The sequence below is a fragment of the Danaus plexippus genome, chromosome 20, assembly GCF_018135715.1.
Source record: "Danaus plexippus chromosome 20, MEX_DaPlex, whole genome shotgun sequence".
NCBI classification, from domain to species: domain Eukaryota; kingdom Metazoa; phylum Arthropoda; class Insecta; order Lepidoptera; family Nymphalidae; genus Danaus; species Danaus plexippus.
Genome location: NC_083550.1, coordinates 5,962,371 through 6,106,549, shown reverse-complemented (window position 1 = coordinate 6,106,549; position 144,179 = coordinate 5,962,371). Strand labels below are relative to the sequence as shown.

Here is a 144,179-nt window from a genome sequence, read left to right as displayed (position 1 = left end):
ATGTCATAAAATTTTATAAGAACATAATTTAATAAGGAAACCTGGTCATCCTTATGAGATTTTATTTGATTTTCTAAAGAAGCCTCTGTCTGACTTGGCAATGGTACTAGAACTATCCTAAGTCGTTGTCCTATAATTCGAAGCGAAATTGCGTAATACATCGAATTGAGAACCTCCAGTTTTTTACAAGCAGTTTAAAATTAACCAGAGTCAACCCTTATGACTTTACCTAAATGTTTCTTTAATTAAGTTTTATATGCATTCACTGAAAAGCTGTTTGAAATTACGAATAGACACAACTACTTAATTTATTTGTGTACTTTGATAATAAAACAATTCGCAAGTTAAGCTATACGTTATTTTACTTTTGTTATACGTATTAATACTTATTTATTTATTTGTTTATCATATAGAATTATTGTAAGGCACTTTGCCAGCTCTACTTATACTCGCGTGTGTTCACCTACTCTACAGCCTTACCGAGGCAAGGCGACTGTGTTGGCTCTCACAATAAGACTCTCTCCTCACGTAAGTGTTGTTTTTATATTTATATTTAATCACTCCAAACTATTTAAATAACTATAATTTTTTATTACAATCATCTCCGAAATTTCTCGTGAAAAATATTAAAAAACAATATAAAGTTACTTTAACACGTAGTAAAGACAATTATATCAAATAACTTAATATGAGAATGAGGAAATCGTCTATTTTCTTAAATAATTTGAGTAATTGTAAATTGGATAGACATATCCTGCCATCCATTTTAAAAAAATAATTAATTAATATATGTATATAGTTTTAAAGTTTTGTTACAACTACTGCAAAGACACGTGGACAAATTTGTTCTTAAATTGTTTCTTATCTAACGCCGTTCCAGATCTCGTCTTATGATGTACCACACTAAATGTTTACAGAGTGAACTGTCAGTCTTACGCTTTGTGGTAATAAAATATGAAGTTTATAAATTAGGAACCAAGCCTTAATTAATTGTTTTTACATAGGACTATGTGCTTATACTGGCTGACTGTATTTATCAGGGGATTTTTTTCTGTGTCACATAAAAGTCCATTAAATTTCTACCGATCCTAACTATAAACTGCTGCATTTTAAAAATCTTAAGAACTCATCTGGTATTGACTTATTCTCGTTGATTTTGTAAAAATTTATGAGCAAAAAAAAATCTAACCTCTATACATTGCAAAGCATCATATGAAACAAAAGCTTGATTGTATTATGTTCATAAAAAGCGAATATTATATAAATTAATTAATATATATATATATGTCGGCGCAAGCAGCTTCAACGACGGATGCAACATGAAAATAACTGGCACCAATTATTATAACACCTTATTGGTCGTCGTTACTATTGTTAAAAGTAAAACGAAATCAAAGAGAATAGAACTATGTTTGAATTCTGGTTTAAATATGACGTCTGGACGCACGACAGGGGACTGCAGAGTTTAGCGAGTGCGGAGCATAAAGAACCTTCGAGAAATACAAGAACATTTAGAAGAATTGAAGTTTCATTTTAAAATATCTGGAACTTACTGAAACAAGTGACATTAGAGACGTCAGCGAGGCTGGCGTCCTGTCTTTAAAATAATGAATTTATAATAAAATCCGATATATATATTATTAATAGGAAAGGCCTTGTTCAATTTGATAAAACATACAATATATTTAAGAACAGTGTATTTATGTTATGTTTAAGTAAAATAAATTTATTTGTTTTTGTTATTGTGTATAACACTAATGTTTGTGTTAAATTCATTTTATTTCTGATTTAAATGGCCAATATCCATGAGTACGAAAAAAATTCTATTGCTTTTTAAATATTTTACAAATGGTTCCGCAAATGGTAGTTTGATAAAAATATCTAACTATGGTTATTTATTAAAGATAGCTAAGAACCTGAGCGTGGAAACTGGCTTGATATGAAGAAAACCGCATCTAAATCGGACGATCCCTTTGAGAGCTAGGATACCACAGACACACACACACTCATACACAACACACACACAAACACATTCACACGTAGATTTAAACTTATAACACCTTTTTTTTTTTCGTCGTGGGTTAAAGTCAGGATTAAACAGAATTAGTAACCAGAGCGGGAACACGGTTATAACTTAGACGAGATTCAATTAGTTCGAAGAATATAACAGTTACGCAATCCTTTTACTGTGGTAATATTAATCCCGGGTGAGTTTTGCGTCAACTCTATTATAAAAAAATCATATTTGGGATGATTTTTAAACCAATTTCTAGTTAGATTTATAAACTTGATGTAACGGAGATATCTGTGCTGTTATATGTATTTGAAATGAATGAAAATGAAAATTATATGAATAAAACACGTGAATTTTCCGAAGGAACTGTAATAACTTACGGACGGACGGACAACAACTGCGCACGTTTGTATTATTCACTACAAATGTGCGACGTAATTTTTCATCTATTGTACGTTAAAACTGTATTTTCTGTCATATGCATTTGAATATGTGACGGAATATATGTACCGGTTAACTTAACGCATATTACGGAGGCGACAACTGTGGCTAAACGATAATCATCTACGTAACGTTTCTTGGCACAGACCATAATATTAGCGATTTGGTAATTCTCAACCAACCCGACAGTATTTAATTATAGTTTAGTGATCAGGTGTATGAAGAAGTCACCGGGTAATTTAAATACCGCTTCTTGTGTTGGCATTTCACTGTACGTTCAAATATCTCGTAGAGATTTTCCTAATTGTAAGATGAGCAATAAACAACGACTTCGCGTTTTCGAATGGACGTATTTATTCGGGTTAAGTTCTCTTTAGGCTGGTGGACCATGAGTTGAAGTTAAAACTAAAAAAAAAAAGTGATCGAAGAAGTGTGTGAAAATGAATAAGCGAAGCCTAACTATTAACTACCAAATGTGACAAAATCTGAAATTAAATATATATCCCTATATATAACACGGATATAGTATCAAAAATTCCTTTATTGAAAGTTTTAAATACAAAATGCCTGATTTCAAGATGGACTTGGTGCGTGAATGCAAATACGTGGAACTTTGATAATTGAGGGTAGACAACGAAGGAAGTGACAGCGAACATATAGTAAAGTTATTGTCATGTTATTAAAGTGTAATTTATTTATAACTAGGTGCCAGCCCCAGGTTCGCACAAGCTCTTTACAAAAAATATAAAATAGCCTATCTAATTTTGAGAACTATTAAACTTATATTATGATAACTTTTAAATGGTGCGCCCGATTTATATGATTTAAAAAAATATTTACAGATACTGATGTAGGCTTGAAAACGAGGCAATTTATTTTGATAAGTCTTAATATCGTATCTATGTAAATAGCTTTCCAATAAACGCTTTAAGAATGCCAAATTTTAAAAGTTGTAAAATGGATATAGTATGTTATCCTTAAGGTATAGATATATGCCATACAATGTTTTGTTATATCTCAAAGACTTTAGGCACCGTTTTCTTTAAAAGCTCTCAAACGGCTCATGTTTTCCCGACATCTTCAACAAATATCTTTAATTTACACACAAGTAAATACAAAAACTTAACAAATTATATACTTAAACCTTCCTCGAGAATCACGCTATCGAGTGGTGATAATTGTTTGATAATTTGTCTGTAGTTTTTCCGTTTATTGCGAACAGACAGACATACACGGCGAGGGACTTTATTTTATAATATGTACATTGATGATAAACACATGATTTATTTTTAATAATACAATTATTATGTACATTATTTTTAAGATTTGTGATCTGAAGGGCGTCGAGCACAGCGCTGTTGATGTAGCTTTAGTTTATTAGGATTAATTGGTTTTCATATAAAATTGTATGTTTAATTATCGTATATAAATCGGCACTGCAAATATTGTTCTTAGATTCGAGTCGAAGAAATAAAAACAAATTTGAAAAAGAAAATATTCAGACTTGTGAGATATTTGTAGTTGGAACAAGCTAGTAGCAAGACTTGCCGTAATTTAGTTCTCGCAAGTTAGAATTATTTGTTCTATGACTTACTAAATAACCTTGAAGGAATTCTGAGTGTAAATTTTGAATTTGTCAGCAAACAATTAGAAGAGATAAGTAATAATTTGATTTTTTTGACAATGTGATTTTGACCAATGTGAATAGTATAGGAGATAAAATGCCACTTTGTGGTACCCGGCTCTGACCACGGACCTGTGAGAGAAGGAGTTTTTTACGGTGACTCTCTACTAACGTCTGCATAGGGATCAGTGAAAGCAGTCAGTGATGTCAGGTGATATGTTTAGGGAATTTCAAATCCACAGTATAAAATGTATTAGTGGAGTCAAATAAGACCTATCCTGTGAATAGTTGTTTCTGTTTAATTTTCCTAATATCACTTGTTTTATTTACTGAATCAGTAGTTGTACAATGATATGAACTGAAACCGGATTGGAAGGGATTGAAAAATTTTATCGTAAAAGGAAATTACTTAATTAATGGTGGACAAAACCGGATAGCAGAGTATAAGCGATAATAGTAGGATATAGCTTATGGTGTTTATGTAATGGCAAAATGTAGGTGTCTTTTAAAACGGCTGGATTTTTTTTTGTAATAACGGCATAATTATAAATATAGGTTAAAAAGGGAAGTATAGGAACGATGATCTTACAACTAATGCAGTCCGGACCAATAGCATTTTAGATTTTATTGCCCTTATTTTTTTTTCAACGTCATTTTCGAAATAGAAATAGCTATGATACTATGTTTCTGCTTCAGTTGCATCGTCTGTAGCAACAGACAAGAAGACATTCTGATTCAGCAGGTTTAAATCTAAATTATGAGCGTTACTGTCTTCATGTGATACGCCAACTCAGAATTTTTTAAAGAAAATGTTACGACTTCCAGTTTTTTCGTTTAGTGACAGAATTAAAGATGGCAGCCTTGTTTTTTTACAGATTTTACTGTAGCGATTACGTATTACTGTTTGTGTCTTCCAATTACAGTCACCGGGGTGCTATATGTCCTTGCTTTAAATTCTTGCTTACTTATGTTTTTTAATCTCCGTAGTCAACTAACTAGCTGGTGAGTGTTTCACACGAACAGGCCGCCGGAGCATGCATGTCATAAAATTTTATAAGAACATAATTCAATAAGGAAACCTGGTCATCCTTATGAGATTTTATTTGATTTTCTAAAGAAGCCTCTGGCTAACTTGGCAATGGTACTAGAACTATCCTAAGTCGTTGTCCTATAATTCGAAGCGAAATTGCGTAATAAATCAAATTGAGAACCTATTTTTTACAAGCAGTAGAGTCAACCCTTATGACTTTACCTAAATGCTTCTTCAATTAAGGTTTATATGCATTCACTGAAAAGCTGTTTTGAAATTACGAATAGACACAACAACTTAATTTATTTGTGTACTTTAATAATAAAACAATTCGTAAGTTAAGCTATACGTTGTTTTACTTTTGTTATACGTATTAATATTTATTTATTTATTTATCATATAGAATTATTGTAAGGCACTTTGCCAGCTCTACTTATACTCGCGTGTGTTCACCTACTCTACAGCCTTACCGAGGCAAGGCGACTGTGTTGGCTCTTACAATAAGACTCTGTCCCCGCGTAAGCGTTGTTTTTATATTTATATTTAATCACTCCAAACTATTTAAATAACTATAATTTTTTATTACAATCATCCCCGAAATTTCTACTGAAAAATATTAAAAAATCATTTAAATTTACTTTAATACGTAGTAAAGACAACGCTATCAAATAACTTAATATGAGAATGAGGAAATCGTCTATTTTCTTAAATAATTTGAGTAATTGTAAATTGGATAGACATATCCTGCCATCCATTTTAAAAAAATAATTAATTAATATATATAGTTTTAAAGTTTTGTTACAACTACTGCAAAGACACGTGGACAAATTTAAATTGTTTCTCATCTAACGCCGTTCCAGATCTCGTCTTACAATGTACCACACTAAATGCTAACAGAGGGAACTGTCAGTCTGGCGCTTTGTGGTAATAAAATATGAAGTTTATAAATTAGGAACTAGGCCTTAATTAATTGTTTTTACATAGGACTATGTGCTTATACTGGCTGACTGTATTTATCAGGGGAATTTTTTCTGTGTCACATAAAAGTCCATTTAATTGCTATCGATCCTAACTACGAACTGCTGCATTATAAACATCTTATGAACTCAACTGGTATCGACATATTCTCGTTGATTTTGTAAAAATTTATCATTAAAAAAGATCTAACCTCTATACATTGCAAAGCATCATATGAAACAAAAGTTTGATTGTATTATGTTCATAAAAACCGAATATAATATAAATTAATTAATATATATATGTATATTTTATTAATAGGAAAGGCCTTGTTCAATTTGATAAAACATACAATATATTTAAGAACAGTGTATTTATGTCATGTTTAAGTAAAATAAATTTATTTGTTTTTGTTATTTAATATAATTAATTTGCGTATATTTTTATTTCATCGATCTCAAAATTACACGGCAACGACAAAGTAATTATCATCAGGTCAGACAAAATCGATCAGAAAAAAATTGTTAAAGTTATTAAATCACGTTAATACCAACTGCCAGTTTTGGGGACTGAAAGATTATATAGATTTTACATGAAAATTCATATATATTCAAAGTGATATAAATATTTTATTTAAAGCAATAAAAAATTATAAAAATAATACATCAATAAATATTGCGATAATTTAGTGACCATTTTGTTTTCTGTTTACGAATCGGCTGCAATTAAAACACATTAAATGAGGAATTGAAAAAGTTTTTTTATTAATTTTAAGATAATAAATACAAATTTATTAACTGAGTTCGCAAAGACGATTATTAGATTAAATATATATATATATATATATATATATATATATATATATGTTTAAGAAGACCACACCTTTAATACAAGTCTTTTTGTCACGCACAAGTTATGTCAAAGCTAATCTCAAGTGTGGAGCGTTCAGGGTTTAGTGCACTCTCTGTTTACTGAGTAGCCGTTTAGTCTTGCTCCTTGTGTCGCACATAAACGTTGGCAGACATTAATATGCTTTGAGCGTCTATTTTCAGTTACTTAACGAATGATTTATCAGACTAAATTTTTGAAAGTATATGATATAATAAAGAAGAGTTGTTTCATTAAAACATTTACATCAAATGTTTTTGGAAAGCTGTGGACAATAAAGTAATTTAGTCGTTGTAATATGAATGAATAGCCGGGAATGTTGTCTTATGTTGCAAGCTCGCCCTGTAAGCTGTGGGGCTAGTATAGCATAGCTAGCATATTTGCATCTAGAAGTTAGGTTGCAATTGTACTATTGTGCCATCATTGCAATAACCATCGACCAGCAGACCATACACTGTACGTCAAGTATTCTGGTTTCTTTATAGATGTGGTCTGAACGTCTACAGCTAGACTTTCTTGGCTTCTGTGTGAATACCTGGTTAAGTTCTTTTCACATTAGTCCACTTGTTTGTATTGGTAGAGACGAAGCCTCTTAGCATTCAATGGATTCACCGTGAGAGTGCCGGGTCCATGCGGTGCAGGGACCGGAGCTTCAACAGTGCCTGGGACTTGCGACCCAGGTGTAGGTTTAGGGGTCCCTCTGCCCCTGCTGGTTCAAGGATTACAGACGGAGGAATAAATGTCACCTTCACTTCTGCTTTTTATACGGAATCTCGCGTCTGATCTACTAGTTTTACTAATAATACAATGGTATACCGATAGATTTAGTAACTATGGACCATATTTCTTCTCCACAAAGTTTTAAGAGATTGAAAAATTCACAATTTTCTATAAAACATATATATCATTTGATTGAAAATAATTATCGATCGGTTTGAAAAATATATATCTTTTAATAAAGGACGTGAATTTCTCGAAGTATTTGTAATTATGTGCCGGCGGACGTAGCACCTGCTCACGTTTCTATTATTTATGACACATACGGTATGTTATTTTTCATCCATTGTATCTTGAAATAACATTGTCTGTCACATTTATCAAATACAATCTGATTGTAAATATATTCAGATTACATTTATGTGTGTTATGTAGGCAACAACTGTGGCTCAGCGATGATTATCATCTCGCTGTTTCATGGTATATTAAGGTTTGTTTGTGTATAAATACTAAATCAAAGCGTGTTTCACGTGTTATTTCGTTTTCAGTGCTATAAACAATGCCTAATAAACGTGCAGCCAACTATTATATCGCGTTGCAATATCACAGCGAGATCAAATATGCCATGTTATATTGTTTCAGTTGATTCGGATATTTAATATATAAATAAAGGGTATATATTAAATGTTAAAATTAAAAAGGTTAAAGCAAAGATAAATTAATAATTTGAAAACGTTATGGCAAAGAGACATGTGCATATTCCAATGTGACTCTGATGGATATGGAATTTTTTTACCGTCGTTATCAGGCATTATTTTCGTTAACGTTGTTTAGTTATAATATCAGATAGTTTTACGTATGTTATATATACACCAGAACAATATGCTTCAACCTAATACTTATTGAATGAAGTCAATACAATAGACATATCAAATAAAGAGCAGATGGATCTTTGGGTGAATTTACCAAATATCATATGACACATAGCTAATGTTTCAAAACTATACTGCCGTATATGTTTGTAGCCAAAGCTAGTATGCAGTAAAAATTAGAGTTTATCTTTTATTAAAGAGAAAAAAGAAATCAACAATCATAACTGTTTATTTACTGATTTTTGTACACGTTGACGCAATTCCTATTTGAATAATCAATAATTATGGAGTGTTAAAATTATCAGGTGTCACCTGCGTAACCACCTGCGTAGCCACTTATGAATGTGTCACAACAATGAGTTTTGGTTGGTATAAAAAGAGGCGAGGGTACGGATTAAAAACAATCTTACTCGAGACGTTGCAGCGGTCGGACCTCTTTGAAATAAAGGATTAGGCAAACCCTCTACGAGGTTACCTTCGATACCATGAGACCCTGACGATAATCAAGAATAAAAGATTGGGTGACGTCAGTTATGATGTCATACTCTTTAAATACTATGTTAGAATAAAGATCATTTAAATAGAGTAAACATGACGCCACACTGTCTGTTTGGTCGATACCTCTAAATATATTAACGATGTGTTTATTATTGTTAATCTGTTTGCAAGATTTTACCTTAGAAGGAATCACAGTGTATAATAGGTTGTCTAGCTTTTTTATTTTAATAAATTATTGGTAATTATTGCTGTTGTATGCCTACACATTTTGATATTAACAAATTTATCACGATCTATATCATATCAGACTGTCACTGCATGGGCTTCAAATCTTCGATTATCTATCTAGAGAGTTGTTATTGATCTTAAATGCACAGGATCAGCGTTGGTCCTGCTCTAGCTACGCTCTACGGCTCGCAACTGACCATCCACTCTCCAGTTACATTATTGAATAGAAGAGCCGCTTGCTTGTTTGGTGTTAGAAAGATCTAACTCAAATGTAGTACTCGTGGTTGTGGCTGTTTTCGGAGACCAGATAACTTAAATTTCGTATCTGCTAAGTCAATTACAACTCTTCTTGGGTCGTTAACAATTTTTTTCAACGGTTTTTGTCGGGTTCGCTAGTATATGCGAAGTATTGCATCAATAATTTCTTACTCTTCATTACTCATAGCCGACAGGCAGTATCGTTTTAATAACAGGTTTAGGGAGAGAGTTTTTGTATCATTTTAGTTTTCAAGGGTATATTCTAGATTTTTTTTAAATTTCAAAATAGAAAGAGTTATTTCACCATACATTTCATACCCAGGTTTTAGAATTATAACATTTTGAAGCTTTTAGGGATCTCTGATTTCCACTCCGGGAGAAAATGGAGGTCATTGTCTCCGCTGGCATTGCGATAGCTCCATACCTCCAGCAATTGATTGCTGGTCGCCAATTCGTCACTGTGGTGATTCTTCTACATGATGCCTTCTCTAGTTTGTGGCATTTATGTGCTAGAAAACTCACAACCAGTTTGTTTTGCAGCACACATTTCACAAGAAAAAAATTCCATATTTCCACATTTTCCACACTTCAGGAGGCAATTTTGTGCTTTCCTCTGTCAATATCCTCATCTACTCTCGCATTAAAATTATCCATAACACATTTACCTGATCTTTGAAATCAACTTTTGATTTCTCTTGTTAGGATTATACGTTTATTTTAAAAATAAAATAACAAAATGCTTACCGTTTCCTATAAATAAGATAAAAGCTTCTAAATTTATATTCTATATAGTAGCGAATATTTTTTATTTGCGTAGTTAATAATAATTAAGAGTACTTAAAATTATCAGGTGTCACCACTCAATTGCATCACCACCTGCGTAGCCGCCTCTGCAAGAGCTGTCACAACAATGATTGTCGGTTGGTATAAATAGATGTGAGGGTATAGATTAAAAAGACTCTCGCTCGAGCCGCTTAACGAGCGGACCTCTTCGAAATAAACGATTCGTTAAACCGTCTACACGGCTATCTTAAATATCCCGGACCCTGACGATAGTCGAGAAGAAAGCCATTGGTGACATCAGTAATGCTGACGTAACGTTACTCTTCTTAAAAACAACTAATTTGTATTACCTCTGATATCTGTATTACATTTTTGATAAATATTTTTAATAAATAAACTAATAAGTTATAAATACATCTATAAATTATATTGATTAATAAATATATATTACATTTCTTTAGGTTTAATTCTGGACGTATAAATCTAACTCTTAATTAAGAGAACTTTTAATTGAGAAAATTAATGCCAGTATTGCAATAAACCCTTTACACATGAGAATGACTCGAGCTTTGTCATTGATTGAATACGTAAAGGGGATCTTAAATATTACACGGGAATCATAAAATAGATATTAAAGTGATATTAATGTAAGTTTTCGTAACGATAGAAATGAGCTGAATAATCTGAGATGTCAGGTATTTTATTTGTGACGTAATGGTCAATCAAGAACCTACAATAAATTAGTACAGCTGTACGGATTACAGATTTGAAAACAAAGGCGATTCAGATTGCTTTGAGTTATGTCTATGGGATGAATGATTCCTTCGATCTTTAACATAATAACATATTATAATGATCTTAAAGCGGATGATTTTTCTAATTATCAATTATTGTTTATGGAGAATTGAAAAAAAAAAAAATATTTTTTTTTAATAAAAAATAAATTAAGAAAATAGATGAAACGAGGTACGAAATTTGAGAAATTGAATTTTGAAATTGCTTCAAAGATTCTTCATTATATTGAACCTCGTTTCTGTATCAAGGATGTGTTGCGAGGAACATGATGGCTTAAAAATATATGAAAAATATAAGTTATATCCTTATTAGACGTATTGTTTTAATTGAAGGCTTCACCGCGGATTAGTTGCATTGTAAGGCTAGTGTGAGCATTACGGATGTGGTTGTAATGAATCGATCGATGGTACAGACGTAGGGTATTATAACAATTAACAATTTTATCAACAATACATGGAATAAGTTGTATTTATATAAAAAAATACATATCATGTGCTAGTCACCTGTTTTTTTTTTTTTTTTTTTCGGGGAGAAATTCTCTTATAGACTGCTCACTTCCCTGGCTCGACAGTGAGTTTTGTGGGGGGGTCGCCCAGCGCCTGATGGTATTTGCACTGGGAATACCCACTATGTTATAACAATTAACAGTTTTATAAACACTACATGAAACAAGTTGTATTTATATAAAAATATTACGTATCATGTGCTAGTCATCTAAGGTCTTTATAAACGAAACATTCTCATGCTTGTTTAATTAAAATAAAATAATAATTTTTATCGTAGATTCATTTCATCCAAACTATAGTTTGCGATAAACTTTTCGTCCATATAACTATTTGTTTTATTCCATCATCACCTTTTCCTATACGACGCCAGGTGTATCGTGGTTCATGGTTTATTTATGTCCAACACTAGTTGTATCGATATCGATGAATCCCCGTCAATATGTATTTCACCATCCTTTGTTCGATGTTAAGATATTTGTTGCATGTAAATGTTAATGGCTATCACTTACATTTAAACGAAACGTCAAGTAAGCTGAATATATTAGCACTTAATATGTGTAATTTCGTGAGGATGTACGGATATTCATTACTGTCTTACTTACACTGTATTATGTATAAAGACTTCAGATCTCCCTGCCGGTAGGTTACTACATCTATTATTTTAGCACAGTTACTACTTTCGCCTCTGAACCTAAATCCGAAATAAAAGCTGACAATGTTGCGGGCAAAAACTAGTGATACATAATTCATAGTCACGTTAATCCCACTGCTCTAATACAATATTCGTGTTACTGTAATACTTTAAATAGAAAAATAAGCGTCATTCCAGAATCGAACTTGCGAATTATGAGGAATCACTTCCCAGTTCCTTGACTATTGAGCTATCGCGCTTTTACAACAGCATCCTGTCAATATTTTTTTAGACTGTAAAATTACATAGCATTGATTATAATTTTCTTAGGGAAATCTAACAGATGGCACCTCTGTCGTGATATAAGGGTAAAATATATGGAATCTTAATTCATCGACTCGAGTCAGGCCACGATAGTTATTTGGTAAAGCAAGTGGTACGAAATATAATGACGGTCCCAGATTTGAATCCCGCTTGCCGTAATAATTTTTCGGTTCATTTCATTGGAACTCAAATTTATTATCAAAATTAATTTTATAATTATACGAAATTAAGATAATTTTTGAAGCATTATTATAATATAAAGAGTTACAAGTTTAACGTACAAACTTCGATGTATAAAAATTGCTAAGGCCATAAATTTCCAAATACGTAACTTATCAATGTTGTCAACATCATTGTATAATATGAAACTAATAGTATATATGTATAATATAATTGATGGATAGCGTGTTGCATAACTATTTTCTATTAATCAGATTTATGCCTTACCTTCTCTGCAGTTACAAAATGAACTATTTCTATGTAAATATTCATAATGTTTTGCAGTTTACGGTGTAATTGTCTGGGCCAGTGAATCTAGAACGGTGGAGTTTAAATTATGATAAATAGTGCCGTATACAAATGCGTTATTATTTTAAATTGCTCGCTAAAGTGAATTTGTTGTGCTAACTAATTTCATTAGTGAGTTTTTCATTGCAAATTAAGCTTGGATTGTTTTAAAAATGATTTGCAAAAAAATATCACCTGTGTAAACACAGTTCGCGAAGTAATATCAGTACATTAAGTGAATGACAGGGAATAGCTTTTGTAAACGCCATCGTTTAAAGCTAGATAGTTGTGTCGATGTGATCCAGAGCAAGCCAGAACAGACGCAACCGCACTAGATTGAAACAATATTACTCTGTTCCATTTCACGTACGAATTATTTGGTGTACCATATTTTTTTAATCGTCACATCATTTCATCGCGATGCTGATCATTGTAAAGCTGGTTTTAATATTGATTGTTTCGATAAAAGTGATTTTGTGATATTAGTATTACTCTCGGTGCGGCTTTTGATTATTTTGTATTGTCAATATTATTTTTTGTTTAAAAATATGTAATGTTTACGCTGAAACTTTGAAAGAGTATAAAAAAAATCGTGCAGATATAAAAATATAATACTTTATGAAGATCTTATATGTGGCACCGAAGTTTGATAAATAAAGATGAAAAGGTTTGATTTGAGATATTCAAGAAGAATAGTTGAAAAATATATAATAACCGTCTTAAACAAGCAACCGAATGCAAAGATAAAGGTCGTTGTGGTTTGTGAACTGATGAAGATGGCATCTCATCGTTAAATATCTCACGAATTTTTTTTTGTATTTTAATTTTAATACAATATATTTATAAATTTATAATATTTTTACAGCATGAATGTCTTGTACCTTTAATTTATATATATATGTATATAAAGGTAAGGTGTCTGTTCGTGTTAGATACGTCGGTTTTCAGTAACTGGTAGTAGACTTAGTAATGGTGTAGCATACATGATACATAGCATTTAAAATAACTGTTACAAGAGACGTTTAACTTGAATAATATAATAAATCTATGTAATATATTTTATAAACATATTATCATTTGAATAAATAATAAATCATCTATTTCATCAACGTATCTGATACATACAGACTAAGGTCTGATCTGGTAATAGTTTAAGATCTTATTCGATCGATATAAACGTAATGCCTCACTCAATATTCTAATTTATTTTTTATATACATTCTAAAGCCTTCCTTAGCTGTCATTAGAATACTATAGTTAGGTCTCACTTTATTATTTAACTATTTTTTTATCATTTCTTTTATATTTATTTGAGAATAACATTTTAAATTTTAACAAACAACGAGAACGAATAGGAAAACACGCAAAAATTATTATTGCATTCAAAATAGACTTTAGATTTTTTTTTGTTTAAATAAACGCGTTTACGTATTTGTTTAGTTTGAAAATATGAATAGTTAAAATCAATCATATCAAGTTGTTGTTTCTACACATTAATCTCGGGATATTATTTTTTTCATTTAATGATGATATTATTAGTAGATGGCAAGAGTTTTAAGGAAAAGTCCAGTCCTGTCCTTAAAAAGGCTTATGCTTTTAATTCTATGCTTTGTTTTGAGAGCCATTTTGCAAAGGTGACTTAAAAATAATTAGCTTCCCAACTGAAATCTGCCAGCATGTCGGCTTAATAATGACGTAAAAAATTTAAAAACACACTGTCATTTGTAATCCAAACTGTAATTTTATGAAAAAAATTCTGTCTGTCTGTCTGTCTGTTTTAACATTGACTTGCAAAAATTTCATTGCTATTCATATACACAAATACATACAGACCTAAATGTATGTAACTATTGCAAAAACTAAAACCGTCTCATGTCATAGTATCAGTGGATAGCTTTATGCGATCCTATAAAGCCTTATCAATTATTACAGCCTTAGTGATAAATGACTCAATAAGTTAATTAAATCATTGGTATGGCACATCCAAATCATATTTAACATTCATTTAATAAATTTAATATTCGTTATACAATTGTCAACAAAAAAAATGATGGAGTACACAACACGATATTTAGACTTTGGGAAAACCTTATTCAAGATCGGAGTGTGTGCTTTGAACAAGTCAAACAGAACTTTTCGCATATGAAGCCGAGTTTACCGTTCTTATATTTATCGGCGAATTTAAAACTTTGTATTGAAATACGATTTTGTTTGTTCAGATTTAATTAAATCTTTCTGCTTCTAACATATAGCCTTTTTGCTTCAAGTTTATTCCTATTTGTTATATGTAAAACTAAGTTGACTAAGTTATAAATGAAAATGCGACTGTGAGTTGAAGTTAACTGAATAGTTAAATTATAGAAAATAAAATTAATTAAATTCATTTTTATTTTTTAAATAGAAGTGAATTTAAAATAAATCGGCAACTCTCTCTCAACAGGAATACATTATGAGACCATATTAATATAAATTTGTTAATCAAGTAAGCATATATAGGTATAGCCTCTAAATATTTTTTTTTGTTCCAAAAGATTTCTTTGCATCGTTGAATAAATAGTTTGGATGAGTAAATTACTTGACAATTTATACCGAAAGTTTAAAGATTTTACTCTAAACAGAAACTTGGGTTATAAATATTTTAAATATTTAATATTTCCTGGGCATGAAAACAATGATATTATTCCAAGAAATAAAAGCCTAAACATAATGAACCTTTTTATATACAGTTGACGTAATACTAAGTTTAAAAAAAAGGGTAAATTAAATGAAAAATTTATGGAGTTCGGAATCTTATTTACCAGATGTATCTTATTTGCAGTGTCGTAAAAATTATTTCCTAAAAACCATAGAGATTAGTAAATGCTCTCATGATACTTATTTTGATTTCCGTTCTTGGTAAGTGGTTGTTCATAATTTTTACACGAATATAACCTTGTAATGGCAATAACGACTTGATTTTGGTCAAAAAATAAACAATAATAGCAACTCGCAGCCAAGAATGGGAGTCACTCAAGACGTATTTTCGTTCTATTTTTATTTTTTTCCGAAATGTCTTCTGAAATTTCAATTACCAGCTACACCAGAATCTTTTTAACAAACAATTAAGTTACATTCATTTCGATTTCGTGAATACTGATATAAGTTTGCAGATTTTGGCGAATTGTTCATTGCTGTCATAATACTTAGTCGTAAGCGTATATATCTATTTGTTGTTTGACATACCTTACATAAAGATATTAAATAGGAATCACAAAGCTTGCGTGTTGTTACCAATAAAACTGTAGCCTTGTAACAAATGTGCCACGCTTCACACATGATATAAGTGTTTTATTATGTTCTACGAAAAGCAATTCAATATCATAGATTGGAAAAAGGAAATTGAAGGCTCTAACGTAATGCGGGTTCACTATTTCAGCGTGTACCTACGATATAATATACATAAGTGGGTATGGAGTTGATTGACCTGAAATATAGGCGTATTTTCATATAAGACGATCACGTTTCTGTACTTAAAGATATATGTTTTACTTTAAGTATATTTAAACAAGATTGATTTGTTACTATTAAAGTGATTATTATTTATTGGAAGTTCATGTATTTCGATTTTAGTTGGACCTGTAGTTGAAAGTCTGTGGTGATCTAATATGCAATACAAGCAGAATACTACCTATATATATATATTTATATGGTGAATCTCAAATGAAAACAAACAAGGTGTATAACTTATATACATGTTATAAAATTATATCAATTTTTCAGTGCAAAAGCTACACATATATTTTTTACCAAACACACACACTGTTGTCCTTACGGTGATTACTTATATATTCTTTATTTATGTATAATATTTCTTTCTCCTCCGCTATCACTAACACAATACACCCAAGCATTTGTTTGTATACTACAAAGGAAATGAAAAGGGAAAGGCTTCGCGGCCAATAGTTGGGATTCGATGGGACCATAGGCATTTAGCGAATCTGCATGAGATTGGAATGCCTATACTTGTATTCCGTTCACATTGGAGCTGGGATTTGAGGCGTTTACGTTTGTTTTTTACTGCCAAGTATGGATTTAACACATAAATAATTTATTTGAATTTTATATATCAATGTGTTAAGATTTCAAAATTACCGGTTGAGCGATTGCTATGATATTATTTTATCTTCGCGAGGTCAATTTATTCTATGTGAGTTTTATGGATGTGTACATACCCTTATCTCAAAGCTATGTTGTGTATGCCACCTTATATTGTTTTACTTTTTGAGGCTAAAGCTGGATAGCCAGCTTTACTTACTGATTGTTTCTCAAACATTTCATTTATTCCAAGTTATTGGTGCAATAAATCCTTGCGGTGTTTAGGTTTTTCCTTGTGTCGTTTCCTAAAAATCTTTGTTTGGCAGAATAATATATGGAACCAATGCGAGTGATGTTTGGCCACATTTTAACATGAACAGTTTGGGATGAGATTATAATCTTGGGGTTTATCGAATACTACTATAAACTAGAACAGGGGTATCCTGCATTAGTTGTTTAAATATAATTAAGTCATTTAAATTAATTCATTAAAAACTTTTGAGTTTTATATATAAAAATTGTTTGAATATAAAATTATAGATAATTGTTGTATGATGTGATTATGGTATTTTATTGTTACCTTAAATAAGATATAGATATAAATTACAAGAGAAAATGAGGATACGAAGAAAATACGTGAACTGATATATTAGAAACGTCAAGTTAACGGAATGCGACATGTGCCATAGACAATTGACTTACACTTTATTATTTTTGCCAGAATTATGTGATGCTGTCAGATCTTTATTCAAGAAAAATCTTTTATAATATTGGAACCAGTAAAAAATGTTTTTGTCTGAATGTTTAATAGTTTTATACTCTGGAGGCCTCTTAATAATATATACACGTCCATACCGTCCTAAGTAAATAAAATTAGACGGATCTTGAGACGTGGGAATGTTTGGAGGCAAAAGTGCTTTTATATGACCGTTACTGAGAAGTTACTTTTGGTAATTAGGTTGTGTTTTATATAAGTATCAAATGAAGTAGGATGTTGGAGGTCGGCATTAGTTCTTGAATTAATTGATCGTCTGCAATTTAAGCTTTGTATATATATATATATGCTAATTTTATTAATACAGTCTAAAGCGGGTTATTTCAGCTAATATATTTTTATTGCAGATTCATATATATTATATTTAAAAAAATATTTGGTTTTAGTTTATCCAGTTTAAAATTTTATATAATTTAATATTCTTTTATATTTGGTTGCAATAAAAAAAAATATTTTGTGTAATTCTATATTGATGCTATATTGATGGATTGTATACGCTCAAAATATCCGTGTTATTATAACCGACAGTATATACCTTCTTGTTTAAACCGTTCTTTTGTTCATTGATAGTCATTACTTTTTCATTCGCCATAAGACGGACTCGCAACGACCTAAAGACGTTGGCATTTGATTAAGGTCGCTCATGCCCGCGTGCCTTCGTAATTAACATCAAGGTGGAAGAAACTAGGCCATCGCTTTTAAAACATCTAAAATCTTCAAAACAACATCAAAGATAAGTCTTAGAAATAGCTATTGTTTTAAAAATCAAAAGTGCTCTCTCCAAATGACTTTCATTTGAAAACAAAATGTTACTTTGAGGAATGTAAAGGTGTGCTATATTCAATGTCACTTAACATAATAATAGATTTTTTTACGTTACAGTCTAATTTAAAAATTGTGACATTAATGTATTGTGTTTGTAACGTAAAACATTAAACTTAAGTTTTGGTTTAACTTAACTAGTTTAACATATTGCAAAGCGTGTTATTTTTTTCGTATTAATTTTTTTGGTACAATACTATAAAATTGTTGTTATATCCATCAGTGGAACTGCGCCTTTATTTTTTAATGCATACAGAGTTGGTAGTGCAGTCTCACAAGAATGCTCCTGTAAAGGTTCGTTTCTTGCAGTCATTTTCTTAAAGCTTTTCATTTATTCGAAAATCTTGTCAAATGATATTTCATATTTTACTTATGAAATTACTTTTATGTTTTGATATATACATTCACTGTTGATTTCCGAATTAATTCATAATAATTTCATATCTAGAGGGTGTCCTACTAAGAATTTTTCCGATATTTAGCCTTGGGCATACGGGTACGCGACCCCGGATCCTCGAGATACCACTTTCATACCTTTATCTCCAGTCCATGAAGGTGGTTTCCTGTATATCCACCCCATTCACCTTCCTAACCGCTTTCCCCCCTTCTCTATCTTTTCCTTCCCTGGTTTTACCCGTAAAACAGAGTTTTGGAGGTCAAATGGCAGTCGCTCCGTTAAAACCACTCCTCGCCACTCTTATGACTGTAAAAGATAAAGGACTGGGTACGGCTACGGCGTCGCCGATAAACGATGCGCAAGCACATCGCCCAACACCTGCGATAAGTGGCCAGGGCCTACCGTTTCAAGTACGGGCACGGCTAAATTACCCAAACGGAAATTTCGCTTTGCAACGTGGAATATTTAATTTCTAAGCGGAGGATACAGAAAACTCGCAGATGTACTCATAAGAGGTCGGGTCCAGTGTGCGTTCCTCCAGGAAACTGGCTGGAAGGGTAATAAGTCTCGGAACATCCGACAGGGTTACCGGCTGATATACACTGGATCGCCTTTAGGTAAAGCTGGTGTGGCGGTAGTGCTATCTGAAGAGCTTCGGAATGGTCCTCTTGAAGTCGACCGTCGCTGTGATCGCCTGATGCGGGTGCGGGTACTGATCGAGGGAGTGATTACTAACTTGATCAGTGCTTATACTCCTCAGGCTGGATGTAGCGGGTCCGAAAAAGAGTCATTCTGGGAGCAATTTGAAGAGGTTCTACGTGCTATACCAGCTGCTGAAGTAATCATAGTTGGGGGGGACTTAAATGGCCACGTAGGTAGGGCTGCGGAAACGTTTGATCGTGTACACGGTGGTTTTGGTTATGGTCGTCACAATGCAGAGGGAGAAAATATTCTCAGAACCTGCTTTGCATCTGACTTAGCCGTCGTGAACACGTTCTTCCAAAAGACTCCGCAGCACCTTATCACGTATAAGAGCGGGTCCCACTCAACTCAACTAGATTATCTGCTGACCAGACGGTGTCATATATAAGGCGACTTACTGTAAAGTCATTCGTGGTGAAAGCCTGACGACCCAACATCGTCTTTTTGTCATGAACTATGTCGTCACCCCGAAAAAGAAAGTAGCCGAGAAACGTAAGCCTCGGATCAGGTGGTGGTTGCTGAATCGAACGATGCAGACCAACTTTCGGGCAGAGGTTGAGCGTCAAAATCTGTCGACTAATACCGAAACTGCTCAGGAAGTTTGGGATCGAGCCCAGTCAGCTAATATCACAGGAGGTAACCGAGATTTAGGCCTTTCTAAGGGAGGATGGGTCATTGACAAGGAGACATGGTGGTGGAATGACGATGTGTGGGAGGTGATTCGTGAAAAGAAGACTGCCTTTAAGGAGTGGCAGCAATCAAACTCTCCTGAAGACAGAGTAGAGTACATAGCAGCAAAACGTGCCAGTAAAAGGGCTGTTGCCAGAGACCGCAGTGACAGGTTATCACGGTTATAAGATACATTTCAAACTGCGGAGGGGCAGAATCTCATTTACAAATTGGCACGAGCTCAGGATAGATTCCCAGGGCACGCTGCTGACTCAAGGGACTAATATACGAGAGCATAATAAGACCGGTTCTCTTATATGGCAGTGAATGTTGGCCAGCACTGTCTAGGCACACTCAGGAGGTTCTCGTAACGGAGATGAAGATGCTAAGATGCATGTGTGGCGTTACGTGGGCTGACCGCATACGTAACACATTTATCCGAGGTAGGCTTGGAGTCCGTGACGTAGCGTTTTATGAGAGTCGCCTGAGGTGGTATGGCCACATTGCATGCTGGCCTGAAAACTACGTCGGGAAAATTTGCCTTGATATGTCTGTCCCTGGAGCCAGACCCCCAGGACGCCCAAGGGAGCGATGGCTGGACACCGTGAAGCAGGATATGAGAGCCAATGGACTTATCACCGAGGATGCCAAAGACTGTGCAAAGTGGAGGAGTTTGACCAGGAAGGCAGACCCTGGCTAAAGCTGGGCTAATTTCCAGGAAGAAGAAGAAGAAGAAGATTAACTGTTAATTGAATTGATCGTTGATTATAAATGGGTTAAGAAATTGTTATAATTAATTTTGAGAAATTTATAACCTGCCTTCTGCTCAGTATATACGACCTTCTCCTTTCTCACTTCTCATGATAGTGGAGTATGTATTTGTGTTATTTTACTTATCTATATTACTGTACCACTTATAGTAAAACTATTTCTTTTATCAAATCCAACTTAATGTTTTTACCCTCTCTGATGCCAGGCGGATTCTTTAGAGCTGAGATTCTCTTGGGGATGCGTTCAATATGGTTTTTGAGGGCTTATCTACTGGATATGAAGTTTGTGTAGTTGATTTTAAAATAACTTGATACAATTAAGTCAGGTTGCAATATTTTTGAATGTATCAATATACTGTCTTATAAATACATGTCCATAATGATTCTTTAATAAAACTGCTAAAATTGATAAATTTGTTTACAATCTCCTATTAAGGTTCAATATTAATTTTATTAATTTTTTGTAAAAGTATGTAACGTAGTAACGAGAATTGATTTAAAATTAATTTAAACTAAAGAACATTTTTGAAATTTCTTGTAATAATAACCTTAGAGGGTTATTGTTAATAATGTATTGTTTAAAATAGCAGTATTTTAATATTTTGTATTCTAAAATATATTTTACGTTCAGATATATATTACAATTTAGATTCGATACGATATTACTTTTAAGTTTTACACGTAATTGTTTTCAGATAAGATTATGTTACAGACAAATTAGATATTTAGTTTTTTTTTTTAAAGTTCCGATAAACTTTACAACGCTATATATGTATATATATATATTTAGGGAACACACATGTAATTTGAACCGAACTTTATAATTCCCGAACGCACCCAAAGTGACGTTAAAGCGATAACATCTGGTTTGCTCACTTTTACGCGGGAAAGTATTTTGTCTATGTGACTTGTGTCTTTGTAAATTGAATTTAGCTTATTTAAGGTGTTTTGATTGAAGATAATAACGAGTTTGTTCTAGTTAAAAGTATTGGCTTTATAAGACAACTTTATTTTTTTAATAATTTTGTTAGAAACCTAAATTCAGAAGTGGGATACCATTCACGTTCACAGTTATATTTATATAATGCTTTCTTGATTGCATAAAAACGTAAGAAATAAAATAAATTAAAACATACAAACATACAATTGTATGCTTATAAGAATTATTTGTGTGTGAATATGACTGGTAGACAACATTAGTCTCGCATCAAGTCGCGTTGACAAGACAGGGATCGTAGGTCTTGAAACAGAACTCGATACTAGAGTATAACGTATTCAAAACCGTCGTAACCGTGAAAGTGATAGAGTTATGAAAATAACTTTAAAATCAATCCTATTAAGTTTAAATACATTTGAAACTGAAGGCACTGCCTCGAGTAAAGCGACTCTTAGCAATGAAGACCAAAATAACGAAACTGTTGAGTTTTAAACTCTTTCACTGGAAAATTTTAAAAATCGAACAAGAAATTCAAATTAAGGCATGGTCTAACAGATACAAATTTGTTTTATTAATAGTAGAGGCATTCGGTAAGTTTTGTTTGCTCTGTTCAATTTGTATGGATGTTGGAGAGCTTAAGCGCACATTTACCAATACAGTCTTACTCTTTGGCTTGTCTAAGCTTATCTTAACTGACTGTGGGCGAGATCAGTTGCAATATTCACTTAATACACGAAATACATAGTTGGCAGGTAGAAAGAAAACAACAAAAGCTTCGGCACACACAATTGTAGTGGTTACTGACGCCACGACACATCATCTGAAAACTATTTCGTGACGTCACTATCGAGATGTCTAAAAACCTATAATGGCTGGCGTGAGCTGTACAGATCGAGAGCTCACAGGCTGCTGATAGAAAATCTAGTCATACAAGGCTCACATAAATTGTCAGAGAAGGACACCAGGTTATCATAATTTTAATTTTTTAATTTTCTGAATTAAATATTCACAGTTCAAAGGCAAACTAGACCCTGGTGTACGTGGACCTTATCAGGTAGTTCAAGTCTTTTCCAGTGGCTGCTACCAGTTCAATCTCATTAGTGGTGCGGTTTGGAAAACTACACAAGCAGCAGTTGAGTATATGATACCTGTGAACCGAGAGCGGTGTTCTAAATCATGCGCATTTCTTAAGAGTGAGCGTCTAGTTGCATACCGCAAGCTGATGACTAGCTTTGACACATAATCATTTATTGGACGCGCGATTCAGAGATGTCTCCATCCGTAGAGATACGCCTATAATCAGAGGCAGCTATCTTATAACTGAAGTGTTGACGCGTGATTCAGAGATGCCTTCGTCAACCGCAGACAGTGGGGACGCCTTCCGTCTGGTTTGTTTACAGATGCAGGCTTGGTGTTCGGCTCGACGGAACCTCGCTACTAAAAGTGGTGTAAACAGGAACACAAATTTTGAGGGCCCTCACAGATTTTATTTTTATTTTCACACGTTACAGCATTTTCTTCATGTGTCTAACCAATGGTATTATCACAATCTCTGAAAGTATTTAAGTTCTCAGATGACGACGTACATGACCGTAGAATGCAGTCACCATCATCGTCCCTCCAACCAAGTACAACACAGCTGTATGTGCTGGCGACCCTTAAGCTGCAGTCAGGCTTCACTATCAACTAATTCTAACGAGAACCGCGCCGAGGACGCCGCTTCGTCAGGATAAGCCGATTTAGGGAACACACATTTAATTTGAACCGATCCTTAAAATTCCCGAACGCACCCGAAGTGACGTTAAAGCGATAACATCTGGTTTGCTCACTTTTACGCGGGAAAGTATTTTGTCGACGACTTGTGTCTTTGTAAATTGAATTTAGCTTATTTAAGGTGTTTTGATTTAAGATAATAACGAGTTTGTTCAAGTTAAAAGTATTGGCTTTATAAGACAACTTTGTTTTTTTAATAATTTTATTAGAAACCTAAATATATAATATTTTGTGATGAAATATAAATAATTTAAATGTTTTTAATAATAAAAGACTTTATTTTAAATAATTTCAATACATAACACGGTACGCTTCAGATAAACAATGAGTTGCAATGATTTGACCTCAAGTCAAGAGCGATTGCAGCTTCAGTGATAAACAGCTTGTGAAATTATAGTACATACATGTTTAATGCGATAATTTTGTTCATATTAATAAGCTCATACATCGGGATCAATGTAAATATTGTTCCGTGAATAGTGACACTAAATATGCATACACATATTTTAAATCCCAGTTATTTTACTGTCTGTGTTGAAACTGAGAGATTTTTTGGGATATGTATAAGAAAAACGAGGAGAGCAAAGCTAGTATATTTGATATAAGCATATATCAGTATGAGTGAACTTTTCTCTTCTATTTGTTTAAATGATTTTCGGGATATTATTTCGTTTCGTTACTATTTGGAGGGTTACCTATCTAAGCTAGTACGTAGATTCTCTCAATTTTCTGTCAGAAACAGATAAGTGTAAGGATTCCTTACAATATGTTCTTCGACCTGAGTCCATAACTCAAAAACCTTCAGGTATCCGCCTCCGATATTCATCCCTTCCGGTCGCCTGTGACTTGCACCATTTTCAAACAATTGGAGCGTGTAATGGCACGATCGTTTAGCGTCCCGTGAGCACGCTTGTTTGGGAAATCATCCCTAATTGACGGATTTAGTAAATAAAATCTCATATCCCATTTACCTGACGATCATTTCGAAATGATTTTATAAAATTCTATACATATTTCCAATATGTATGATTTTAAAATTAAAATCTGTGTTCATTTGAAACTGCACTCGAGTGTTGTTATATCGTAAGCGCTTGCATTTTCCCATGTGGATTATCAATTGATATATTTTTTAATTTGTTAACGCTAAGTTTAGAATGTGTCGTATTGAAAATTCTAGACAGCTGAGTATTAAAAAACGATTTAGATTCTAACACAGCAAAAAGAAAAGAGTTAAAAATTTAATAAACATTTCAAATTGAAAACGGATGCTTGATATATAAAAAAAAATGTCTTGGATGAATTTTCTTTCATGAAATTTTAACGATTAATAGTAATGAAACAAACTTCTACTGGGATCTTCGTGATGTTTATAGATGTAGTATTAATTTATGAAAAATTTTATAATAAGGATTACATGTCGTATAAATCATATCACGTATAAAGATATCTAAGATTTGAAATCAAATTTTGTTTCCGGGTACTACGTGTTACGTTCACTTGCCTGATGGAGTGTCCCAGCGGTGTACCTAGTGGTGGTGTCTTTTTTAGGTGTTAGTTTGTTTCGAGGAAATTCAAGGATATTAATAATTAAGCTTTTTCAGTCTAGAGCTATCCCTATCGGCGTATTCTGCTAGCGATCAGTACTGGTACGAAATAATATTTAAAATTTTCACACACACATTGCAAAATGACACTACGTTTTTCCGATACATTGTGTATTATAACCAAAAACATATAAAATTATAATTTTTTCATGTAAACATTTAAATTCTAGGGTTTCCAATAGGAAATAGTCGACAGAAAAACTTTAATAACAGATGTCTCATTCTCAGTTAATATAAGTGATAATCGTTTTATTATTTAAATGTTTTTCAAAAATAAAGAAGACATTTTATTTCGATTCCACCCCTTTTTATATACAGGCATAAACAAGAGGATATTAATGGCCCTATCAATGTGCGGGCAGAACATTCACATAAATTAGCACCAAAGCCGAAGCGAGAGAAAAATAAAAGAGATTTTAAAAAACGAAATATCTTTTATTTTGTAAATGTAAAAAAGCTGTGAATAATATACGTGATCATCACGGTTTGCTCTCGCTATCACAGCTGTCCAGGTCTGAACCAATTATGAACCAGGTGAATAGTGACCTGAATCTTCTTCCTTGTGCCAAATGCATCGGCCCAACATCTGAGGGTATATCCTCTGCTCCTCTACCCCTACATTTGTTACCAACAAATTTTATATGCTTCACCAGATTCATATAAAAAAATTAGAGAAGTTAGTTGTAAAAATATATATAAATTTTAATATTGTTTCAGCTCTATAAAATATTCATATTTTTCACACTGAAATTTTAATAATCATTTTATAATGGTACATATCACAGCTTTGACAATCAGAAGTTTTAAATATAAGTATTCCTACATGATATAAAATTGGAGTATACAGTATCACGTGGTTTTGTCCCAGTTTTAATGTAATTTTTGTTTACTCTAAAAATTTATATATATATATAAATAAATTTAAGGGAAACATATATTAATATAGTTGTATATAAATAAGAAATTCGGATTTTTTTTGTCTCTTTTAAGAGTATGTATTTATGATTGAAAATTATCGTACCGATAAAATTTATGTAAAAGTTAACAAAATTACTTTACATTCTAACTTCCTCCACAAAAATTATATCATAAAAATATTCTATTTTCACAAAAATATATGAACAGGAAGACGTCAACGACATTTTATTTTCCGCTTTCAGAGCTGGGAACAAAGGAAATCTATTTAATAATTGATAGCCTTTGAACTTTAAATACCAATAAAACGACGCTTTCAACCCGTTTGATATTGAACCGAAATTAAAAATTAATTAGAAATTGAATCAAGTGTGTGTGTTTCATGTTTTAGCTAAATGCCAATAACTTTGCCTTTTGTCTTAGTTATTATTTAATAGGTTTGGTAATTTTTCGTATTAATCAATCATGGTTCAAGTAATAGTTTCACTGCTGAAAATGTATCAAAATAGATTACTTTGTAGTTTCTAGACGGAAGTGATGGAATCAGTTGTACTTTTTCTTTCGTATCATTTATTAGTGAAATTACTTGAAACAAATAGCTCCCCAATTTATAGTTAAACAGAATTTAATTGCCTTTTTTAATATTTTTCTCACAGTAATAAATGTTAGGTACGAGTTACGTTTTATTTAAAATCAATATCGGCATTTGCATAGACTATAGTACGTCAGCCTACGGTCGACTGTGCCTGGTAAACCTCGAAAGTACAGTTAGATGAAATGATTTGTCATTTATAAAACTATTGACCTGTAAAATTTATAATTCATTCTATGTTATTATAAATTTAAGTCTTCTTTTTGGTATAAAAAGATATATACAAGGCGATTATCATACGTAGATACTTGTACAAAAACAAATGGTTTTTCCTTCAGGAAAATTTCTACTTTGAATTTTGTTATATTAGGTAAATTTTTTTTACAAATCAATTGAATCACAGGAAATAAAAAAATATGTTACTTGTATTCCGTTAAGATTTTTCTGTTTGAAGTAATCATTGGACCTAATAGTTTTAAATTGTCAATTACAAAGTCAGAACAGCTATATTTCTTTTATATTATATTCTTATATACATCAGATATATATATATTTTTCATCAATCCACTCAATATAAATCTGATTACAATTCAGAATAGAAAAAGATTGGACAAAAACAAGAAAGAATTCAGTAATAAAATATATAAATCCTTCCTCTATGAAACAGATTTTATTATCACTGAAAAAACCGCAATACTGTTACTATTATATTCTGTTTCATGAATTCTAATTACAATGAAAATACTTTTTAAGTAAATGGATCGAAAAATAGAGTGCACAATATTTTGGTGATAGCACGATATACGGCGGAACACAAACGTACATAAAAAATTATTGCGAAAAATATTATCTGAATACAACTTCAGATGTCGGCTGTGAAAGCATTTGTTTGAATTCCAAAGTGCTTCGTAACTGTATGGTCAAAGTAAATGTTTAAATATTTTTGAGTCTGATTTTAACCTCGGAATCTTAAAACTAAAAATTCAACAGGAATATACCTTCAAAATTGGAAATGTCTCTACGTCATGAAGAAAATTATATTTAATGCAAGTATTTTTTATTTATTTTATGCTTTCTATACGTAAAGTAAAAAGGTTCCGCTTAGCATTTCCCAGAATTTCCCTCCCATTGCTCCTTTGAAAGCTTACACCCAGTGTAAATGACTAGAGCCTTATGAGGCGTTAACAAAAAATCAAAAGCCTGTTTGCTTCGTGTACTAACGAGCGAGTCATTGCATTGACTGCAATCTCACCATGAAAGTCGTGTTATGCGACAAATTTGAAAACATCCTGAAAATTTTCTTCCAAACCAGCTTTCGTAGTTCCACGTTATTTGGTCGGGTAATACTACGGGTTACAGAGGTGAAATTTATTCCATTTTAGTTGGCATCGGGATTCTGTTTGAGACAGACGTGTCTCGCTGATGTGAACTTGCAGATCGCGAACGTGATAAAACTTTTTGATTGTGTTAAACTTTCAATTGCAATTGTTTTGGTTGAAAGATTATTTAATGAACTTAAAAATAATTTAGTTCAGTTATGGTTTGGTGAGCTTGGATTGCTTTTAGGTAAGGATTTAGTTATTTTAATAATTTTCATAGTAACAAATTTTTACGTTAATATTTGTTATTTGTATCGAGTATGCTTTTTTAATAATTCGATATATATTTTCTAGTATAATATTGTTATATATTTTTTTTAATTTTAAAAATAACTGATTTTGTATAAACCGGAATAAAATATTGTTTTCAGTCATAGGAGATTATGAAAACATATAAAACAAATTTAAACTATTATTAAAAAAAAAAAAATCAAAACATATTTTGAACTGCGCTCATATTTTTTGTACTATTTCTATGATTTTGAATCGACGAAGCGTTATTTACACAAAACCAAACGATTTATTTGAAATTAATCCTGAAACCGGAAAAGCTTCGAAATCTTACGGAATATCGAATAAAATTTTCAGCTCGCTTAGAAACATATATTTTTATATGAATTACAAAAGTCAAATAATTAATATCATATCTTATTACTTGTACGTTATTACACATACGCTGTAACACCGGGGGGTTTATTCCGCCGTTAATTTAAATAATTTATCTAGCGGCTATAAATAATACATGTATGAATATCATCCGACATTATTCTTAATATATGGCTAATAAACTCAGGTATAAAACTTTATCTGTTAGATTTAAATTATCATTAACATTTTAATTGCCATACAGCTTATTGTTGGAATATGTCTCGTTTTTTAGAGGACGTTGGATAGAAAATTCTGTTTATTAATATTGCATAGATTTTACAAATGATTTACGTGTCTCTTTCAAAAAAATTGTCTTCCAGTTTCACCTAAAGTTATAATCTTCGCGGTTATGAGTATAATCAGTTTAAATACCAAATGTTATTTCAAAAATTCTACTGAATCAGAGATAAAATCGAGAAAGACACGGGAGGAAATCTTCGTGGAATAAATCTCTAGTTTATATTCGTCATAACAGCTTCAGGTTATCTTATCAGTATTTGATAAATATTTCTCTTAAAATTTTTGATTTTTCCAACGTCTTTTATATTCTAAAATGGGATACTATTTAATAGGTTACCTTAGATTAATATGAAATGATAAAGATTTTTATAGATAATATAAGTAGGAATATAATTATTTTATTTTTGTATATTTGCAAGCTAATAGCATGTATATGGACGGATGCCAAATGTTGAAGCGAGAAATTGCTGCTTAAAAGTTCCGAGATGCATTAAAAATGTTTTGTTATTTTATGTTTCCCTGATTTCGTTGAATTATTCTCCGTAATTTTTATTTATAAACTAGTTTTTGCCCGCGGCTCCAACCGCGTGGACATCAATTGTTATGTGCCAGTACTGCCCCTGAACACAACTGCGCTTCATGGTGGTCCTAGGGTTGGGATCATGATTGGAATTGTCATTGAGATCGGGATCGCGATAAAAGTTAAATAAAAATAACAGCACTATCACTAAAGCCAAACCGAAGTTTTGAGATCGGGTTTCAGGATCGTGTTATAAGATAGCTTATGTCCTTCTCCAGGGTTCCGTCTATCTCTATACTAAATTTCATCAAAATCGGTTAAGTGGTTAAAGCGCGAGAAGATAGCAAACGGACAAAGTTACTTTTGCATTTATAATATTAGTAGGGACCTAATAAAAAACTCGTCCAAATAAATAAATACTTTCAACCAAATTATCGTTACGAGGTAACAAAAACTTAATTCTCTCAGTGTTTAGTTTGGACACATGAACCAACAAGTCTCTGTTAAGTTTCATCTGAGAATAGTGAGTTGTCGTGAAGCGAGTTCTCGTTGGAAAGTGGAATGTCAATTGCGGCGTTTGTTTTCGAATTTACGGGGGGCTTTTAAACCGTAACGTCGGTGCGAGCAAACCTGAATGAAAGACAATTACTTGCTAATGGAATCTTTAATTCATGAGATCCATTTGCGTATAAGGACTGATCTGTAAGAATATAGCATATAGACTTTTGTCCTATAAATGAAACTCCACTGAAATTCCAATTTATATCCTCGTTTTTTAATTATATTTTTCTTAAAAGTAAATAAGAATATAATATAGTAGCAACACCTTGTGTAGAAGTATTTGTAAACACACAACAGCTTACATTCACTTAGGTTTACAGCAAAAGTATTAAAAAAGAAGCTTTTAACAATAATAACAAAATATGATAACTAAATTAAATTCCATGTTTTCTGCTTTAATTAATTTTATTATTCTTTTGTTCTTTACAGAACAATGTTATTTCATTAGTTGATTTAACAAACGCATTTCTCTGATCCAGAATATTATCAATTATTTTAAATGAAGGAAAACGGCTATGAAAAAAGCTTCGTCTCTGTGATAGGGAAAGTTTTTGTGTGATCGCAAAACGCATGCGTTTAAAATTTTTCTAATTTAAATTTCGAATTGATTTTAATTGATTCGAAAGAACTAAGCAGTCAATAACTAATGAGTATTTAAGTTTAAACCTTACATACATATTATTAAGGTTATATTTCTATTATCATGGAATTGTTTATAATTGAAAAATTAACAAAATATCAGATACTTCACTTCCAACTTCCAACGTCTGTTGCTCGACATCTGGAACGAGATTCGTAAAACTCTAAAGAAGAAATTTAAAGCTTATATAAGTTTTAAATAAAATATTTATATATTTAAAGCATTCGTTATCTTCCGATCGATATTTTAATAGATTGTTAAATTCCTACAATTATATGTAATGAAATCGGTAGAAGCTTTTTTCCAATATGTTTTAAAATCTGTATTACGGGATTAAAACATGGATTCGTATGTGTGGGGGTTGAAAATTACTTACACTTACTCATCTTACGTTCATAATATTATACAAAATAATAATAACTATTTACATAATAGAAAAATTAGATTCATATTAGTATAACATTCATTGGCTTTCAACAAAGATCCTAAAATATATTGTCGTTCAGATTTTTCGGTGAGCATTATGAATAATGGTTTATATTTATGACTCGAGGGATATCTGCTGTCTGGTTAAAAGGTTTATAAATTACAATAGCAAATGTGCCACTTGAAACGTAATTTTTGAAGGAATTAAAAGATTTATGAAGGACATTTGTTTATTATTTAGCGTTTAAAGCGGGACGGGACGTGTAGGTTGTTTTCCGGTTACGAGGGTCGTTGTGTGAATGAATTTAACACAATTGTAGCTCCTAAAATCCTCTATTGTATACTAAAAGTCTCATCAAAATCTAATTAGTCGTTCCATATATCTTTTCAGTCAAACATGACTTAGACAATTATGTTTTTTTACTTTCACGTAAATAGTCGCAAAATAATTGAAGGAAACAGTTATTTTAATTATAGCGAACACAATTATATATATAAATAATAATTATTTGCGTATTAAAATATATAAAAAAAAATTACTGAACTTTTTGTTTTAAACGAAGTCGGTTTAGATAATTTATAAGGAATTTCCTTTCGATAAATATTCAAATGATTTCAAAACTATTTTAACTCAATTATAAAGAATATCTTGTTCTAACTTATTCCCAAAAAAAAAAACCTGTTAATATATATACAATCAAATACATAAAAGTGACAAAATGTACTTTTATTATTTTTCAATATCTCCGTCTGTATGTAAAATCTTGTTTTTCAATTCATCTGATACCAATATGGCGCCATCAACGCGTCAATAAAGACAAACCAACTAACACGCCCATATCCTTTAGTCAATATGTTTCGTATAATGAAATTTCATATCAGTACCAAGGAAATATTAGTATATACAAAGTGCCCAGTAAGTTTTACATACATATATTCAACTATGTTTGAGATCCGTGAAAATTTAATTTTTTTTTTAAACAACCGCCTCTTTAGCCACGTGTTAAAAAGTCTATGACTAAAGAGGATAACTAAGTTAAGATTAAAGGATTATTAAGGGTAGATTATATATACATATATGTATGGTTTAACTTTAAGTACTTTGTTAATGCTAACAATGCAACATTGGAATCATTAAAACCTTTTTTTTTTTGAATATTGGACGAATGGGCGGAGATATTAAAATATAAAAACGAAATTCAGTAACACAGAACGGGTATAAATTGTTAATAAAGCTCTTTTATTACAGCTGTTCAAGTTTTCGACGCGAATATCTTTTGTTGTGGAAATAAATAAATGTACCTTCATCAGTTTCAGTACAAACCGTTGTGGTGCAAAAAAAAAAACTATTGACCTCCCTCTGCGGAATGAACCGGCGGGAGATATGGCATGCAAAGGCGTGGTGTCAAATGTAGCGGGTGGGATATTATATATATTACATTATTAAATTTCTTACTATTTAACATCTTGAATGGATATAAATTTAATAATATATAAAAACATTTAAATGCTTATATATAGTATAATGTTACAAAGCGAATTCCATCATTATTAGGTTATAATACGTACGTATCGTATTTTGGTTCACTGTATTAAAAAAAAGATTAATTTTCAATAGTTCAATCGTCTCAAAAAGAAAGCCTTAGTATAAGAAATAAAATAATCATCAGTAAGTATATAGGTCCCAATAAAAAGACCTCTTTGAAATTTCATAGACAACTATAAATTCTTTATGACATTTACTGAAAAGCTATTAACAATATAATTATGGTAAATGAATAGCCTGTACCTATTTTATAAAAGCAATAGCGTAACTTCTTAATAATATATTTACTCAAATATATTACAGCGAAGTGAAATAGTTAAGCAACTATTTGATGGCTCCATTAATATTTTATTGACCACATAAAGCGATCCCTGGGGAAGATGGGAGTGTGATGGGTGGCGTGTTTTTATGAACTTGTAGTGGTCGCCATATTGCTTATCATACGTAATGTGCATATTAAGGATTTTACAGAACACCCAGTGTTTATATATCAAGACATTAAAAGCTTTTACGCATTAATATTAAAATTACAGTGTTTATTACTTTTAGATTAAATAATTTTTTTTTTTTCAAAATAAATCATTACGTTGATATAATAAAAAAATCGAATTCCTAACATGAGTGTCTGAATTTTTTATTCCATGTCCAAAATTTTTATTTCTGACAAACGTTAAATAGTTCTAAGACAGTTATTTTCAGAATTTGCTCTTTGATCTATTTTAATGAGTAAATAGTGTTGTATTTGAATTTAATTTAAGACTACATTTCGAGAATATCATTTGAGAAGATTAATATTTTTGTGTATTAAAACAATGATAGAAATTTAATAATAGTTTCGCGGTTTCATTGATAGTTCCCTGATATATAAAAGAAAGAAAGAAAGACACTACAAAGCGTTTATGATAAACAAGAAACTAAATAATCTTGTTTAAAAATAGTTCGACTACCGCTTACCAGGAGAGTTACTGTTGTGAACCTAGCAGTAAACATTAGTTTCAAAACTATTAGAATATCCACAATAATATTTAAAAAATAATTACAAACATTATATTCACACTTAATAATAACCTCGCTAAACAAAGATTTTTAATAAGTAAAGTAATTATTTTTTAATTTTATGTGATATTATAAAATTATTTGGATTTTTTTTTCTTCCTCCGATTTTTTCCTTATAATATAAAATTTGTTAAAAGTATCGAAAAATATATATACTTTATGATTGATTAGACCAATTACGTATTATTTTTTGGTATCAATTTGTACGTAATATAAATCCAACGTTAGATACATTGAGTGACTCTGTATTTAGATTCTCAGTTATTTATTTCAACAAATAGAAAGCAATAAACGCTGTCAGTGAGGCGCACGTTCAATACAATGCAAATACAACCGCCTGTCCGAAGCTGATAGTCCACATTAACATATATTTACGTGTTTGCCTCTTCGTACGTTAATCTTTCGGACGGTACCGCTTTTGCACAATCGTGCATTGGGTTTTATTATTCGATTGTTTTATAGAAAATTTGATTATTCATTTATGTAATTTTATACTGAAACATCCTAGATTTAACTTCTCTTAACTTCAAATGATATACATCGAGTGTTATCAAATCTCAGACCACGCTGAAACAATCTTAAAACCTAAGCCCAACTTGTAACATGGCCAAGATTCTGTCGGAGCCTAGATTGATGTCGAGATAATGTTAAGAGGATGATGGAAAGTTGAGACGGAATCCCTTTTTTTACTTTAATTTCTCTTATCCTGATTTCATTTCAAAATTACAGTTTCTTTGTCTTTACAACCTAAACGCTAACCATAAAAATCGTGGAGATTTTTATCTCCGTCCCACATTCCTCGCCACGGGAGCTCTCGTTAATTTGATGATATTTCTTAGATAGGATCTTTTTTTCTAACATCCAGCACACTTATCTCAAAGCGATTAAGACCAAAACAATTTTGAATGTTACCTTTTCTTACTTAAAATATTAAAAGAATACATTCTTTTTGTTTCAGATATATTTTTAATGATGCTGAAAGGTATCTGTAGGAGATATGTTAATATTTAACAAAATGGCGGCGCTAATGTGAACAAGATGGCGAATGGTTTTGGCGGGAAAGTGTTCGTGTTACTGCTGCTTCTTATCGACTTCACCTTGGGCCACTTGGCACGGGACACGGAAGATCTGGGTTCGAATCTAATTTCTTAATAAATAATTAAAATATCCACATGAATGTTTTATACAAAACGCTTAAATTTAGACACAAAGTAATTGACCAATTGGCGTTTTTAAATGATCAAAAATATTTTATATGTATGAGATACCATTTAAAAAATTCATAAAAGCAACGTAAAATATAAAATTAAATTGTAATTCCAAGTAGACTTTCTCTAAATACCTAGTCATTTTAAGATGGTGCACTTTCGACACTTTAAGCCAATTGCTGGGATTCGTTTTCACGTTTCAGCGAGTTGGATATTTCAACATAGTAATTTCGATTTAATTTTTAACTTTTTATTAAATGGGAATTATATTTGATTGAAATTTTAAAACTTTTGTAACAGGATACTTTTTTCTTTTATTTGTTTGAATTAGTTTATTTTTGAAACACTAATTGGAAGTTTTATTAATTCAATCAGACTATTAAATATTTACAACAGTTTCTATATTAATATATTTAAATATTATTTTTTTTACATATCTTAAAACACAATTAAATTGTACCTAACTTGAACTTTAAGAAAATATTTTCCTGTTTATATAAAATATTATAGTATCGTCTTCTTTACATAGAAACCCAAATAACGTTTGCCTCCGTTTAAAATTATGATGTATTAGTAAACTTAAAAATATTTTTGAACTTTAATGTCAACGTTTTAGTGCTCGGCGTTTTACGACTCGGGAACTGTAAGAATTTAATAAACGAAGCAAAAATAACTGTTAATAAACTTTGTAAATTTTAAACTTTCGACTTTACTATCGCTGTACAAAGTTAATCTCGGTTATAAATCTTAATATTTGTTACACTAACAAACGGTACGTCCTTGTTTTTGAGCTGTGTGAGAACAAAAACGTTGTTTCTGTAACTAAAATCTACAGTTCGTGTTATGTGCTGTCCAAATTATCATTCGCGGTATCTCGAGAACAAAGGTATCATATGTCAGTGACAGCAAATATACAGAATGACATTAAAACCTTTTTGGTAATTTTCGCGTTGTAATGTAACGAAGAAATCAATAGTTATTATGTTATAAGTTAAATTGTTGTTATAATTTTGGTGAAATTAACTTTATTCGATAACGCTGAGCTGAAACAAGCTATGAGCTTATTATTTGAAATTAAATAAAATTCTGTTGTTTACTAATTATGAAACTTAATGAGATCTAAAACCTTAGCGAGTATTCATTTAAATGAAACTAATATTTCGAATAGACGAGACCTCGTATGCCCGTGATCACGGATGCTGCAAAGTAATCGAAACGTTGGGAGCATGTAGTTTTAAAAAGACGAGACGAAACCTCTTAGCATTCTATGGATTCACCTTGCGGGTGTCGGGTCCATCGCGTTGCAGGGAGAGGAGCTTCAACAGTGCCCGGGACTTGCGACCCAGGTGTAGGTTTAAGGAGCCCTTATCCAACGCACGTTATCCAACGCTCACCTCTACTGTCCATGCTCCTCTCCCTACCTAACCAAATTTGAAAGGAACCTACTAGGTTATAAGATACGCGTATAAATTCGAAGAATATTAGTTTCATTTAAATTTTGAAACCTTTTTCCATATGTTCCTGATGTAAGTTAGTTTTTGCCCAGGATTACGATAACGTGGTACCGCAAGTCTTACGTTTTTATAAATAGTTTCAAGGAAAGGCCAATTATATTAACTCATACAACATAGCGTACTATCACAAATAATTAAAAACTCAAGATTTCATAATGATTAAGTAATTACTATATACTATCGAAGGAACACAACGATCGAGACTTCTTTAAGATCAATTTCGATACATGACAAAATTTACTTTTTTGTATTATTCTATTATATTTAATATAAGAAGCCATTCGTTTTACAAGTTTGAAGCGTAATCCAAATTGATGTCAAAGTATCCTATAAATTAATAATTTGTAACATTCACAAAACAGCAGTTTAATTACCAAAGCAACTTTGTAATCCTGACATTCATTTTTCATTATTAAATTATATTCCAGCTTCGGACGAGGCTTTGTTTAGATTTATTAAATATTTTATTGTTATATAAAATTACTTTAGAACTATATATATCTATATAACTAGATTTTTTAAGACTATAGTTATATACATTAAAACGAAGAATGCTAATTTTAGCATATATATATATACATATATGTATGTACGTATGTTCCAGATACCCTCGAAATTATGAAAAGATTAATATATATTTTTGTTCTTTGATGTCTGGTGTCGAATTTCTTGAATTTTAAAGTAAGAAACAAACAAACATACAAAGTTACTTTTATTTATTATTTAAGTGAATTGTTAGAAGGATTCGACGTTAAGACACACACGAGAAATATATGAGTTTATTTATAAGTATTGTTTTCATATAAATTAAGAAAGTGAAGTTGGATATATATAATATAGAATTGATTTTAGTTAGAACAGTTTCAATGTACTTAAAAATATATATCTTATATAAAACCTCTTTGCGTTATAATGGCCTAATAACTATCAGCAAACGCCAGGCTGTACTAAAATAATAGAAAATTGTCTTCACCATATGAACTGTCTGGAGATGCCAATTTTATTTCGACTCGACTTTTGCTATGAGTTTTATTATTTTTGGCAGCGTCACCGGAGAGGTACTACTGTAAAAACACCGTCTTTTTAAGGTTATTTTTTACCAACTAACCTCATATCATATAATATATTTTTTACCTAAAAACTTTCAGTGGGACCTGTAATAGTTTTTAGCATATTAAACATTATGCGCCACAGTGACTTGGATTAAAAATAAGGCTTGGTTCACACTAAGCGGCGATCAGAAGAAGAAAGCTATTCTTTCCGTTCGCTTATAATGTTTAATTTAAGATATTTTAAGAGTTCAAGCTCGTCAAGAATTCATTGCTATTTTATGGCCATTTTTTAATTTTTATAAAATGATTTGCAATGCATTCCTTATTATAACCACATAAGCTTACAAATACATTTTAGTGTACGCGTTACTGGCATAATGGTTTTTATTTGATTTGGTTTTTATATCAGTGTGCACTCGGCTCTACATCTGTTGGTTGATTGAAAATTACGCGATGCACCCTCAGCGTTAGTTGATTTCCGCAGATTTAGCTTTTAAGAGCAAAAACCACTTTTAACCCGATTATGTTGGGACGCATTTAAAATTTTTGTATGAAATTTTATAAAAAAATTATTTTAGAACTTTACGAAGTAGGATTTAGGATATAATAGGATTCATGGTTCGTGAAAATAACGAATATTTATTTTATTTTTATATTCTAAAGAAAGATACGAAACCTTAATAACATTGTAAATATAATTTAATGAAATCATTTTATTTAACTGTATATAGTTTGAAGAGATTGTATGTTTTGCCAAACAAGAATGCCAGTGAAATACGCGTACATAAAATGCCAACATATGTATGTACGTAAAACTCTGTCATTTATAACTTTAGAAAGTAATATATATAATTTTTTAATAGTTAAGTTACTAACATAACATAGTAGCTTATGTTTACATAAAATATTAAAGGATTTTGTATGAAAATGATTTCAAATAGATATTTTCGTGACAAGAATAGTAAAGTAACCAAAAACTATGTTTTTTGACAACCAATCTTCACGTGTTAGAAATCTTTTAAAACTCCTTCTAGTGAATAAATGTTGAGCAAAAGTTTGATAAAGTTAAGATAAATCTATACTCTAAAAGTGAAGAACAAAAAAAAAAACGTTCTCGCAATTTCAAAAAAAAAACACACGCCCTTTTTAAGATTAATTATATTTTGACATTAGATCGATTACAGCGAAATATCCATAATATTTTTATTGTTTTTTAGGATTTAAAAATATATATTTGATATTTATACATTTAATCTTTTATTAAAACTCGCCGGTTTTTCCACAAATCTGTGAACCTGTACACGAGTTGACAAACATGATATATTTGTGAAGTTAATTCAGTTCAAGTTATGAAGTCAAACCTCAAGAGCCTTAGATATATCCAAACGTTACTTATCTCTTTGACTTATTTTTATTGGACGCGTTCGAAGGCTTGTATGAATTTTTGAGGTCCGCAGGGAATTAGTTGAAGTTAACCCAATATATGAGATTTGTATTTACGTGTCGTGTCAAATAAGGTCCCAGGATGGACCTTTGTGTCCAAATCAATTTACTCGATATTTTGACAGGGCCTCGGGTTTATTTAATTGCAGTAACTCGATTGTAAGCTTGCACTGAAAGATTTATCATATTCAATGGATTTATTCAGAAAAGAATCACATTATATTATCCTTGTTTCTTTACTACATTTTACACGGGCACTTTTTGATAAAATTTGAGGTTCTAAATAACATATTTATTTGAAATTGGCTTTATAGGTATGATATGTATGAACAAACACGCAGACGGCTGCACATTCTGTACGTCTACCGTATTTATATACATATTTTATTCGATCGGATATTATTTATTTCGTTGTAATAACCTTTCCAATTACTATCATCTATACATGGATTTCTTATTATTTTAAGATAATAATTTATTAGAAGAGAATGAAGGTGGCAATATGACTATGTTATGTATGTTTGTAAAAATCCGCTACCAATAATATTGTCTGACCATATTTCAAAATAGTCACAACGTTAGGTGATAATATTTTTAACTTGTAAGAACGTTTTGATTAAATTATATAAATATTTTAGATCCATCAATTAAGATATTCTCTGCCATTGGGAATAATCTGATTTGTAATTATTATATTACAAATGAAAAAGTTTGTTTTAGAATGTCTTTCATGCCATATATTAAAGATAATTTTATCACATCAATGTGGATCTGTTCCAGCTCGTATATCTTCATAAAAAAAAATATATTCTAATTTTAAAATTCAAGAGTAACAGACAGATCGACGATTTTAATTTAAGAACAATGTCATCGAACTAAAATAATACCAATTTTATAATAGGTTCTGAGAGAAAATTTCTACTTTTAAAGTAAAACTGCTTCTTTTAGAAAATGTAACTATATCAATTATATGAACACACACTTGGAGAATGGTGTGTTATTTTTTGTAACGTAAGCTCTGTAAGTACCTTTTCTTATAAAATCTTCACTTAGGGTCTTTGAAAAAGGCAATTGTGAGTCATTTTCACATTTCTTACTCACCTCATTTCTACAGCGCATGAGAATTGCTGGATCATTTATACAATTTTTATTTTATACACAGTTCTCTCAACATTTCCTTTATGTTCTTTAACCGGAGTTTTGTAAGTTGTTGTCCTCAGTTTTTCCGGCGACATATTTTAACACGGCATAATATAATCTTATTGTACTTTTAACTTATCATTCTCAAACATAGTAAGTTTTGAAAATATCATAATTATTTACAAAAAGGAAATAATAATGCTGTATTAATTGACATTGAATAAAAATATTTATGACAATACAGCTAAGACAAATAGTGTACAGGTAAGAGAAAAAATGAGATCTAAATTATAATAGCTATTCAAATATATCGGTTTAAATTCAATAATTTACTTCTTAAATAATCTGCCTTGCCTCGCTTTTATTGTAGTAACTTAACTGAGAGCGAGGAGATACGAGGGATGCAACATGTACGCGTTTCTTAAAAACTGTATTATATGCGAGAAAAGTTAAATGTCATGAAAATATATCAGGAGAGGCCTCACTTACATTGTTTTCCTATAACAATATTCATATTCACGCACTTTGCATATGTTATTTCCTGTTCATAAACAGCGAAAAAAACAATGTTACACATCATTAATTTTTGGAGGAATTTAATAAAGATTTGTTACAATTGGCGAGGAATTAAAAAAGAAGGCGCGTTGAACATAAAATTGTTTATCGCAGCCTTTGTTGCGGGGATTAAGTAAATCCGTGATCAGCATTCGTACTCAAAATTTGACGGAATTTCTAATCTCCGTAATCTGATTTCGTCTAAGCCTCCGCCTTGGGATCGGTTATCAGTAAATACGAGAAATTGAAAAGGAAAATAAGCTGTACAAATATTTAATATCGTGTTTTGCTTTATCTGTCCCTAAATGTAAGAGTTGGGTTGATATAAAACACATAACTTCTGTGAAATTTTATGGATTACAAGCTTTATATTCTTACATCATCGCCTGCTAACTCACACCTAATAATAATCCTTCAAATTAATTAAGAACTCCTGATCAAATTCTTGATACAAATAAATCATGTCCTGGTCTCCTCGCCAGTATTGTATTGCCACACATATTCATGTACTAAGTACAGCCGAAGTAGTGCACTATGCTAACCTTTGTATTCACAATGATGTTTCATTTTTGTTCATAGTTTTTCTTTCAGCAGGAGCTGTCAAAGGAATTTTTTTTTTCCTGTTATGGAAATTTTTGGAAGAACACATTGACTTCGTTTGAAAATGTGGGAAAATTACGACGAACCTATTAATATGTTAATCGTAACTCGTCCCAGATAAGTTTATTAAGAAAGATCAACGTAATCGCAATCTAATATATTATAAGGTAACCTTGAAATTTTGAAAGAAATTATTCGTTTTAATAGTATTGATATTTCAAACAAAAACTATAAATTCGATTCTTCTTTAAATATTCAAATCGTTTTCTTTAAGGCTTAAATATAATGATGATAAAAGATGAGTGAAAGCTGCTAGCTAAACAGCAATGGTCACTGAATTGACGCGTTAACTTTAATGACTTCAAATTTTTATTTGGACATTTTTATCCACCTTAGTGATGCCTTTTTATTTCTTAAAAGACATAGTTTAATGAAAAATCGTTTTCGAAAGTATCGAAGAATCTTTAAATATATATATGTCGGAGTTAGAAAGCAGTTTGTCGTTATTTTAAGAGAGTGACGTCACCAATGACTATTCTTGAATGTCGTCAGGATCTCAGATCAGAGTCTTGAAGGTAACCTCAGACGATTTGACGAATACCTTACTTCGAAGAGGTTCGTACCCTGCAATGGCTCGAGCGAGACTATCTGTAACCCGTACCCTCGCCTCTATTTATACCAACCAAAAGTCATTGTTAAGACAGCTTTTGCACAGGTGGTTATGTAGGTGACACTCGATAACTTTAACCAACCATCCATATTTATTAGTAACGTAAATAAAAGGTATTCCTCCAAATATAGTATATAGTAACCAAACAAAAAACTCTTGATTATTGTTCAATAATATTTTTATTTCAATCCAACAGATCTCATTAATTTTGTTATTATACTGTATAATATTAAGAGTTTTATAGACGATAAGTAACCGAATAAAAAAGTTATTTTGATTTAATTATTGTCTAAAAAATTCTTTAGAGATTTTTTATATATATATTGTCACACACCGAATGTTGTAGTAAGACTAAACCAATGGTTTTTACGTATAAAATCATAAACACTTTCATGTTTAATTAATAAAAATTCAGTTAAATCAATTGACATTAACCAAAAAAGATTTAAAATTGAATGGATCTCTCAGTGTATTTTAAATAATAATATTGTTAGATAACTGACGGTTTCAACTTTGGGGAAATTCATTTTTGTTCATAAATATATTTTTGAGTCATTTGTACATGCAATACAATTTAAATAAATTTTCATATTTACATCTGAACTTATTTCATTTTATTACATTTATTTCATAGGAAACTTTACTTTATGTACTCGGTTTAAAGTGCGATATGTGTTATATCGATTTTTGTTATAGATAAAATTTGGCGAAATTTGTTAAGACAGTTAGGACTTACGACTGCGTAATAGTAGATTTACACTCGCGTACGAGGGGAAGCACAAGGCGAGAGTGTAAATAGTCGCTTGCGACACGCCTCGCGTCTTGTCTCGCCTCCCAGAGCTCTATAATAATAATTGTATATATATATAAAAAAATGGTAAATGTTATATGTATTAACAAAAAATAAGCCGACAAACAGAAAAACGCTTATATTTTTAAGAACTGTAGATAAATAATATATTATATTTCATCAGATTTATTATATATGAGGGACATAACCCCTTAAACCTATTCCAGCAATGTACGGTTATCTAAGTATCAGTGGCATCACAGTCGGTAACTTATAAACTCTTAGTCAGTGTTAGCATAATCAGTATTTTTCATAAATCTGTTAAGCTTAAGGTAACATAGAACGATTTGCTTCCAGACGACTCGTAAATAAACGTCTATTTTGTCCGTCCACAGCCCCCGAAGGCTTTTTAAATATTCATACAGCCTTCTGAATGCGGCGTCGAATAAGAATATAAGTTAATATTATACGCTACATTTACAGAATATACGTGAATCTGTAGTTATTTCAATCTCCTGGGAAATAAGATCATAAGTCATAATGGATTATCATCGCTAGTTTGCCGCCGTTCGACTGGTGTTATTAATTAAGTTTATTATCTGTTGGGAATTCGATGCTTGTATTACGAGGTGGATGAAAGTGAATTTTAGATTTTCTGAATAAAACTAGGTTTTTGGATACTAAGCGTTTTTTTATTATATTATAACTACATAATGGGGATGACATAGACGAGATGAAAGTCATGATATAAAACTATGACAAACAAATAAAAAGATGAGTACACGCGAGTCATAGATATCACTATAATTTTTGTATTCCAAAATATTTTAAACCGTTTCAATAACTACATTTATAATATTAATATAAATATAAGATTGAATCGTCTCAGAAGCAGACAGAATAGAATTCTGAAAGTAAATTCCGATCACGATTTTAAACCGTTTCAGCAACGGCTGCGCTGAACAATTTAATGTTTCAGCTGATTTCTTTATTAATTAATTTAATTTATTGTTACCGTTCAGTTAATTTCTTTAAACCTTCTTTTAAGGACATTTGATATGATATGTGTTAGTATTGTAAGTTGGTCATGATGCTATACATTTTAATTCTAATGTTATTTTATACGTATATTAATGTTGGGACGTGGTTATGAATGAAATTAAAGTATATTAAGACGTAGAAGAAATTCTAAAAGAAATGTAAGGTTATTGAACTTCAATCAGTCAAACAAAACATACGAATGTATGATTACATTGAATAGAAATAAAAACGGGACTAGCTTTTGCATATTTAAAAAGAAAGCTCAGTGTTGTTATACAATGAAGTAGCATATTTTAAATCTAAATCATTATAAATTATTGGATATATTCAGTTAAGATAAATGTACGCAGTTTTCTGTATTTCAACTTAAAGAGGTTTCATTTCAACTTAACGAGTCAGTCACCGAATTTCTTTTTTATAAATTTAATAAAAATAGCGTATTTAAATACAATAATTAAAAACACATTTATTCAAATGATCTTATCAGTGTAATACGAATACACTTATACAAAAATATATGTATTATAAAATTATCACTTTACCTTGAAAACTATTCAGTTACTTGTCAAGTCTAGGCTTGTCGTATTTCCAGAATCTCTTTGCGAGCCCTGTGGCTTAGCAGAAGAGCAACGCGTGGGACACCCGTGGGGGTTTAGACGGTAGTGCGTCCTTTTCAGGACGAGAGTCCGGCATAACTCCTCTTGTTTTCTTCCTCCCCAAGCAAGAGAGTATGCTTTAAGCATTTCCCCACGAAAACAAAAAAAAGGTTCGTCTTACCTAAGATTATGTTCAACCAAAATTTTATATCAAAGAAAATGTAAGATATATTTATATAATTTTTCTCTTAAACCTTGTTTTATTATGCGATAAACATCTTCACGTCGTCCGTGTGCGTTACAAAAAGGAAATGAAAACGTAAAATATAAGCTGGTCTGCCTCCAAATATAAAACTAATAGATTTTAACAAAAAGGACCAAAAGTTGTGTTAAATTTAACGCAAACTTTTAAACCGAGTTAAATTTTAATTCCCATTGGTTTAAAAAATATAGAAGGAATGATAAGAAATGATAAAATAACTCAAAGAAATCAGGACTCACGGGAGCTATTACTTATCAGTTCTTGACTGGTATCCAAATATTGATGTATAGGACAATTTAATTTACAAGTATAAGAAATTTTATACTCTATGATGATCCAATTTCACTGCAAAGCCACAGCACATTTTCAGACGTATTACCATTTTTATTTATAAAATAATTTAAATTCTTCTCTGGTTACACTGTTTTTAATGTTGCCAGTATATAAAAATTATAGTTTTGTTAACCAATTACGATGAAATATATATAAATAATTTATCACTCTGATATATTCGTGATCGGAGGCTGTAAAACATTACGGCTCGGTATAACTATGACAATAAATTGTTATTTTGCTTGTAGTATTAAATCATTTAAAGCTTATACAATTTATAGGAACCGATACCATTTGCTCATTTTTAAACTTTACTCTACATACACTAATATAACACTATATATATGTTAAGTATTAAAAATAAATAAATTTAATATCCACACGGTAAATATTATTTAGGTTGAAACGGTTCCTTAAATTTTAATATTTAGATATTAGGTTTACAATAACATGAAAGGCTAAGGAGCAAAGTAAACATCGCATGGAAATGAGGAGACCGTATATATTCAATGCTTGGAAACGGGTTATAAAATTGGAATAAGAATTTGTATGAAATACTGTATATGACGTTTATTGTGTCATTTTGGGTGCAAACATATGGGCTTTATGTAAATGATAATACATATATTTATTGTACGTATAGCATTGTTAAGGTTTTTTCGCTGTTAAGTTCGATGAGCTCGTGGAAAAAATAGCCTGTGGCATCATATGGCAGGATCCGTTGTCACGTATACATTTATAAATGTTACAATCTGTGTAACAAATTATGCACTGTGGCTTAATGTGGAGAGAACAGTCTTACTGCAGATGGAAAGAAAAACTTTTGTATTTGCTAAATTACTAATAAACCATAAATACTAATTTTTATGTTGAACCAGCCTTGAACCGAGTTCAACCGAGTTAAACCTCTAGCAAGCTGAACGAACATGACGGATACAATGTCATTGATTTAATATAAATTTTGCGACTAACCAATACAAGTTTACTAACTATTTTATCTTAAACGTATCAAAAGGCTTTTGCTATTTTTATTAAAAAAAAAACATTAAATTATCAAAATTATCAATCTGTAATTCTGTTATCGAAAAAAAATTTAAACATTAGTACACAATGAATACCTAGAAGCGAGTTCATGATAGAGCTAAGTTTGTTTATTTTGTCTCTATTTATTTAACTTTAAATTATAGCAGCATATTTAGTTTTGATTGTAACTGAACTTCACATATATAATTTCGTTGTATTCTCTTTAATAATATTTTTATTTATTTTAATAAAATATTTATCGGGAACTGGTAATAACGTTTCTATGAATAGTGGATTTCGTAGCTGTGACGAAATATTTTGTTTTTTATTATAAATGAATATTTATATTTTTAGAGCTTTAAAGCTTTAAATATTCGTGATTACGGATTACGGATTACGGAGCGACCGAACAACGGCTTTATTTATAAACGTGAATCGATATAAAAATATTGGAAAGTTATTTAATACAGTCCGTTTCGTAAATAGCTTTTTTATTATCTATTAGCAAAAGTTTTTTTTTTATATTTATTATATCTCAAGTTTTAAGTTATTTACGTATGCAGCGTATATTGTACATTGCTTAGTGAAGCATCACTTCATTAGTCTCAATGGTATTTCATATTTATCAAAATAATTTTTTCTACGTGTTGGAATGTTTACCGGTTCCTATACTGAAATAAATTAGTAAATATAAGTGGGGCACTGAACTTGTAATATATTAGAAAAGCGTCTGACTTGTATCCTTAGTATTGTGTCGTCAAACGTCTGGAAAATGAAATAAAGATAATCCTGGACGTGAATGGATAGCTCGCTCCTGCTGATAAAATGAAAGTTGGTACGAACTTGTGCAGTGTTAGTGACGATATTTGTTACTATATCGCAAAAACAACTTAAGTGATTGATGATTTTATTATTGCGTTGTAAAAAGTACGTGAAGACATTGTTTAAAAAAGTTACTGTATTATTTCTATGGATGACAGAAATGACATAATTATATTTATATATAGGTAATGCCGTAAATTGTAAAAGTATGAATACATTTTTCTAAGCTATCATTTCTATTTTAAACGTATACTGCGTCTGAGCTGTTCTATGGCACTAGCAATAAAGGAATCAACAATATACAGTGCAATTTACTTCAATCGATGTTAGCTCCTATTTCTTGATCAGTACGTTTCATTTTGCGATGCTGTAACACTGTGCACACAACAAATATAAACAATTGTGAGCTATATGTTACACAAAACAAGTACCATTTTGGCATGTTACAATATTTGTCTATTGAATGCGGATTTCTTCGTATTTTTACGTAGTTTTGAAGTCTTGCATTTTCCTGAGTCAATTCTAAAATACATTGGTTATTTTATTTCGGTACTATAAGTTGCTTCGTTTAAAAAAGTTACTCGTCGTTTATTTTATATTCTAAACTCGAAATATATATAAGTATAGGAGGAATATATACTATAATACTACTAACCTATTATCTGTTAGTTACCAATAATGCTCGTACCTACGTATGGAAATATATATATATATATGTTTATATTTATACAAATATATGTTAGTGTCTGTTGGTTAGTAAGACGTAACTTAATCTAAACTGTATGTTGTTAAATGAAAAGTTGAGTTTATTTTGTTTTAAGAATTCTTCAGGATTGCGAGCGAAGTCGTAAGTAAAAACTAGTCTTCAATATAAAATTGTTTAGCGATGTGAATGTTTCTATAGATACAGTAATTTAATTTAATATATACGTAATTATATTTAATAAGTAATATTACTTATACAAACATCCTGTATAATTCCCTAGCGAACTGAACACTAGTAAAATAACTGTACTTTCCACGTTGTTATATGTTATAAGTGCCACAACCATTATCCATTTAAATATAAATTGTTTTATTGTTGTACTAAATATTTTGATGAACAATCTATTCGGTGTTCTGTATGAAGATTTCAGAAGACTTCTTCCTGAATGTGTTCCAAAATTTTGTAGCTGATGTTGCAATACACTTTTATATACTCTTTTATTTCGTCCGCCCGTGATCAGAGCTGCTTTAAAGTAACTGAAGCGTACGTTAAAACGTATAATAATAATATAAATAACGTAGTATATACAGGAATTACTGTTTCTGTATTACATATAGTTTTCATTCATGAATCAGTTGATTCGCCTTCACCTTCAGTTTAAGTCTAAGCAGTTCTTGTAAATATGAATATATTATTCTGTTTCGTTCTGAAAACATTTAGTACTATTATTATTACAATATTTTATATCGCCTCAATTTTATCGTCCATTTATCGCATGTCGCATGTAATGCCGGGCGAGGAGTAGGGTTATCGTGAAAGGTTTTTAGAAGAACTTGACGTGGCTCATATTATCCGGCTGTTAGGGTTTACATTCGCTCATTCGTGTCATTTTTCTGTTCGTGTTAAGTTGTTTAAATAAATGATTGGCTAATTGTAACGAATCTGTCATTGGATATAAATTTGCAGATTTAAATTTAATTTTACAATTGATTAAATTATCATTTCAGGCAAATTTGTGAAATTTTGCACTTTGATATTAAAACTGAAGTTATCATTAATAGAATATACTTTTGATAGTTTTCAGTGTAATGGCTGTGATCCAGGAAGTTACGAAATAATATATTTTTATAAAACGTAACACTATAACTTATATACGTGTATTATTTTAATTTTTAAACCAGATAAAAAATGTTCTTCAAGTGCATTGAATTGATATACGTTAAAAGTACCGGTGTGGTTGTTTCAACATAAAAACTATCACGTAATGTATCTCAACCACTTTTTATATATCCCTAAGTCAGGACACACGATCTTCTGTCAAAAAAATTGTGTTTATATTTTTCATAAACAACGATTAGCTTATGTTTAAGTCACACGTAGAAAAAATGTTCTCATACCACAAATGTGAATCGGCACTAAACTAGATCACAGAAAAACAACCACAAGTGTGCATCTCCAATTCATTCATTTATTTCACGTTGATAGCACCAAGTGTGAAGATTTATGAATATAAAACTTAGAACGCTCGGTTTTTAGTGTGAAATTGCCAACTTGTTGAACACTACTTCTATGGAAAGCATACGCTTAGATATTTTATCTAATTATATAAGTTTACCCGTTAACTTCCATTTTTAATAACTTGTAGTAGGATTGATAGATTGTTTTTTTTTATTCGTACTAAGGCTTCATTCAGACTGGAATCGTGGAATATTTTGCCAATGTCAACGTTTTTATTTGTTTAATAGCTTGTTGTGTAAATAAAAATAAAAATAAAATATGATTTTTTCATACACTATTTCTCTTAAAAATACAGGGTTTCTTTGCTTTAATTTTAAATTGTTTTGATTGTAACGTATACGTTGTTTGTAGTTAAGATCAGAGATTTTGATAAATAGACTCAACGCATCTAAAGTGTTATTCATGCTTCCATGTTAATGTTGACATTTAAATTTTTTTCTTCATTCAAACCAGCGAGAGCTTTATAAATGTAAATTGTTTTTTATTCTTAATAAAAAGTTGTATTAAGAAGAATAAATGTCACAAAAATATCATAAAAGTGAGTTAGTGTCGCGTCACCTCCGCTGTGTCCGCGTTTTATAACAGAAATGAGATGCTTCTGAGTAATGGCCTTTGTTAGGGTCATGCGTGTTTACACCCGGCTATCACACTGACGTTATGAATGTTCGAGTTTGTCTTTGCATTTAACGGATTGATGTATTTTATTGTAATTAGTCAGTTTAAATATGAAGTAAGGATGGACTACACAGAATATATATAAGTACTGTAGGAATACTATAAATCCTACAAACTGAAATTAAATATAAAAAAAAAACAAACGAGTTAATAAAAGAAAAAATACATAAAGTAAGAAAAAAATTAAAAAATTAAGTACCATCACAATAATTCCAAGTAATGTTGTTATTTAATTAAACTTATCAGCGAAATTAAGCAATAAGGGAACTGTACAAGGGTTCTTAGGCACAATAACACCGGCGTGGCGACGTGACGTTTTAGAAGGCACAGTTAACAAAATTTAAATGTACTTAAAAAACAACTGTTTCCCGTCTTTGTTTTGTTTGTTTTAATTTATTAAATAATTTGATAAATATGCATTTTATTACGTCATTTACATTACTGTTATCCTTTTTGTAATTATAATATATTGTTATATCTAATAAATCAGATTTGACATCGCTTTGCTCGTTAAGTTTTGACAACGAATATATTGAAATGATTAAAAAATTCTGAATATATTCATTATTTGTTTCTTGGTTTTATCTGTTCAATTGATTTAATTTATTTTCGAATGTTTTATAAGGAAAAACTTGAATTTTTTCTATATGAATTTAAAATTAAAATTCAACTACTTTTATTGCAGTCCTGCAGCTGTGATAGTGAGGATTATATCTTTACCGTAGATAATGCTTTAATATTATAACATAAATATTATGTTTGCTGTTCTTATATTTATATATAAAAGGCAAAAGTAAGATCGCTTGCCATTTACACATTACGCATTTTTCCAAATTTTTACACAACCACACATACATACGAGCACACTTACATTAATAACGTCAGTGTGATAGCCGGGTGTAAACACGCATGACCCTAACAAAGGCTATTACTCAGAAGCATCTCATTTCTGTTATAAAACGCGGACACAGCGGAGGTGACGCGACACTAACTCACTTTTATGATATTTTTGTGACATTTATTCTTCTTAATACAACTTTTTATTAAGAATAAAAAACAATTTACATTTATAAAGCTTTTGCAGCTCTAAATAAGTGAACATGTTTATTTATATCATATCAGTAGACACGATACTAATCTATTTATTGTACTCAAAGCATTACGGAGTAAATTAAAATGTCGTTTTCTTTAGTAACTTTATAGACAATATGCCAATAATATTTATATTATTACTTGAATTATATAAGGTGGCAACCGGAGGTTCGAGGAAAACTACGAAACTTACTCATATGTACATATATTATAAGCATTACATGTTAAAACTTATAACCTATACCTAAAACTACATGATTGCCCCGATGTTAGAATAACAATCCCATTCCATAGCTCGTGTGGTATCAGGAATCTTCTGGTTTGCACGGTTGGGTGTTCGTTCCGCGGAGTCAGCTGTGTCACTCGTTGTATGATATTTTATCCATACATACATGTTGTCCCGGCGATGATCATTTATTTTAACACGAGAAACTATTCTTGTTACATGTTACATGTGAAAAATATATATTTTTTCATAGTTTGACAATAAAAATTAAGATTTTTAATGCAGGAATATGAACTATCTCATTGATTATAATGAGCTTGTTATAACAAGCGTGTATCGTGTACCTATCAGTATTGACAGCATGGCAGAATTCGACACGCTGAAAGTTGTTAAAATCTAATTAAAATATTGTTCCACATATATTCTATAATTAAAATAATGTTCTGTTATAGTAATTAACTTTATTTTATTTTATGGAATACCAGATTACAGGCAATTCTCATTAAATTTCTTAAAATATCCCAGCTCTACTAATCTGTAACGACCTTTCAAACCTCTTTAGATTCTTGGAACAAAAATCCAATAAGTGCGTCCAAAATAAAGATAATTTCACCGAAATAACTTCGTCAGCTCTGTGTTAATTCATAAACAAACATCAAAAACTTTCTCACTTATATATTATAGTAATATATTTTAATATTTTTTATACATACTTTTTATCTGCAATTTAGCTGCGAGAAACATAAAAATTTCGAAATATATTTGATGTTAGGAATAAATATTATTTATCATAATTTCACAAAAACTTTCTCTGTCAAATATTTGTTTTTTTTTTATTGTTAAACGCTATTGTCCACTACAATATAAGGACCTCAAAGTACACCAAGGACCCAAATCCTTAAATCTATGATTAAATATCTAAAAGTGGGCTTTAAGTCCCTGATAAAAAACACTGTTATTGTGGTTTTTGAAAAAGGAATATTTATTTATTTTCAAACTGATATTAATTTTGATATAACTCATGTTTTTTCGTAAATAAGTTAAGCGTTATATACTTAAGTATGTTATAATTTACGAAATTTGAAAGACTAAGTTACATCTAATAAATAATTGTTATTTTACTCAACCTTTATATACTTAAGAAGATATATTTTATTTTAAAAATAAATTGTATATAAGTTACAGAGCATGCGGAAAAAATACCAGTACCAGTTTTTACCAGAAAACGGTTAAAGGCTTAAGTTTGAACATTATTAATGAAGAAGCAACGTAAAAAACATAGGATTAAACATATACATGGCTATATACTATATATATATATATGTGTCATATAGTGGGTATATCAACCCTTAAATATCTATGAAAGGTTTGTGAAATTAAATTAGTAACAATTATAAATCATATAATAAAATGTATAATATAACAAAAATATAATTATGTAACCTTTCATCTGCATAGAGTGTATGTCGTCGTGAATCTTAATGAGCACGGATCATGTGGGAAATAAAACTGTATGCAAACGTCTTATAAAATGTTACGCTAACGTATATATGGCGTAGAGTAATAATGATCCCAATATTATATTTTTAAATGAAGCTGTTTTGTCGTAATGTTATGAAAAAATTGTTTAATGGCTAACTTTACTACTACCACTGCTTGTATCACATGACTTTAATGGAATTTCAAGGATCAGGCGCAGGTTTCGAAGGAAGAACTGGTGATTTGTTTGGGCTTAGTTAATCGTTCAATGCAGATTAATTTCTTTGAGCACTTGGACCTGGATAAGGATACTTGTAAGTTTTCATCAATTTTTGCATAGGACCTTCTCGAAAAAATATATAAAAATAACGTAATATTTTTTATTTATGGTAGAAAATATTTAATAAACATAATGCCTTTGTGCGGTTTACGAAAAACGAAAAAAATCATTGTCCTTTTACCACGTCATTGTTTAATTAATTCATTATTAATTACTATTTCTTTTTCATATGAACTACATTCAAAAGTTACCTCTACATTATATTACTCTGTGTCTCAATATTCTGAGTTCGTTTTAAGCTGCAGATACTGAGACTACTTTTCGATTGCTCTGTCTCTATTTATTTTTTATTAATGTCACATATTTCTCAAATTAATTATTTTTGGTATTTATGTGAACGTGTTTAAGAAAAGTCTTCCATGTCGAATGTCGATATGAAAAACAGAGTTTAAGTCAGGTTTGTGACGGAATTTTATAAGATTTTGTATGTTTTTTGTCATCTTGTTCGTCACAACCGAATTTTCTTTTCATATAATTCCAAACAATAATTTTGTATACGATTTTCCTGCATATTTTGATCTTTTTTCCTCTACATTAATTCGTTGGTGTATTAAGAAAAATGCTATTTTTACGTCTCAAATCTCAGCGTCAGATGGGAATGCAGTGAACAATTTATTACTATAATATCAAATAGAGTATTTTTTGTCTGACCAATGTTGTTTGTTTGAAAGCTGTTCATCTTCGGACATTTTTACTCTATCATAGCTCAAACACTGTTTAAGCTAATCATTTCTATTTATATCTAAGAATATATAATACAAAAGCATCACAATACTTTTATACGATCAATCGCTTCAGTCAAATTTTTCATGTTATTGAGAGCACTTGCTTAAACCTAAATTTTTATCATAACTTATTATTTACGCTCAAAAACTTTGCCGACTGTTGCTACAACTTTATGTAGCATTCAAATTCAAATGATTTCAGCAAATATCTTTGTTGTTCCATGTCTATATAATTAAAACGGAGTAAGAAACGTCATAATTTTTTTGTAATATTTAAAATTTTTAATAGCTCCAATATAAGTGGTTGCCATAATAACTGTGAATCAAATGTCTTAGCGTTGATAATATGACGTCTATCAAACTGTGTAATTGTATCTGTGTTGTAAACTTAATACATTTGCCATAAGCTGATAATACGAAATTAGTATTTAACTGATAATCCTATTACTGCATTATAAACACAGTCTTGATCTGAGATGATATCAAATTAATATTATATTTTATATGCTACGAGAATAGTCATATATTTCAATGAAAATTTGTGTTGTATCTTCGCTTTTTTGTTGGGTGTACCGAAATTTATCACTTAAATTGTTTCAGTAGCTTGATAAACAATATTAATTCTATATTAGTTCAAAGCAAATATATAAACGTCCTTATTTGATATTAGTAACTACTATTTTTGATAGCTTTGGTTATTTTTGACAAAAAAAAAATAGTTGAAAGGTCACTCAGTCACTGAAGCGAAAAAAAGAAAAAGACCGCGGGGTAGGTAGCCTTCAAAATTATTACAGCTTTGATTGACAAAAAATACTTTATACTTCTACGTTGGTTATCAATACACGTAAATTCAATTTAATTAGTAAAATTGAATTTACGTTGAAAAGATACAATAAGTTATAATAAAAAATAATGCAAAGTTATATCATTAAAACAGATAAAAAAGGAAAAAGACAGTTTTTGTAATACAATGACAGTTTATACAATGAAACTAACTAGGTTATATACAAAATTAGCACATAAAACTGTAGTTGCTGCTATGAAGGACTGACAACAGAATTATTATTTCTTGAATACTTATATAAGTAAAAATGTAAAGCCTTTATTAATTTGAATGAAAATCTCATCGCATGAAAGATAACGAATATCTCGTAAAACTCTATTCAATCTAAAGTTAAAGTTATTTAATGTTTTAATGTGAATATATATAGAGAAAAAAAGCGTAGCAATCGACGGAGGATATCTGCTCACTGAAGTAATACTGTTTCCATTTTGTGTTATTTATTTCTAAAAGATTTACCCAATCGTTGAAAACCTTTCCTCAATTTAAAGCATGTCGCATTACAGCCAGCGAATTAATAATTAAAGAGACATGTTCTTAGTAATCTATAATTATTTATGCATGTGGATGTGTTCTTATTGTAAATCTCCATCAATATATTGATATAATCATTGCTTACCCCTTGTCTTGATAGAGCTCGCCAAATTGCACTCTGGGATATAGAGACAAATGCTTTACTATAATGAATAAAACAAATGTAGAGTGGAAGGTCATACACGTTGTATCTTTCAATGATAAGTTTCAAAGTGTGGATGTGTTCAGTCGTCGAAAAGCCCTTTACAAAACCAGCTTGCTCTACTGGCTGGTGTTCATCTAAGATATAGGCAAGACGTCGAAGTAGAGTCATTGCAAACACCTTATAGAGACACGGCGTAAGACTGATGGGCCTGTAATTTGAAATTGATTTCGGGTCTCCTTTTTTGAAAACATTCAATTTCGTTTTTGTTAAATTTGGGTACTTCCTCATTATTTCGGGCGTAGACAGCTAGTTTTTCAGGGTTTGTATTTTCTTGTGACGCATACAAGTGCTGGTAAAAATTGATGGTTATCTGCATGATTCCATCTCCGCTCGTGACTATAGATTTTTTCCTTGTTGTTCATCAGTTGGTTCATCACATGTTTTGAGTTGATTAGATATTTATATGCCTTTTTAACACCTTCAGAATTTTTAATATATTCTTCAATAATGTTTATTCTAAATTTCCCCATATTTTTCTTAATCTTTTTTGTTTATTAGTCTGTATAACTTGCTAAGTTGCGTTTTTTCCTTTTTTGATTTTTGCACGTTCAGAGCTCTTTGATGTTTCGTAGAAAAAATTTTGCGTGGTATGTCTCTGTGTTTAATATTGATGGTTATTCTAACCAGGCGGTGGTCACTTGGATATTCTATGTTGTTTACAGTTTACAATAGTATTCGGTTTGTTTGTGGCAATAAAGTCTATTTCATTACGAGTGAAACCATCAGGTGATTGCCATGCCCATCTTAGTTTTTTGGGTTTGCAAAAAAGCGTGTTAGCTATTTTCAAGCATTTTTCCTTTTCAATTTTAATCATTTCCTGAAGTTCTTTCCTTTTTTCTAATACATATTTTGGATTGTCTTCTTTTATGTAGTACTGACTATCATTTAGCTTCGCTTTTGGATTGAATATTTGGATTTTTACACCAAGTGTTGTAAAGGTTATTACTAAGGGCCGAGGCTCTTCCCTTTTTCTACCTAACCTCGTAATTGTTTGTAAATCTCTTTTGTCGAGTTTTATGCCAAAATGATTATCTATGAAGTTGATAATAAAACTTTCCAAGCCTAAATAACATGATTATTTTTCTTCTATTCCAAAGGATATTATGTTTTTCTGTCTTGCATGTTTTTCCAAAAACATAGTCTTTTTTCTTGATTTTCAACTGTTTCATTGAGATAATTGTGTCATTCTTCCCATATTTTGAATTTTTCTTCTAAAACTATATTTATGTTCTTTGTTACGTTTGCCGTGATATTTTCTGCGCTTTGAAGAATCATTTTCTTTCGTTCGTCTAGTTCGTGTTGAATTTTACGGACAATACTTCCTCCATAGTTAAAAAAAAAATCTTTTAAATTTTTGATTTGGTACAAGTGAAATAAAGGAGTAATCGATTTAATTGAATGATTAATCATATATATCTTCCTCTAGAGATTTCTTTAATGATAATTGGTTCACGCTGCGCTAGACGCTAGACTTCTGCTAGTGCTAATTTGTTATTGCCAAGATACTATGGAAAGAAATCAATAGAGAAAAAGCGATCAGAAATCGAGAAACTCATGACACGTTTTAATAGCTATTAAACATCAATCTTCTGGGAAAGAGTCGTGCCAACTCAGTTAACCTGCAGCCCACATACTATAAGTAGGCTTTAACATCATGATGGTAGGATCAGTATTCTCTTTGGTTTCTTTGTGTTTTGGATTGTGTTGAGGTGTGTTTTTGGTTGTTTGAGGTGTGATAAGATGAATGATAGGGAGGATGATGGTGGGGGGTTTGTCCGGGGGGGAAAGCCGGGCATTTTAATGGATGAGTGTTTTGGAGTTGACGACCCGATGTCGTCGCGCCCAGAATCGGAGTTGGGTGCCAAGCGCCTCTTTTCGGAGGTGTCTGGCTCCGACACCGAAACGGGGGGTGGCGTAGTTCGAGGGTTGGATATGGTGGGAAAGCGGGGCCGCGGTGGCGGCCTTGCTAGAGCCCGGAAATACCTGCGCCAGCGGGAAGAGGAGGAGTCGGAGTCCGCCTTCGACTCCTGCCTTGAAAAGAGTTTGAGAAAGGAGAGGGTCGGGGGAAAGAAGGCAAAGGGGAAGGAAAAGGAGGTCCCTTTAGATTTGGGATCGATGGGGGCAGAGGCGATGATGATCGAGGCGGAGAAGAGCCTCGATCTTATCAAGGGTCTGGTAGGGAAGAGTACCAACCTGAAAGGGGGGTACTCTTCCAAAATCATGAAGGCCTCCGCCTTCGTAAGGGATGTCCTCGACGTGCTGGTGGCGCGCACTGAGGCAGAAGAGACCCGTCGTCTCAGAGCTGACATTGGTCGGCTCCAGAGGGAGAATGCGGGCCTCAAAGAAGAAGTGCGCGCACACCGGCAACAGTTCGAGGAGATGCGCCGGGAAAGGGTGGCGGCGGTACAGGCGGCTACTGAAGGCCAAAGCAGCCGGGACAAGTTTCAGGAGATGGAGGCCAACATCGCCAGGTTGGTGGGCAACCTGGTGGATGGACGGCTGGCTGCATTGGAGTCCCGGCTCAAGCGGGAAGAGGTCATCCGTCCTCCCCTGACGGGTGACAACTCGGCCGTCGCCGTGGCCGCCAGAGTGGCGATCCGCCGTGCGGCGGTGCAAAGGGAGGCCGGTAAGACGGCCTCGTCACTGGCGCCTTCGGCGCCGGTGATCTCAGAGGCGGATTTCCCTTCCCTCCCTGCGCCTTCCAAAGGGAAGGCCAATAGGGCAAAGGGAGGGAAGGAGGTTGTCTGGACCTCATTCGGTCCATCCACATCAAGTGGTAGGGCCGACCCGGTTGCTGAGGGAAATGGGGCCAAGGCGGGATGGACGGAGGTGGTTCGCCGCAAGGCCCCTAAGAAGAAGGAAGTGGTGCCGGTGCCAAAGACATCGGCGCCACAGCAAAAGAAGAAGGCGGGCCCTAAGGAGGGCCCTAAAAAAGTGACGCTCCCGCGCTCACAGGCCGTAATGCTAAAGTTACGGCCTGAAGCAGCGGCCAAGGGAGCGTCGTATCTTTCAGTCCTCCTGAGGGCCGAAAAGGAGGTAGACACCAAGGAGCTGGGCATAGGGCCCCTGAGGATCCGTTCAACGGCAACAGGGGCCCGCATCATTGAGGTGCCCGGCTCCACCAGTGCGGACAAAGCCGACGCTTTGGCCGCAAAGCTGAGGTCCGCACTGGCGGAGGAGGTGGTGGTGTCGAGGCCCGTGAAGTTCACGGACGTGAGGGTCACGGGCCTCAACGATGCGATGACGGCGGACCGGCTGATAGCCGCAGTCGCGCGAGAGGGGGGCTGCACCGAGGCCCAGGTAAGGGTGCGCAGTGTGCGACCTGGGCTTCGCGGCACAGGCTTTGCCCTGCTGGAGGTGCCGGCTATGGCGGCCAAAAAGCTGCTGCAGCTGGGCGGTATCTCCGTAGGGTGGAGCCAGGTGCGGCTTTCCTACATGGAGGCACGACCCAAGCACTGCTTCAAGTGCTTGGGAATGGGGCACGTCGCAGCCGCGTGCCCCAGTCCTAAAGACCGCAGCGGTTTGTGCTACCGTTGCGGCGAGGAGGGCCACAAGTCCGCCCAGTGCTCCGCGTCACCGCGCTGCGCTGTTTGCGCGGACGCGAGCAAGCCGGCGGACCATGTGATGGGGGGTCATTCGTGCCGCCCCCCGTCCACCCGTGGGAAACTTCCGGCCCAGCCACAAAGGGCGGGGGTTTCGAGGCAGGCGTCGGGAGCTGAGATGTCCGAATAATGGCCGGACATCTCAGTTTCCTGCAGGCCAACGGGAACCACGCCGCCGGGGCTCAGGACCTCTTCCTGCAGTCCATGGTGGAGTGGGCCGTTGACGTGGCGGTCATAGCGGAGCCGTACTATGTCCCTGCCCAACCTCATTGGGCGGGAGACACGGGCGGCTCCGTGGCGATCGTCACGCGGCCGGGCGCCGTGCCCCCCCTCGCAGTCAAGGCGAGGGGCCACGGGTATGTGGCGGCGGTTCGGGGGGAGATTGCCATAGTCGGGGTATATTTCTCTCCGAACCGCGACCTGCCGGCCTTTGAGAGATTTCTCGACTCTCTCGGGCCGGTGGTAGGGCAGTTAGCGCCTCTCCAGGTGGTTGTGATGGGGGACCTCAACGCCAAGTCCACGGCGTGGGGAAACCCCCTCACAACACCCAGAGGAAGGGAGCTAGAGGAATGGGCGGTAACTGCCGGACTGTCCCTACTGAACACGGGGACAGTTCAGACGTGCGTGCGACGGTCGGGAGGTTCAGTGGTGGACGTCTCGTTCGCCACTCCGACCATCGCACGCAGAGTGGAGGGGTGGAGGGTTGAGGCAGGAGTGGAGACGCTTTCGGACCACCGCTACATACGGTTCGAAGTGTCTGCCACTCCTGCCGGTCGCCGGAGTCCAGCGTCGAGTTCCTCGTCGTCCCGGGAGAGAAGTCGGTTTCCGCGTTGGGCCCTATCAAGGCTCAACCGGGAACTGGCTGAGGAAGCGGCCGTTGTCGGCCGCTGGAGTCTCCCGGGGAGTGCGGAGCTGGGGGTGGACGCGGGGGCTAGTCGCTTTGGGGACGTACTCCATAACGTCTGCAGAGCGGCGATGCCCCCCGTTGGACGTCCACCCCCACGGGGTGCGGTATACTGGTGGTCGGACCACATTTCCGACCTCCGGGTCGCCTGCAACGGAGCCAGGAGGGCATACACCCGCAGCAGGCGACGCCGACCCCAGGACGAGGAGCGTGATGGCCGGCTGTACAGGGTCTACTTGGCGAAAAAGTTGATCCTGCAGCAGGCCATCTGCCGAGCCAAGGAGGCAGCCTGGCTGGAGCTGGTGGAGGGGCTCGATCGAGACCCCTGGGGCCGACCGTACAAGCGGGCGCGGAACAAAATCTGCGCCCAGTCGGCCCCCATCACGGAGGTGCTCCAGCCGGCTGTTCTGAGAGGGATCGTCGGGGAACTCTTCCCCGACGCCCCGGCGGGATTCACTCCCCCCAGAATGGCTCAGCAGACGCTGGAAGAGGGCGACCGCGTTCCGCCCACCGTCACGGAGTCTGAAATGGAGGCGATTTTGGCTCGCCTCCAGAGTAAGAAGAGCGCACCGGGTCCGGACGGGGTGCACGGGGGGGTTCTGGCTCTCTCCCTGGTGCACCTCGGAGGAGCCCTTAGGGAGCTGTTCGACCTCTGTCTGAGGTCCGAGCAGTTCCCGAGGGCCTGGAAGGAAGGCCGGCTATGCCTACTTCCGAAAGGCAGCCGGCCTCCGGACTCGGCTTCTGCGGTGCGACCGGTGGTTATGCTGAACGAGGCGGGGAAGGCTTTTGAGAAGATTATAGCCACCCGTCTCGTTCGGCACCTGGAGGAAGGCTCGGGACCGGGACTTTCAGAGTCCCAGTTCGGGTTCCGAGCCCACCGGTCGACCGTTGATGCCCTCAAACGCCTGAGGGCAGTGACGGAAGAGGCGGAACGCAGAGGAGAGGTAGTGTTGGCGGTGTCGCTGGACATCGCCAACGCCTTCAACAGCCTCCCACACAGCGTGATACAGGCGGCACTCGTATACTTCGGAGTGCCCCTGTATCTGAGGAGGCTGTTAGGCAGCTACCTCTCCCAGAGGAGGGTGGCAGTCGAGAACCGGAGGGGGTCCATAGAGTGGTGGACAGTCGACAACGGCGTTCCACAGGGTTCGGTATTGGGACCTGTCCTATGGAACGTCGGGTATGACTGGGTCCTGCGGAGCCGCCTCCTCCCCGGGATGGGTGTCATATGCTACGCTGATGACACCCTCGTGTTATCCCGGGGACGGAGCTACAAGGAGGCGGCGCGGCTGGCCGAGGTCGGAACTGAGCTCGTGGTCAGCCGCATAGAGAGGTTGGGGCTTCGGGTCAGAATCGACAAGACCGAAGCCCTCCTCTTCCGTGGGACTGGGCGGAAAGGACCTCCGCCGGGTGCCACCCTCCTCATAGGAGGAGGGAGGGTCAGGGTGAGCCCTACCATGAAATATCTGGGGCTCACCCTTGACGGAGGGTGGACCTTCGTGCCCCATTTCAGAGAGTTGGGGCCGAAGGTCAGGAGGACGGCAGGTGCGCTGGGGAAATTCCTCCCGAACCTCGGAGGTCCCAGCGCAGCTTGCAGGCGGCTATACTCTGGGGTCTGTCGGAGTATAGCCACGTACGGTGCTCCCGTTTGGGCTGATCGCCCGATGAGCCGCGGGGTCAAGGCCCTTCTGCGCTCGGCGCAAAGGGCGCCCGCGGTGAGGGTGGTTAGGGGGTACCGTACGGTCTCCTGGGCCGTAGCGACGGCTCTTGCCGGTGATCCGCCTTGGGATCTTGTGGCGTCGGTTCTCGCCGAGGTGTTCTCCTACGTCTCGGGTAGGAGGGCTCTCGGAGAGAACCCTTCGACAGAGGAGATCCGGGCGGTTCGCCGGCAGGGGGAGTCGCGCCTTATGCGGGAGTGGGGGGAGGACCTGGCGGGCCAGCCGTACGGTAAACGTACAACGGCTGCGCTCCGGCCGGTCCTAGAGCGTTGGATGAGGCGGAAACGCAAGCCCCTCACTTTCCGTCTGACGCAGGTTTTCACCGGGCACGGCTGCTTCGGTGACTACTTGTGTCGGGTGGCCAGGAGAGAGCCGGAAGGAGGCTGCCATGAGTGCGGCGCTGCGGTGGACTCAGCCCAGCACACCCTCGAGGTGTGCCCGAGATGGGCTGCGCAGCGCCAAGACCTTGTGGCGGCACTCGGCGGAGTGGGCTTGTCGCTTTCGAGTGTCGCGGAGAAGATGCTCGAGAGTGACAGGTCCTGGATGGCGGTGTCCTCCTTCTGTGAGACGGTCATGTCCACGAAGGAGGCATCTGAGCGGGAACGGGAGGTTGCGGCTGATGCACCCTCCCTCCGCAGACGACGGGGGGGGGGGGGGGGGGCGCGCCGGAGGCGATATTCGCAACGCCTCCAATAGCGCCCCTCCACTACGGGCTGGGGTCGGGCTGGTAACCCGGCTCCTGTGAAAGCCCGGCGTCGTCGGGGCGATCCTAATTGCCGGGATCGCCTCCTTTCTCCGAGGGAGTAAGTCCGGTCTTTGCCAGGACCGGCCAGTCGCTGGTGTGCCCTGTCGCTGACAGATCCGGGGTGCACCAACATAGCGGCCGATGGCTTTCGCAGTGGTTTTAGTGAGTAGGGACCTGCCCAGGTCGAGTCTCACACATCCTCTCCGGCCCCACCAAGGCCGGTGAGACGGCTCGTAAAAAGAGTTTCCCTGCGTCATCAAAAAAAAAAAAAAAAAAGGCTTTAACATCATATTTACTTCTCATACCAGTACAACAACAAAATATAAACTATCCCATGAATATTTAGATTAATTTCGATCGATAAAAATAGTGTAAGTACAGTATATGTTATTAATATTATTAATCGTTCATTTATAGGTTATAACATAGTCATCTCTTCACCGCTAACCAATGCAACTTCGCAACACGCAAGCCACATTAAATCAAAATAGTTAATATTACAATAACCAGCTATAGCACAATGTATGATGTATATTAGTATTCGAATGTCAATTCTCGGTTCTGATTGCATTATCATAGTTGCCATTTTTTGCTGTAATGGAAGCAAATTATGTTAATATGCTCGTCTTTCATAATTTTTTTAAAGATATCTCTTAGCAACATGGAAGTTTTAAATCCTCGTCTAAAATTCTATTATAACTTCAATTACTTCTTTAAACCTCAGCGATCCTTAGCTCTACATAGCCATAGACGATTATAAAACTATTCTGGGGGATATTAGGCCATTTTTTATTTTTTAACTTAGAGAATAGTATCAATGCAAAATCAAAAAGCATGAGGTTTGGAAAGAACAATTCATTAATCTGTACGTATATATGTATTAACATCTCAAATTTTGAAGAACTATTATTTTTTTAATTTCTGTATTATATTTTTTGTAAAAATTATAATTTTTTTATAAATGTTACAATGTTGGTGGTAGACCCTAGTTGTGGTCAAGTTACTACAGATCTAACATGGGCAGTCTCGGCCTAGGAAGTACCAACCTCTCACAGAAGATCGGCGTGAAGTAGCCTTAGTGGTTGCGTTTAGGCCGATTAGTGAGAGAGCCGGTTGCCCTTTCAAAATTCCTACCCTTTCGTCCAATTTCCTTATTCCCACCCCTTCCTCTTTCCTCAAAAATCAAGGTTGGCAACGCATCCGCAAAATCTATGTAGCGGATGTCTATGGGCAGCGGTCACTCCTGCCCATAATGTAGGCCGTCAACTCCTGTGCCACTTTTCATATAAAAAAATTTTTAGTGGATGTTAGTGTAATACCTTGTATAGAAAATAAATATTTGATATAAAGAATTGTTTTGAAATCTTTTTAAAGTGGCAATATACAAGTCGGTTCCACAATAGTATATAGATTTATAGACTTACATAAAGAGCATATAATAAAAGATAATGATTATTACTACCATATTTTTAGTATCTACAATCTTGGGCAATAAATAAGTTAACTGATCGTAAATAAAAAATATACATCTCGTAAAAGATATTCATCACTCATAAGTATGATTTAATTTAAGTATACGATATTTTTTATTATTTACTCATGATTATATATTTAAGAAATATAACAGACAATAAAATATGAACGTTGTACAAACAGTAATTAATCAGTGACACCTCCATCCATCAATTTTTATTAAACACTGATTGCGATGATTTATTATTTCGCGTGATCTACTTTATAGATTACTTAACCGAACCTTTGTTTCAAAATCTTGAGGATAAAAGGTCGGGAGGTTGTAAAAATATCATCTATACTATTATTTTGAGGAATTTTTATTCAACACATTACAATTTTTCGTTTTGTATTTGCAATATTAATACATTGATACACACACACACACACACACACACATATATATATATATATTTGTGTTTGTATGTAAGAATATTCTTATTTTCATAGTTTTGATTATCTGTATTTATTTTATCAAATTTATATCTATTGAAATTTATTCGTTGCGATTATATTAAGACATATATGAGACCAAATTCCTGTTACAGTTTTGTTCGTAAGGTTAGAGCATGCTAACATATCATTTATTTTATATTCTTATAAAATATTCTAAGCAAGATTATAATAACACACAATAACGTTCCTCACACAGATTGCTGGCTGATACTTGCTGTCTTGATATAGATGTATCAGTGTAATATGAAATACAATAGCTACTGTATTTGCACTGAGGTTGAATGCTTACTTTATTAACTTCTGGTATTATAAGAACGATATTCATAGAATAGAAAAGAAAACATTTATAATTCCTTTAGTTTTTGATTTAAATTTATATATATATACACTATTAGGGATCACAAAATGAGTCAAATAAGTCAGTGGTTGTGGTTAAGCTTCGTCATGTTGTATAAGTCAAGAAAACTCAATGAATCAATATTTATTAATATATATTGAGAATGGGTTTTTTTTCGGCCACATCGAACGTTATAGTGTTAGGTCACTTAATTGCAATAATGCAAGCAATAATACAGAATTTTGTGAAGACAAACACCGATTAATAAGATTATTTGTTTTGTTTTTTGATGGTAATACTCATAGTATTATTATCGTAATCGTATTTTGTGTTATTATAAATTCCTTTATCAAATATCAGACGGAAAAATTTTGGTTGGTCAGAGGCTTCTTTATGCTGTCTAATATTCACATGATAATGTTTAAGATCACTGCCCTTATAAGACTCTATTTAGTGCCATTTCTAAAGCCACAATTTGAGAGGTTATTATGAGCTTAAGAAATGGCAGCAAAAACTAAAGTTTAGACAAAAAAACTCACCTAAAGTTATTTTCAATTTTTTGATATGACGATCAAATACGACATAATCCTTCAATGTTTTAAGAACTAGTTGAACCTTTGATGAAGTGTTTCAATAAGATGAGTAATTTAAAAAGTTAAGTAACTTAATAAGTTGAGTAATTTTAATAAGCTGAGTAAACATGGAGTATAAGTTCACTGATAAATAACATTATTATTATTCTTAAACATCAATAACTTTCTCAAATTGATCAAAATTTGATATAATCAATGTGTAAGTTGCTTAAAATTTAATTGAAATACAAAAATGAATTTAAAAATAGAACATAATCACTAACGTCTCTGGCCTACCTTGGTAGGACACTTATAATATTACATATAAATAATATATATATACATATATTTATTGTCTTTTGGAACAAAATTTTTAACATTTTAAATGCCTAGTTTGTGAGAAGTAAATATTATGTTAATTGCGAAACAATAAGCCATTAAAATTATTATAATTTGTACTAAATTGATGATTGTGCTTCTAGTGAATGCGATTATAATATGTATATATATATATTGTTTTATGTATACATATATATATGTATATATATATATATATATATATATATATATATATATATATATATAAACATGACATGTGACATTAGACAATGTGATCACAATTAGGGTAGTGTAAATTGGTGTAATGAATATAATTATCCAATCAGAAAAAAATATTAATAATATTACTTACGAATTATTTTGGGGTCTGTTTGTTAAAAACTATTCCATAGTAGACTGTTATTTAAAGACCTCAACCGTTCGGAGCTTGCGTTTGCGTCCTTGCCTTTAAGGTTCAAAAGGTTCTTTGCTCTTTTAATACACGATAACTCGCCTCACCGACTCCGGGAGATAGAATGCGTATGAATTGGAAATAGAACACGAGGAATTGGAAACACATAGTTTATATATGTATTTATATTTATTTTAGATATACATATTATTTTACTATTCAGATTCTAAAAATAAAATAAAGGTAAAAAAAATTAGAAGATAATTAATTTTAATTTTTTTTTTATAATAAAGATCGTTAATATCACGTTCCTCTTTGCATGTTTTTCAATTTTTTTTATTGCATCAAATATTTATTATTTATTGGCATTATTCGGGCAAGTTAGTTAGAAACGAAATGACTTCAAGTTTGTCGTAACTAAATTTATAACCGAACGAAATTATTATTCCTTAAAAAATATTACCATTTGTTCAAAACCTTTATTTATATCTTAATAATTAATAAACGTATTTTAGAAAGAGACCCATACAATGTATGTGGTACAAAGGATACTATACGTTTGTATTGTAAATAAATAAAATATAATTTAGTTATTGAAATAGGTCCAGAAGTGATTTCCTCAGATAAACTTATGTAAAGAAACAAAATATTCACAAATAAAGTAGGAATCCTTACCCGGTCATAATTAGAGTGAAGAAAAGAATATTCAGCAGTAATTTTCCTTATGTTTAGAAGATTTTGTTTTAGAACTATTTATGTTGACATGTCTCCATATAAAGCTAGCCTCTATATTATTCTAATCTATAAAAAAATCTGGTTGTTTTTGATACTAATAAATTAAATAAGATCATAGATAAAAGATCTCAAATTAAACAAAGATATAAAATTCGTATCAATTAATTTGTCATTTCCTTAAAAAAAAAACACGACATCAAATATTATATTTAAATCATTCAATTAAAATATAAAACTACCGTTTGTATTCTGTCATTCACTGTATTATTTTAAAGAAGTGAAATTAGCCTTTAAATAAATGAAACTAAGTTTAACCTATACTATGCGTTTTTTAAATATTTTACATGTCCATGATACCGACGTTTCGCTTACTGTACACTGTACAGCAAGCGTGATCAGACGACATGAAAGTGTCTTAGACATAATAATAAAAAACTTGTAGTATCCGAAAAATAGTTTCATTAAAATGAGTATAAATGAAACTTAGATATTATTTATTGTTTTGTGATTTATATACAGTGTGGTCGATGCTAGATAAATTAAAATTAAATTCCAACTAGGATTCTGAAGTTAGATAAACAAATCCCCTTAACATGCCACTAAGGGTAAGCGAGAAAGTTGGCTTAAATAAAATGTATCTAACCAAAAAGTGTTATAAAGCGAAATAATTCCATTTAAAATACATAAATAACCAGTGTTTTATTAACTATTCATCAGGTAAAGACAAATCTAAATATTCATAATGAAATTTCCAAAATAGAAGTAACCGGTATAATGAATCGAGAAATCCCACACGGATAAAAACTGCCATTTTAACTCACAATAATATTATTTCTGATAAAGAAAAGAATATGTTTTATAAACATTATAATGTAGAGACAAAATAGACACAAAATATCATATAATCAAATTACATTCCAATTCTGCGGTATGCGTGTTGATTGATCTCATTAATTAAATATATATATATATAGACATAACCGTGGTTAGAATTGTGCTAATTTTAATGTTCATGAAATTACATATAATGTTATAACAAAACGTATTTATTTATTCAAAATTACTCAAATATTCTAATCAGTAAGATACCGAAATACATACATTTATATTTTCGCTTTCACTGTCTACGTTATAAAATTTTACTAGTATTTTGGTTGCATTAGTTTTTATTCCGAAACAATTTATGATATTTGTTAGTACGTCAGACTTATAAACTGTTATAATTTTTCGATTTTGATGTTGTTTTCATTATTTGAAAGCGATTTTCCTGGAGGTCGTTATTATCTATTTTTGTTAATGTCGCTCCAGTTGTGTAAATGTATCAGCTCTTAAACAATATGATGCAAGACATTTCTGCTGTATGTTTTGTCTACGAAGTGCTTCACGTGTGTCACAACAATTGTTAGGTGGAAATTAAGGCGGAAGGTATATTTTAATTATACGTAATATAGTCATGTAAAGATTTATACAAGATTAAAATAAAATATGAAAAATTATTTATTCATGATATGTTTAAAGTATTAGTAAAATAAACAAGAGATAATTTTCAAAGCATCTAATCTAATAAAAAGGTATTATATGCGTACACTCTGATAGAGATATGCAATTGAACATAATATTACTATTTGAGAAATGTAATTGAAACAAAGTAAAATTTTGTTCTGTTTTTGTTGCGTTTTATGCTAAACCTGATCGTTTGGAACAACAACGAATGAGATAACATGTACAGTAATCGATATTTGATATCCATTTTAAATAAAACAGTTGCCTAACAACGCATTCAGCGTTTTAAAAAAGTCACTTGGATGCAGAAGCTATAATACACACACACACACACACATACACACACACACATATATATAAACAACAATGTGATTCATCTTAAACAAAAAGAGCTTTATTTATAAGATTCAATAATTAGTTTTACAAACAAAATATGAACTAAAGAAGTGGTTACTAACCTAAAACTAAAAGAGAATCAACAATTAAATGTTCATGCTTTCCTTGGGTGTACTTTGCACTGAATTAACATTAACTTTACTTATTTATATTCTTGGTTCTAATTATAAACATAATTTACTGGCTCTAATTTTAAATAATGACGCGAGGAAAAAATTCTGCATATCACTATCTCGTGGCTCCCTCTACACTCATCCAAGATATCAATGTTAGCTGTCATTGTCAGATGACAGTGTCAATGTCAATCGATGCTTTCATATATATATGTATATAGAGTAAAAATACAGAGAAGGAATATTGGTTGTTTGGTAAAAGGTTGCATGTGTAGACGTACTTAAAATATAAATAAAGGTTTTGAAGAAATTGTAATATTTTTTAAGGAAAACTACTTTCGTTCGGTTATAAATTTAGTTACGACAAACTTGAAGTCATTTCGTTTTATACTAACTTGCCGGAATAATGCCAATAAATAATAAATAACACTCAATGAGGAACACGATTTTAACGATCTATATTATAAAAAAAAAAAAATTATTAATTTTCTAATTTTATTAACCTTTATTTTATTTTTAGAATGTGAATAGTAAAATAATATGTATATCTAAAATAAATATAAATACATATATAAACTATGTGTTTCCAATTCCTCGTGTTCTATTTCCAATTCATACGCATTCTATCTCCCGGAGTCGGTGAGGCGAGTTATCGTGTATTAAAAGAGCAAAGAACCTTTTGAACCTTAAAGGCAAGGACGCAAACGCAACTTCTGAACCGTTGAGGTCTTTAAATAACAAAAGTTATGAATTATAATTGTGCTTAAAGTTACTTGTCTATTTTTACGATTTAAATATTGATATATGATAGTTATTTACGAAAGAATTTTTATTCCATTTCAAACGTCTGGAAACAAAAAAGTTAATGGCTTGATGTAGTAAATTGCAGCTATTAAAGTCCATGTACAGCTTGTTTTTACTTATTATGCATCAAACAGCATTTTGCAAACAAATAACATGTATTTTTCAGATTAAATCAGAAACGTTATTATGGTATAAATTTTAAATTTTTCAGTTATTTTATTTTTTGTTTTCAACTGTTTCCAAATTTATCATATATTTTGGTTGTAGAACACAAGAGTATAATTTAAACACAAATAGTGAACATAAAAACTAATCAGGTTTTCGTTTGAACAAGTACATTTCTAGGTAAGTATAAATTACGGCCAATAGTAATAAAACTTTGCTTTCCAATTTTCATAGAATATTCAAATATTCAATTCAATAGTAAGTTAATATTTATTTTGTAAAACTATCCTCGAAAACAATACCCATTAGAATTGTTTAACATTAAAACTTATATTTGCTTTCATATATTCTTCTAAAAATATTACAAATGTTCGGTATCAATTGGTAATCACACAATAACTGTTCAGATCAATTGGTAATCACACAATAACTGTTGAGATCAATTGGCAATCACACAATAACTGTTCAGATCAATTGGTAATCACATAATAACTGTCCAGATCAATTGGTAATCACATAATAACTGTTCTGATCAATTGGTAATCACACAATAACTGTTCAGAATTTTCCTTATTCATGAGTTTACCTATAACTAATAACATTAAAGATACAAAATCTATGCATTCTGGTTATGAGGATTGTGAGACGTTACGTTCGTACACAATATATTTTAAATCTAATAAACGGTAAAGACGATAGCTTCATTCATTTCAGAAATCGTGGGTTCTTTAATCTTGTATGTTTACCATACGTTTGCATACACACTACACACGGAGCGTTATCAGTTTTTTTATTATTAAATCTTGATATGTTATTATAATAAAGTAGTTTTTGTTGTATAACATACCTCTCACGTAAAGTTATAATAGTTCTTGTCATTATAAAATATATTTTCGTATTTCTTCAAAACCTTTACTTTATAAACTAAACTTGATCTAAATCAAATTTTTCTCAACATAATCATATCTGATCTGAAACGCGAAGTAACAAACACACGAAGTAACTACATTTCATTTTTTATTTTAAATGTTGTATAATACAAGCAAAATGCAATCTTTAGTCGCCTATCTCGTCTGAACATCGCTAGTCCAAGCAATGATCTCTTCATTACGGTTGGTGTCTATACTGTTTTGCAAGCTAAAAAATATATTAGTATATTAACCCAGTAATAATACTTTTTTCGGTTATATTTTATGGGTGCCCCACTTTAACTTTAAAAAGGGATCAAGTGAAATGTGCTATAAAGGTGTTAATACACATTTTGTTTTCTTAATAATAAAAATATATTAACACAAAGCTTTATAAAAACTCAACCAATCAGGTAAATCATGACTGTCCGTATATAAATGAAGTAATTGATTAAATTAATTTAAAGTAACTTAGGTAATCTTGTTTTAAAATCATAGGTTAGTTAAATTTATCTTTTAAGTGTAATTTTTACTAATGCCATTTATATATTATATGTAGACTTACATTTCAGTGGTGTTATCGATGGAGTAATCAAATATGTAAAATTAGTAAGTAAAATTTTTATAAATATACATTACGTGAAAAAAATAAAATAAAAAGGTTTTCATTTAATACATTCCGCTGATTTTGGTTTCATTGTGGCGAAACAATATGGGATTAGGGCTCGCTGCCACGAGACAATTGTTCAATTACTTTGCTAACCGCAAAAGACATTGTATTCGTGTTTGTATTCCGATACTGTCCTCTCCTAGCCAGCTCCGGATCACAATACTGCAATTAAAAGGCATTTAATTGAGTAAAAATTATCAGGGAATATTGTGTAACTTACGAAAAGCTAACAGATGTTTGGTTATCTATAAACAAACAACTTATGAGTGGAGATGTTTGAAGGAAGAGTAATTGAATGTGGGATTAAATTGACTTTAATGAAACAAAAAAAAAGTCTTAAATATATAACGTAAATACGCAAAAATGTTACGTAAACACGTACAGAAAATACAGGCATGTCCTTTTATATTACATAAAATTGAAACGTTAATTATGAACTTTATTAAAAATAGTTAATATTGATACTGTTTTATTAATTAGTGCTTAAATGAAAATCAATTATAGTAGCGTGATTAAACTTTAAGTATAGTTTCATTTGAACAAAAAAAAACTTACTACTGATACAAAATTATAATGTCACAGTGGCGTTATCAAAAGAGTTCCCAAGTCCCATTTCTAATATTTTGTCAAAATTCTTACAGATATCATGACAGTGTAAATTAGCTTGATTTCATAAATTCTTGTTAAGCTCACTTTAAGTTAAACCTACATTGTATTAAGTCTTGACAAGTGACAAAAATGCTTAGCCTTCGCCTTAATTTACACCGATGTCCATATCAATTGACGTACATTATACCGAGATTTTCTCATATCTGCTGATGACACAGTCTTTGTTAATGTTTAAGATTGACACAGGCAAAAGTGACACAGTCTATGTGAATCTGAAAATCATGTTAAATTTGGTCAGATGTATCGTTATAAACCAAAAAATAATGACTCTAGCAGAGACAAGCGGATTTGAATGTTGGCCAATATTTTTATAAGAGACACCTTGAAATAAAATAAATTAATTCATTGGAATGGAAAAAGGAAGGATTTTATTTAATTGATATTGCCAAAATTGCTCACTGTATTTTACTGTATTTCACGCGAAAAATATGACATATTATGAATTCTTTTATACATTTTAACAATTAAAATCACGACCGTACTTATTAACAAATTTATAAAAGGCACACCCACGCACATACGTACACACACACGCAGACGCGCACACACACACATTAGGAGATTATCCACAGATTAAAAACTAAAAGTAAACAGAAAATTTATTTATAATATATAAATTATCGTATTTTGTTCACATTGCTTATTGATTTCCACTTTTTTTACTTTTTAGTATACAATATAAAGAAACATACTATACACTAGCAATTATAATATAAGACAAATCCCTGTCTTGATCGGATTATTATATAATTAAGAATTATAACAATTGTTTCGTTGAAAAGTCATGTTTTAAATTATGTAATGATAATGTAAAAAAAAACTACAATCATCTATGTTTAAGTTATTCATTTTTATTTAATTTCTTATAAAGCAAAAACCGGAGATCGTTATCTGTTCAGAAAGCAAACAATCTTTAGATATCCAAAAAGGGAGGAAAGCAAATGGTGATTACAAACGTTTCAGATTCAACCTCTCTGATATTTGTGTTTTAATAGTTTGTTGACCTGAGTATTTGATTCTGTGTAACTTTGCCCATTTCTCGTGAGCCATTTTTCTGTTCATCAAATAAAGTGTAGTTAAAAAAAACTTTATTTCCGTTGCTATAAATTTAACTTTTATGTGAAATATATCTGACTATGAATCAACTCGATCGTTAGCCGCAATGTATCACGTGAAAGTGTGTTTAAATTTTATACGACTCTGAACACATTCAAGACTCGACCGGTTAGTATTGTTATTCTAAGCTCACCTTTGACATGCTATCACCAATTTGATCACAACAATTGTGGTAAGAGTTGGCAGACCATGAATATATATATTACACTAGTAGAGCCGAAATATATTGTCTTTCATGTCAAGGATGTCATTCAGACCAGGGATCTGGGTAAGGGATAAAGCAAGTTATTAAAATCAAGAATCTCAATAATAGACTCAATTTTGAGTCTATATAAATCTAATTAAAGCAAAAATATTATACAACGTTGCTCTAAAATTATGAGATCTTCGTAAACAATATTGAAGGAGTGCGATCTATCTAAACAACTGACAAACTAATTTAAATAGCTGTCAAAGAACTGACAGTTATTAAAAAGATGCTTAGTGTACTAACAAAAGTTTATAGTAAAAGAAATTGTGTATTCACCTAATTTTTTATTTGATAAGCACCTCCTTCTGAAAATGACAAATACAACAACAAAGATAATCTTGAAATCGGTGCAGCCGTTCACGTGTGATGGACTGACCAAGGGAAGTAGGAATTTATATATATATATATATATATATATCGAAAAATTAACTCCATGTTTAATTTTTATTGTAACATGAATACAATATTTTAAATTAATCATTTCATTTATATTAAGATCAGGAAATAAAATGTAATGTAGAACTTAAAAATGTCATAAATATATTTTATTGCCGACATTAAGAGAATATATAAGATTTTAACTCTGATATTATACATATAGCTGAAGTAAGCTGATCTTAATATTATTCATTTCTGTCTTCATTAACTTATGCTATTATCCGTTATATATAGGCTCACTATGTATATAATATATAACGCGTTGTCCAAAAAATAATTTTGATTTATAAAAATATATTTCAGGATTTTGAGTGTATATAATAATTAGTTAATTATTTAAGTACATCTTATGCTATCATAAATTAATATCTCGTATTAAAACTTTACATAACTATTAAATAAAATACTCTGTTTTGTTACATAAATCAATAATATTGAAGTTTTGACAACGAAGTCTATGGATAAAGTCGTTGTGATTCTGGTTAGAAAAGTTGTACATTTTATTTTAATGTTTTTTTCTATAAAAATATAATTAAATGTTTAAAAGAATAGGTTATTAAATTTTCACTTTCACGGTATTTTGTGAGGATAAAACATGAACATTAAATTACGCAATTTAAAGCCCACAAGCACTTTACTTGACAAGATCTCAAAGCTGATTGAAACAACGCAAAGACTTAATAAGAGGCGTATGAGATAGTTAAATAAATTTGAATATACTGTTAAGTCTCTTAAAAGACTTTTTTATTTATTGATATGTTTTAAGCATAAAATAAAATTTAATAAAATCAAAAAAAAAATTTTTTGTCAGGAATTCGCATTTTTTAACTAAACTTAACTATAATACTTATCCAGGTCAAAATTCTATAACGGTATGATGTTTTCAACCCGGGTATTCAGCCTAGGTCATAATTTAACTCAATTGGCTAAATAAAAAACGTGCTTGAGTGAATTTTTTATTTTAATTAAACAGGTCGGATTTGAACGAGCAATAAACGGATTACAATACTTCTGTCAAAAGTCATCTTAATTAATAAATTCTCGTTAAAATGTTAGTGAGATTTGAACCAAGTTAACGTTCAGGAATACTGGGAGGTCGTATTTAAGATAAGGCGATGTAATCAGAAATAATTTAGCAAGCCGCCGTGTTATTATGCAAATGAAGACTCTTCTTTTACTTCCACTTTTTAAAGTAGTAAATTAATTTATACTTTCGGCTATAGAAATTTACTTCAACAACTCCTTTGAGAACGTTCTAGAAAAAAAGAACTTTACAATGAATATCTAAACGACAAAAATACAGTTTATGTTTTTTTTTCGTACCTACAAAATATTGCTAAGATTGAATACTATATGAGTATACAGACAATGATTGTAGTATAGACATTAATAACGCAACCTTACCAAGATAAAGATAAAAACGATAGCAAGAAATCTATAACATAAATGAAACGGTAAGCTCTCTGTGATTTCCTATCAGTTGTTAAGCGGAACACATTCGCAGTATACGCACCAGTATAACTGGGATGGCGTATTGAAATAACTACCCTCGCCTTAAAACACTACCGCGCTAGTGTATCGTATTCGGAATTCATCGGACTCATTTCATTGCTGATTGCATTGTTATAACTCCAGCGGAACTGTTTCTGGTAGCAGGTGATAGTAACGTTATACTTTGTTGTATTGTGGCTATGGCTTTCAGTTTTGCGGTTAAATTTAATGTTTTGGCTTATCTCTACTTTATTGTCAATAAATAACTGGACGTATCTTGGAAATGTTAAGAACTTATATTCATATAACGTTCTCGTGATTTAAACGAGATTATTATATATGATTAATTAAAAAATATATAGCAAAAAATAATATCTCATGAAAAAAATATGAGTTTTTACATAAAACCTGATTAAAAAGTAATAGGGTGCAAGAGAATATGTTATCAGAATATTTTATCACGTCTGCAGTGTTATGCAGAGCGAATCTTGCCTGCATCATCGCCACTCGAGCTATTATCTCTCCCATTACGGCTGGTGTCTATACCCTTAGATATTTTATCGTGTAGCATCAAGCCTTAATTAATTTTTTTACTATTTCTTAGAACATTATTTGAGTTTAGGTATTTTTTATTCAATTTAATGCTTACAATTATTTTGGACGTTAATGTTATGAGTCAAATCTAATTAATGCTAGTATAGTAATGAATTATGTGAACTAGTACATTTGCTGTGCTGAAATTGATCTATAAAGACTTTACGAGATAGAGATATTCAAAATGTATAAGAAACATTATTTTATGTAAATCTTCCTATACCTACTAAATAAAAATATAAAGAGTAATTATACAATAAAAACACATGATGAGGTTTAAAACAATAGCCTTTGCCGCTGTAATGTTATAGCTACCAGAACAGTTTGATATTATATTGTCTAAAAGACAAACAAGCAAATAATATATGTATATATTTATATTAGGATAATATACAGTTTTGTTAATCCGGCAATAAAAGTTATCAAATCATGATTCATGTAAATAAATGAATAAGTAAATAAACTTAAAATGAATAACTTCAATAATAATACGATGAAAGAGAAACACGAAAAAATATTAATTCGTATTTGCTAGTCTTATTTATATTAAAGACACTAAATAAAATAAAAAGATGTAATATTTCTCATATATAACAAATGTTTGCCAAGTTTTAATATCTATTAACAAGAGATATTTGCCATGACCTACTGGTCAGAACGTATAGCAATTACAATATACGCTTTGAAATACATTGCAACGGTATATCGCGTCCGGAAAACGAAGACTTCGCTTCATTGCTGATTGCATTGTTATAACAATAGGGAATCCGTATACGGTAGCAGGTGATATCGATACGGTAACGCATTCAATATTGTGGCTTCATTGTTGCTAGATTTAATTTTTATTTTAAATAAACTGTTATATCAAACTTGTGGTAGAGAAAGAAAAAGAGCGGGCAATGGTTTAGCATGTTGTGAGAAGGTAGGTAGGTAGAAAGTAGAAAACAAGACAGACGGAAAATGAAGAAGAGTATGTACAATGAAGATAACAATAGAAGGCTAGTGAGATGGCTTTGTAAACATTATTATCTATGTTTGAATCCTCATTTTAATATATATTCCAAAAATCTTTTTCAAGGTGGTAGAGCCTGGATGTGGTTAAGTTACCTGTCTCGACCGGGGAAGTACCACCATCTGACAGGAGACCGGCATGAAGTAGTCTTTAATTGTTGCCTTTTCCCTGTTCTCAACCTTTCCTGCTCTCCCCCTTTTCCCACCATTTTCTCTCCGGTTTTTCAAATTAAGGGTGGCAACGCATCCTCAAAACTATGTTGCGGATGACCATGGGCGACGGTAAATACCTCCATCAGGTAGCCTGTCTGCTTGTTTACCCCTGTAGGATAAAAAAATATCTTATATTATTATAAGAGCGTGTTCGTACGCATAACATATTGAATATTAAACGAACATGGCCGGGCAACACCTTTGTATAGATAAAATATCATATAGCGAGTGATGTTGCTGACTCCCGGAAATTAACACATGGCCGTGTGCAAGAGAAGATTCCTGCACAAGAGATGGAATGGCATTGCTATCCTAACACCGGGGCAACCATGTAGTCTTAGGTATATTAAAAGTTATAATAATGTATTTTTTATTATAATATACATATAAGTAATTTTCTTACTTTTCTTCGAAGCTCTGACTGGCAGTGAAACTCACCTCATATAACTATATAACGACATTATTTGTTGATAGTGCATAAAAAATCATTAAAGTATATGAACATAAAAACTTAATCAAAACTATAGCCATATATGGTTAGTAGACAAAACAACTATTATGTTAGTCTAAAGCGTGTTTTCAAGCATTTATTTTTAAGGTATTATACCAATTACGTTTTGCGGGTTTTCTGTTAGTAAGGAATCCTTTCAAAGAAACCAGCGAGCCGCGTTATCGGTGTGCTGGAAGTAGAGAACCTTTTGACTTTGTAAGGAAGGACGTTAATTGGTATCCTGAACGTTTTGAGGTTTTGACCTTTCCGTTGCTACTGAATACTTGATTAATTTGATGTTTGTATTAATTGGGTGCTAATAAAGGCTGTGGCATTAATACAGATAAATTGTAGTTATATTTAATAAATAATAACAAATTAGATACAATAACAGGTTCAGAACTTTGACAGGTAATTTTTATTAATCTCGCTATTGTCCGCTCCATACATAATATATATTTTGTTTCCTTTTGAATCTTAGTAATGCCTAAAGTAAATGAGACAACAGCTGTGATAGCAAGTAAATATAATAATAATAATAAAGGATGAAAATATATAAGTGTGTATAAATATAGCACTCCCCTTTTGCATTTACGTAAAAAATATATATATTATTTTATGAGCGTATTCCCTATCATATTTATGCAGTTCATTTTAAAGCGTATTTACGAAGCCATAAATTTGAATCTTACCGAAATATCGCGTCGACTATTGATCACTGCGATCGCCACAATACATTATGTGTTGGAAAATGAAACGGTTTAAACTTTCGGCCATTGGACTTGACAATTTCATTTTATGGAGTATCTGGGGTGGAAATTCTGTCTTTTTTTGGTCTTTTTTGGACACATAGATTAGATTTTTGTTTTTAAGAAACTTTTAACATTTTATGGGTATAAACACAGAGAAGCTTTTATCTTAAATAAAAGGACATATTCCTGAGGGATTTTAGTGTAGAATTGTATTAGCTTTAATGATATATAATTTTGTTTGGGACAAATATATGAACAAACCTTGTAACTTATCAATAGATAAGATTGTTCTTTGATAATGTTCACAAATTTCTATTGTTTCTCTGACGCAACAGTAATCCTTTTAGTATAGCTGAAAATATTTGATAGAAGTAAAGAACCTGGACTTGTTGGCTGATGCTGCAGTGGTACTGGTTAGCTAATTTTTTTTCATTTCTTTTCTTTTTTTGTTCTGTAACTAACCTATTTAAAATTATGTAAAGAATAATGAAGTTGGAAGCATTTTTTTACATAGCAGTTATGTTATATGTTAATAAAAATGATATCTATTCAACAGTTTATGAAATAAGCCAATAACTATTATGGGTTAACCAGACAAAAGTCATGTATGGTGTAAAAAAAAATATTTTATAATTATTTCATTTTTCTCTTTTTATGAACATCTATTTTTCTTAAGTTATTTGACGTTAATTATTAATTGATGTATAAGATATGTTATTAAGTTAAATAAATAATTTTCGCAAAAACATTATTTTGAACAATCCGAAATTAATGCGGACTTTATCAATAAATGTAATATGTTATTGTATTTGACGTTGTTACTTATTCAATATCAAATTATTATGATAATAATAGATAAATGTTTCATATTTATAAAAACCTTTAATATATTTTCTACAATAAATCTGTTTTTTCCCATAATTTTTATATGTGTATGTATTTTGTATGTCATCTTCTCTCTACCTGAAACTACGGATATAATTTGAAATTTCCTGATAATAATCTCATCAGTAATGTATGTCTTAAACGAATCATATCTACATAGTATATATTGAATTTAAAAATTGTATGTAATATATATTTTTTTTTAATCTATTTCATACCAATTGTTAAGAACGTCTTAAAGAAATAGGTCTAATTTTTTTTGCTTAAAATGCACGACAATTCCAAGGTTATTAGTTTTTTTATTTAAGTAGGGCATTATTCAAAAACACGAAAGAAGTCCAGGGCAAAATATACAAGTCAAGAAATGGTCTATATAAAATGTTACTATCTTTTTGGCTAAACGACCATCATTACGCCATGATACGACTCGCGACAAAAAATTGAGTAAAAAGCTTATTAACGAGAAGAAAATGGCTGTTTCTTCTATTGAAGAAGCCTGTTTTGTTTTTCATATTACGCTATTTCCGGTATATATCATATAACACTTTGTTAGACTGTGTAAAATTAAATGTCATGTTTAAACTTTTTAACTTTGTTATATCTTTGGAATATTTTGTGTTGTACATAAAACAAAAGAAATCATTGTTTACATAAAGAATACACAAATAGAATGAGAATATTGAGATCTTATTTAAATCAGTCTCTACCTTATGGTAATCGGCTTAAATTATTTTTCTAAAGGGATTTGCCTGCTCCGAACAGCTTTAGGCTTGGAATTTTTATTGGACATATTTAATCTCTTTATAATTCAATAATAACAATTTTATACGAATAACATGATAGTAACGAGATATTTTTTTAAAGATTAACATCGTTTGATGCTGTACACATAACTTGAGAAACTTATTTATATATATTATATAACAAATCTTTATAAATGAACGTATATATTTAATATATTACATAAACCGTGACGTCATTACAACTATAAACAGAATTATTCTATGATTATAACATTTGAACTTCAAGGAATTACGACGTTATAAAAGTTATTACATCTGAATGCGGTACGTTTTATTTCACGTAAAATGTAACGACCACCAGCGGCCAAACGACGCACGATAAAGACTTGCTGGTGTTTGTACATACATAGGAAACAGGAAGTCATGTCTCCAAACTTGCCGTCATTACATATTAAAATATATATAATACTATATAGTATATATCAAAGTTTATAGCCATGTACCGTTGAGGAACTGAGATATTTAGTAATCAAAAATAAACCCGTATATAATACACTTAATATAAAATTTATTAATTATAAATCTTTTTTTTTTATATAATTAATAGTCATTCTTCTAGCACAAACAAAGAACTGTAGATGAAATCGAATGAGATTTTAATAAAAAAAAAAAAAATGGAGAATTCAATTAAAACAACAATCAAAATCAATTGGAATTGAACTAAAATAATTTCGAATAATTCGAAAATATCCAGGAATAAATGTGCGATGCGAGCCCGTGAAATGAAAACGGATTGTTATTCGTCATTCATACATTTTTAAAACGAAGTGTCCGGATGGTTACACCGCACTTTTTACGTACATATTTTATGTTTAAAAACTTTAATCTCGATTTATATTCAACTTTCAATATTTTATTCGTTTAAATAATTGTTATACACGTAAATATAATCCGTTTATAACGTCAATGTGATAATTATGATTTAACAAAATCATTTTCTTTACATTTTGGCTCATTTAGAAAACTTTCAATATGCTTCGAAGATTTTATTTCCAGATACTGTCAAACAGTTGCGCGAGTTAAAAGGTCTTATTGTAGGTAAAGGAACTCGTTAAATTTAGTATAAACGATGCAGATCAAGAAATGGTTAATAATACAATACAACTAAGTTAATACATTTTAATCAAATCGATTATATTTGACGCCTTACAACTAGTGTTGCCCAAATGCAGGAACAAGACGAGACTTGGCCAGTCTTGGTCTTGGTCTTGCTTTTCCAGTCTTAGTCTTGCTCTTGGTATTACAGCAAGAGTCTCGCAAGTCTTGGGATAACCTATAAGCCTGTCGCTATTTATTAAATGTTACTTTATATATTACAATAACGCAGCGGAGTAGGTACATTTTATGCTTGAATAAACATAGCCACGGTAAAGACCAACCAAATTAACAAATGTCTAAACATTTCATGAGAAGTACAAAAAATCGACTGACACTGGCTGGGGTTTGAACCCACGACCTAAGCAATCAGCGCCGATGCTCCAACTAACCAACTGAGCTACCAACTGTGTGCCGCGGGAGTCAATCTATTTATTAATAAACGTTTATATTTAATAATTTTCAATGTACTAAAACATGGTGTAAATTGTGAACCAATTTAAATAATTTTGTAACTGTATCTTTTGAAATATTAAGAAAATAAACATTTTCTCGGTAACATACTACATTTAATTTGATTACGCATATTCTATATAGTTTATTTTTCGTTTTTCTTATTTCGATACTTCAATTAAGTGTCATAATTACCATATTTAATGTTTTTTTTATTTACTTAATCAGACTGCGTCAGTTCTTTCTACAACGAAAACGCGCTGATATATATATATATATATTTTCTTCTTCAAAATTCTATGTACTAGTATTTTCTCTAAGTTTCGTTTGTTTTCTATGGTTCAATTTCTTATATTATATATGATAAGTATATAATTTAAATTAAACCTGTCCGAACCACTGACTCTGGAGTTTATTCCCCGTGTTAAAATTTATTCTTTACATGTAAATGAATATTTGCAAAAATATATTGTGATGCAACAGACAATACATCAATTTATTTAGTTAAATAATTCTCTAATACACTATTATATTCGGGCTCCTAAACAGTACATAAATCTTATTGCTCGCTTTTTATACTATTCGATTACTATTATAGAAAATTCTTACACGTTTGAAGTGTATTAAAAGCGTCTACAACGTTTATTAAATGGGTAACGACATATTTAAGCACCTTGTGTTTAAAACCACACAGAACACATCAGCATAATGTATTCGCGTCCATTCTAAGCACCCGAAATCTTATTTTATTCTTTAGAATATTTGTACTCTGTGGCGTCAATCAAACAGTGTCGAATATTGTGCGTGCGGCGCGGCGGCGACGATTGTTTGTATGAGCAATAGAAGCCGTCGCGTATACTCCGAACTTCTACGCTTACTTCCTGACACGACACTCAGTCCTAACTGCAAGACGCAAGAGTCTCGCAGACTTGATCTTGTTCTTGCTTAAATCTTGCACAGTCAGTCATAGTTTTGGTCTTGCTAAAATTAGGCAAGATTTTGGGCAATACTACTTATAAAATTTTGAAAAGGTGTTCACACTTTTACACAACAGGGCTTATTTTAACAATACACAGCTAAGAACCACCGCAAGAAAACTGGCTTTCATATGAAAAAACCGCATCGTAGTTAGATCGATCCCTCAGAGAGCTGTCATGCAATATACAAAAACACACAGACAGACTTCGTAAAATTTATAACGTTCTTTTTCGTTTTCAGAAAAAAATTAAGATATGATTAGCTGTGTTTTATATTGCCGATCTTGTTGTTGCGTTAACAATGGTTACCGTTACTTATGATTTTTATTAATTTATACTACATATTATTGGAGAGATAAATTGATTTATGTTTAACCAAAATTTGTGGCCATACTAAATAACTTTATTTGGAAATAGCGCTAAATTTCAAATATCAGAAACTGTTGGGATCCGGTGAGAGGAAGGTTCTGATAAAACGAAAATATAGTTATAAATTTTGGCATTAAAGTGTGCTCGTTGGGGTGCCAAGTAGATATCTAGCAAGTAAAAATATGTTTAACGTCGATTAAATATCAAGAAAAATTTTATCAAGATATAGAAACACATACATTTAAGAGTTTTTTTTTATAAAATTACTTTAATTACACACAATATATCACATTCTTGATTCAGTAGCCAATCGAAAATTATTAATATTTTTTAAGATACATTTGTAAATTACCATTAGTAAATTAACTATTCACAAAATGATTAAAACACTTCAAAGCCTCCCAATTTAATTATGGCACGTGTATAATAAACCGCTCATAAAATAACAGTAATAGTTATGTAATGAGGAAACTGCTGTGAAAGTGACGCACCGTGAAATATGAGTCTCTACGGACGATTCATAGCCACGTAAATTATAAAACCGCATATTGAATAGAAAATAATTATCAACGCACTTTTATGTGCCTAAATTACCTTACCTCTGACTTCCCGTTCAGTACCATACATACATATATAGTAAAACAGTATTGTCAATACGGTTGATGGAAGATAAAGTAAAAAGTAACTTAATTTGAAACGATTGAATTGCGTGGTTTTTAATTGCACATAAAATTTTCATTTTAGGTGTTTTTGTGTTATTAACTAACATTTTTAAAATAAAATTTAATGAGACGCCTCAGCCCTTTTATTGAAATAGTTGAGACGAATTATCATAAAGACTAATTTATAAAACTAGTTGTAAATCAATCGTGATAGCTCTACACATTAAAATTAAGCTGCAGTAATGAACGAAATGGCGTAATAAATATAAAATCCAATTAAAGGATTACTGCAACGGAATAAATAATATTAATGGATCCGTTACTGTTAAAAAGATCTTTATTTGTTCCATTCATCGCTCTCAATCATTCATTCGCTCGTTCGATAAGGTCTTGATAACATTGTATTCCCACTACTGACAGGAAACCTTTTTTTAATAAGTGAATTTAATAGTTATTTTAATAAATATGTATAAAGGATACCACGCATTTAGAGTATGTTCATAACATTTAAGTGATAAAATATTTTATAATTTATCTGTGATGTATGTTTCATTGGAAGGGGCATGATATTGAATTAAGCTCACATTGATATCTGTTTAAGGATTACTGACAATTAAAATCGTTTATGAACTTGGTTTACAGCAGTTTTTTCTTTGTTATATAATTGCCTTCAAAAATCGCGTGTGAAATTCTAGTTAAAACTATATTGACTTTACTCGATTTAAGTTATACTTGATTTAAGTTAACAAATGAGGTAAATGACAATGATTTAATTGATATTACTAAAACTATTCTGTTTTGTTAAAAAGTTCAGTTATATATTAACATTGTATATGACTAATACATATATCATGTAATTACTAAACAATTCCATCTATTATTCATATTACGAGTATCTCTAAGCCGCTTTGAAGCGCTCAAATCAATTCAAATCTAGTTGACTTTGTTCCAGTTTCTACAATGGATGTAGAGGCAGTTGTGGGGCGAACCGCCTCACTGCCTTGCGATATAGAGCCGGACTCCAACGAGGACAGAGTGTACATGGTCCTCTGGTTCAGACACGCTGGCGGCAAACCGCTATACAGGTTTGTATTCTCATAGAATTGTAATCCTAAATGCGGTTACAATATACGTCTAAATCGAATAGAAAACATTGAATATAAACTAATATTTATAACAAACAGATACATTCATATTAATCAGATAATAAAATTTTAAATAGATTTCGTATCAATATAGTTATTAAGTATAAATTCAAATTGAAAATTTTAAATGAGAGTGATAGTTTCATCGACGTGAATTTGTTTTGGACTGCAAGTTCTTGAATTTAAATATTCAGTTCAAACCCATGCCTCTTCATAGGCTTGATCAATGCTTAAGGACCATTGAGTGTGCATGTTAAGTTGTATGTAAATTATTCAATAGTCTAAATCCTGGAATAGCTGTGCGCAAAGCCAATGTAACGCTGGATAACATTAATGTAATTACAGATGATTACCGGTGATTACTAGGTTTGCATTGGAACCAAACGCTTGCCTTATAATCCGCATATATGTATTCTGATTGTGGTTTCCACTGAAAAGTCAATTGTGGGCATGCATACGAGATAACAGGATCTTAATTGATCTAAGACAAACAAATATATGTACTTACTATGTTTATATATGTTTTTAAACTAAGCATATTCTAACCACAGATGTTCAATGGCATTTCTATTCGAATGCCTTATTTATTTGTCGCAAGGAAGCTTATATTTATGGTACATCGTTATTTAACCAAATAATAACTTACAGATGTCCTACGTCATATGTCTATAAACATTTCGGCTTAACGTAAAAAATATAAACTTAAATTTTATTTATAACAATTTTTTTTTATTTAAAAATATATTCATAGCAATGAATAATGAAATTCAATAAAGAGAAAAACTTCAGAGGAGTTTTCATCTTCGTCATCAATAACACTAGCATGACAAGGCCGTATCGAAAACTAAAATGTAGGTAAAATGTTCAGTAATATCAGTCGTATATGTATTGCCAATATCTGTGAAATAGTAATTTATGTGTCTGAACATAGATGAATCGTTTCACGAATGAATACATATTTTGCGAGCTCAGTTTTATCTCGTTCGATATTAATAGTTATATGAATTTTTTATATAAAATATTTGTGGAAACAAAAAAACACGAGAAATAATACAGGTTGGAATTTAATTCAAGATAATGACCCAGCTGGAATAAGGTGATCGGATACATACAAAAGTAATCAGCATATCATCTATGTTTATGAAAACCGGCGTGTATACTTGGTGATAGCCCGTAACTGGTTCCATATAGACATCTCTCAATAGACATGGATTTTATTTTGATCACATTATTAATGATGCTTTAGTTAATGGATTCCGTGATTAATTGTTATTGTGCACTTGGATACGTAATTGAACATTCCTTTTACTGTTATGATAAGTTTTATTTATTGCTGCCCGGCTTCGATTATTATTTACGATGGCAACCCTGTTAATTAAGACGTTGTTGTTAAATTATTTATATTTACAAGTAGGCTGGTATTATGAGTAAATGATATTTCGAAAATTTAAATCGATACTTTAATTTAAACCTTAAATATTTTTATGTCAATAATAATTTTAAAAATCTTATATTTTTAAGGAAAATCTATTGAGTTTCCAGAGCGTGACATCGTTGTTGACTAATTCAATCCTTATTTTTTAAATTAATGAGGTCAAATAAAAGATGATTATAAATATGTTCGAAACACATTTTGAACGTTTATTTATAACTTATTGTGTTGATATTTTGGTTTCTTTTTGCTGTCATAGTTTATAATTAACGTTATCTCGTATCGAAACCTCAGATTTTTTAAAATTTAAATTGTAATTAATGATTATCTCAGAAGTGGTCTATGTTCTCATTTGAATAGTCTACGGTTCACGATGGATGTCTTAGAATACATCTCATTCTATTAAAAAGATACATGCTTAACAAATTTCGTAAGTACATAAAATCCTCTTATGAGGGGCAAATTTGAGCTGTAGAAGGCGCTCAGCCGATCACCGACTGTACACACCTCGTTAACGATCACAGGGTTGTCAGCAATCAAATATTATTATTATGAATAAAATTTCATTTTTAAGCCGATTAAACAGTTATGATAATGGTATCAGGAACTGAATTCAATTACTATATTCGGTTTGAGTAAAAAAAAATAAATTAAAAACACTTTCACATTAGTCGATATAATGTCGATGAGATGACATCCCTGAGTGAAACGAGGCGTTTCACAAAGTGGATTATTGAGAGAAACGATCCACGCAGATGATTGACATGAGGTGCATATTAACGCCAACTAAATTGCCATTTCACAAATATGCAATTTTGTTTAATGGTTCGAAAATATCTGATCCGTGTTTGTCGTTCATTATATTTGAGTAATTTGATGGATGATTCTGTTCAAAGCGAACAGTCGCTAAAATTGTGTTATTAGATGATTGATACATTTATATCACATATTTTAATGAAATTTTAATGTAACATTATTTATATTACAGTGGAAAATATATTAAGAATTAGTTTTCTGTTGCTTTGTGTTGCCATAATCATAATAAGGCGTGTGGAGTTAATATTTTTTTTATCTGCAATGGTTTAAGTAATTTTGGTTAATCTGCAGGATTTCTTTTGAGCATTCCTAGGTTTAGTAACAGGGTTAAAGTCAATGAAACTTATTCAATACTTACATCAAACACTGGATGAAATACATTTTGGTTTTTTTTTAATCTACGTTTTTTCGATTGAATTTTTACTTACGTATTAAGACATTTCTTTTTTGTGTCAAACATTTTTGTGGAATTATTAAAAATATATATTTGTCCACAAGAAATAGGTAGTAAATATTTTCCAATTACCCGTTGAAAGATGTACACGGACATACAATCCTATTTCTCGATTGCCAACTCGGCAATGTTGGTGATATTGAAATTTCATTGGAGCAGAAGACTCAAAGTGTCTTACCGCTTCGTTACACGTTGTGTGGTACAAGTTTGAAAAATCTTTCTTTACTTCTTTTCCATTTTATTTTTTTTCCCTAAATGATATTACTTTACCCTAATGAGACTTAAGGCTTTTGCGAGTAGGCATTTAAATGTAATTCATGGTTGCTGCATCGCGAGTATGTAGTATTTAAAAAAAAACAAGTTTTACCATTCCTTCTTTAATAATAACTGTAATGCATTTATGTCATTTTTGTTTGGTCTTGGCTGTTTTTTATATTTCAAGACTGTGATTCCTGTTTGGTATAATACGATTTGTCGGTTTTGCTCATACGATCTTTTCATTTGGATTACATAAAAATAAGTTTGACAATAACTCAGCACCTCTTGAAGACTCCCAGGTGGTAACTAGTAAAGTTTTCTTCGAGAAGAGTACTCTTACCCGCTGATTTTATTTGATATTTGGTGTTCGGTGGCATAAAAGTTTCTAAAAATTTACGGAAATGTGAACTTAAATAAAATTGTATTTTCGGATATTGTCGCGGCACATTTTAAAATAAAAGAACTACGTTACTCTGACTATACCTGTCGTGTCCACGTGAAATTTAAACCAGAGTGGCGTTATTTATTCATTTATGGAGTCACGATCCCTGAGTCAAAGTAATTCGTTGTAGATACATATGCTATTCGTACGACGTCTTAATTTTAAGCCAAGACTCATTTCAAAATCAAACAGATGTCTTAATCTCCATAATTCATTCGTTCCTAGAATATTCATTACGCGGAGCACTTGAAGTAATTCTCGGAGTAAGTGTGTTTGTTACCAAATAGTTCGTCAGCGTATTTCTGACGTCACAATCTTGAAATATAGAAGAACGTTCCGTAGGCTGGATGCTTCATTGACTTCATTGTCACATTACAAGTCACAAGCGAAAGCGGGATGAAATTTAAGTCTATTGATTGAGACAAATTATATATTTATTAAATTCACATACTTTTCTTCTTACATTCCTTCTCAGTATTAATTAAGATTAATAAATCTTTAGAAAAAACATTAATTTATAATTGAAGAAAGGATCCTAAATATTTGTTTTGTAAAGCAGGATCTAAATTAAATGTGAAATATTTATATTTATTATGAAATACAAAATATTCACAATGTTACAGAATGTAACTATACTGGTTCTGAGCACGTTCTCGTGATGCGTAAAATTAAAACAAAAAAAAGATCACGTCATCTTGACAATTTACTCAGTTTACAATGAATGAGCAAATTGAGAATTTAAATAAATTTGGTCTAAACATAAAATGATTACCATATAATTTCTTCTATCGTTCCAAAAACTTCACTTAATTCAATCTTTTGTAGTTTTTTATTAAATTTCAAAATCAGAATAAATGGAAAATAAAAAAAAAGCACGTCAATAAAACAAATTTATATCTTGAAGTAATAATGTGACGTACGGACATGGAAAACTTCCTATCCATCCGAATAAAGACACGCAATGCCATATAGCAGAATATCGTGTACGAGAAAATTTATCCATACCTTATATCTAGCCAAGTATTAATACCAAAAATACAGAAGCCGAATAGCAGAATCTCCTTATTAATGAATATCTAGCCGGGTTTAAAGCCAGTGTTATTCAAGCAATTGCTTCGTAGATTTAATAGCGGCTTAATGAAGCAAGGACATATATAACTGTGGTTTGGCTTAAACTCTATTGTGGTATTTAATTTGATGCATCTTATTATCATCTGTACAAAATAAATTTTATTGCTTACAATAATACTATATTTCATTACGTAAATAATTTCGTACATTATTGTTGTCTGCACCTTTGTTTGTTTTGATATCTATTTTGTTATGTTAAATTCTGAAAGAGTTATGTTTAGGCAAATAAAGAGTTATGTTTAGGCAAATAAAACCTCTTCAATATGTGCATTGAAGTCACGTTTATTTTATAAATATTTAAATTATCTTTGTACTCTTTTCAACAGCCTTCAATATTAAAGTAAAAAACACTAGATAGTGGCAAGAAAATTTATATTTCGTAATCTTTTTTTCCAGTGCAACAGAGTTAAATTCAACAAATATTGTAGGAAGGATTATTGGATTAAAAAAATATATATTCAGTGGACAAAATATTTCAGAGCCAAAATAATAAAGAGCCGTACTAAATACAATAAAAGCTAAAAACAAAATTTATAATGCGGGTATTTGAACAAATCCGATGTGAATCAACTGAATTTTATTTTACTCTGTTTGAACATCATGCTCAATCAGGTTGTGTGCTGACAAAGTTTATTGAATTAAGACCTGAATAATATTTGGAATCATTCGATTCTTTTGATATAAATATGATTCTTACACACAAAAAATGTTTAAATACTTACACGAATAATCGTCGTAAGATATGGTTGTGATATTTCATTAACACTGATTATATTTTTTCTGGTGTTAATTACATTACCTAAACATATTCAATATTTATTAAAAGTTTATTTTAATATACTGGATGAGAAATCTACGAGTTAGTTTTGTCAATAATAATTAATAAGGGCTTCTTAATTATTGATTATTAAAATCAACATCAATAGATTTATAATTTAATATTGAGTTATTGGACATTCCTCTTTTTATTTGGATTCTTCACAGAATGTCATTTAAATTTGATATTACGTTTGGGATTTTTATTTTTAATTGCGATTTAATTATATTGCAATTATTCTTTTCGTTTCATTAATTTAGTCATCATATAAATTAATAAATTTATAATTTATGATTAATAGAAACCTGGTCGCGCAGTTCCGAAGTCTTATTTTAAACCATTTTTATATCTGATTTTTTTCTTATCTCATGGAATCTCTAGCAAGCTATTCGATCCGTTATAAAACTACAACATCAATATTGTCACAATACTTTTTGAGTACTGAGATGCTTTAATGTAAAAGCATGTAACATAATAGAAGGAAACAACACATGTTTAATATGTAACTATACATTTTAACACGTTTGGAGCATTTTCTGAAGTGGCTAAAGTTGAAGAAAATAAATAATGAAAAAAATATTTTGAAATAGACTTTCTTATGAGAAGATATATTTAAAAGAGAACAAATGGTGGGTGGAGAGTAATGAGAAGAACACAAGTAGGTGGTGGAAGGCTAAGCAACAACAACACCATCCTCAAATATTGTTTTAAACTGGGACTCTTAGATTCCAACTTGAGATGGCCATATCTCCTGTACCTTCAGGCCCAAGCATCACGAGTAGGTAGAAAATCATAGAAGTAATTCAGTCGAATACAGATGCAGGCTGAAGCATCCCAAACAATTTGACTTTGCAACAGGATAACAAAAGTCAACTGATTGCTTAAATAGTTATCTACAGCTACCTCAAATCACTCTGTGTTGATCATCGCTTCATTACGTTTAAGCACTATTGAAACAGGGTCAAATACTGTTAAAGCTTTCTGAGTAAATGTTTCACTTCCCCGTATATACGGTGTACAGTCACCTAAGTCTAGACTATCTTAGAGAACACGTCTGAGAGACAACGAAATGATAGGCAAAACTCAATAGACAGTCATTGAGTGACATTTTTATAAAAGAAATTGATTTTTTATTGCTCTCAAATAAAAAAAATTGTTTTGTTTATTTTTTTATACTTTAATTTGAGTTAGTAAACGAGATATAATGTCAAATTATTGTCAAACGGTACTCAGTATTTAAATGAATACTCGCGAAAATCCTAGGTACTCAGTATTTTTGAGACTACAAGTCGTTTTAGAATAAAAGATTTGCTGTTTCAAACTAAGACATATTTTTGTTATATTGTCGTGGGAGAAAGGCGTCAACTGAAGGTTAAACTAAGGAACTAATTAATCCAGCGACTAAATTATTAAAATACATCCTGTGTGTCTCTGAATAACTATGGTATAACGTTTCAAAATGTTCAGTTAGAAAAAAAAATTATTTGTAAAAGCGAACGAACTCTTATAATATAGTTTTATTTGAACATCTTAATTCCGTGAATATCTTAAATATCATTACAAAATTTTCATCTTATTTCACGTTGACAGTCAGTTCTTAAATTATTCTGAGATTTGATATATTAAGAGAAATGGAAAGAAAAATAAAAATGAGAGTCCCGTCATTCATTCACTGGAATTAAGAGCTCATTGTGACATTTGAAATCGCATTCGAAAACCATATTGTATTTCGCGCGAAGTGCTTCAACAATCTATTAAAATGTCTTTAAAATATTATTTCTATTGTCGTTATACTTTTTTTTATATATTAGGCTTTATTGAAAGGTTTTATTTTATTACTGTTAGCGTAAGTTTTTCGGAGGAGTCAACTTTATATTTTTGATTTATAGTAGGATTAGTAAAAGCTTAATTTTGTGTGGGTCCCCGGTTGACCCCGGTCGCCTTTTCGGAATAACAGGTGCAAAAGTTTCCTTGCTGTATGATCTCATGACCTTGAAATCGTACAGAATATTTTTTGTGACATTATTTAACTTTATTGTTACTCTTTTCGTAAAATGGAAGTTAAAAAATTATGAACTAAGATTAACTGAAATAAATTTAAAATACATTTGGATCATACAATTTAATTACTGTACAGTAATCTAACGGACACTTTTTATATGATCTATGTTGACAATAAATTTGTAAAATTTAATTATTTTATCTAAGATTAATTCGCTTCGAAATTTTCCCTACCACTTACGAAATAAAGGTCTTAAGACATCTTTATTTTACGAAACGTCTTAGTAGGCCCAATGTAAAAAAACTTGTATGTGATAAATTAATGAACGTATTAATGTCAGAAAAAGGTTTTCAAACCTTTGTTTTTATACTTTCTCTGATGTACAGACTGCGTTTCAGAATATAATTATTTACGGAATAACAAAGTAAGATTTGGCGTCACTGTGAGTAATTTATCCTATTTGATATTATTATTTTTTTATGTATGTATGTAGTTATAATTTTGTAAAAATTACAAAGGTAAACCATTATAATCTTTCTGACGTCAATTTAAGGTTAAATTCACTCTCTTCTATAAATTGTGATTTAAAATATCCATAGGAATGCCTAGAGAGGTTACTAGAAAATCCCATGCATCTGTTTTCCAAGATGTCGGTCGGGGGATAGGAACGATCCCCTTGAAATGAAAAAAATAAAAAAGACTCCTCTGAAAAATATAAAACCTAAATGTCAAAAACTTAAATCTTTTTGCAAAAAGTGAAAGTTTGACGTGGACAAATACATATTCCGTAGTTGGAGAAAAGTTTGGCTGTGGTCAGGTCCTATGGATTATCACGGTTTAACAGGATGCAGAGTCCACAACATGTCTATCATAGCCTATTTTAGGCTTTATCTCATACGTAGTACGTGTAAATTTTGTTTGTTAACAAATATATTATTGCGGTTGCATTTAAAACTCTAATGGAATGAACCTTTTGAAGCTAATTAGCATACGTTTTAACAAAATCATAAAATTAAGATATGAATTATTTTATTATATTATTGGTACAATCGGAAAATTAAATAAATAAAATATGCAGATGCAATTCACCAGTCCTAGTCTAGAGTGCTTTGTTTAAACTGTATTGTCGTATTTTATTTCATGTCTTCTTTCACATGATTATTTTCTGATGCAAATAAAAACCATTTCAGTTTTGACGTTCGGGGCCGCAGTTTTAACAAAGCGCTGCATTGGTCAGATCCTCTCGCATTCGGAAGACGAGCCTACTTTGTAACCATGTCCAGACCCTCGTCCCTCACTGTGGACGCTGTTCAGCTTGATGATGAAGGCATCTATAGATGCAGAGTCGACTTCAAGAATTCTCCAACCAGAAACTTTCAAATTCGGCTTAACGTTGTTGGTAAGTGGCCCATTAATTTATAAGTCAAAGATATTTGATGTTAGCCCTATACTATGGAAGTTCAGAGAACAATGTACGCGGAGATTTCATATAGTCGATTTCAAAAGCAAATTCAATTTTATCTCTGTTTATCCTTAAAATACTCGAAGAACATAATATTTGTTAAACAATTTAGTAGTCTTGTTTCAACATTTGTTCCACACGTATTAAAGTGCTAAATTGTCAGTGAATCAGCTGGAAGGTGCTTAGTCAACACTTATGTGATTTACTCAACTAGTTGACAAACAGATCGACTTAATATATCAAATAACGCACAAGTACGTCTTCGCTTTTGAAGTTTATTGCTGTTAAAGTTAATGGATATCGCGTATTAGATGACATTATATGTATTAATAATAATTAACTATTGTTAACAAGTTGTATTTAGTGGAGTGAAAACTTAATTTTGGTGCCCGTTTTGTTTAGTTTCTGTCAAATAAAAAGTAATTAGTTTACCGGTCAAACTTTTACACTGCAATCTTTTACTTAACTTCGAATAAATTGCTACTTGTTTGATTATTTTTTCAGAGCGATCAGCTTTTTTTTAAACAAGCTCAGTTTTACCCTCATATATGTACCTCAACCAGTCCGGTGACTCAAGATCGCTGGACTGATCGAGCAACTAGTTGTAGCCCTTGTTATTTGCTTTAAATCTATAAGTCGACCTTATTAATTGTAGATGTAATTAGAAACGTTATATTACATTAATTTTCTTACAATCAAATTAATTTATGAACCTTATTATGGTTATTTTTGAAATGTATAATAATATAGTAACCAAGATATTTCATAATCTTTTAGTTGAAACACGAAAATGTCTCATGTGTAGAATGTGTATTTTTTTTTAGTATAAATTTAATTCACGAATACTCTATAATGACGTGCACCCTTTCACTTTGTTGTAGTAAAATTTCATTGTAAAGGGTTTATTGAAACGGAAACAGATGCAGCGGTGCAGAAACTGTGGTCGACAAAAATGCTAAATTCGAACAGCGAAATATTAAAGTGGAAAGCGTGTTAAAAGTTGACAACCCAAACGGTGTATAATGACGTTAGAATTTCCAATAAAATTGATATATTTCAAAAAATATTATATTCATCAAAATTTCTGTGGGTCTGTGAACAAAAAAATAAGGGACCCTCGTATTAGTTGAATCGTATCTTATAGCCCTAAAATACTTGGAGCGGAAAATTCGTTACACTTTAAGAGAACGTTTTCGTTAGAGTTGGGACATGTAAGGGCTTAAATTTTGGTTATTTTTAAAACCACAGTACCGCCTCATCAGTTACTACTCTACGACGAAGCTGGTCGTGACGTGGCCGGAGTGGTAGGTCCGTTGGAAGAAGGTGGTAACTTCACTCTGCTCTGTGAGCTGAGAGGTGGTAAGTAAAAAATATTTTAATTAAATATATACCAAAGTTCTTAGTCTCTAGTCGCGACCTTGTTCATTCACAAATCCCTCTTCACATAGTTTAGTATAATATCGACACATGACCTTGGCGAAAATTATAAGGAAACGCCACTTACTAAGAGAGAGAGAGAGAGAGAGAATATACACAAGGATATTCATTATAAAAAATAACATTTGTATCAAGAATTATGAAAATAATGTATATTTTCTCAAAGCTTTCCTAACATCAGAATGAAAAATGCTCCGTCGCTTACACCGGAAATGTCATTTGTTAATATTATGTTATTTTTGTTCTTTATTTATATTTTCTTTTAAAAGAGTCATATAGTTAGCGTCCTAATATTGTGGATACATCACGTGGATTATCATTTACTTTTAAATCATTAAAAAAACATTTTCTAGATTTATGTAATGAAATTTAACTTAGTAATAACTAACTATATCTTCGTGAAAAGAAAACTCGGTAAAAACAATATCTTTTATAAATAATAAAAATTGAAAACCTTACAATGAAAAATGGCTACACTATTTTCATAGTGCAAAACTTTTTCAAAAATATTCCCCAACTTGAGTTATTTATACAGATTTTTAAGAATTCCAATCCCGACTTCACGTGGCTGCTGGGGGATTTTGTATCTTATTGTTGTATAATAAAGTATATTTTTCAGTAGAAATAATATACAAATTGGTAAGTATTGACGGATAGGCTAGGAAATAGTATGCGAAGTGGAAGGGTATAAATGACCGTTTTGAATGTTTTATAATAGACGTGTTTCTCCGGTAGTGGAAATAAATCTAACTTCAGTACAGTTTTCATATTATTTATCGCTCGATATTGGAATAATAAAAATATGATGAATTATTTGAATAGCAATTTCAGTTTGAGATTCCTTACAACACCTTTATAGAGATATTTAGTCGTCATAACCGTTTCAGTTTTAAATTATTATATGTTTTTATATAAATTTACAAGGGAAAATTATTTCCTATTACTCATACCCAAGCACTAATAAAACAGCTACGAATACGTACGTCATAAAATTGTCAAGTCGGAGAATTTTAAATTAATTTTTAAATGCATTAACATGAAATAAATTATGTAAATGCTGTTATAATATTTGTATTATTTGATATCATAACAAAGGGCAATGAGATTTGTGTTTTGTCATGGATATTGTTTATAAAACCGTAGACAAAGCGAATGATAAATACAAAGCAGTATCATTTTAAACCATTAGGGTCTGAACACATTAACGGCTAATCCGGACAAATGGTCCAAGTGCGGAAAGTGCTTAGGCCGGTTTTATTAATAGCTTTATTATTTATAGTGGAAATTTAAGAGTTTTTGGGATTTTAGTTGAGGTGGAAAAAGTTATATTCTGATTTGTTACGTTTGCGTTATAGAAATAAATGCAGATTGTATAGCTTAAAGATCGGTCGAGGAGATTTTTTTTTTACTTTTGCATAAATTATTGAGTTTGTCAAAGTTATTCATATACTAATGTCATTATCAAGGCGGGATATAATCACTTAAAACTCTTTTTCATTTCTCAACCGAGTATTTCTAGCAGGTAATTGATTATAATTTTATAATTTATTTGTTTTAATTTCACATTAAAACAAAAAGTTCTTTACTGTTTAAAAATCAGACACTGTTGATTATGAAACAGATATAGAAGTGGTTGCTTTCGTACATTTGAGTTTTGTAAAGATCAATATGTCTCGCTTAAGTTAATAATTAAAAAGGCATCTGTTTTCCTGTGTGGTTGGTATTCGATCAAGTAAAACATATAAAAATATTCAGATCGAATCAGGTAGCATTTCAGTACTGGCTGAATACATATAGTACTTTACGAATATGTTACAAAAACGTTGGTAAAAGGTGCTACATAGATTTTTATGTAACATCATAGGGCCTGCGTTATGGCTGAAAGAAATAAGCCACGAATTTCAGCATTAAGGCTATTTACGGTATCTCGTTAAAATTTATACGTCGGCTGGACTGAGCTGAGTTGGCGGTAAAGTTTTACTGTAACCGAAGCACTAAACATATTGATTACGGTCCCGTTTTACGAAATAATAAGCAGATTAGGACTGAAGTCTCGAAATTGATAATGGGCGAGGAGAAAAATAAATTATTACAGTGTTATATATAGATAAATAATTTTATATGTAATTTTGAAAATTTTATTACTTCATATTCTATAAAAATGAAGTAAATATATCTTTATATTATAAACAAAAAATGATTGTTGACGTCGGAATAAAAATGTATTAATGTAAATTATATCAAAATATTATTCTGTTTTAGTAACATAGTAAAAATTGAGAAACCTATTTTATCAACAAGAATTATTTTGTAAATCGATAAAATTTTCAAGCACAATTATTATCAGCTGAATTTGATTGTCGATTTAATTTTGAATGGTTATTAAAGATAAGAAAATACCTTCGGAAGCTTATGTGACGTTTAGCAGCATTGTAAAAATACTGCCTTTATGGCATAGTGTCATCGGAATATCTTTTACTTCTAGATTTGATACAGTTATTCACACCGAGCAATCTACATTTTGGATTACAAGAATTGCTTATTCAATTCCTAAATTACCTTTTTAACAAATAGACCACAGCGAGCTTTCATCCTTTTATAGTAGATTCCTCGTATAGAGACGATTTCATACGTATGCTGTTTTCGTACGAGTCAAATACAGAAATCGAAACAGTTTGCCCTCGTCTGCGTGCGCTGCCAATTAAAATTTTACAGTCTTAGAGGAAAGAGAGCTCGTACTGGGAAGGTGCGATTATCATTTAAGGCTAAATTTTTACTTGCCATCAGGAAACATAATAGCCAAGCACTGTCCAATTGTAATGAAATAAAAAACTATACATTTTCCTATAAATTTTCCCATAGATATTGATTTTTTTTCATCGATTAATAGTTAGTGTTACTAATTATTTCAATAAATATGTCTTATGGTTATAAAAATCTATGTGCGTAGAAAATTCTGTCCAATTACTTAAATTAATTCTGTTCGAGTAACCAAAACCGAACGCTAACAAGGTGGACATATTGCTTGTAATTATAAGGGTAAAGGTTACACTTGACAATCATGACAGATGGGATCCACAATCGGAGTTCAATTTAGACTATGTTTTTGTAAGTGGCTGAAAGCTAAATTAAGATGTTTATCGAATTTTTCACTAACACTGTGAGGTTTCAGGGCCATGAAATTTCGAGTAATTGTTTTGTATTACCATAACTTATGTTGCCCGTTAACACTCAAAATATTTTTAAGATTTTTTTTTTGTAAAAATTAATTAAAAGATGAGAACAACACACACGAAATAATAATTTTTTGAATATACACATTTGTAACAAAGGGACGTTGTCATACAAAGGTAATAAAAATGCTTTTTTATTTTGTTTTATTTAACGTAGCTTTACAGGTCTATTTTTTGTTTTATTTCAATGAACGGATACATTTTCTACTGCTGTGGAGTAAATCGTTGTGAATGTCAATTGATAAAGTCGTTTATAATACGATGACTGTCCAATGTTGCTATGTCATGTTATCCCGGGCGACTATTGTTCGAAATAATACTTTAATTGGAAGTCCATTGCCGGGTGTGGCTTTGATAATTGCCATTTGTAACATTACATCTCTGATTCTGATAGCGGTACACAAGTTAGATGAGAATAACTTCGAGACTTCACTCGCTTCCCAAACCGAAAGTTATGCAACACTAAAGTAGGTTTGAGGTGGTTATCTGTGTCCCGTCTTTGAGAGAATAAAAAAAAAAATTGGTCATGACATCTCTGAGTTATGAGCAGCTTAGTAGAATATTAATTAATTCGTTTATTTCATAGTTATTTGTTTTTATGAAATACGTATTATGTGGTATACTCTTCCTTAATCAGGTGATTTTATTTATACACTTTTGCTATGGTATTATATATACACACGCACACATACCCCTGTATATATATATGTTAAAAAATTAAGGAGCAAGCAGTTTGACATCATAAACCACAAATTATTCGTTCCGCGAATACGTGAAGCAGCTTACGTAACTGATGTAATTTATGGTTTAAAATATTTTATAAATAAATCTAGGTTTTAATGTAGTATTTTTAATATGTATTTCATTATATCCATTATATTATATCAAATATGATGTATTTATGTATAAAAATTAATTCAGCGTATGTAAGAGGGTCTAATTCAACGATAATGGAATTAGACAAAATAAATTTAATACAAAAATTACTTTTCAATTGAAACTATTCAAGGACGTTGAATGTCAATATTTTACTAATTTTTAAATTAAATGAAACTTACTTAATTTATATTATTAGATATTAATTTATATAAAATTATAATTATATAATAGTTTGTTCATACTTGCAAGTTTATTTTGTATTGAAATTAAAAAAATATATGTTACTTAATGTAATTCAAAAAGTAGAGTTCCAGAGATAAATATGACCCCGTATTTAAATGATTTGAGTCGAACCGTAAACTTATATATTTTTTTTCATCTAACAGAATAAAATTTCCGCTTGTTACAAAAATTGCTACCATTTCGGGGCGCATTGTTCATTAATCGAAGTCGATGCGCACCGGAGACTCGCAATTAAATATGGATGCGTTCATTTTTTTATCGCTTTTTTATATCATTCGTATTTCATTTGTTTTTGCACGATTTAAAAAATTGTTGCCAATTTATCAAACATTAAAAAAAAAGTCGTTTTTAATCCGAACCTGTGTTATCTAGACCTATTTGTAGGTTACGACGATGTTAGTGCTAAATTTTATCAATGGCTGAAAGTTATGTTTTTTTATTTAACAGTTTTCCAATATTACGAGTTATATAAGTTTATTATTATATGGTATAAATCATTTATTTTTAGCAACATGAAACATAGCGACATATAATTTCTTTGGGTTTCTCAAAGAAATCTTATTTAGTACCAATGTTATTGATATCAAGGACTTATGTTTAGAAAAATTTTAATATTGTTTAACTTCATCCATATAAAATAGCTTTGTGTTTTGTTTTTTAGTACATAACATTTTTTATATACCATCCCTGAGAGGATTTTATATGAAGTCATCTAAGACTTTTATCTGTGCAACATACTCGCATATCAAATGTACATAAACAGGATCGACGAAGTGTTGGCAGTGAGTTGGTAGTATTAGTATTGTAAAAGCCAGTACTGTCATGAAGCCAAAATTTTAATACACACAACTCTTATGTGATTTAACGTTTATGTTTACCCATAAAATTATTAAACATACAAACATACTGTCCAGTAAGTTAAATTTCCATACGTAAAACTTGTCAGGATTCAGTTCTTGATGCATGTCATATCGGATTTCTATAAAACTCTTAACTTCCTCACTTTCTCTAACTAAATATCTCGCCTTTTACGTTTCCATCTTACCCGCCATATTGAATTTTACGAAACCGCTCTAGATGTGAATTTCCTTTTTATTTTCGATGTCAAAGTGTTTTGGCAATTTATTGCGGCTTTAAGTGAAGTTGGTTGAAAATATTTTCATTTGTGCCGCGGGCTATATATGAAAAGGGGAACGCAATAAGCTGTATCTATAAAGCGTTATTTTTCCGCCGGATTTCTGGATTTATTTTAATTGAATATATATATGTATATACATAACATTACTTTAACAGGTCGTCCTAAGCCTACGCTGTCATGGTTAATAAATAACACGCCGCTGGAAGATCACACCGTACTAAAAAATGACGGGAAGATTATAATAAGCAAGATAACAGTCAGCGGCGCTGAGAGGAGTTGGCTCAACACAACTGTCAAATGCCAAGCGACAAATACCCCGCTGTTAAGTCCACAAGAGAGAACTGCCAGAGTAGAAATGAATTGTAAGTGTGTTTTAATTTTATTTAAAAGAAACTGTCTTGCTTTATGTGTATCTACATGTTTAAGAGAGAATGTTTTATTGTATTTTTTGTTAATTATTTACAAGAGGAGGCCCTCATCCCAACAGTGGGTCAAGTGCCTTTTGAATAAACGATATTTTATTTGTTGTTTTATAAAAGAAAAATTTGTATATTTTGATACAAATTAATTTCATGAATAAATAACTGATCTTTTAATTTTTTTTAATTATTTTTTATTTGTATAATTGTTTTGGTTAGAACGTTGTTTAAATTATTTTATATTCTTTCTTGTCTTTATTTTTTCGCTCAATCTTTTAATATAAAACCTTGGGACGGGTATTGACCTTCACAAAGCTAAGTCTAGATAAGGTTTTATTGTTAATAGTCTAAGTCTTTTGTCACTAAACTTAAGTGGGAATCCTGGTAAAGGTCTGAATACAAAAAAGGGAGACTACATATACCTATATTTGTCCGGTGATTACAAAATATAATAAAAATTTTAGTGAAACCTACATCAGTTTCGATAGTCGATAAACCAGGGCGACTGTCAGCTGATTCAGAGGTGACACTAGTTTGTGTGGCACATGGGAGTAGACCACCAGCTCAGATAAGCTGGTACAGAGAAAATAGAAGATATACCCGGGGGAAGGTATGGTCGTCAAAAATTTTAAACCAATATCTTGTTAAGCATTAATAATCTGTAAGATCAAATTGTTTTTGATACGAATTTGTTTCTGATATAACATACAATTATATTTGTAGCATAGCGAATTTATAAATGAGACGTCGTCGATCAGCAAGTTAACTATGCTGCCTCAACCAGAGGATGATGGAGCAACCATCAGGTGTCGAGCTGATAACCCAATTCTGAGAGTCGCTTTGGAGGATTCCGTCAGGCTGAGCGTTGTCTGTAAGTCCTAGACATAAAACGTTTTCATTAAAAATTACCAACAAAATATATGCAACCAAGTATATCGTGGAAAATCACTTAGAATGTGTGTGTTATATAGTTATTGAATTTTAAATCACTTCATTATACAAATATACATAATAGCAAAACATAACATGAAAAATATATAATAAAACAATATAAAAATGACATGATTGCTTTACTGTTTCGATTATTCCGCAGTAACTGAGTTAACGAGCGTACCGTTACAAAAAATAACGAGAAGATAGATAAAAGTTCCTGTGCTGATTACGTTTTTTGTGTTATAAAATAATATACATTCCTATAGTATATTAATACGTTACATCACCCAAACCACAGATGAGTTGATAAGAGTTTTATATAAGTATAACTTACATATATATAATTGTTTATACATAAGATCAATGTTAAAATAGTATAGCTTTGTGTAGTGTAATTATCAAATTTATTTTTTATATTCCACAACCTCTTATATTTCTTACGATCTCATAGTAAATGACCCCCTCGAGGAAATTTTCAATCCTACGTCTGAAGCCGAGCTTTTCTAATGCATATTGTATTTAGTTTCCTTCAGTATTCGCGCAGCTGTCATCGGCACTCCAGTTAAAAGTTTTAAAATATTTATAATCCAAGTGTCACCCTCTACATTTATCTTAATATCTGATTTGAATAAATTTTTCATTTAATATCACGTATCATTCTGTAAATCGGTTGAATATTAAAATGCAAATATGAAACGAATTTACAAAAGGGTAAAGCCAACACTATCAGCAATATTCATGCCCTAATACGCCAGATACATGGCTACGTGAGATGAAAGAGATAAGGAATGTAGTTATCCTTTTATCTAAGCTTATCTCATATTCGAAACCCATGTCAAAATATAAAGTTTCTGTGATATAAAAAGTTGCGAAAAATTACGAAACTACAAATGACCTAAATAAAACTTATATTTTCGGTTAGCTAAGCGGTTTTTGTTTGTTGTTATTTTGATCTACACATTCTCAATGTTTCGGTGCTTTGCAGCAGCCGTGATAACGGCTGACGAGATGAAAAAAAAAGACGAGACTATTTTCTGGACATAATTAGGAATGATAGAAATGAATAGAACATTTTGAAGAATATAGATAAACATTAACATCGTTACGAAAAATTGTTAATTTGACATACACATCTCGTCTGCCCGTGATCGCGGTCGCTGAAAAGTAACAAACGTCGGGAGTATGTAGTTCTTAAAATAATAAAATACACGTAGTATGATTCGAAGAATATTAATTTCATTTAAATTAATACTCGCGAAAGTATTAGATGTCATTAAAAGTGTTAATTTATAAACAATTTGTTTGATATTTGATACAATTTTATAATTTAGAAATTTATATTATTGTCCTTTTGAGTAGAAAATATGAATATGCCGAAAAAAAATTAAAATTAAAATGTATCTATAGACCCTACCGACCTACAGCATCTTGAAATAAAAAATATACCAGTTTCTCTCAATTACATATCTAAAATATTTTTTAATATAAAACACTAGAAATATGATAAGGCTTTAAAATTTGGAAAAGTTTCAAATGCAATAAACTATAGGAAATAAAAGAATATCATTTCAGAAAAAGCAAGCTATTTTTAGTTTTAAAAATAAATTCATTTTCGCTATGTTTAAATCAGTGTTTATTTCACAGACAAGCCGGTGTTGACGATGTCTCTAGGCAGCACATTAAACCCTAACGACATAAAAGAGGGTGACGATGTTTACTTTGAATGCAACATCAGAGCCAATCCCAAGGAGCACCGCATTTCCTGGTATCATAACGTGAGTGAGTTACTTCATAGTTATATATTAAGATGTGTATGTTTCATAGAATATATAAATATTAGTTTAATTCGTGTTTATTTATTTATTATATTATCTAACGAAACAGGAGGAGCAGGTTACACAGAACATGTCTTCAGGAGTTTTTATAAGCACCAAGTCGTTAGTGTTGCAACGTGTTAGTAGACGTGACGGTGGGTTATATTCTTGCCGAGCAGCTAATCAGCTAGGAGAGACGAGCAGTCAGTCAGTTTATTTAAGAGTACAATGTAAGTATTTTATCATATATATAATATATCATGATTCTCTGAAAGAATTATCGTCAGTCTTATAAGCTTCTCTAACAATGGAGTTGTTCAATTCTTATAATGAATAATATGAAAGACATGAATTAATGCTAAGAGTAATTGAAATGGTTCTCCTTATTTATCTATATGTACTTTATTTTCTCGACCAATTTATAAACAGGTTACCCAAAGAATCTTCTATTGTATCACGTAAATAACATATATATGATATATTTACGTGAATAACAAAATCAATTCATTACGTATCAGATAAATTTATTATTTTTATATAAATGTGTCTAATTTAAAAAAACAAAAGTAATGAAAATCATACGCATCGCTATTGAAAATATACTTACAATATCAGAATAAAATCGTTGTACAAACATATTTTGTTTTAAACTTACTGGTTTTAATTTATTAGTTCCGTTTTGTATTTAAAGTTATAAATCATCAACAAATATGTAAAATATGCGTGCTGTTCTATTATGGTATATTGGTAAGTAAATATTATACTAAAATAACATACATATTTTCGGCATCAATACGTGTTTCTCATTACATTTAAATACATTCAATTTTTGTAACGTCCGCCCGTGATCAAGGTCGCTGCAAAGTAATCTTAACGTCGGGAGTATGTTATTTAAAATAATAAAAAAAAAAACGCTTAGTATATATGGAAATATTAGTTTTATTTAAATGGAAAACTCGCGAAAGTCTTAGAACTCATTAAATAATGATCCACAGATGCTCCGACCTGTGCTCAAACCAGTCCATTGGTGCTGGGCGCACGTCTCGACTCATCTCTGAGAGTCCGTTGTTCTGTCAGCGCGGACCCCGCCGATGTCGCATTCTACTGGCAGTTTAACAATAGCGGAGAGAGCTTTCAGGTTTCACCAGCAAGATATGGTAATTACAAAAATAATGTACATCCAAATCGATTTACCATATTATTAAACAATTCCTCGAGGTCTAAAATTAAATAATAATGATTACATAAATCATGTATAAACATGATGTTTAATTTGTACAAATTATTTCTCATTACACAAAAGCCTTTAAAATCTACGCGTTAAGCCCACCTTTGTATGAAATTCTGTTTGTGCTCGATAGACTATTAAAATAAATATAAATAAAGCTCTAAAAGGATAAAATTAAGCTGATGAAAAGAGGAAATACATTATAACCAAAGAAAAAATCATTAAAAAACTTATCCCAGTTTCAACGGGAGGTACGGCCAGCGAGTTACGTTACAGAGCGGCTAGTGAACGTGATTATGGCGCATTACTTTGTCGAGCGACTAACGCTGTCGGCCGACAGAAGAAACCCTGTGTATTCCAGATAGTTCCTGCAGGTATGATATTCTTATATATTTTCTAGATTCTAATCTCAATAGACGTTATACAAACAAAGTCATATAATTGATTATCATAACCACAAGAAAATAAAAGGGGATGAATGTTGTTTTAAAACAAGTGATGTTGTGTAGAGGCTAAATAAAATAACTATTTGATGTATGCGTAAATACATTATCGAAACCAATATTATAATTTTAAGTCTTCATGTTTTGTATGATATAAATGCAATATTTTTGAAAAGATAATTTTATATTAAATTTCTAACTCAATGCTAGTTTGTAAATTAAAAGTAAAATCGAAAAGTGTTAGTTTTGCATAAGCGAGCTGCCACTAGCTAACCTTCAAAGGTTCTGGAACACTACGAAATCTTATATAAGACTACATATTTGTATATAGTATATAATATATCAAGGACTGAAACACATGAAATTTATCTTAATTCCTCATACCACTTAATTAAATTAAAGCAGTGTGTGTGTCCTGGTTTTCATGTTAAGAGGATAGTAAAGCGAAGCAATGCCTTGCATATTATATCGTATTTCTTCCATAAAGCTGTGTTAGCAACACTATGTGCATTAGTAACTTTGATATTTAATCCAGACATAGGTGAAACGCACACGTCTAATATAAAACATCTAAAAAACCAAGTAACAAGTAAATATTTAACTTTATATTCTCTCTCTGTTATCGCTGCGGGTTCGCAACAAATCAAATTGCACCAACTTTGACATTCGACAGTATATATTTGGGAATAACTTAAATTGTTTTGATATTAGATCAGCATATTCAAGTAGACGCCACCCAATTCCGATTAAGAAGTTCTAAGACGCATTACTAGTATTTATTGTCGAAGCCGCATCTGGGAACTAGCGTGACAAACTTCGACCGTACTCTTAACTTTGGGACGCAGATTCCAAATGAATAAAGTTTACCAGCGAATTTTTGATCTGCTATGTTTAAAATGTGAAAATTTCTGTTTTTATAACACTATTTCCGTGATCCATACATTTATTATAACTGAATGAGAGAGGAATAATAATAATTTAGTGAGGATTTTATAATTCTTTCTAGGACGTGAATAGCGTCCAGTGCGAATTTAGAGTATTTAGAATTTACTTGAAAAATACGGTCTCTTGGATTCATTTTAACAAAGCTTATTATATTTTTCATTAATTTTAAATAATTTAAGAGACTCGACTCTGATAAGTGCAATAAATTCGGATAATCTAGGACTAAAGTGTAATTGGGCGTTATCCAATAAAATGTCGCCTGGAATTGAAACTCACCTTCGTAATTATTATTTTTTCCGTTTTAATCGGAATGAAAAGTATTTAAAATTTAAATGAAACTATTTTTTAAAAAACTACACACTCCCGACGTTTCGGTTACTTGCTGGTTGCTGAAAAGTAACCGAAACGTCGGGAGTATGTAGTTTTTTTTTTAAATAAATCACGCGTAGTTTATCCGAAAAATATTAGTTTCAATAAAATGAATAAAACTCGCGAAAAACTTAGATCTCATTAAGTATTTAAAATGTCTGACATTTTCAGTGTAAAAATAAAATGAAGATGAAAATCATTAATATTACATGTCTGCATGAGATCTTTGTCATTAATGAACAGAATTTATGTTCGAAATAATTTGATTAAACAATTCTACAAATTTACGATTTAAAATTTAAAAATGTATGACTCTTTGAAAGATTTTAAAGCCTGAATATTTTTCACTCCTAAGAAATATTTAGGTTAGAAATCAAAAAGACGGATGAATAGAGAGTCAATGTTTTGTTTAAAAAAACCTTAATATTCAAGTGATCGAAGTTAAACACAAAAACGGCCATTTATTTTAATAACGAAAATTTCAGATACACTATCTATATCAATCAGAAACTAGCTGAAGACAAGGCTACAAGTTACTGTGATAAACATAATTAAAACTCTATTGACTTGGTCTACCAAGTATAATCTACTGTTGTACACCACTAGCTGTTTGTACTATAGTCGCTCTAACAGCTACTAACTACCTTTTTTTTTTTTTTTTTGATGACGCAGGGAAACTCTTTTTACGAGCCGTCTCACCGGCCTTGGTGGGGCCGGAGAGGATGTGTGAGACTCGACCTGGGCAGGCCCCTACTCACTAAAACCACTGCGAAAGCCATCGGCCGCTATGTTGGTGCACCCCGGATCTGTCAGCAACAGGGCACACCAGCGACTGGCCGGTCCTGGCAAAGACCGGACTTACTCCCTCGGAGAAAGGGGGCGATCCCGGCAATTAGGATCGCCCCGACGACGCCGGGCTTTCACAGGGGCCGGGTTACCAGCCCGACCCCAGCCCGGAGTGCAGGGGCGCTATTGGAGGCGTTGCAAATATCGTCTCCGGCGCACCCCCGTCCGACGCCTGCGGAGGGAGGGTGCATCAGCCGCAACCTCCCGTTCCCGCTCAGATGCCTCCTTCGTGGACATGACCGTCTCACAGAAGGAGGACACCGCCATCCAGGACCTGTCACTCTCAAGCATCTTCTCCACGACACTCGAAAGCGACAAGCCCACTCCGCCGAGCGCCGCCACAAGCTCTTGGCGCTGCGCAGCCCATCTCGGGCACACCTCGAGGGTGTGCTGGGCCGAGTCCACCGCAGCGCCGCACTCATGGCAGCCCCCTCCCGGCTCTCTCCTGGCCACCCGACACAAGTAGTCACCGAAGCAGCCGTGCCCAGTGAAAACTTGCGTCAGACGGAAAGTGAGGGGTTTGCGTTTCCGCCTCATCCAACGCTCTAGGACCGGACGGAGCGCAGCCGTTGTACGTTTACCGTACGGCTGGCCCGCCAGGTCCTCCCCCCACTCGCGCATAAGGCGCGACTCCCCCTGCCGGCGAACCGCCCGGATCTCCTCTGACGAAGGGTTCTCTCCGAGAGCTCTCCTACCCGAGATGTAAGAGAACACCTCGGCGAGAACCGACGCCACAAGATCCCAAGGCGGATCGCCGGCAAGAGCCGTCGCTGCGGCCCAGGAGACCGTACGGTACCCCTAACCACCCTCACCGCGGGCGCCCTTTGCGCTGAGCGCAGAAGGGCCTTGACCCCGCGGCTCATCGGGCGATCAGCCCAAACGGGAGCACCGTACGTGGCTATACTCCGACAGACCCCAGAGTATAGCCGCCTGCAAGCTGCGCTGGGACCTCCGAGGTTCGGGAGGAATTTCCCCAGCGCATCTGCCGTCCTCATGACCTTCGGCCCCAACTCCCTGAAATGCGGCACGAAGGTCCACCCTCCGTCAAGGGTGAGCCCCAGATATTTCATGGTTGGGCTCACCCTGACCCTCCCTCCTCCTATGAGGAGGGTGGCACCCGGTGGGGGTCCTTTCCGCCCAGTCCCGCGGAAGAGGAGGGCTTCGGTCTTGTCGATTCTGACCCGAAGCCCCAACCTCTCTATGCGGCTGATCACAAGGTCAGTTCCGACCTCGGCCAGCCGCACCGCCTCCTTGTAGCTCCGTCCCCGGGATAAGACGAGGGTGTCATCTGCATAGCAAATGACACCCATCCCGGGGAGGAGGCGACTTCGCAGGACCCAGTCATACCCGACGTTCCACAGGACAGGTCCCAATACCGAACCCTGTGGAACGCCGTTGTCGACTGTCCACCACTCTATGGACCCCCTCCGGTTCTCGACTGCCACCCTCCTCTGGGAGAGGTAGCTGCCTAACAGCCTCCTCAGATACAGGGGCACTCCGAAGTATTCGAGTGCCGCCTGTATCGCGCTGTGTGGGAGGCTGTTGAAGGCGTTGGCGATGTCCAGCGACACCGCCAACACTACCTCTCCTCTGCGTTCCGCCTCTTCCGTCACCGCCCTCAGGCGTTTGAGGGCATCGACGGTCGACCGGTGGGCTCGGAACCCGAACTGAAACTCTGAAAGTCCCGGTCCCGAGCCTTCCTCCAGGTGCCGAACAAGACGGGTGGCTATGATCTTCTCAAAAGCCTTCCCCGCCTCGTTCAGCACGACCACCGGTCGCACTGCCGAAGCCGAGTCCGGAGGCCGGCTGCCTTTCGGAAGTAGGCATAGCCGGCCTTCCTTCCAGGCCCTCGGGAACTGCTCGGACCTCAGGCAGAGGTCGAACAGCTCCCTGAGGGCACCTCCGAGGTGCACCAGGGAGAGGGCCAGAACCCTCCCGTGCACCCCGTCTGGACCCGGTGCGCTCTTCTTACTCTGGAGGCGAGCCAGAATTGCCTCCATTTCAGATTCCGTGACGGTAGGCGGAACGCGGTCGCCCTCTTCCAGCGTCTGCCGAGCCATTCTGGGGGGAGTGAATCCCGCCGGGGCGTCGGGGAAGAGTTCCCGACGATCCCCCTCAGAACAGTCGGCTGGAGCACTTCCGTGATGGGGGCCGACTGGGCGCAGATTTTATTCCGCGCCCGCTTGTACGGTCGGCCCCAGGGGTCTCGATCGAGCCCCTCCACCAGCTCCAGCCAGGCTGCCTCCTTGGCTCGGCGGATGGCCTGCTGCAGGATCAACTTCTTCGCCACGTAGACCCTGTACAGCCGGCCATCACGCTCCTCGTCCTGGTGGCGGCGTCGCCTGCTCCGGGTGTATGCCCTCCTGGCCCCATTGCAGGCGACCCGGAGGTCGGAAATGTGGTCCGACCACCAGTACACCGCACCCCGTGGGGGTGGATATCCAACGGGGGGCATCGCGGCTCTGCAGACGTTACGGAGAACGTCCCCAAAGCGACTAGCCCCCTCTTCCGCCCCCAACTCCCAACTTCCCGGGAGACTCCAGCGGCCGACAACGGCCGCTTCCTCAGCCAGTTCCCGGTTGAGCTTTGATAATGCCCAACGCGGAAACCGACTTCTCTCCCGAGACGACGAGGAACTCGACGCTGGACTTCGGCGACCGGCAAGAGTGGCAGACACTTCGAACCGTATGTAGCGGTGGTCCGAAAGCGTCTCCACTCCTGCCTCAACCCTCCATCCCTCCACTCTGCGTGCGATGGTCGGAGTGGCGAACGAGACGTCCACCACTGAACCTCCCGACCTTCGCACGCACGTATGGACTGTCCCCGTGTTGAGTAGGGACAGCCCGGCAGTTAGCGCCCATTCCTCCAGCTCCCTTCCTCTGGGTGTTGTGAGGGGGTTTCCCCACGCCGTGGACTTGGCGTTGAGGTCCCCCATCACAACCACCTGGAGTGGCGCTAACTGCCCTACCACCGGCCCGAGAGTGTCGAGAAAACTCTCAAAGGCCGATAGGTCGCGGTTCGGGGAGAAATATACCCCGACTATGGCAATCTCCCCCCGAACCGCCACCACATACCCGTGGCCCCTCGCCTTGACTGCGAGGGGGGGCACGGCGCCCGGCCGCGTGACGATCGCCACGGAGCCGCCCGTGTCTCCCGCCCAATGAGGTAGGGCAGGGACATAGTACGGCTCCGCTATGACCGCCACGTCAACGGCCCACTCCACCATGGACTGCAGGAAGAGGTCCTGAGCCCCGGCGCAGTGGTTCCCGTTGGCCTGCAGGAAACTGAGATGTCCGGCCATTATTCGGACATCTCAGCTCCCGACGCCCGCCTCGAAACCCCCGCCCTTTGTGGCTGGGCCGGGAGTTTCCCACGGGTGGATGGGGGGCAGCACGAATGCCCCCCCATCACATGGTCCGCCGGCTTGCTCGCGTCAGCGCACACAGCGCAGCGCGGTGACGCGGAGCACTGGGCGGACTTGTGGCCCTCCTTGCCGCAGCGGTAGCACAAACCGCTGCGGTCTTTTGGGCTGGGGCACGCGGCCGCAACGTGCCCCGTTCCCAAGCACTTGAAGCAGTGCTTGGGTCGTGCCTCCATGTGCGAGAGCCGCACTTGGCTCCACCCGACCGACAGGCTGCCCAACTGCAGCAGCTTTTTAGCCGCCGCAGCCGGCACCTCCACCAGGGCAGAACCTGTGCCGCGAGGCCCAGGTCGCACGCTACGAACCCTAACCTGGGCCTCGGTGCAGCCCCCCTCCTGCGCGACCGCGGTTATTAAGCGATCCGCGGTCGTCGCGTCGTTGAGGCCCGTGACTCTCATGTCCGTGAATTTCACGGGCCTCAAAACCTCCACCTCCTCCGCCAGTGCGGACTTCAGCTTCGCGGCCAGAGCATCTGCTTTGTCCGCACTGGCTGTGCCGGGCACCTCGATTATCCGGGCCCCTGTGGCCGTCGAGCGTATCCTTAGGGGCCCGATGCCCAGCTCCTTCGTATCTATCTCCCTCTCGGCCCTGAGAAGGACCGACAAGTAAGACGCTCCCTTGGCCGCTGCTTCAGGCCGTAACTTAAGTATTACGGCCTGTGAGCGTGGGAGCGCCACTTTTTTGGGGCCCTCCTTAGGGCCCGCCTTCTTCTTAGGTTGTGGCGCCGGCGTCTTGTGTACCGGCACCACCTCCTTCTTCTTTGGGGCCTTGCGGCGGACCACCTCCGTCCATCCTGCCGCTTTGGCCCCGTTCCCCATTTTACCCTTTTCGGCCCCTCCAGCAGACGTGGATGGACCGAACGCAGTCCAAACCACCTCCTTCCCCCCTTAGACTTTTGGCCTTTCCCCTTGGAAGGCGCAGGGAGGGAAGGGAACTCCTCGTCGGAGGATATCGCCGGCGCTGATGCCGCCTGTGAAGGGGCACACACCTTGGCCCCCCTTTGCAGGGCTGCCTGACGGATCGCTCTTCTGGCCTCTACGGCGACGGCCGAGCTGTTACCCGCCAGGGGAGGTCGGGCAACTACTTCCTGTTTGAGCCGGGACTCTAGTGCGGCCAACCGCCCATCCACCAAATTGCCAACCATTCGGGCAATGTTGGCCTCCAACACTTCGAGCTGGTCCCGGCTCGTTGGGCCATCCGAGGCCACCCTAGAAGCCGCTGCCTTCTCCCTCCGCATCTCTTCATATTGGAGCCGGTGAGCACGTACCTCCTCCTTGAGACCCGCATTTTCTCTCTGGAGCCGCCCAATGTCGGCTCTCAGACGGTGGGTCTCCTCTGCCTCTGTACGTGTCACCAGCACGTCCAGCGCTTCCCGAAGGAAAGCAGAGGCCTTCATTATCTTGGAAGAGTACCCCCCTTTCAGGTTGGTACTCTTCCCAACCAACTCTTTAATAATGTCGAGGCTTTTCTCAGCCTCGAGCATTATCTTTTCCGCTCCCATACTCTCCAGCTCCAGTGGGAGCTCCTTCTTCTTAGTTTTCGCCCCACTCTTCCCCTTCCCGAGGCTCCTTTCAAGGCAGGCCTCGAAGGCGGCCTCCGAGTCCTCCTCCTCACGATCCCGTAGGAATTTCCTCGCCTTGGCCAACGTACGTCCGCGGCCTCGCCTTCCCACCGGATCCTTTCCCCGTAAAACCCCGCCCCCAGTCTCGGTGTCGGAGCCCGACACCTCCGAAAAGAGGCGCTTGGCTCCTAACACCGACTCTGGGCGCGATGACATTGAGTCGTCGGCACCAAAACCATCCTCTAACCGATTGCCCGTTTTCCCCCCCCGGACATCCCCCTCTCCATCATCCTCTCTATCATCCATCTCTACACACTCACAGACAACTCCAAACAATAACAAACGCCAACGACAACACTAAGAACGCAGAAAAACTATTCGATCCTTCCTCACGATCCTTCCTACTGAAACCTGGCTTATCAATGTGAGAAACAGCTACTAACTACCTATCGCGTAGTGACGGAAATTAATTTAAAGAAAGTTTCAGAAATTATCGAATATACTATAAAATTAACCGATAATCGTTTTTCATTTAAGAAAACCAATTTTTTCTACTTTGTCATAAGTTATGAGTGTTATGTTATTATGCCTAAACATTTTATTATATTTCAAATACTCAAAGTGAGAAAACTTAATTGAAAATATTATTTTTATTAATAATAATGGTGGAATTGTTATGAGCAAAATTTACTCTGTTATTATAATATCAAAAATATACTTCAACAATTTCCACGCATCGTATTCTAAGAGTCAGGTAATAAGCCATGCTATTTGCTAGGATTTAATAATATTACATTTCCTAGACGAAAACTATATTACTATGAAGTAATATCGCGGTTTGTGGGTGGAGATGCATTTATATTTTCAGGAATGAAGAATATGTGTACATAATATATTAAAAAATTAAAATTGGAAAATTCTTGTATTAAATTTCTAATTAATATTAAATTATTAGCGTAAATGATTACGTTTGTCAACTCTCTTTTTATATTATATACAATTGATTGTCATTAATGATTTATACGTTATTTTTATTGTGAAAAAAAAATTAATTCTACGAAGAATTTTATTCAATAGAACCTGTGACGAAATAATGTCAATGAACCTTAATTAATTGATATAATTCTTCACCGATATTATAGTCTTCGGATATTTTCAAAAGCCAACTTTTGTACGAACTTGTCATGTTTCATATACTAGATGTTTTGACAGTGACTCGTTGGGTCCTCGCTTTTAGCAACATCCTTGTAGTTTTTGTTTTGTATTCTCAATTGCAAACTTACTGATGTGCAATGAAAATTCTTGTCATAAAATATTCCAAACGCATGACGTGACGTGACATTATTAAGGTGCACAATAGGTTAAAATTGGTTTTGAAAAAGCTCAAGTCCCAAAAGAATATCGTAAAAATATATGACAATTTATTAAAGGATATTAACTGAGCTTTTTTAGATTAAACCACAAAAAAAATTCAAAGTACTCTAAGAGAGAGTTTTGAGCATTTAATATTTACTCTATAAATGTACTTATATCTCATAGCAACAAATAAAAGTCATAGTTGACATAATTTATTAAAAATTTCAATTGAATTAAATTAAATATTATCCATAATCAATTCAACGTGTTTTCCTGTTCGTGTATGTTTCAGATAAATCACTATCGTTTGAATACTAACATTGAATATAAATAATATAAATTAAAACAAATCTTCTAACCAATAACCGTTGAATTGAAGTGAAGTCCAGTTTTATGTTTAACTGTTTAATCCAATAAAACGTAACATATAAACCAATTATACGTGTCTGTTATTTCATCAATTACGCTCGTATAAAAACAACTCACAAAGGTGTAAAATGTAGATGGCTTTTATAGTTCCATTTCATAAATTCCGTTACGCCGGACCATTTTTTTTTTTATTTGTATTTTGTCTAGTGCTTTATACAGAAAAGGTTTAAATTTCACCGAATAGCAGTCACTAAAAGGCGAGCAAGGTTTTACAAACTTTTATTTTACTTCAACGGTTAGTTTGTAACTGAATTATATATTTTTAAGTCTTTCAATTGAATCCTGAAGCAGTTTCCAGCCATTTAATTCGGAACGCCGAAGTCGAATGACGCCTCTGTATTACTTTAAACATTTAACATTTTGTATTTCTATGGACTTTAAAATATTTGAGACGGTCAATATATCAAAGTTTTACTGTCAGAATGTCGGCTTCTTTCATGGCTAACCGTTGTTATATACTTGTATACTTATCAATTAAATTTAAAGCCTGTGATGAAGTTTCACTTTAAATAATATTATTTATTGTCTGGAAAGCGACTTAGGTTTCAATTTGATATAAACAAAAGTTGTTTATGTATAGTGATATAGAAATATGAGAGAAAACAAAAATTAAGGTCTTTAAATAAAATGAGTTTCACTTTAAGTCTCACTTATTTGGACACTTTTGATTTTTAAACCTTCCTCTAGATTACTACGCAATACTCCCTTCTCAGCTAGCTCTCAAAAGTGTAATAGTGGATATTACAAATAAGTATGAAAGTTTATAATAGTACAATTTTCGCAGCTCGCCCTTCTCCACCTAGGAATTGCACAGCAAAGAGGTTTGATATAAATATGGAAACTATTCTGACGGTCCGTTGTATAGCGGGTTACGATGGGGGTTTAAGCCAATACTTCACGCTAGAAGCTGTGGGCGAGACCGGAAGGATCCTTGCTAATAATACAGCTGACACATCTGGTGAGATAATTTGTATTGTCTCGTCATTGGATTTTTTCAAAACAATTATCATGTTAAGTTTGTCATAGATTATTCTTGTGTAGGTAGTGTGTCCGATTGTTGCCTCCAGTTACCAAGGTAGTGTGTCCGATTGTTGCCTCCAGTTACCAAGAAATTAAATAATTGCCCATCAATATTTAAATTCGTAAAACTAAATAACTGAAAAAGTGAGGAGGCTATTCGTGTAGCAAACAGGAAATGTTTTCTCCGATTCCAAAGTCTTCCACATACTTTGATATATCGTGTGTTTTTTTATTTATTAATTTTATTACTTAAGTTATTATTAAGCAACAAACTATGTGCATTGACCAAATATTATTTCTCATATTCCTCATAATAATGTTGCAAGTTATTACAGATCTGATAGTGTGGTTGAATGTAAGCTGGTCAGAATTAGAATCTCTGTCAGTGAACGAGGTACTGTCTGTGAGTGCAAGGAACAGCAAAGGGGTATCTGATCCAGTGCTAATCCGAGATCTAGTGTACAAGGATGCTGCGAAACATACAGGTGTATAATTTTACTAGTATTCTATACAATATAATAGAATAGAATTTATTTGTCTTGTTTTGTTTTGTTTTTTTTTGTTCTTTTATCCAATTTCTCATATTATTTATAAATAGCAATAGTAATAAAAGCACATTTATTGTCTTATAACCATATTAATGTATAATAAGATAACCTAGAAAGGGTTAAAAGCATAAGCTCATATCTGCTTAGTCCCTTTTTAAATTAAACTCCATAGTTTCTGGTAACAACCTCAAAGTCCGTGAGAAATAATCCAATATCGAAATACTTCTACCCTCGATTTTGAATTTTGTAAAACCTGGTGTAAAAAACCTAAAATAAAAGAATTATAAAATTACTAGTTAGTGCCCGCAGCTCCATCCGCGTGGACATCTGAGTTGTGCTCGGTGTGTTAAAATAAAACATAGTTGCAGCCTTTTAATATCATATAAACCTAGATATCGACTACAGCGCCATCTGAAATGCCAGTTTGTGAATATAAAGCATTTGGGATACGACCAAAATGCATACAAAAAATCATTAAAATCGGTCCAGCCGTTTAAGAGTTCAGTGGCGTACACACGTATAGTAGAATTATATACATAAAGATAAACGTGCATCACTTATTCGTGTTTATAGTACGTTAACAATATATAACTACAAACACAACATAGTTTACCAAGAGCTCGAACTTCAAAGCTTTTTTCCTCATATTCGTCTTTGTCAGAGGACACAACTCGAGTGTCTTCGAAATTTCCAACTACAGCTGCTATTGGTGGTGTGGTCGCAGTCGTTACGGCTGCTGTGATAACAACAGTCCTTCTTCTGAAAAAGTAAGTGTTTTCAATTAATAATATATAGAGTTTATTTTTCACATCTTATACTTTATCTCTTTCTGTAAGTCAACTGAGTATGAATCTTTATACTGTCAGTTTAATGGTAAATTATATACCATATTTTTATCATTTGTTTGATGTGATAAGTCTTGCATCTTTTTTTATCAGACGCAACGAAGCTTCATCTAGCAGTAAGCGTCCGTCACAGAGCGTTGTTCAAGTAGATGCAAATGGGCGCCGATATCTTATAGCATACCCAGCACAGGACAAGCTGGAGACTAAACCGGATATATTGAATCCTAAAGCTGGTGAGTTCTTTTATGACAAATGAGCTGCTTCACTTGAATTATCTTAATCAAAGAATATTGATCTTAATGCATGTACTATTACAGTGCTATTAGTTACTATATTATTTTGTAAATATTTTTTCATGGAAAAGCTGTTAGTTAATTTTTATTTTTATGTCTACAGAAAACAAAAGAATATACAGTGGTTTAAATATTAATTTTATAGTTTGTATATTTGTTCCTCGGTCACACAATAACCTTTATATCTTCAATTACGAATACAGATCAATTAATTAGATTTTTGTAGTGTCATTGATATTAAAAATATTTATTTATTCACTCGAATTTCATATTGAATCAAGGGGAGGACAAAATCAATTAACGTTTAATGTTATTAAACCGTCGCTTCGATTATTTGACCTCACAGATAGTGAACCACCTCGTGTCGTTTTGGAGTCCAGTGACAACAAGACCTATTCCATCAAGGAGGCTGGTCAGCACAAGTCAAGCTACCAACCACCAACCATTGAAGAAGATATGGTAACAATTAATTTCTCACAGTTTTTTAGTCCTGATCCCTTGGGTAGCAGGTTGTAATCTGAAAAAAATAATAAAATACTATTTTAATGGTCATTTTTATCGTACTGATTTTATTTGATGGAATTTTTTTCTGAAATCTTCATGACAATTCATTAAACATTTTACAACTATGCATTTCCTTTCAATTTAAATTGAAGTAAGTAATGAAGGCACAAGTAGAAATTGAGCCATTTTAAGATCGAATATTGCTTTAGGATTTTATAAATCGATAAGCATTTGTTAGTGCTATTTACAATTCTTGGTTCGAAATTGTTCATACATTTATAAAATCACGCAGCAGTGCAAAAAACTACGGTATTGTATACAATAAATAGCTTTGTGGCAAAAGTTAAGTGATAACAAACTGGTGAAAAAAATTATATTTGAAGGAATTGGTAAGGAGCAAAACAGATGTTAACGAAATCTTTGGTGAACTTAATCTCTGTATCCTTAGTTTTAGTTTTTATAACGAAACTGAATACGGAAGTTTATTTGTATATTTTTTGCAGGCACATAGACAGTTTATATTTACTTGAAATACGTCAAATAGAGAAAACTTTTTTATATATTTAATTCCAATTATGGTTTGCATGTTTTTAAGACTACAGTGAATAGGCTCTTACGAAGATAACTGAAATAGTGTTTTAATATACTAGTCTAATTCCACTTAGAACCAACAGGTGGAATAACAGTCAAGCACTATCCAGTCATTATAAAATATAAGTATTATATATATTTTTAACAAATCACTATATGAAAATGCTATGTCGCAGTTAACTGAGGCATATTTAAATTGTTTACCACAATTCAGAAGGTCGTTGTTTCAAATTAACACTTCGTAATGATTGACTAAGACGAGGGATGGATGCTAAAATGTCTAAAACCTTACCGTCTGCGGTAAACCTAGTTGCGAATTTTTAAAGCGTGTTATTGTTAAAAAATATTAGTTTTTAAAACTATTTCCCGTATAATACCTATTATTACTATAATATTTTGTTACATATAGTAACATTTGTAATGAGAAATACCTGTGTAAGCTGTATTTAAATTCTCTTATAAATTATTTGTAAGAAAGCTCATTTTTTTTCAGATGCCTCAAAGATAACGCAAGAGGGCTCATCTGTAAATAGGACATTGTATATTTCGGTGATTGCCAATGACTAGGATTAAAAAATTCTTCCATATCAATTTAATTTTAACACGATGCGAGGTTTTTGGATCTAATTAATATATTTATTAGTGAATTATATATTTTAATATTTCAAAAATTATTTCAATGCGAATAAAAAGGACATTATATATTATGTTACAATATCTTTTGTAATGATATCATATTTATTGTATTGATTATTTAATAATTAAATCCCTAAACCTCGTGTCTAATAAATGAAAGTAAAAGTTTAATGTAAAGCCTATATGATATCTTTAAATAAATGTTGATTCTTAAACAGAATAGCTTTTTTTTATGTATTTTACAATATTTGTAATTATCATTATGATTCGTTTCAAACGTTCTTGAGAAGATTACGAAAATCATTTTCCTTTTTCATATGTATTCATATGTTTTTTTTTTAATAATTGCTAAGTATGAGGGAGATTATTGAAATTTTAAATACTGAATTTCAATTGACGTAATGAATGTTTTTTTTTAAATATTTTTTTTACATTTTTTTTTATTTTTGTTAAAAAAATATTTTAATTTTATTTACAATTTTTTTTGCAAAAATTATGAGAATTAGAATTTCAAAATAATTTAGCATACTTGAGATGAGCTTAGACAGTGGAGGTAAGCGTTTAACGCGCGTTAGATAGGGGCCCCTTTAATCTACACCTGGGCCGCAAGTCCCAGGCACTGTTGAAGCTCCTGCTGCCTGCAACGCGATGGACCCGAATCCCGCATGATGGATCCATTTAATGCTAAGAAGTTTCGTCTCTATATGTCTTTTTATAAATTTATTAAAATAACTTATAAATTTCCTAAAAATAATGATTGAAAATAATTAATTTTGATCTCATTATTACAGTCTTCGACAAGCACTGAGCTCCAGGATTTACAACTATTGAAAGTCCTAAATAGGTCCAAAGTCTGATTGAGAGTTTAATAAAACGGACTGGCCTTTAATTTACTATCAAATAAAGAGAGCTAAAAAATAACATATTAAAAAATACACTTTTTGTTTCGTAAGACATCGTATATTTAAATATGTACTAGTGGAATTTTTGAATATTTAGATACCCGGTGTTAGATCTCTTGGATATGGTCCTCAACTTTTATCAGTGCGATATACACTACTTTTTAAAGGAAACCTGCGATGAAAGTTACTTAATTCTATTACTAGATAAGTGAAGTATTTTTTGAAGATGTGTTTGAATTTAAAAAATAAGTTCAAAAAGAAAAAAAATCATTTTGTAACCATTAGAACTGAAAAATAGAAAGCTTTAATTTATTTAACGTTTAATTCTATTACAACTTTTCACAATAATTATCTTTGGTGGTTACTAGCAATTTTAGTTCACACTGCCACGATCCCTTTGTTCTGTCAGAGCCTTCGTGGTAGCTAACTCCTGCATGCTAACGATGACTGTTTTGCTACACACGATCGTAATGATAGTCGATGTATCAAACGTATCAATTATCTATACAATTAATTTGTGACAGCTTGTTAATAACATCTAATACTACTTACCTACTAAATATTGACCACCTTCTTCATGACATAGTTCTGATATTAAATTAGACAATTGTACATAGTTATTGTTCGTGACGAATACAATGACTACGAACATTACAAAAAAAATTAAATTTTCGGCTTGATAAGCTCTCGAGAGCAACACTATAAAGATATTGTTGGCGATACTGACAAACACATTGTTTTTCACTGACTACCCTCTTTTACAAAATGTTATTAAACAAAAAGTATTTCTGTACTTATTTTGAACAGTACCTTGTTTCTATTGTATGGAATTAAGAACAAAGCTGAACTATTGGGTTTATGTGAAATTGTGTCGAAAATTAACAAACTCACAATTTACGAAATACTAAAACTAATCGTCAGCTTTTTCCATCCTTGAAGAATTCTTGAAAACGTGTAAACAATACTCTTAAACATTAATTAATTAACATACCACCACTTCAATTAAAATAAATTCAATTATTTCTGCTTCTCTTCATATCTGTTAATGAAAAAGCTGAATAATTTTATAACAACATTGTCTCGGAACTCAGATATTATTTTAAAATTTTGTTAAGAAAACATATTCGTATAATCCATAACAATATTATAATATTTTTATAATAACTAATATAATAAAAGGGAAGTAACGAAGCTGTTACAAAAATCTAATATAAATAATTTCATCTTTAATTAACGTGAACATAAGTGAAATGTTCTGAATGAAAAAACAATTCTACATCACGAACTGTATTTGAAACTTGGATAAGAGCAAGCAGAATTAATTTATTTATCAAGCGATAGCCTTCTTGATGAAATCATTTATTTGACGTACGCAATTAGGAGAATTAGATTACAATTCAGTAATAAGAAATCTATGGTCCATGGAGGTTAAATTAGTGTAAAATTATTTTCTTTTCATTATTTAGTTAAGATTCAATACTTCCAAAACTCTCGATACCTTTTTAGTATTTTTTCGTTAAACTATTTGTTTACAAGTTTACAGTTGGACCAAATTTAACACTGTTAGAGCTCGTATCCCCGCAACGCGACGGACCCGACACCCGCACGCTGAATCCTTGGAATGCTGAGAAATTTTGTTTATTATTTGCTTTATTTTTGCTTTTGGAATAATAATTGAAAAACTTGAGATTTACTTATACTCATCTTAGAATGTTGTATCAAATGATTTTCATCTAGGGAACAAAAAAAAACTATCTACTTCGAAAAAAACAAAATTTCCTTAATGTGTAACTTTTAGACCTCTATCGATAAAATTTTTTCCGTCCTTAAAATTGACATTTTGTTACATTATATTAAAATATTATTTACATTGAACATAATATTGACGGGTAGAAAATTGGCATATGTGATTAAAATAAGTAAGACATATATTTTCCCAAGTTAAAATATTAAATCTGCTGACAATCACACTACTGTCTAGTTAAATTTAGCATGTTCTACATCTACCCAGAAAATACACGTAAAAAAAGTTTTTTGCAATAATCTAATCCTACTAATAATTTAAATGAAATTTTTTCGAGCCCCATTTTTGCACTTATAGGACGTAAAGTTTAAGTAATGTGTTATCAGGACGAACTTTCAAAAGGAACGATAAACTTCAATTAAGTTTTAGTAAGCATTTCTGATACTAGAAGTTTATACAGAATTTCCGCAGATACCTAAGGCTTAGTTGGTAAGTAACAAGTATGTATCGATGTACTTGTACTTCATAGTTAACGTAACAGCGAGTGATAAAATTATAAGGAAAATTAAGCTTCTGACAAAGTATACCGACAAATGATTATATTTTTTTTAGTTCTGCTATATTATTCTCTCGTTTTCTGTGAGGTATGTTTCAACATTCATTAATAAATTTAACACATATTTTAAATAAACTCTCGTTTTCTCAGTCTCAGAGAAATTTACTTAATCAAATTGAATATTTTATCGTGATAAGTTTTAAAATACTGTGGAAACTTATTCAAAATCACATATTGCCTTCGGATAAAAGTTATTTCCTCTCTCATCAAAAACGCATTGGATATCAGGATGTGATTTCTTCAATATTACCATTTAAAGATAACCTAGCCGAAATTTCAAGGTCTGAAATTCAAATATTCTTTTGTTAATTTATTTGTTTTTCATAAAAAGCTAGTGTTATTAGGTAGAGAAGGGAGCTTGGACTGTGGAGGTGAGCGTTTAACGCGCGTTAGATAGGGGGCCCTTGAACCTACACCTGGCTCGCTAGTCCCAGGCACTGTTGAAGCTCCTCTCTCTGCAACGCGATGGACCGGCACCCGTACGATGAATCCATAGAATGCTGAGAGGTTTCGTCTCTTGTTAATTTTGTTACGATTTTTAATTTATGAATCATTTTTTATGTCATATGAACATGTAACTTCATTATATACACATAGCCGAAAAGTTTGATTGCTCGATACCCTAACTCAGCACTGTCTATCATTAAACATCGGTTACTGTTATTCAGTTACCAGACATTATACATCCAACTAAAAAGTATCTATTTACTACAGAATCAGTGTACATTATGCAAATTTCAGTATATATATGTACAGTACTAAAGTGCCTCAATATATATGAGCAGCAAAATCTGTGTACACCATATCCAAGCCATGAAACATTTATGCTTTTGCAGTATATGCGCTTCATATAAGGAACCTGATTGATGTATCTATTAAAACGTGTTTGTATTCATTGTGTCTTATTTACTTTTCACTAAGAAACTTAAATTAATATATGTTTTTACTAAGCTACTGAAAACAATATTCAATTTGTTAAATTTTCATTTATATCTACCAGTTTCATGACTTATATCTGATAAATGTCTTGATACAACCGGATGTTATATTGTCTGGCATATGTCGAATCTATTAACATATATGTTTTGTTTCCTGCGACTTTCCTTTGTTAACGAAATAAAAATAAATACATAATTAATTTTAAATACCTACGTGTTCCAGCGAATATTAAGCTAATGTTGTTAAAATTAAGACATGAGTTCTGACTTCAAACAAACTTCAAGGAAACAAGATCCTCAACAAAACGTCCCCAAAAAGATATTAGTGAATTTCGCCTCCAGCTTTTTTGGACCCAAAATTAACTATATTTTTATTTATTGAAATCTTAAATTTTTGTTAATTTATTTTAACCAAATATCAAAACAAAGAATAGTACCTGTGTTAAGAGTACATACAATGGCTAAGTAATCATTCGTCTCCACCTACACTTGTTCCAACTTATTATATTACATTTATTAACTTCTTATTAATATTCAATGTCAGAATGGAAAAAAAACATGCAACAGTCATACATCCAGCCTCCGTTACAATAAATGATTTATATTAATCTACCTGGGTGTTCTGTTTTATTTAAAGATTTTTTAGATCTTTCGTTTTTAAATATATATATATATATAATTATATCGGATCGCATACCTCTTATTGAGGTAATTAATAATAATGGATAGTTAAAAAGATATAGAGGTGAGGGTACTGAGTAAAAACATTCTCGCTCGAGTCGTTGCAGGGATAGAACCTCTTCGAAGCAAAGGATTCGTCAAACCATCTACGAGGTTACCGTTAAAAACTCGACAGACGATAATCAAAAACTAAGGCAATGGTGACGTCAGTTTTGATGACGTCACACTTTTATTACCGATGAACTATTTATTACTCCGACATACATATTATAATGTGCTGAATGAACATAAATTTTAAGTTTGTCATAAGGAATGATGATTTTGAGATGAAAATGTGATGTACTCATTAATGACTATATGTAGGGATTAATGACTATATGTTAATTGTAGGGATAAGTCAACAGTCATATTCCAAACTGATACATTTCCAACACTACTAAGACTCTATAAAACCCTCATATACTCGACAATTTTAATGTACAGCTAGTGAATTCTGTTTCATAAACTTTCAAATGTTTTTAATATAAAGTTCGTCCCTTGCGGCTTTATTTAAATACATAGTTTTTGTAGCTATATAAATAGTTGTATGTTTCAGCAGGTTAGCCCAATAGTAAGTAAAAACTTTGGAGTATCGGTCACGATCCGATGATTAAGCAAAGTTTGTTTTAGTAATTAATAATAGCTATAAAATCTAGGAATATGTTAAGATCTGTAATAATATGATTTTTTTATTATAACAATAATGCTTTTGATAATAGTTATTTTTACGTTATTAAAGTTAAATTTGAAGCGCAACGTTGCATTACTATTTAATTTGATACCTTTATTATTGTAGTTTGTTTATTATATCAAATTTAGCTGGCGTATTATATTTGATAGAGAAAAATATTAAATTTAAATAATATTTCATTCTATTTGAAAACCAGTCGACTGCAATCTATTTATCTTGGTGTTATATCTTTGTGTCCGCCAACTAGTAAATCGGCCTTTAAATGTATTGCCTAAGCCTTTTACTAAATGGCGCCGTCGTATCACTGGCATCAATCACGGTCAATCTAACTATCCCAAATTATCTGGTGATTATTAAACGTTTAACTGCACAATAAAGAATTATTTTTTTTTAAATAATCTTTTATATGTTAAGTTATTCTAAGTTTTAACATTAAATAGGTATATAATTGGATAAGAGAAATGCAGAAAAAAATGCAGGTTCGTTTTCAATATGCAACTAATATTATAAATTCAGGTAACCTGATAAAAAGAAATACTTAGACCGAAATTATTCTGCCCAAGATGAGAGCTGCACTCCATATACAGCCGATCATACGTTTTAAGAAATTCTGAGACGTTAGGAAGGAGATAATTACTATTTATAACTGTTGAGTTTACGACGCTTCCTTATAGCTAGAAGCCTTCCTTCTAAATGACAGTGCAACTGGACTGGGATCGGGATGTCAGCAAGAAAGAATTTCGAAGGTAAATCACGCGGAAAATCTTAAATCAAAGAAATGTTCTAACTTGGCTCTTGGTGAGGTTCAATAAAACTCAGTTAAGTCGAACTGTATTAGACTTCCCTTAATGAGACATCGAGTTTAAAAACAAGTTTATATCAGTACGCAATGTTGTTGTCTAGTAATAGGACAGCTGGAGTAAAGACCATCACTTGTACTACAATCGACATAAAAATTTTAGATAAAATCGCATAGCCATATGGGAAAACAGCGTTAACAGCCATTGGGTCAGAGCTTACACCGTCAACAACGACTTAGGTGCTTTTCTTAGAAGGAATCTGATAATCTAATTGCAAAATTTCTCTGGATAACACACAAAAAACGCTTTGAGAAAACTCTTCTGTTACATTCAAACCAGTATCTTCTACAAAGCTTTTTCCTTGTTCTGGATCAGTAATTTCCAGCGGTGGCTGGGATAAATAAGGAAACCTATTAGCCAATAACCGTTAGACGCATTTTTTTATAATATTAGGAAAAATTTAAATAAAAAAGTTTTTAGCTTCAGGCGTTAATAACAAATCGATTTTGGCCGATTTGGCTGATTTGAGTTTTGATTAGGAGACAAGAAAAAATACCAAGAATGTGATTATGATCATCAAATACTAAAGAAAGATTTTTTTTTAACACGAGCAGGATTCAAATCTGTAACTTCCTGTATATCGCGTTGCCCTTGCCATCCTAGACATGCAGGTGAATTATTCAGTATATATTATTTAATTTAAAAGATAGTGCTAATTAGGTTTTTACTGCTATCTATAGTATTCATTTATATATTTAAGATTTATTATTTGTACAATTATTAATACTATACACGAAGAGTAAATCACAAACGAGGAATACTGGATAAAGTTTATCGGACACATATAAAGAGAGATCAATCAAAAACTATATAAAGAAAGCAGGAAGGAACGAACTTTATATTCGAAACATATGGAACCTTATTAACTAGAAAATATCAAACATATATATCGAGTATCCGAAGAATGTTACATATATTGTTATTAGGAGGAAATGTTCAGTCATATTGTATTAAAATTGTTTTTGTTTACGAAATATATAAATAACAGATATCGTTGCTTCAGTAAATTGAAAATATGGTTCAGTATATTGTAGAAATAATGTGGAGCAATAAAAAGTACTTTTACCTGATTTCCTTGTATCTGTGCTCCACTGTCCTTGCGAATTGGTTCATTAAAAATTTTTACTCATATAATTGTCTATGTGAATAATAAAGAATTGATATTAAATAATGTTAAAATTTACTTGTATAATAAAGAAACGTTTGGTGTTACACGTGTATTTTACTCCTCACACTTTTGCAAAGAAATTGACTAGTGTTGACACGGATTGATTTAAAGTATGAACCTAATTAAATTTAAATGAAACTAATATATTTCGAATGTACTACGCGGATATTATTATTTTGAAACTACATAATCCCGAAGTTTTGGTTACTTCTCAGCAACCGTGAACACGGGCAGACGAGAACGAAACCGGTGCGAAACCTAATTAAAGTACAAGAAAGAAGTCCTTTTGTTTGGACAGTTTAATTTTTCTGTATCCAAAAAAGCAATTTAAAACTTTTAGTATAATAATATGACTATAATGTTATGAAGAATTGAAAGGATGTCCGTCCTGTTCTTGCAGATGATTTTGGTTTATAGTAATTTATAAATAGTTAAACTATATCGCTATGGTCGAATTGCTACAGCTCGATCAGGGCGTGGGTCAACCGGGGAAGTACCAGCCTCTTACAGAAGATGGGCGTGAAGCAGTCTTTAATGGCTGCTTTTCGTCCGATGAGTAAGGGAGCCTGTGGCCATTTCCTTTTTCCCGCCCTTTTCCTTTTCCCAACCTTTCCTCTCTCCCTTCCCCAAACAATGGTGGTCACGCATCCGCAAAATTATTTTGCGAATGTCCATCGGCGACGGTACTACCTCCATCAGGTAGGCCGCCTGCTCGTTTCCCCCCATTATTATAAAAAAAAATAAGAAATGCAATGATATAATTAGTTCATTAAATATGAATTTTAGTTTACGTCGAAATTGCTAAGTAGAAAAAAGTTCTTTCATTTTAGTAAGAAAAAGTTGAATTAAATAAATTTACAATCGTTCGGTAAATTAATAAAGGAAAAAATTTAAAATATATTTTTTCTTTTTAAAAATGCTTGTTTACGAATGAAGTATCAATAGTTAATACTATATATAATTAAATATAGGAATAAAGTTTTTTTGTTGAATCTTTGTTTGTTAATATTGGTGCGCCCTTCTTGAATAGCGCAACTCGTGGATCCCTAATGATGTCTTGTTAAACGGTTTCTCATTTAGTGGGTGTTAAATCTCTACTTTTGTCACGATTTTTTCTTATATCATGTATTTCTTTATATATTTTTATTAATTTTATACCATACATCTTTGGATATTATTATAATGTGAAATAAAATAACCACGTACGCTATTGGTAGATTTGCGTACATCATAATATTAATAAAATTTTTGTCATCTTAAGCCTAACGTCCAGAATCAAATATCTAGAAATTAATAAAATAAATACACTTTACAATCTCCCATAGCACAAAAAAATATTTGGGACATTAACCTAAAAAGCTTAGACTGACGTATTTTTAATCCGGAAACTGAAACACTGTGATCCCTCCTTCTTTTAGCACTATTGAAAATTATTGCAGTAAAATAATCGTATGAGAAAAACGTAGCTACACCTGACATATAAATTTGACAAGTAATAGAGACTTAACAATCTAGCCGTAATTATCGTTACCAAGAAAAAGTTTTTCTATTACATTGTGTAAGTACTTGTTTGTACTTTATATACACAACGTTTATTCAAGGTGATATCCATTGGATGCAATCTAGTCAATTGAACGACAAGACTAGTAGTCAATGAAGGCTAGCACTATTTGTATGGGAATATTATTTTCAATTCGTATGGATTGTTTTAAAGACTCCATCTTATTATGCTGTATAGATTTACTTACGTGATAGGTCGCATCCCTAAAACTGACTTTAAACCGTTATTCTATGGATTAAGATCAGGACGAGATGACGGCCAGTCTTCAGCTCTGATCCAGTTGGAATCGATCTTTTCGAACCAAGACAGGGTGGATTGAGATTTATGAGCCACCTTCAAGTCTTTTGTTGTTATTGAACATTTTAACAAAAGAGGATTAAGTAATATTCCAAGAAGTTTAATTCGATTAACTTGTAGTGATATATTTATAGCTGTTCACAAAAATTTGGCTCCGTTACTTCCCATAGGTTAAAACTTCACTGAAGTCAGATAATCCCTTCAGAAATGAATGCCCTGGAAGCTTCTTTGAATCTTTTAAAATAGATGCAATCATTTTGTTTATAAAAATATTGTAAAATTATCACATTCGTAAAAAGGTACTTTCGACCTGCCTTTGTACCACTTAAGTGGGTGGTTGTTTTTATTGTTTCTTTAACATACTTCTTTGATCTTTTTTTTGTGTCAAACACATACTTTGCAAGCGAGATCTTTTTTTGTCAAAAACAGAGGAGGTTTCACAACATCTGTCAATACCCAGGCACTTAAACATTGGACTAACTAATATCAAGCTTAGGAACAATTTTAAAATTTTATTGTAAAAAGTCTCCATACCTACTTACTCTAATGCTGTAACGATGATTCGAGTCTCCTTATCACACTACCCCCTAATATCACAAAAAGGTTTTACAATTGATTGCCGTGAAAATAAGAAAACGCAATGTTAAATTGCATAAAATGCCGTATTCCACAAACAAGGGTAATATTTTTGTTTATTTTTAAATGTAATTATATATAAGTCAAATTCAAAAAATATATTTCTATTATTTTTATTTGTTGTTATTGAATTAAATTTCACAAATAAATATAAAGCAAAGGATATCAATATTGAAATGTCAACATATGAATGAAATAAGTATTTGCTCTGAGATATTACAGTATTAATATAGTTCATAGGTAAAATACATCAGAAGTTGAGTAAGTTTTAATTAGCTTACATGGGACTTGATTTAATTAAATGAACCGGATAAAGAGGATTTATTGAGAGGAGAGATTTGAGTTACATAAATTTTAATGAAGTTTTTAATGAAAGAACGATTCAAATATGATTTCATGTTGTGTGTGAGGATATAAAACATTAATGTAATTTGTTCGGCATCACTTTGTTATCTTTAATATTTGATCTTATCTAATTTAGGAAGTGATTGATAAGATTTTATGTTACCTTTTGGTACTTCCAATGTTTTAATTTATATAAATCATCATCATCGTCGCAAGAGTCTTTGCAGACTCGTCGTGGTCGTCACGGTTCAGTGATTACTTCTTTGGGAAGTTAGTTGCAGTGGTTTTCCCCTTGCTTTCTGCACCAGCATTTTTTTGGGGCTATTTAGACCCCAATGCTCGCTGTAGCTTCTTCTAGCCTGTTTCCGGGCTGGACTTATGGTTATCCCGCCACTACCTGGCGATAACGACTGTCAGAGGTGTCTTAATACTTTTAGAAAGTACATATGACTCGGAAAAGATCACATTCGTACTTGGCAAGTTTTGAACCCGCGCTCTCACGTATGAGAGGCGGGCCATTTAACCTCCAGGTCACCACGACAATAATTTATATAATCACAGTACTATACATTTTTATGTACTAAAAGAAGATAATTTTTTACATATATATATATATATATCTGCGTGTATGTATTTCTAACTTTAAGTGTAAATCTAGTTATAAACCTTGAAGAATAAAAAAATATATAATTTTCTATTAAAGTATACTAAAATATATTTAACAAGTTTTATCTCACGGCCTAAAATAAGAAATGTTTGACTAGTTTCAGTTGTAAAAGTATTAATTACACACTTTAATTAGTGAAGTCTAAAAAGTTTGAATATTCATTCAGTCTCATTCGTCAAAAGTTTTGTTTACTGTAGAATTAAAGCGTAAGTGTTCAATGAAACGAAATATTACATCTACGTTTATTAAAGGTTTTTTAAAACAGCTTGTTTTATTTACAAAGTAGGTTTTTTTGTTTCGTAATAGTTAGCTAAGCTTTCGCAGTTTTTTAGCCGTTTTAGTTTAGTTTAGTTTAGTTTTGCTTTTCGCATATTATATGGTTCTTATAGTGTGTAGTATTAATAAGTGATTAAAATCGGTCTGAACATGGCATAACATGGTGCAACTTGTTACGTACGCGCTACATATTATAAAATAAATGAACATCGCCGGGGCAACATCGTTGTATGGATAAGATATCATATAACAAGTAAAGCCGCTGACTCCGCGGAAAGAACACCAAGCCGTGTGAACCAGAAGATTCCTGATACCACACGAGCAATGGAATGGCATTGCTATCCTAACATCGGGGCGATCATGTAGTCTTGGGTATAGGTTATAAGTTTTAATATGTAATTCTTATATAAGTAAGTTTCGTAGTTTTCCTGGAACCTCCGGTTGCCACCTTATATAATTAACTTATCAATATTTGTATTATTTTGTTTGAGCATAACCATATAGTCCATGGTCTGGTGACTGATTACACTAGTACATATATTTTATACATAATCTACAGTATTAATCACAGCTCGTGGCACTGTGGCCATAAACCATGGCATTTTATATGCTGTATCATCTGCTGCGAGTAATACACTACTGAATATTCTAGTTACAGGATCAACTAACCCGAATATCACGTCTGCATAATGACTTTATGTACACATACTCGACAGTTCTTTGAATGTAATTTTTTTCCGTTATTTTTTAACTATTGTTTTGTTTACTAATACCTAAATCATTTTAACAATTTATTACTAATTATAAGAATAAAGCCATCAAAAAATATGGATATAATAACTGAATGTGATTGTTTGAATGGTTTATTTAGCCTAGCGTTTTATAGCAACGCTCTGTTAGCTTGTCGATGTGAAATAAAAAAAAAATGTTATTTTTATCAATAAATTAACTTATATTGTAATAAAATAAATTACAAATCTATGTTTATAGGAATAATACATATTAAATATTAACAATAACTTTATACGTTTCTTAAAAAAGCAACAAGCGACGAAGACGTATAGATGATTTTTATTTAAAATAAAATAAGCGAACACGAAAATATAACTGACATGTTATTAATCTGTTAATGATAAAAAAAAAATTGTCATTAATATTCATCTCATTGACGTTATTCTGTAATAGCAACCTTCACCCAATCGCATATTACGTCATTTTTTTTTTATAAAAAAATCAAACCCAGAATCATCCAGCGTTTTGAAGGGAAACTAAAAACATTAAAATTTATAAGATTTACTCGAAACGGTGCTGTAGAGGAACGGATGGCTGTAAATAAATACAGAAATATGTTACACAGAGAGATATAGAAACGCTTTAGGGATTTTAATAACATATATATATATATTTTTTTATAATCTGTCTTATAAGAATGAAGTTATATATATGAATATACAGTCGTTAACGAATTTAGGTAATATTTTTTGGGTTTGTTGTAGCAAGAGAGTCTTGAACTGGAACACGAATTAGTATTATGTCAATATTTTATTAAAAGAATATTAATAAATAAAATACTAGTATGTATGTTTGAATAAAACAGTATGTAAAATTAGTTTTACATATACCTATGTTCATAACTACATTTATTATAACCCGATTTCCTTTGTTGTGCTTGTAACTAAAGAATCCAAGCCTATATTGTGTACCAATAGTAATTCTTATTTCAATATGTAAATCGAAATGATTGTACATTTAAGTTTCTTTATTAAATAAATTTTTACTAGTCAGTCAGTCAGAACAGTGACAATTTTCTCAGTAACGTCTTATTATCTGAAAACTATAGATAACGATAAATACATTAAAAATCGCTATCAATACCGATCAATTTTGTGTTTATTCAGTCACTCGAGACTAATCAAATATGCATGACCACAGGTATCATGAGCTAATTCGTTAAATCCGGTAATAATGTTATGGGAATACCAGTAGGACATCCCAGGCATAATACGTCTGAGTACTTTCCTATAATCTATAGTACCACGCACAAGATGACATGGTTAGTTATATAGGTCAAATGTCAAAATCCAGTGCTGTATGAGCACGACGTTTAACAAAGCCACATCTGGTATTGTTTGAATAGTGTAGACATTGAATTATTGTACGTGTGTTCACGTATCTGACGTTGATGTGTACCATTTTGATGCCCATTTTACAATCTTAACTATTCACTCTCATCAAATTTTCAGCAAAATAAAATATAATACAGATCCCAACCACGTAGTTTATGTAGACTTATTATCAAAATTTTATTTTAAAAACACGAGAGTTAATTGAGAATTTCTGTTTGTCTTCGAGTTTTAACAACAGTATTTATGGTCCGGACTGTATATCAAAATACTTTTGTATATTTTTAATTCTAATTAAATTGAATATTATAACACAATATATATATTATATTAGTTAGACAACATCATACAATATGACCAGTACGTTATTAAAATAAAATTGAAAGACAATAAATGAGTTCGGAACTTTATAGTGAGTGCTACTAAAAACTTTGTTGAAACCCAAGAAAGACGCGCCCAATAACATAGAGTCTGTTCTTAGAGTTGCTTGTTAATAATTTACTGGCTTACTTGGTCTTAATGTTTTCAATAGGAGGCAAGTGAACATTATTTCTATGACAAAGAAATATTATTTAAACACACAGCTACTCTATAGAGAGTTAAATACTTAAATAGTTAAGTAAAAACTAGAATTGTTCATCTAAAGATATATTGAATAGTGAGGAAATTGTCATTAAAGTTGTTCCCAGGAACCCTTGAGGTATTTACAAACACTAAATAGTCATTTTAATATCATATTTAACGTGTTTTGAACAAAAATATTAAAAGCAAATAATGAGCAACTTACGGTGATATGCCACTTGATACAAAGACTATACGACAGATACCAATGATTGTCCTTTTTTAATTAAATATTTATAAGATAAGCGTTTAAACACAAAAACTCTATGAAAAATATGAAAATATACGAAAGAGTTCCTTATTTTATTTTTGATTCAACTGGTAATACAAAACTAACGAGACAAAATATGCATCAGAAATGTTGATTTTATAGCAAATATGACACAAAAATAAATTATTTAAGAAAATATAAAAAAAAAAAATATCTTCTCGCGAAGCATGCCCACCTCTTCTCAGAATATCGGTCATAACAGTTTATATTTTATAAGTGTTGAGAAAAATGTGTTTTTTGTACTATACGACTACAGATGCACTACAGAGCCCTCTGGTTTATTTTTAATATATTACAGGAAATTTTTAATCTACAGGAAAAAATATAAGAATTCTCTTATAATCCTATTACAAGTATTAAATCGTTAAAAAGAAAGAAAATCTTTTAATAACTTAAAAACTATATTTCAATTCTCACTAGCTTAATTCAAATAATATTCTACATTAAACAAATCTTCAAATAATTGCATATTAATAGCCATGTTCCCATCACTATGAGAATGCTTTTGTTTTTGACATGCATATGTTTACAGCTGAAGGCTTTTTTCATTTAGTCACTAGGAAGAGATCAATCTATTTCCTTTTGTTATAAATTCCTTTCTAGCTTCGTCTTTGTAGCACAAGTGACAATTGCATTTAAAATTACATCTCGTAGTCAATTCTATTACATTTTTTTTTGAATAGTCCTTTTATTTAAATTTATTGAGTGCGCTGGCAACATTTTACCGTCTACTAGCCGTATAATTAATCCTAAAATAATATTATTTACAAATAAACAAGAAAATTGTATCATTTGTAATAATTTTGTAATTTTGACAATTTATTTGATAAATGTCGTAGGATTGTCAGCAATTATTCAGACGGATCTAGCTTTTAATTAAATGAATTATGAAGGCCAGCGACACAACGCGATACAATTGTTGAGAAGAGGAGACATCATTAAAATTGTTATTATAATTTCACAATAAATGGTTTGTCCTTATAAATTATATTATAACAAAGTGTATATATAAGAAAAAGTATTCACTGAAATGTAACTAATATTATTCGGATATACTACGCGTGCTTTATTTTTGGTTAACTACATAATCCCGATGTGAGTTTCGCATCTCGTCTGCCCGGGATCACGGTTGCTGAAAAGTAACCGAAACGTCGGGAGTGTGTAGTTTTTTTACAAAGCACGAGTATTTTATCCGAATAATATTAGTTTCATTTGAATGAATAAAACTCGCGAAAGTCTTAGATCTCATTAAAAAAAAGTATTACTTGTATTTAAGGTACAATATTATCTTTCGTTTGATGTGCAAAATGAGTTTTTACATTTATAACCTTTTTATTACTTAATTGTCTTAATTAATGTTTGATATAACATCTTATTAAGAGGAGGATTAATAATTTCTCTGCACATATAATTTAAGCTCGTGAAAGTTACAGTTTAATGCCAAAATTCTGTTTTACTTTGTTACTAATGACCAGTTTGTTTGCTTTTGTTTGGCCAAATATTAATAAGTACACTCATATGGATGCTAAATATTTGATTATCATATTAATGTTACATTCACCTATTAATTTATTTGCATGCCCTTATAATACGACAGCTAGAAAATTTACTCAAAATTAAAAATAAAAAATAAAATCAAACTGTATTTTTGTAACTTAATTGTGTATTATTCTTAATGACGAAGCTGGTTTCTATCACAAAAACTGTAAGCTAAAAAGCTCACTCAAGCTTTTAATTCGATGTTACATCTCAATATACTTGAAAGTTATTTACCACTAATTCGTTGCTATTGAAAAGCAAATTATTACTATGATCTTATCATATAACACGATAGTAATAAAATGTAATCTAAATTAGATATATCTGGGTCTTTCACAACATTAAAAATTCTATCATATAAATGATCTTACCTTAAATCTTATTATGAAAGTTACACAATACTAATACTCCAAAAATATCCGGAAATTGACTCTATAATAACATAACAAGAGTAATATATAGAGTTTATATTATCATATTTGTTTATAAGCCTACACACGACCTTTCCTTAACGTCAAGGGTTGACTGGCGAAGAATGATTTATTACAGTTAAGCCTTACAGTGTATTGAATTTTATTTTAGATATTTTTTCTTTAGGATTTATGAATTCTTTCTGGTGAATTTATAATTGAATCACATCGGCGCAATAACCGGAGGTGTCCTTGTAAATTATTTTAGGCGCATATTTAATACATCGAAATAAACATGTTCTTATTAATTTTCTCAATCATTTTTCTTCCCTGCAATACATAAACTATCATTGCTTTTTACAATTCTTTAAACATATTCGTTAACTTTTGTATTTTAAATTTCAAATATATATACATATATATATACTATCTATTCTTTTCTATAATATTCCTGGTTTAATAGATACATCTAAAAAAATCTTTGCATCCGTTTTTCTAAGACGGGAACGAGTAGCAAAAGTATACAGCGTTACATGAAACCCATTGAGATTGCTTCGATAAATAACGAGTATTGATTGGAATAATGTAAGTTATACCAATTATGTTCTTAATATTATTATCAGGATAGCTACTAATTGTTGCTGTTTGGTTTAAAATATCACAACGACTGTTTTACTAAAACAGTGATTAAAATAAACGCACAAACGACAACATTAAATTGATTGTATTATTGCTGATTAATCGTTACAACAGCTATGCATCTCCTCGTTAGATGGTCCGAAAATTCTAAATATACACAAAATTTTTCAACTAAGACCCGATATAAAAACGATTTTGTAATTAACATACGAACTGTGAAACTGAAAAAAATATATTAGACAGTGTAGTGAAAAGTTCGGTGAGAAAGTTTTCTCGTTACCCGTTCGTTGAGATAGAAAATTAACTTTTAACGTACGTTAAAATGTTACGTAAATAAGGCGCTCATTGTCGGATAGAAACGGGTTTCAGAATATTGGCTCTGTCCCAAAACGGGTCAAGTAATTATGAGCTGATGAGTTATAATTATCTAAGTTCTTAATATTATTGCTGCCGGAATTAAATAAAATATCCTATTCTATATTTTAAAGTGATAGTTTTTATTGCTTGTTACGAGTCGATGTTTTTGAAATCTATTAATATTTATTCAATAAAATAATAAGTACCTACAATAAATCATTATAGTTTTATTATTACGAAATTAAGTTATTTAAATCTGAAAATAGATGTCGCTGTTAGCTACCAATTCTATTTTACCAGCTCACAAAGTATTTTCGTGAATAAAAATATGCAATAAATGAAGTGATAAGTCGTGATAAGCGATTTAATATTATAATATAAAGATTTAATTTCAGTCAAACATTTTTGTTAGTTTTTAATTTTTATAATAGAAAATGGAATAACTTTAAAACCACCGATTCTTTATTACACTTCAATTAAAAAATAAATGAGAACATTGAAAACGTAACCCTTGTTTGGTCCAAGATTTGTCGACTCGGAGCGAAAAATCGTATATAACTTAAAATACTAGATGCGGTCACGATCTCTCCCTCGGACAAAGTAAGGAAGCGTGAGAGATGTTTTAAATTTATCTTTTGTTTCTTTTGGATTAAAAAGCCCATTGCTTTAGTATCAGAAGAATCATTACAATAATGCTTTATTATTCACGATATCGGATGGATAGGCTACACAATAGCACATGTTTTCGTAAATCTTCCTACCATCACTGATCAGTTAAATTTTTATAATATGTTTGATAAAGTCATGGTGGCCTGAAGGTTAAAGGCCCGCCTGATCTTATAATTTCAAATTATAAGATTGAAATCGCCAACCCGTCTTGAGCAAGCGTGGTGATTAATGCTCTAACCTTCTCCATGTGAGAAGGCGCCTTTGCTCAGCAGTGGGCTCCGATAGGCTGATGATGATGATGATGAATATGTTTGAATGAAGTTATGGGACGTGTTAATGTAATTTAAAAATAAATTAATATACACTTAATACATACAACATGAGACTAGCCGAAAACCATATTATTTATAGTGAAAAACTATAGACCTAGGCTCGTGTACACAACGCTTAATGTACAACCTAATAATGTCTACCTTAAACGCAACCCTGTTTGGTGTGTTTGATTACTTAAATCTCAGTTCAATTTATATTAATTGTTAAAAAAATTTAAGAAATTGTCATTTTATCCTCCGTCTCTCATAACAATTATTGATTATTACTTGTAATATATTTTATATGCAATGGATTTTCATTAAATGCTACTTGACAGATGAAAAATAAATATAGTTCAATTATTTAATGTTTGGTGTGATTTTTATATTGATAAAACAAATTTTGTTATTTATAAGATTTTGAAATAAACAATGAATGCCAATTATAGTATAGCACGATATAATACTGAAAACCACTTCTTAATTGAATCAGCCGTTTCTGAGATTAGGGCGCACAAACTCCTAGACAACCAGACGCAATTCTAACAACCATTGTTTTGAGTTCCATTAGCCTTGCTAAAGAACTCAATAATATTTTTTTCTTAAACATCTTATTTACAGACAGTTCTCCATTTGTTAATATATAAAACTTAAATATCTTTATTGTAATATTAACCAAGTCGGAATAACGTAGTGCTTAAACAGTACTCAGGATATTAAATTTTAATTAAAGTTTATCTTTAAATAATATACATTAACTCCACAAACATTGTTACGAATGACATGGGCTCTAAAACATCTTGAGGAAGAAGAAGGAAATATTATATATTTAGTTTTCGCTTGTAGGAAATTTTGTCTGGATCAAATTTACGTCTACCGTTCAGTGCTGCTAAACCCCGATCGTAATTTACGATCACATCTAGATCTTACACTCCAGATATAACATACTATTTCTATACGTGCTTATATGACAGCTATGTTAAAGATAACCAATAAATCAATATCTTCAATTAATATATAATTATTAGTGATTTTTATTTTGACTATTAATAAAACTTTCTCATCTCATTCGTTATGTTTGCTAATGAAATATAATTAAAGAATATCAGTTCAGATTTTTTTTATCTATATACGTGTTTTTCGTTTAAAACCATTTAAATGCTATAAAGACATTATGTTTTCTATGTTACGTGAGTAAATTTTGTATTAATATATGTATATAATTGATGATCGTATAGTGTACAGAAGGGATTTTATATTTTCAGAAATAGAAAATTTTGTCAGCAAAAAAATGTGTATAAATTTTATGTGATTCTTAATCGGTAATTGAACTAATATAATTATGTGATAGAATTGTATACATGGATAAATATTTCTGCATCAAGCGAGAGCGACTGTACCCAATTAGATAAGATTCTTCGCAGATATTAAATTACTCAGACGAATCAAGAAAGTGTCCACATGTTACGTGATGATGTGTAACAAAAGCTAAGATAACATTGGTTTGGGAGGCAATTCCATTCAGACAAGACAAATTTAACCTTTAAATTCGATCGATAGATATGTTCACAGGTATTGACCTTACGAAATTATATATATATATATATATAAGTTACATAACTCTTAAGATCTGGATTATGTTCTCGTGTTGGTAACGAAAATATCTGTTTAGTTTTGCAGCAAATATTAGGACACATGTTCTTCCAGCTTCCATATTGTGTTTTAGCATAAAATTTTATTGGCTTTTGGTATTCGTAAAATTCTATATATGATATTACTATTGCAGAAAATAAAATAACAAGAACCAATCTGATAAAAGGATATCAGGACTTACTTAGAAAAAATAAAAAAAAACAATCAACTTTGATAAAAATGTTAGTTTAGTTTAACCTTCATAAAATGTCTTAAAATTCAATTCCAATACTTTAAAAAGATAATTGAATACTTCCTTAGGTTAAATTCATAATATAATCACTCGTATATTTTTATAACGAATAAAATAAACCTCAAAAAGTATGTACGTATCCGAAGTCTTATCACGTAACAAAAATGCACTAAAATGGAAAATCCAATTCCGACATCAACATGCCGTATGCGCCGAGCCACTATAAAAGTAATCAAATATGTTGAATTGTATCTAATCCCGCAGGATTCCTATTCGTCCAATCTTTCCTACGATAATAAATTTACCCATTGGCCATGTTAAACTAATTCGCTACATCTCCTGGGTATCACATGGCTGGAGTCCCGGAATTATACCGCTAATTCCAAATGACTCGCTCCTCTTCATAATCCATTTGTCGAAGTGAAATGATTGACGTAATGCTATTACGACGTTAAATATCTTTGTAGGAATAAACTATCGAGTTTAAATGAAAAAAAAATAATTAAAAATCAATAAATTAATTTGAATTTTAAGAAAATGTTTACATTGATTCAAAAATAAAAAGCATAATCCTAAGAATTAAAATGAAAAAAAAATAATTGTTCAATAAATAAAGAAACTTTAATTCAATTGCGCTTATGTTTTAATATTCAACTTCCTATTCGATAAAAAAAGTTACAACGAATTTATTTTATTTAACACGAGATTTTTTTTTCTACGGAAAGCGTAAGATCTCTTTGTGCATGATAAAGCCTTAAATTTGAAGCAATTTAAATAAACGGTATTGCTTAATTTTAAGAATACCAACAGACTTATTACATTTTCTATGTAAGTATTGCAGAACAATATAATTTTGTGGAGTTAACTAATTTTAATGACTTTAAAACTTACACAACTCTTTAGGACTAGTAATAATGATTGAAGTAACTGAATTCTATTCTAGGAGGAGATTGAATCACGGGTGGTTTAGACCACAAAGGGCCGGTGAAAAGGCATTTTGATTATATAGGCATAACGGACAAGGGTACCGAGGTAGCGTCCACGGATGTTCCGAATGCTCTATCGTCGGTGACAGTGTAACAAAATCAAAAACGTCGGTAACAGCAAAAAAAAAAAGTAAAACATAATAAACAAAGAATCTGAACAAATATTTATCTTTAATTTGAGATTTTGTTGAGGCGACTTTTTACTTTAAAGTCGGTCATATATGAGTTACTTTTTGATAAATTTAATTTTTCCCTTAACAATCATGTTCGCCTATGAAAGCGTAACAAAAATATATAGATAAATAATGCGAAAATACTTTCAAAGATATGTTTGTAAACATTTTAAAGATATTTATTAAGCTTATTACATTAAAACTTTTTATCTTTATTAGGACTAGAAACTAGCATAATGTATGTAGAAAAAATCTCGTATGAGATCGGACTGTAACAGAAGAAAAAACGAAATAAAACTACTCAATGAGATGAATTGATGTTCATACTTTTTACTCGTCACAATAGTAATGTTTATGTGCATATATAATATACATATATACTGTCTATTTTAATTTAATTTAAATCGTAAATAAATACTGAATATTACTTAATAAGTCAAGTGTGACGCCTTCAAAGTAAATCTAAGCTGTATTCATAATACAGTCAGCTAAGTTGCGTACTTAAAGTGCAAACTGTAATAAATTTTCTAGACATTACAGCAAAGTTATATTGGATGTTTTCCAATAAAATGTCCTGCATCGATTTCGATCTATGATACATAGAATCTGTGTACGTAAGTTTGTTCGTTCACAATTATATATGAGGCCGAAAACGGTAAAATATATTAAAATAATTCTATTTAAAATGCAATTTATGGCACTGAATAAAGTTTTCACTTATAAAAAATTAAATACATAATATAATCTAGGGTGAGCTAAATAACAATCAAAAATTTTAAGTCCGCTACCAACTATATATTTTCAGTTTTTTTTTCATCCTTCATGTGTCCCATAGCAAAATAATATACGGTGTATTTCTCGTTAATAATTTTCTTAAAAATTGACAACATGTAAGTCAGAATTAAATGGAGAACTACTAATTGTACTCCTCCATAAATAGCAAAAAAAATTAATTGAACGGGTAAATATAAGTTACAAGTACAAACAATGAGTGAAACGACAAACATAACCTTTCAAAAACATTTGAGTTATTTTATTTTTTTTGATAATTATCATTAGGAAATGAAGATAACATAATTATTGATCAGAAATAGTAATTAGGCTATTCATCATCATCATCAGCCTATCGAAGCCCACTTCTGAGCAAAGGACTCTTCTCACATGGAGAAGGTAAGAGCATTAATCACGCTTGCTCAAGACGGGTTGGCGATTTCAATCTTATAATTTGAATTTATAAGACCAGGTTTCCTCACGATGTTTTCTTTCACCGTCCGTCAGTGGTGTCTAAATACTCTTAGAAAGTACATATGAAAAGATCACATTGGTAGTTGCCAGGTTTCGAACCCGCGCCCTCACGTGTGAGAGGCGAGCATTTAACCTCCAGGCCACCACGTAGTAGGCTATTACTTAATATTATCATGATAGTATCATTAATAGACGTAGAAGAAAAATGCTGATTGAGACAATTTAAATCAGTAATGAAAACATCACTAATATATTTTTATATTTTTTTTACTACGACATTCTGGCGATATTCTGGCGTCTCACTTGGACATCTAGCCAGATATTCAACTGGTTCCCTTTTAAATACTTTTAGTATTGAAGAGATTACTTGTACGTGTATTTATCACGTTCATACGAGATGATCACGGTTACTTTGGGACATACTGTTTATAGGAAACCCACACACACGGACAGGTACCTCAACGGTAATTCGCACCACCACCCTATACAGTTAGCTACCGTTGGCAAATCTTTGTTACAGAGAGCCCAACACCTTTGTGATGCTGACCACCTAGAGGCCGAGCTGCAGCATGTAAAACATGCTCTCACCATCAACAACCTGCCCGTGCCTCGCCAGCATCGCAAGAACCACCTGAAGCCACCCACAGTTGAACGACAACCTGCGATACTACCATATGTGAAGGGAGTTACTGACAGAATAGGCAACATCTTGAAGAAGGTTTCCATTAAAACTATTTACAAACCACATAAGAAAGTGAGCCAATTCTTGAGACCAATCAAGAGTAACATTCCTTTACAACAAGCGGGTGTATACAAACTCGACTGTGACTGTGGCTTGTCATACATTGGACAGACGAAGAGGAGCATCGGTACAAGGGTTAAGGAACACATCTCAGACATCAAAAACAGGCGCGCGTCGAAGTCAGCAGTGTGTGAACACACAATGGACAAACCAGGCCACTACATTCGTTTTGATAAACCTCAAATCCTCGCTCGGGAAGACAAGTATATACCGAGATTAATTCGCGAGGCTATTGAAATTAAAAAACATCCCAATTTCAATAGAGAAGATGGCTGGAATCTATCAAACACCTGGGACCCCGTTCTTAAAAATATAAAATCCCATGTCCGAAACCACACCGCAGGACCTCAAGACACCGTGAGCGCATTCTGCCGGCATCCAGAGCGGTACGCCAGAAAATTAAGAAATCGATGGCGGTAGATGATAAATAACAAGGACCAACTGACAGACATTCACACCTCGTCTGCCCGTGATCACGGTTGCTGCAAAGTAACCGAAACGTCGGGATTATGTAGTTTTTAAATAATAAAATCCGCGTAGTAAATCCGAAAAATACTAGTTTCATTTAAATGAGCACGGTTGCTGCAAAGTAACCGAAACGTCGGGAGTATGTAGGTTTTAAAAATAATAAAATACGCGTAGTGTAATCCGAAAAATATTAGTTTCATTTAAATGAAAACTCGCGAAAGTCTTAGATTTCACAAATAGATTTATTTTACTCTTCATTTTACCAAAAAAGCTTTCGCTATAATAGAAATGAAATAAGAAACTTGTTACTTGTTCGCTACATTTACGAATAAATATATTCTTATTTGGAAAACGCTCCTAAACATTGATGGGTCTAAATGTTGATTTGAGTGAAATCCTAATTAGATTATATTGTGTCTGCAACATTTACTTTGTAAATTCAGTTTTGGGTCTCTGTAATGTCGACTTTATTATTATTTTTCTATTAACTTTCTAAATTACTTACATTTTATTCTTATGATAAAATAAAACCGTTGTAATTATTTAATTGACACTTTAATTAGCTTTACTAAGCCATGAATCAGATACTTAAAAGCTCATTAGTTTGAAAGCAAAGATATCGCGCATTTATATATATAATATTTATTACTTCAAAGTATAAATTGATCGCGTTGAGCTGTGTCGGATTTGGTTGACATGAGATAGCCTAAGAGCCAGTGAGCGCCAGACCTTCGATATTTCATAAAAGCTGAAAGTTTGCCATGAACATTAAGGGTGTCTAGCAAGGTGCTACAATGTTAAGTATCTGGCAATGAATAATCTGATGTTGAATAATATTCTGGAGGTCATACCAAAAATTTACCCTTTATTATCAAACGAAATTAGATTTATATTTTACATATCTATTGTACCGCTTACCTGCCAAAGCCACTGCACCTTCATAATGGGCCATCGTTCTTACCTGAGCTGGGAGCAAGCGCTGAGAATCTTTGAGCTTTTATAAAATAACGAAGGCGTGGGTTTCACAGGCTCTTGCTCTGCAAGGAAACATGTCAAATGTATTTCTAATGAGTTTATGCCCGTTAAGCTAACGATAATATTATTATATGTAGATCCAAATGAATACGTAAAATAAAATAGGCAGAAATAAAACACAGTAAATAGTTATCAAGTATTTAGGGTACTATAAAGTATTATCCGTTTCTTGTTTATCTTCCGATATCATATTTAACTCCCGCATTTAAAATCCAGGCTTAATTGAGTACTATGAAGCCTGCAAAATATTTAATTATCACTAAAAATTAATATAAATACCAAGAACAAAGATTAATAATAAAGTATTGTTATCACAGATATCACCTTAAATAGAATATCTTCATATTTTTGATATAAAATATGTCTTAGTTATCCCTGTGAGTAGAGATAATTTCGAGACAATTTCCGTTAACCTCTATTTTTTCTCCAATAACAAGACAATATCTCTGATACTTATTATTAGAATTTTGTTCACAATAAGATGTTA

General features: G+C 32.8%; 1 protein-coding gene across 1 annotated transcript; it reads left to right on the top strand.

Annotated features, from left to right (window-relative positions):
- Window positions 1-28,498: 28,498 nt before the first annotated feature.
- Window positions 28,499-118,792, top strand: LOC116773981 (nephrin-like). Its single transcript, XM_032666582.2, has 18 exons — window positions 28,499-28,669; window positions 35,078-35,251; window positions 84,585-84,732; window positions 93,335-93,543; window positions 94,855-94,965; window positions 100,692-100,898; window positions 101,420-101,565; window positions 101,679-101,826; window positions 103,533-103,663; window positions 103,773-103,932; window positions 104,698-104,859; window positions 105,170-105,304; window positions 115,085-115,258; window positions 115,656-115,805; window positions 116,530-116,635; window positions 116,807-116,946; window positions 117,353-117,465; window positions 118,595-118,792. The coding sequence occupies exons 2-18, from the start codon at window positions 35,158-35,160 to the stop codon at window positions 118,607-118,609; spliced, it is 2,349 nt and encodes a 782-aa protein (XP_032522473.2). The 5' UTR covers window positions 28,499-28,669; window positions 35,078-35,157; the 3' UTR covers window positions 118,610-118,792.
- The last annotated feature ends 25,387 nt before the right edge of the window (window positions 118,793-144,179 follow it).

Coding starts and splice junctions, on each gene's coding strand:
- LOC116773981 (XM_032666582.2), top strand. CDS start 35,158: ATGGCGAATGGTTTTGGCGGGAAAGTGTTCGTGTTACTGCTGCTTCTT. Junction 84,733..93,334: donor GGCGGCAAACCGCTATACAG/GTTTGTATTCTC, acceptor AAACCATTTCAG/TTTTGACGTTCGGGGCCGCA. Junction 93,544..94,854: donor AATTCGGCTTAACGTTGTTG/GTAAGTGGCCCA, acceptor TTAAAACCACAG/TACCGCCTCATCAGTTACTA.